Source organism: Histoplasma capsulatum, genomic scaffold (assembly GCF_000149585.1).
Source record: "Histoplasma capsulatum NAm1 scaffold_12 genomic scaffold, whole genome shotgun sequence".
NCBI lineage: Eukaryota > Fungi > Ascomycota > Eurotiomycetes > Onygenales > Ajellomycetaceae > Histoplasma > Histoplasma mississippiense.
Window position 1 is genome coordinate 33,097 of NW_001813971.1, and position 135,241 is coordinate 168,337.

A 135,241-nucleotide genomic window follows, 5' to 3' on the forward strand; every position below is an offset into this window, starting at 1 on the left:
GGTTTTTTAATTTACTTTGTTGATGCTGCCACCGCTTTGCAGCGCTCCGTTGCCTGGGTGAAAATATAGATATTTAGTTGGGTCGGGTTGGGTTGATGGCTTACCCCATCAAACATCGCACCTCAACTCATTGACTTTGACACCACAATGTAACCCCTTCCCGGCGGAATTATCGCTTTTGATTTGGATATGTTGTATTTCATATCCACTTCGGCCTACATGCAAAGTTTGAAGTCAATTGACTCCGTAGTTGATTAGACGTTCAACGTCTGAAACCAAATGGAATGTACGTCCAATCTGCCCTGCTCTGATTGGTCGGTTTTCTAACCCTGAATGGAATGGACGTCCATTCCACCCCCACCTGTTGGATAGACGTTCAACGTCTGAAACCAAATGGAATGTACGCCCAATCTGCCCTGCTCTGATTGGTCGGTTTTCTAAGGTTTTCTAACCCTAAATGGAATGGACGTCCATTCCACCCCCACCTGTTGGATAGATATTTAGTTGGGTCTGGTTGGGTTGATGGCTTACCCCATCAAACATCGCACCTCAACTCATTGACTTTGACACCACAATGTAACCCCTTCCCGGCGGAATTATCGCTTTTGATTTGGATATGTTGTATTTCATATCCACTACGGCCTACATGCAAAGTTTGAAGTCAATTGACTCCGTGGTTGATTAGACGTTCAACGTCTGAAACCAAATGGAATGTACGTCCAATCTGCCCTGCTCTGATTGGTCGGTTTTCTAACCCTGAATGGAATGGACGTCCATTCCACCCCCACCTGTTGGATAGACTTCCTCATCCAACGGGTTCGACGTCCAACGGGTTTGGGTCCAGCGTGTTCAACTCCCAACGGGTTAATGCGCTCCTGGGACGGGTTTGACGTCCAACGGGTTGGGTCCAGCGCGTTCGACTTCCTCATCCAACGGGTTCGACATCCAACGGGTTTGGGTCCAGCGTGTTCGACTTCCAACGGGTTAATGCGCTCCTGGGACGGGTTTGACGTCCAACGGGTTTGACGTCCAACGGGTTGGGTCCAACGGGTTGATGGGTTCATCCAACGGGTTGATGGGTTCATCCAACGGGTTCGGGTCCAATGGGTTAATGCGCTCCTTGGACGGGTTCGACATCCAACGGGTTTGGGTCCAGCGTGTTCGACTTCCAACGGGTTGATGCGCTCATCCAACGGGTTTGACGTCCAACGGGTTTGACGTCCAACGGGTTGGGTCCAACGGGTTGATGGGTTCATCCAACGGGTTGATGGGTTCATCCAACGGGTTCGGGTCCAATGGGTTAATGCGCTCCTTGGACGGGTTCGACATCCAACGGGTTTGGGTCCAGCGTGTTCGACGTCCAACGGGTTAATGCGCTCCTGGGACGGGTTCGACGTCCAACGGGTTAATGCGCTCCTGGGACGGGTTTGACGTCCAACGGGTTGGGTCCAGCGTGTTCGACTTCCAACGGGTTGATGGGTTCATCCAACGGGTTCGGGTCCAATGGGTAAATGGGCTCCTTGGACGGGTTTGACGTCCAACGGGTTTGGGTCCAGCGTGTTCAACTCCCAACGGGTTAATGCGCTCCTGGGACGGGTTTGACGTCCAACGGGTTTGACGTTCAACGGGTTTGTGTCCAGCGTGTTCGACTTCCTCATCCAACGGGTTCGACGTCCAACGGGTTTAGGTCCAGCGTGTTCAACTCCCAACGGGTTAATGCGCTCCTGGGACGGGTTTGACGTCCAACGGGTTGGGTCCAACGGGTTGATGGGTTCATCCAACGGGTTGATGGGTTCATCCAACGGGTTCGGGTCCAATGGGTTAATGCGCTCCTTGGACGGGTTCGACATCCAACGGGTTTGGGTCCAGCGTGTTCGACTTCCAACGGGTTGATGCGCTCATCCAACGGCTTCGACGTCCAACGGGTTTGACGTCCAACGGGTTTGACGTCCAACGGCTTGGGTCCAGCGTGTTCGACTAATGTTTGGTTTTCTGTGTTTAAAATCACTCCAGAATGAACCCTTTCAGTTTATTTATATATTTTGCTATTTTTATTTACTTTGTTGATCTCATTCTGTACCTGCATATGGTTTTGTGATGACATCCAACCCTGACTGAGACATGGAGTCCAGCTGTGTTGGGTCTGTCAGTGCTTGTACATGCTCCGTATAGTTCCTCCAACATACTGACATTCAGATTGCCGCCAACACATGTAGCCATTGTGGATGAGCGGCTCATGTATTGGTTTGTTCAATTCTGTGGATAATATCAACTGGCTGAGATCATGCGCGATATGATCCCACTGTTGAATTATCTGCTTGATACTCTGTGTGGCTGTATACTTTAACTGATGAGTTGAACCCTTCAAATGCCGTTCAATTTCTGTTGGCCATACTGCATACTTGCATTGACGGCATATGATGATGGGGTATGATTCACACTGAATGAAAAATTGATGTTCCATGTTAATGAAGTCAGTGTATTCTTGAGTTGATATATATATATATATATATATTCTCTGAAAATGAAGTATAAACACACTTCACTCGACAATGTTAATTTGCTCTAAATTTAAGTTTTGTAATGCTTCTAAGCAATTGCAGATCAATACTTAAATGTATGATGTTAATTTCTGTCTGATTGTTATTTCGCTGATCTGTGACCGTTTTGATGATGGTAGTTGCCCTGGGGCGAAATATATATATTTAATATTGATAACTCTGCAAAACAACTTATCTACCTTAATGTTGTAATAATATGATTTTCTGATGAAATTATGTCTTGAAATTAAATATCATACTCTGTATATATAATATAACTGGCTCCTGAAGTTTAAGGTCTGGTTGTGATGAGTTGTCTATGAAAATATAATATTATACATTTTATAACGGAGGTGAAAGGCTGATTTGTATTGAAATTTATAAAGATGACAGCTAGCTGCTGAAGTTGGAAATCTGGTCATAATGAATTGCATGAGAAAAATATATATCTTTTATCATTTATAGCTCTATGTTGTCATCTATTTCTACTGTTACATATGATGGCTGCTGTTTTTGAGCCTTTCTGCTAACGCTCTTTTCCATGTTCCGTGCCCGCTTTCGCACCCCTGGGCCTGGGTTAAACCCCAGGAATTCATGCCACTCCCGGCTGACAGCCTGGTACCGCACACGCCGTGCCTCAATGTGGCCTGGTGCCTCCTGCAGCCCCCGCGCATATACTGTACCTGCAGCCCAGGATCCATGGCCTGCCTGCTGGTCTACTGCCGCATCATCTGCCTCATATTCCCGCTTGAACCCTCCACAGGACAGGTGCATACGCGAGATGGCAATGGCGGCATGCCGCCAAGTGATTACATTGAGCTTGGTCTGGAGGTGTGTCTTTGCCTCGCGCTGAAGCACCACCCGCAGCCGGCTGCTGTCCCACGGTCCATGCCCCCGCGGCCAGAGAAATGGTGACCGCAGCCCCCCTTGGCTATCACTGTCTCCATATGCAAGCCGCTGGACCGCCCGCGCGAAAGGTAGAATCAGCCAGAGGTAGTACACCACCGGCTCGGACTGGAGCACTCTCGGGAGGCGGTGGGCAACAGGGTTCCTGAGTGCGGTCAAACACCGGCTCCAGCTGGTCCTGCATCATCGCAGCCACTGCGGCCTCCCGGAGACCTGCCGTCGCGGCCGAGGGATGGTTGCGGTGCCGCTTAGCCAGGTGGGTGAGGACATTTGCAACAGCAACAGCAAATCCACATGGGCGGCAGATCCACAGGCGGTGGGACCTATTATAAATAAAGAGATCCATTCTCACAGTAAATCTCTCATCAAAGTTGGCTGTCTGTCAATATTTGAAAGAGTATATTTAAAAGAGGTCAGTCAGAGATCAGAAGAAAGAGCAAAACATAAGAGAGAGAAAGAAAAAAAAAAAGAGAGAGAGAGAGAGAGTGAGCAGCCAGCAATCATGCACGAATGCGTCAATATATAAATGCATTAATGTGGAGACGCGTGGATGTGCGAGCAGGCCAGGCCAATAAGGCCAATAAAAACTGACAAGATAAGAAGAGATGAGATATGAGAAGGGAAGAGGGAGCTCGACTGTGACCGGGCCCCACTGCGGGCACGCGGAGGCGGGAGCGGGAGCACGCACGGGCGGCCAATCAGGGACGGAGAAAATCGGACGGGGGCGCGTCGGACCACGCACTATGTATAACTTGGATAGTTTAACCCTAACCCTATAACCTTCAACGGGCATGTCCAGCGGGTTTGACTTTTAAATGGTTTCATCCCACTGGTTTGGGTCCAACGGGTTAACGGGTTCGTTCAACGGGTTCGACCCCTGAACACCCCTCACTCTAACCCTGACTCTGACCACCTCATCCTCCCCCCCAGCCTCTACCCTCACTCTTTGTAACCCTAACCCTGGCCCATTATTGTATGGGATAATGCTCTTTAAAACTCCAATATTTTTGAACCCCCCCCTCTACCTTCTGATATAATCGTCCAGCGTGCTCGACTTCCAACAGGTTGATGGGTTCATCCAACGGGTTCGGGTCCAATGGGTGAATGGGCTCCTTGGACGGGTTTGACGTCCAACGGCTTTGGGTCCAGCGTGTTCGACTAATGTTTGTTTTTCTGTGCTTAAAATCACTCCAGAATGAAGCCTTTCATTTTTTTTATATATTTTGCTATTTTAATTTACTTTGTTGATCTTGCACCGCTTTGCGCCGCTCCGTTGCCTGGGGTGAAAATATAGATATTTAGTTGGGTCTGGTTGGGTTGATGGCTTACCCCATCAAACATCGCACCTCAACTCATTGACTTTGACACCACAATGTAACCCCTTCCCGGCGGAATTATCGCTTTTGATTTGGATATGTTGTATTTCATATCCACTACGGCCTACATGCAAAGTTTGAAGTCAATTGACTCCGTGGTTGATTGGACGTTCAACGTCTGAAACCAAATGGAATGTACGTCCAATCTGCCCTGCTCTGATTGGTCGGTTTTCTAACCCTGAATGGAATGGACGTCCATTCCACCCCCACCTGTTGGATAGACATGGAGTCCAGCTGTGTTGGGTCTGTCAGTGCTTTCACATGCTCCGTATAGTTCCTCCAACATACTGACATTCAGATTGCCGCCAACACATGTAGCCATTGTGGATGAGCGGCTCATGTATTGGTTTGTTCAATTCTGTGGATAATATCAACTGCCTGAGATCATGCGCGATATGATCCCACCGTTGAATTATCTGCTTGATACTCTGTGTGGCTGTATACTTTAACTGATGAGTTGAACCCTTCAAATGCCGTTCAATTTCTGTTGGCCATACTGCATACTTGCATTGACGGCATATGATGATGGGGTATGATTCACACTGAATGAAAAATTGATGTTCCATGTTAATGAAGTCAGTGTATTCTTGAGTTGATATATATATATATATATATATATATTCTTTGAAAATGAAGTATAAACACACTTCACTCGGCAATGATAATTTGCTCTAAATTTAAGTTTTGTAATGCTTCTAAGCAATTGCAGATCAATACTTAAATGTATGATGTTAATTTCTGTCTGATTGTTATTTTGCTGATCTGTGACGGTTTTGATGATGGTAGTTGCCCAGGGGGAAATATATATATTTAATATTGATAACTCTGCAAAACAACTTATCTACTTTAATGTTGTAATAATATGATTTTCTGATGAAATTATGTCTTGAAATTAAATATCATACTCTGTATATATAATATAACTGGCTACTGAAGTTTAAGGTCTGGTTGTGATGAGTTGTCTATGAAAATATAATATTATACATTTTATAACGGAGGTGAAAGGCTGATTTGTATTGAAATTTATAAAGATGACAGCTAGCTGCTGAAGTTGGAAATCTGGTCATAATGAATTGCATGAGAAAAATATATATCTTTAATCATTTATAGCTCTATGTTGTCATCTATTTCTACTGTTACATATGATGGCTGCTGTTTTTGAGCCTTTCTGCTAACGCTCTTTTCCATGTTCCGTGCCCGCTTTCGCACCCCTGGGCCTGGGTTAAACCCCAGGAATTCATGATTGCATGAGAAAAATATATATCTTTTATCATTTATAGCTCTATGTTATCATCTATTTCTACTGTTACATATGATGGCTGCTGTTTTTGAGCCTTTCTGCTAACGCTCTTTTCCATGTTCCGTGCCCGCTTTCGCACCCCTGGGCCTGGGTTAAACCCCAGGAATTCATGCCACTCCCGGCTGACAGCCTGGTACCGCACACGCCGTGCCTCAATGTGGCCTGGTGCCTCCTGCAGCCCCCGCGCATATACTGTACCTGCAGCCCAGGATCCATGGCCTGCCTGCTGGTCTACTGCCGCATCATCTGCCTCATATTCCCGCTTGAACCCTCCACAGGACAGGTGCATACGCGAGATGGCAATGGCGGCATGCCGCCAAGGGATTACATTGAGCTTGGTCTGGAGGTGTGTCTTTGCCTCGCGCTGAAGCACCACCCGCAGCCGGCTGCTGTCCCACGGTCCATGCCCCCGCGGCCAGAGAAATGGTGACCGCAGCCCCCCTTGGCTATCACTGTCTCCATATGCAAGCCGCTGGACCGCCCGCGCGAACCACCAGCTCACTGACCTCTGCTGGCAGATAGCGGTGGATGATCTTTGTGGAGTTGGTCATGCTGTATCCTTTGTGATAGGTTGTCACCATGCTCACCAGCCCATGTTCAATAAAAATGCTGCGGTGGCGGCCGCAGACTGTGTTACTGTGCCGTATGCTGAGCAGCTCTGTGGCCCGCGCAGGCTGGCCCCCAGTGAGATGAACCACAAGAAGCAGCTGCTCAAGAAATCCATCCACCTGCTGCAGATAGTCATCTACCACTGCTGTGTCCCAGACCACCTGATGATCAGATGGCCGTACAGCTACCCACTCTGCCCGGAGCCTGTCTGTTGTGAGGACTCGGTCCAGCAGCCATCGCTCCCCTGTGGTTGGAAGGGCCTTGCAGTTCTGCGGTGCTTGAAGGAAGTTCCAGCCGCGCTGATTGTTTGTAGGGCTGTCCGCCAGCTGGGCCAGTGCCAGGCGTGGCACTACCACCTCCCGTGCTTCCTCTTCATGAACAAGAAAGAGCTGCTCAAGCTTGTGCTGTGTCAGCTCCACCTGCGTGCGCACGAAGCGCCGGAGCCCTGCTATGCTTAGATGCAGCTCTCTATAGCTTAGAGTCTGCTGGTCATCGCTCCAGTAGACATACCCTAGACTCGTGGTGGTGTTCTGCACTCGCTTGCCGAATGTCCGCAGCCGGGTCACCCAGCCAAAGGGGGCAGCCACTCCTGGGAGGAGGAAGCGTTCACGCATGGCATCCAGCGCATCTGCAGGGTGCTCCACCTGCCCATCCTCGGCCATCTGAACTGCCTGCTGTACCACCAGCATCTGTGCCATGAGATATGAGAAGGGAAGAGGGAGCTCGACTGTGACCGGGCCCCACTGCGGGCACGCGGAGGCGGGAGCGGGAGCACGCACGGGCGGCCAATCAGGGACGGAGAAAATCGGACGGGGGCGCGTCGGACCACGCACTATGTAGAACTTGGATAGTTTAACCCTAACCCTATAACCTTCAACGGGCATGTCCAGCGGGTTTGACTTTTAAATGGTTTCATCCCACTGGTTTGGGTCCAACGGGTTAACGGGTTCGTTCAACGGGTTCGACCCCTGAACACCCCTCACTCTAACCCTGACTCTGACCACCTCATCCTCCCCCCCAGCCTCTACCCTCACTCTTTGTAACCCTAACCCTGGCCCATTATTGTATGGGATAATGCTCTTTAAAACTCCAATATTTTTGAACCCCCCCCTCTACCTTCTGATATAATCGTCCAGCGTGCTCGACTTCCAACAGGTTGATGGGTTCATCCAACGGGTTCGGGTCCAATGGGTGAATGGGCTCCTTGGACGGGTTTGACGTCCAACGGGTTTGGGTCCAGCGTGTTCGACTAATGTTTGTTTTTCTGTGCTTAAAATCACTCCAGAATGAAGCCTTTCAGTTTTTTTATATATTTTGCTATTTTTATTTACTTTGTTGATCTAGTAACCCTAACCGCTCCGTTGCCTGGGTGAAAATATAGATATTTAGTTGGGTCTGGTTGGGTTGATGGCTTACCCCATCAAACATCGCACCTCAACTCATTGACTTTGACACCACAATGTAACCCCTTCCCGGCGGAATTATCGCTTTTGATTTGGATATGTTGTATTTCATATCCACTCCGGCCTACATGCAAAGTTTGAAGTCAATTGACTCCGTGGTTGATTTGACGTTCAACGTCTGAAACCAAATGGAATGTACGTCCAATCTGCCCTGCTCTGATTGGTCGGTTTTCTAACCCTGAATGGAATGGACGTCCATTCCACCCCCACCTGTTGGATAGGGAAGGGAAGAGGGAGCTCGACCGCGACCGGGCCACTGCGGGCACGCGGAGGCGGGAGCGGGAGCACGCACGGGCGGCCAATCAGGGAGGGGTATAGATCAAAAGACACCATCGATATCAGTCCTAACTAGCGCCGGTGGCGTGAAGCCGAGATTTTTCATGAATTGGACTCAGTGAGCGTAAATTTCGACAGCTTGATCCTTGGTATGTAAAAAATAGATCCATCTGTAACGGGTGGCGTCATCAGTGATGAGCATATAATATTTGGTCCTTTGACGAGATTCGATAGGGTAATCAGACATGTCATCCAGCGTACGACCACCGTCAGCAAGGTCAATATGAACACGTTGCATTGCTCGCAACACTCGTGGCATGGGAGTTTGTGAGAACTTGCGCGTCATGCCCTGCTTTGACGCAGCTATTGCAGAAGAAGCCTGTTTTAGATTCTTTGATGCAGATGCTGGATGACGGGTCCTTCACTAGTGCAATGATCGCGCCAGCGTGGATATGCCCTAGTGTGACGTGCCATTCCATGAGTGTTCTTGTCAGGGGGTTGCGATCGCTAGGTTGATCGTTAGGTTTCCCCGCGATTGTCGACATTGCGTCCCTGTAATTGTAAGATTTGGCCATAAAATGGACGGTCTGGGACGGGTGATGGACATCTATTTGGGATTCTCATTCTATTATCTTGTAGACCGATTCTTTGGACGTGTGAACAGCGGTGAAGTTGGCATTGTTCAGGGCTCTTATTGTAAAATAGAAAGGGGTGGTATCTGATAGTTGATATCTGAAGCCTTGATCTTCTAGCTTCGCGAAGGATAGAAGGTTGACAGTTAGATTGAGAATTCAGTGGACGTGACCAACTGGGATATCCCCCTCTTCTGATTCAAGAAGAATATCACCTATCTCCTCAACCCATTCTACACCACCGTCCGCGGTAGTAATTTGTAAATCGCCCTCGAACGACTTCGCGCGCACCAACGAGTGCCTTTGCCCGTCATATTAAAGCTTGCGCAGGTGTCGAGATACCAAGGTTTGAATGTTGTAGCGGACGACGCGGATAAAGCAATTGCTGTGTTAGCACTAGGTTGGGAGGCAAGAAGATCTGGTGCTTTGATGCCAGTAGGTTTGTTGTCATCCTTGTCCTTCTTCTTATCCTTTCCCTTCTTTTTGGCACCTTCAGTGTTGTCAGTGCCCTTATTATCCTTATTCTCTTTCCTCCACCACTCGGGCGCTTTGTCAGGGTTCAGATGATAGCAATTAGCCTTTATATGCCCTGGGACCTTGCAGTATCCGCACTTTGCGGTTGCGGCGGAAGTTGTGTTGTCATTATCATTGGTGGCCGCGTTGGCCTTTGGAGCTTTAGGGCGTCCAGTACCCTCTGATTTACTCATCCGGTGAGCAATTTGTTTTGTGAGATCGTTGATATCTAGGTTGACAATCGGACCCTGACCCGTCCCGTAGAACGTATCGAGGCGTGATTTAACATAGGTCCTCTGATAATCTCGGAGGCCGATAATAAAGAAATCATGGAGGTAGTTCTCACCACGGTCCTCCGTTAGTTGTCGCATGCGAGCAGACAGGTATTGATATCGGCGTACGTACGCCAGGTAATCACCGTCCTTGACATGCAAGTGGGTAAATTCTTTAAGGATGTTAATCCTTTCTTCCCCTAGGGATATCGCGTATACTGCGCTTACCTTGTTCCATAGGGCCGCCGCGTTGTCGGGTTGAATGGATCCCATGGTCAAACGGACAGAACCTACTAGGGATTGCAACATGCGACGGAAGAGAAGTTTTGAACGTATCACCCAATATCGCTGATCGAGCGATGATAAACCTTCAGGTGGTTCCTGTTGGTTCTTATTGAGAATATCTGCACCACCGATCACTTCTGCATCCGACAAGAACGCCATCTTCCACGTCTGGTAGTTGGTGCCATCGAACGTGGTGACGGACTTTGTGTTCAACGAGGCCTGCGCTTCCTTCTGGTATTCGCGAGCCAGCATGTTCGGATCTTCTTCTGGTATAGGGTTCGGAGGAGGTGGAGGTGGTGGAGGAGGTGGAGGAGGTGGCGGCGCGCGTGCTGATATCAGTCGCTCGCAGAGTGCAATGAGATCTGCTGCTGCCATGGTCACCATGCCGTTAGGATTCGGCGTAGGTATCGGCATAGGACTGGGCGTGCCATCCTCAGATTCCTCGCGTTCTGGCATCTTGCCAGTATCGCGTGCTGAGCCAGAGGTTGTCATATCTTCCTCTGCCATCGCGTATTCAGTTTGATCACCCTCCGCTTCTGAGCCGGATTCTTGCTCAGTAATAGGGGGGAAGGATTGGGGGACCCTTGATTGCGAACGTAGTGTCTTCTTACGTCCTGATATTGGGGTCGCAGGTAATCGAGAACCACTCATAATCAATCTGACTTAGGGAGGTTCTGAATGAAAATAAATAAATAAGTTTTTGATCCCTTCAAGATAGTAATGAAATCTCTGCAGCAGTCTCGACAGCAATTCCGTCAATTACACCACTTTTATAGGCAAAGAGCTCTCTTTTCAGGGGAATAATGTTTAACTCATCCAATATAACATCAGTCGCAGCGTATTCTAATCAAAACGTCTGTTTTTCTTAAAAATCTGCAATCCGGGCCATAACCTGTGGGATGGTTGATCTTCTCATTGTGCGATCGCTAGCTAACTATATAGGGGTAATCACGTGCGGTGGAGGGCCGCCTGGGCAACTAGTGCCCAACATATAATACTGTTCTATTATGTAAGAAAAGTCGGGTCAGATTACATAATCTTACCTGGCTTTTATCACGTGATCTTACTTGGGTTTTAAAACCTGCCAAGCCTTGCCAAGCCCTGCCAAGTCTTGCCAAGTTCTCACCAAAAAAGCCAATTCCAGGTCAAACTAAAAGCCAATTCCTCAAGTAAATGGGGGTAGAGAATTGCATCCTTGATTGACAACGTAATTTCTATTCCACTGACCTGCAACTTAAATAGCATTGAATATGTTTGGTAGAGAGCCAGCATGCATGATTTCATGCACATCTAACCACTCCTTGCGCTGACCGGGACTTTGGGACGATAATACTGTAACGGGTTAGCGCGGCTGTAGAAAATATACGCTAACCTAATACGGTATTATCGTCCCATAGAACCCTCCATTGTTTAAACCACAATATCTCCACCACTACATGGGCTATGGGAATATGGAATATATCAGTTTAATGCCCAGAGGCTGCTCTATCATCTCATGCTAAAATATGTAGATGTTTCTGTATCTGTGGTGTTGGTCTTAGCCTGTCAATGTGGTACTAGAATTGACTTTGACACCACAATTTAACCCCTTCCCGGCGGAATTATCGCTTTTAATTTGGATATGTTGTATTCCATATCCACTACGGCCTACATGCAAAGTTTGAAGTAATGGGGTGGCTGGCTGCCGCAGAAGGGAAGGGAAGAGGGAGCTCGACCGCGACCGGGCCACTGCGGGCACGCGGAGGCGGGAGCGGGAGCACGCACGGGCGGCCAATCAGGGACGGAGAAAATCGGACGGGGGCGCGTCGGACCACGCACTATGTATAACTTGGATAGTTTAACCCTAACCCTATAACCTTCAACGGGCATGTCCAGCGGGTTTGACTTTTAAATGGTTTCATCCCACTGGTTTGGGTCCAACGGGTTAACGGGTTCGTTCAACGGGTTCGACCCCTGAACACCCCTCACTCTAACCCTGACTCTGACCACCTCATCCTCCCCCCCAGCCTCTACCCTCACTCTTTGTAACCCTAACCCTGGCCCATTATTGTATGGGATAATGCTCTTTAAAACTCCCATATTTTTGAAACCCCCCCTCTACCTTCTGATATAATCGTCCAGCGTGCTCGACTTCCAACGGGTTGATGGGTTCATCCAACGGGTTCGGGTCCAATGGGTGAATGGGCTCCTTGGACGGGTTTGACATCCAACGGGTTTGGGTCCAGCGTGTTCAACTCCCAACGGGTTAATGCGCTCCTGGGACGGGTTTGACGTCCAACGGGTTTGACGTTCAACGGGTTTGTGTCCAGCGTGTTCGACTTCCTCATCCAACGGGTTCGACGTCCAACGGGTTTAGGTCCAGCGTGTTCAACTCCCAACGGGTTAATGCGCTCCTGGGACGGGTTTGACGTCCAACGGGTTGGGTCCAACGGGTTGATGGGTTCATCCAACGGGTTGATGGGTTCATCCAACGGGTTCGGGTCCAATGGGTTAATGCGCTCCTTGGACGGGTTCGACATCCAACGGGTTTGGGTCCAGCGTGTTCGACTTCCAACGGGTTGATGCGCTCATCCAACGGCTTCGACGTCCAACGGGTTTGACGTCCAACGGGTTTGACGTCCAACGGCTTGGGTCCAGCGTGTTCGACTAATGTTTGGTTTTCTGTGTTTAAAATCACTCCAGAATGAACCCTTTCAGTTTATTTATATATTTTGCTATTTTTATTTACTTTGTTGATCTCATTCTGTACCTGCATATGGTTTTGTGATGACATCCAACCCTGACTGAGACATGGAGTCCAGCTGTGTTGGGTCTGTCAGTGCTTGTACATGCTCCGTATAGTTCCTCCAACATACTGACATTCAGATTGCCGCCAACACATGTAGCCATTGTGGATGAGCGGCTCATGTATTGGTTTGTTCAATTCTGTGGATAATATCAACTGGCTGAGATCATGCGCGATATGATCCCACTGTTGAATTATCTGCTTGATACTCTGTGTGGCTGTATACTTTAACTGATGAGTTGAACCCTTCAAATGCCGTTCAATTTCTGTTGGCCATACTGCATACTTGCATTGACGCCATATGATGATGGGGTATGATTCACACTGAATGAATAATTGATGTTCCATGTTAATGAAGTCAGTGTATTCTTGAGTTGATATATATATATATATATATTCTTTGAAAATGAAGTATAAATAAACTTCACTCGACAATGTTAATTTGCTCTAAATTTAAGTTTTGTAATGCTTCTAAACAATTGCAGATGAATACTTAAATGTATGATGTTAATTTCTGTCTGATTGTTATTTTGCTGATCTGTGACCGTTTTGATGATGGTAGTTGCCCTGGGGGGAAATATATATATTTAATATTGATAACTCTGCAAAACAACTTATCTACCTTAATGTTGTAATAATATGATTTTCTGATGAAATTATGTCTTGAAATTAAATATCATACTCTGTATATATAATATAACTGGCTCCTGAAGTTTAAGGTCTGGTTGTGATGAGTTGTCTATGAAAATATAATATTATACATTTTATAACGGAGGTGAAAGGCTGATTTGTATTGAAATTTATAAAGATGACAGCTAGCTGCTGAAGTTGGAAATCTGGTCATAATGAATTGCATGAGAAAAATATATATCTTTTATCATTTATAGCTCTATGTTGTCATCTATTTCTACTGTTACATATGATGGCTGCTGTTTTTGAGCTTTTCTGCTAACGCTCTTTTCCATGTTCCGTGCCCGCTTTCGCACCCCTGGGCCTGGGTTAAACCCCAGGAATTCATGATTGCATGAGAAAAATATATATCTTTTATCATTTATAGCTCTATGTTATCATCTATTTCTACTGTTACATATGATGGCTGCTGTTTTTGAGCTTTTCTGCTAACACTCTTTTCCATGTTCCTAACCCGCTTTCGCACCCCTGGGCCTGGGTTAAACCCCAGGAATTCATGCCACTCCCGGCTGACAGCCTGGTACCGCACACGCCGTGCCTCAATGTGGCCTGGTGCCTCCTGCAGCCCCCGCGCATATACTGTACCTGCAGCCCAGGATCCATGGCCTGCCTGCTGGTCTACTGCCGCATCATCTGCCCCATATTCCCGCTTGAACCCTCCACAGGACAGGTGCATACGCGAGATGGCAATGGCGGCATGCCGCCAAGGGATTACATTGAGCTTGGTCTGGAGGTGTGTCTTTGCCTCGCGCTGAAGCACCACCCGCAGCCGGCTGCAGTCCCACGGTCCATGCCCCCGCGGCCAGAGAAATGGTGACCGCAGCCCCCCTTAACTATCACTGTCTCCATATGCAAGCCGCTGGACCGCCCGCGCGAAAGGTAGAATCAGCCAGAGGTAGTACACCACCAGCTCACTGACCTCTGCTGGCAGATAGCGGTGGATGATCTTTGTGGAGTTGGTCATGCTGTATCCTTTGTGATAGGTTGTCACCATGCTCACCAGCCCATGTTCAATAAAAATGCTGCGGTGGCGGCCGCAGACTGTGTTACTGTGCCGTATGCTGAGCAGCTCTGTGGCCCGCGCACGCTGGCCCCCAGTGAGATGAACCACAAGAAGCAGCTGCTCAAGAAATTCATCCACCTGCTGCAGATAGTCATCTACCACTGCTGTGTCCCAGACCACCTGATGATCAGATGGCCGTACAGCTACCCACTCTGCCCGGAGCCTGTCTGTTGTGAGGACTCGGTCCAGCAGCCATCGCTCCCCTGTGGTTGGAAGGGCCTTGCAGTTCTGCGGTGCTTGAAGGAAGTTCCAGCCGCGATGATTGTTTGTAGGGCTGTCCGCCAGCTGGGCCAGTGCCAGGCGTGGCACTACCACCTCCCGTGCTTCCTCTTCATGAACAAGAAAGAGCTGCTCAAGCTTGTGCTGTGTAAGCTCCACCTGCGTGCGCACGAAGCGCCGGAGCCCTGCTATGCTTAGATGCAGCTCTCTATAGCTTAGAGTCTGCTGGTCATCGCTCCAGCAGACATACCCTAGACTTGTGGTGGTGTTCTGCACTCGCTTGCCGAATGTCCGCAGCCGGGTCACCCAGCCAAAGGGGGCAGCCACTCCTGGGAGGAGGAAGCGTTCACGCATGGCATCCAGCGCATCTGCAGGGTGCTCCACCTGCTCATCCTCGGCCATCTGAACTGCCTGCTGTACCACCAGCATCTGTGCCATGAGATATGAGAAGGGAAGAGGAAGAGGGAGCTCGACTGTGACCGGGCCCCACTGCGGGCACGCGGAGGCGGGAGCGGGAGCACGCACGGGCGGCCAATCAGGGACGGAGAAAATCGGACCGGGGCGCGTCGGACCACGCACTATGTAGAACTTGGATAGTTTAACCCTAACCCTATAACCTTCAACGGGCATGTCCAGCGGGTTTGACTTTTAAATGGTTTCATCCCACTGGTTTGGGTCCAACGGGTTGACGGGTTCGTTCAACGGGTTCGACCCCTGAACACCCCTCACTCTAACCCTGACTCTGACCACCTCATCCTCCCCCCCAGCCTCTACCCTCACTCTTTGTAACCCTAACCCTGGCCCATTATTGTATGGGATAATGCTCTTTAAAACTCCAATATTTTTGAACCCCCCCCTCTACCTTCTGATATAATCGTCCAGCGTGCTCGACTTCCAACAGGTTGATGGGTTCATCCAACGGGTTCGGGTCCAATGGGTGAATGGGCTCCTTGGACGGGTTTGACGTCCAACGGGTTTGGGTCCAGCGTGTTCGACTAATGTTTGTTTTTCTCTGTTTAAAATCACTCCAGAATAAAGCCTTTCAGTTTTTTTATATATTTTGCTATTTTTATTTACTTTGTTGATCTAGTAACCCTAACCGCTCCGTTGCCTGGGTGAAAATATAGATATTTAGTTGGGTCTGGTTGGGTTGATGGCTTACCCCATCAAACATCGCACCTCAACTCATTGACTTTGACACCACAATGTAACCCCTTCCCGGCGGAATTATCGCTTTTGATTTGGATATGTTGTATTTCATATCCACTACGGCCTACATGCAAAGTTTGAAGTCAATTGACTCCGTGGTTGATTGGACGTTCAACGTCTGAAACCAAATGGAATGTACGTCCAATCTGCCCTGCTCTGATTGGTCGGTTTTCTTACCCTGAATGGAATGGACGTCCATTCCACCCCCACATGTTGGATAGTTGACCTGGTCGTTGAGCACCGTGTGGCATAACCGTGCCACCTTGATGATCCGTGACAATATTGGTGGGTAGCTCTCCGCGTCGCGCCATCCATACTCCCCCCGTCCCAGCACCGCCAACGCGTCTACCAGCGCGCACTCATAATCCTCCACCCGAACCCCGCTGGTCCAGCAGCTCAATTCAAAAAATCCAAAACATGCCATCTGGATCTTGGTTGATTTGAACTTATCTTCTTCTTCTGGCTGGGTATCTCTCTGTCCCTTCTCCTCCTCCTCTTCTTCTTCCTCAGTCATCTGCTCATCCATGGGGTCTGGGCTGATGGAGTGTCGCTGGTCGGCTCCCTCTGGGATATGGCGACCAGCTGTGCTTGTTCTGCCAGTGCTTGCGCATGGTGTTCATGTTCCCTGCCACATACTGGCACTGGGGATCCCGCTGGCACCTGTAGCCATCATGAATGGGTAGTTCCGGGATTGGTTCATTCAGTATTGTGGGCAGTGTTAACTGTGTAGTATCTCGAGCCACATTGTCCCACTGTTCAATGTTCTCCTTTATCTGCTGAACCACCGCATGCTTTAGCTGATGGGCCTTGCCTTTCAGATGCCGTTCAATCTCTGTTGGCCACACAGCGTGCTTGCACCGGCGGCATATGATAATGAGGTATGATTCACAGTGGATAAATAATTGATGTTCCATGTCGATGCTGGGTCTGTCTTGTGCATTGAATATATATATATTTCCTTCATTCAGTGTCTTTGTGTGAAACTTGACAGATCTGATCTGGTGTGAATGTTTGTTTTTCTGTGGTTAAAATCACTCCAGGATGAAGCCTTTCAGTTTTCTTATATGTTTTGCTATTTTTATTTACTTTGTTGATCTTGCACCGCTTTGCACCGCTCTGTTGCCTGGGTGAAAATATATATATATAGTTGGGTCTGGTTGGGTTGGTGGCTTACCCCATCAAACATCGCACCTCAACTCATTGACTTTGACACCACAATTTAACCCCTTCCCGGCGGAATTATCGCTTTTAATTTGGATATGTTGTATTCCATATCCACTACGGCCTACATGCAAAGTTTGAAGTAATGGGGTGGCTGGCTGCCGCAGAAGGGAAGGGAAGAGGGAGCTCGACCGCGACCGGGCCACTGCGGGCACGCGGAGGCGGGAGCGGGAGCACGCACGGGCGGCCAATCAGGGACGGAGAAAATCGGACGGGGGCGCGTCGGACCACGCACTATGTATAACTTGGATAGTTTAACCCTAACCCTATAACCTTCAACGGGCATGTCCAGCGGGTTTGACTTTTTAATTGGTTTCATCCCACTGGTTTGGGTCCAACGGGTTAACGGGTTCGTTCAACGGGTTCGACCCCTGAACACCCCTCACTCTAACCCTGACTCTGACCACCTCATCCTCCCCCCCAGCCTCTACCCTCACTCTTTGTAACCCTAACCCTGGCCCATTATTGTATGGGATAATGCTCTTTAAAACTCCCATATTTTTGAAACCCCCCCTCTACCTTCTGATATAATCGTCCAGCGTGCTCGACTTCCAACGGGTTGATGGGTTCATCCAACGGGTTCGGGTCCAATGGGTGAATGGGCTCCTTGGACGGGTTTGACATCCAACGGGTTTGGGTCCAGCGTGTTCGACTAATGTTTGTTTTTCTGTGTTTAAAATCACTCCAGAATGAAGCCTTTCGGTTTTTTTATATATTTTGCTATTTTAATTTACTTTGTTGATCTTGCACCGCTTTGCACCGCTCCGTTGCCTGGGTGAAAATATAGATATTTAGTTGGGTCTGGTTGGGTTGATGGCTTACCCCATCAAACATCGCACCTCAACTCATTGACTTTGACACCACAATGTAACCCCTTCCCGGCGGAATTATCGCTTTTGATTTGGATATGTTGTATTTCATATCCACTACGGCCTACATGCAAAGTTTGAAGTCAATTGACTCCGTAGTTGATTAGACGTTCAACGTCTGAAACCAAATGGAATGTACGTCCAATCTGCCCTGCTCTGATTGGTCAGTTTTCTAACCCTGAATGGAATGGACGTCCATTCCACCCCCACCTGTTGGATAGTACACCGGCCATCTGGTCCGCCGCAGCCATGGGTTGGCTTCATCGTGCTCCCCGGCCTGGATGACATTGCTGGTCTGCCGTTGCTGTTCCCGGTAAAACCGCTCCAGCTCATCAATGACATGGCTGGCTCTGTTCTGGTCTGGCGTGCCGGTGTGCTCAGTAGTCTCCTTAGTCTGGATCTGTATGTAGTGGGAGCCCTTGCGCGATGCAAATACCTGCTGGAACTGCACCTTCTGGCATGATCTGTCCACCTCATCCTGTGCTGCCGTACGCTTTTGTGGCGCTGTACGGCCACGGCTGGGATATGGCGACCAGCTGTGCTTGTTCTGCCAGTGCTTGCGCATGGTGTTCATGTTCCCTGCCACATACTGGCACTGGGGGATCCCGCTGGCACCTGTAGCCATCATGAATGGGTAGTTCCGGGATTGGTTCATTCAGTATTGTGGGGCAGTGTTAACTGTGTAGTATCTCGAGCCACATTGTCCCACTGTTCAATGTTCTCCTTTATCTGCTGAACCACCGCATGCTTTAGCTGATGGGCCTTGCCTTTCAGATGCTGTTCAATCTCTGTTGGCCACACAGCGTGCTTGCACCGGCGGCATATGATAATGAGGTATGATTCACAGTGGACAAATAATTGATGTTCCATGTCGATGATGGGTCTGTCTTGTGCATTGAATATATATATATTTCCTTCATTCAGTGTCTTTGTGTGAAACTTGACAGATCTGATCTGGTGTGAATGTTTGTTTTTCTGTGTTTAAAATCACTCCAGGATGAAGCCTTTCAGTTTTCTTATATGTTTTGCTATTTTTATTTACTTTGTTGATCCTGCACCGCTTTGCACCGCTCCGTTGCCTGGGTGAAAATATAGATATTTAGTTGGGTCTGGTTGGGTTGATGGCTTACCCCATCAAACATCGCACCTCAACTCATTGACTTTGACACTAAAATTTAACCCCTTCCCGGCGGAATTATCGCTTTTGATTTGGATATGTTGTATTTCATATCCACTACGGCCTACATGCAAAGTTTGAAGTCAATTGACTCCGTGGTTGATTAGACGTTCAACGTCTGAAACCAAATGGAATGTACGCCCAATCTGCCCTGCTCTGATTGGTCGGTTTTCTAAGGTTTTCTAACCCTAAATGGAATGGACGTCCATTCCACCCCCACCTGTTGGATAGTTGACCTGGTCGTTGAGCACCGTGTGGCATAACCGTGCCACCTTGATGATCCGTGACAATATTGGTGGGTAGCTCTCCGCGTCGCGCCATCCATACTCCCCCCGTCCTAGCACCGCCAACGCGTCTACCAGCGCGCACTCATAATCCTCCACCTGAACCCGCTGGTTCAGCAGCTCAATTCAAAAATCCAAACATGCCATCTGGATCTTGGTTGATTTGAACTTATCTTCTTCTTGATCCGTGACAATATTGGTGGGTAGCTCTTCGCGTCGCACCATCCATACTCCCCCCGTCCCAGCACCGCCAACGCGTCTACCAGCGCGCACTCATAATCCTCCACCTGAACCCGCTGGTTCAGCAGCTCAATTCAAAAATCCAAACATGCCATCTGGATCTTGGTTGATTTGAACTTATCTTCTTCTTCTGGCTGGGTATCTCTCTGTCCCTTCTCCTCCTCCTCTTCTTCTTCCTCAGTCATCTGCTCATCCATGGGGTCTGGGCTGATGGAGTGTCGCTGGTCGGCTCCCTCTGGGATATGGCGACCAGCTGTGCTTGTTCTGCCAGTGCTTGCGCATGGTGTTCATGTTCCCTGCCACATACTGACACTGGGGATCCCGCTGGCACCTGTAGCCATCTTGAATGGGTAGTTCCGGGATTGGTTCATTCAGTATTGTGGGCAGTGTTAACTGTGTAGTATGTGGGCAGTGTTAACTGTGTAGTATCTCGAGCCACATTGTCCCACTGTTCAATGTTCTCCTTTATCTGCTGAACCACCGCATGCTTTAGCTGATGGGCCTTGCCTTTCAGATGCCGTTCAATCTCGGTTGGCCACACAGCGTGCTTGCACCGGCGGCATATGATAATGAGGTATGATTCACAGTGGATAAATAATCGATGTTCCATGTCGATGTTGGGTCTGTCTTGTGCATTGAATATATATATATTTCCTTCATTCAGTGTCTTTGTGTGAAACTTGACAGATCTGATCTGGTGTGAATGTTTGTTTTTCTGTGGTTAAAATCACTCCAGGATGAAGCCTTTCAGTTTTCTTATATGTTTTGCTATTTTTATTTACTTTGTTGATCTTGCACCGCTTTGCGCCGCTCCGTTGCCTGGGGTGAAAATATATATATTTAGTTGGGTCTGGTTGGGTTGATGGCTTACCCCATCAAACATCGCACCTCAACTCATTGACTTTGACACTAAAATTTAACCCCTTCCCGGCGGAATTATCGCTTTTGATTTGGATATGTTGTATTTCATATCCACTACGGCCTACATGCAAAGTTTGAAGTCAATTGACTCCGTGGTTGATTGGACGTTCAACGTCTGAAACCAAATGGAATGTACGTCCAATCTGCCCTGCTCTGATTGGTCGGTTTTCTAAGGTTTTCTAACCCTAAATGGAATGGACGTCCATTCCACCCCCACCTGTTGGATAGGGTTGATGGGTTCATCCAACGGGTTCGGGTCCAATGGGCTAATGCGCTCCTTGGACGGGTTTGACGTCCAACGGGTTGGGTCCAGCGTGTTCGACTTCCAACGGGTTAATGCGCTCCTGGGACGGGTTTGACGTCCAACGGGTTAATGCGCTCCTGGGACGGATTTGACGTCCAACGGGTTTGACGTCCAACGGGTTTGACGTCCAACGGGTTGGGTCCAACGGGTTCGACGTCCAACGGGTTGGGTCCAGCGTGTTCGACTTCCAACGGGTTAATGCGCTCATCCAACGGGTTCGACGGCCAACGGGTTTGGGTCCAACGGGTTTGACTTCCAATGGGTTAACGGGTTTGTGCTCAATTTAACCATCTATTCTGACCTCACTGCCCACCCCTGTCTCTAGCCTCACTCTTTGTCAACCCTAACCCTGACTCTGACCACCTCATCCTTCCCCCCAGCCTCTACCCTCACTCTTTGTAACCCTACCCTCTGTCTCTTGCTTCACCTGCCTTTATATATATATACATCTTTCATCCTCCTGTGGTGCCTCTCACCCGTGATGTGCCCCTCACCCATGATATCACTTGACCTCTGTACCCTCTAACTCGATCTTCCCCCTCTCTGCCTCCTGATATATCCCTCGCAGCCAACAAACCATCTCCACCAGCCGGTTGTGCTCCATGCCCTGCCCCTCAACCTTCTGTCCCAAAAATTCAATCACCGCCTCCTGATCATCTGCATCCACATTGAACTCTCTCAGCCGCTGTCTCCACGCCTGCTTCATCTGCCCTGCATGACACCCATACATCATCATTGCCACTGTCGGGATCAAAAATCCCCTGTACGGACACTGCCTCTGTGTCTTCCAGCTGTTGCATATGGACTGCGGCATCCCGCATCGGAAGCACCCGGAATACTGTGTGTATTTGATCTTGCTCCGCACTGTCATCATCCATCTCTTTGCCTCCTGGCTCTCCTCGTGGGGACACTGGTACAGCTCATGGTCAAACTCCCGCTTGCCACTTGCACATATCAAACACTGATCCTTCCACCTCTGCGCCTCTTCCACTAAAACCTCCTCATCCATCAATGCCCTCTGCCCTCGCTGCTGATGTGTGATGATGAACCGGCCTTGATGGACATTCTGTTTGTGGAATGTCTGTCTGATTGTTGATGGGATGCCTCTGATGTCTTCACTGATTACCCTTCATTCTGATTGCCTGTGAACGTGTAATCCGCCTCCTTCATGGCGCTCACCACGGCCCACTCTCCCACCATCTGGCTTGCTTGGTTCCTGGCCAGCATGTCGGATGCATTGGCGTCCAGTCGCAGCGCCTTGTGCACCACCATGAACCGTGCCACCTTGATGATCCGTGACAACATTGGTGGGTAGCTCTCCGCGTCGCACCATCCATACTCCCCCCGTCCCAGCACCGCCACGCGTCTACCAGCGCGCACTCATAATCCTCCACCTGAACTCCGCTGGTCCAGCAGCTCAATGCAAAAATCCAAACATGCCATCTGGATCTTGGTTGATTTGAACTTATCTTCTTCTTCTGACTGCGTATCTCTCTGTCCCTTCTCCTCCTCCTCTTCTTCTTCCTCAGTCATCTGCTCATCCATGGGGTCTGGGCTGATGGAGTGTCGCTGGTCGGCTCCCTCTGTGGTGGCTACCTGCCATAATACCCTCCATGTCTTGCGCTGCCGTGGTGTGAACCGGTACTGTGGGCTCGTCCATTCATGCTCGACCTGCGTTCGGGCGAAAAACATCAACATCTGCTGCCATGGCCTCACGTGCTCGGCGATGCTCTCCTCATCCATGTATGCCTGCAACGGGGTGTGCCGGGTCTGGTGTCGCTCTGTGCGGATGGCCTCGATGCGGACGAAGTGGCCCAGCCGTGTGATGACTCGCTGGCTGGTACGGGCAACCTGCCCCATGGCCTCCCGATGGCCCTCGCGGCCAGTTCATCTGGGCACGTGGTGTCATCGTCGGGCCGCTGGACGCAGTTGACCAGATCATTGGGTGCGATGTTGGTCAAGTACACCGGCCATCTGGTCCGCCGCAGCCATGGGTTGGCTTCATCGTGCTCCCCGGCCTGGATGACATTGCTGGTCTGCCGTTGCTGTTCCTGGTAAAATCGCTCCAGCTCATCAATGGCCTGGCTGGCTCTGTTCTGGTCTGGCGTGCCGGTATGCTCAGTAGTCTCCTTAGTCTGGATCTGTATGTAGTGGGAGCCCTTGCGCGATGCAAATATCTGCTGGAACTGCACCTTCTGGCATGATCTGTCCACCTCATCCTGTGCTGCCGTACGCTTTTGTGGCGCTGTACGGCCACGGCTGGGATATGGCGACCAGCTGTGCTTGTTCTGCCAGTGCTTGCGTATGGTGTTCATGTTCCCTGCCAAATACTGGCACTGGGGATCCTGCTGGCACCTGTAGCCATCTTGAATGGGTAGTTCCGGGATTGGTTCATTCAGTATTGTGGGCAGTGTTAACTGTGTAGTATGTGGGCAGTGTTAACTGTGTAGTATCTCGAGCCACATTGTCCCACTGTTCAATGTTCTCCTTTATCTGCTGAACCACCGCATGCTTTAGCTGATGGGCCTTGCCTTTCAGATGCCGTTCAATCTCTGTTGGCCACACAGCGTGCTTGCACCGGCGGCATATGATAATGAGGTATGATTCACAGTGGATAAATAATTGATGTTCCATGTCGATGCTGGGTCTGTCTTGTGCATTGAATATATATATATTTCCTTCATTCAGTGTCTTTGTGTGAAACTTGACAGATCTGATCTGGTGTGAATGTTTGTTTTTCTGTGGTTAAAATCACTCCAGGATGAAGCCTTTCAGTTTTCTTATATGTTTTGCTATTTTTATTTACTTTGTTGATCTTGCACCGCTTTGCGCCGCTCCGTTGCCTGGGGTGAAAATATATATATTTAGTTGGGTCTGGTTGGGTTGATGGCTTACCCCATCAAACATCGCACCTCAACTCATTGACTTTGACACTAAAATTTAACCCCTTCCCGGCGGAATTATCGCTTTTGATTTGGATATGTTGTATTTCATATCCACTACGGCCTACATGCAAAGTTTGAAGTCAATTGACTCCGTGGTTGATTGGACGTTCAACGTCTGAAACCAAATGGAATGTACGTCCAATCTGCCCTGCTCTGATTGGTCGGTTTTCTAAGGTTTTCTAACCCTAAATGGAATGGACGTCCATTCCACCCCCACCTGTTGGATAGGGTTGATGGGTTCATCCAACGGGTTCGGGTCCAATGGGCTAATGCGCTCCTTGGACGGGTTTGACGTCCAACGGGTTGGGTCCAGCGTGTTCGACTTCCAACGGGTTAATGCGCTCCTGGGACGGGTTTGACGTCCAACGGGTTAATGCGCTCCTGGGACGGATTTGACGTCCAACGGGTTTGACGTCCAACGGGTTTGACGTCCAACGGGTTGGGTCCAACGGGTTCGACGTCCAACGGGTTGGGTCCAGCGTGTTCGACTTCCAACGGGTTAATGCGCTCATCCAACGGGTTCGACGGCCAACGGGTTTGGGTCCAACGGGTTTGACTTCCAATGGGTTAACGGGTTTGTGCTCAATTTAACCATCTATTCTGACCTCACTGCCCACCCCTGTCTCTAGCCTCACTCTTTGTCAACCCTAACCCTGACTCTGACCACCTCATCCTTCCCCCCAGCCTCTACCCTCACTCTTTGTAACCCTACCCTCTGTCTCTTGCTTCACCTGCCTTTATATATATATACATCTTTCATCCTCCTGTGGTGCCTCTCACCCGTGATGTGCCCCTCACCCATGATATCACTTGACCTCTGTACCCTCTAACTCGATCTTCCCCCTCTCTGCCTCCTGATATATCCCTCGCAGCCAACAAACCATCTCCACCAGCCGGTTGTGCTCCATGCCCTGCCCCTCAACCTTCTGTCTCAAAAATTCAATCACCGCCTCCTGATCATCTGCATCCACATTGAACTCTCTCAGCCGCTGTCTCCACGCCTGCTTCATCTGCCCTGCATGACACCCATACATCATCATTGCCACTGTCGGGATCAAAAATCCCCTGTACGGACACTGCCTCTGTGTCTTCCAGCTGTTGCATATGGACTGCGGCATCCCGCATCGGAAGCACCCGGAATACCGTGTGTATTTGATCTTGCTCCGCACTGTCATCATCCATCTCTTTGCCTCCTGGCTCTCCTCGTGGGGACACTGGTACAGCTCATGGTCAAACTCCCGCTTGCCATTTGCACATATTAAACACTGATCCTTCCACCTCTGCGCCTCTTCCACTAAAACCTCCTCATCCATCAATGCCCTCTGCCCTCGCTGCTGATGTGTGATGATGAACCGGCCTTGATGGACATTCTGTTTGTGGAATGTCTGTCTGATTGTTGATGGGATGCCTCTGATGTCTTCACTGATTACCCTTCATTCTGATTGCCTGTGAACGTGTAATCCGCCTCCTCCATGGGGCTCACCACGGCCCACTCTCCCACCATCTGGCTTGCTTGGTTCCTGGCCAGCATGTCGGATGCATTGGCGTCCAGTCGCAGCGCCTTCTGCACCACCATGAACCGTGCCACCTTGATGATCCGTGACAACATTGGTGGGTAGCTCTCCGCGTCGCACCATCCATACTCCCCCCGTCCCAGCACCGCCAACGCGTCTACCAGCGCGCACTCATAATCCTCCACCTGAACCCGCTGGTTCAGCAGCTCAATGCAAAAATCCAAACATGCCATCTGGATCTTGGTTAATTTGAACTTATCTTCTTCTTGATCCGTGACAATATTGGTGGGTAGCTCTTCGCGTCGCACCATCCATACTCCCCCCGTCCCAGCACCGCCAACGTGTCTATCAGCGCGCACTCATAATCCTCCATCTGAACCCGCTGGTTCAGCAGCTCAATGCAAAAATCCAAACATGCCATCTGCATCTTGGTTAATTTGAACTTATCTTCTTCTTCTGGCTGGGTATCTCTCTGTCCCTTCTCCTCCTCCTCTTCTTCTTCCTCAGTCATCTGCTCATCCATGGGGTCTGGGCTGATGGAGTGTCGCTGGTCGGCTCCCTCTGTGGTGGCTACCTGCCATAATACCCTCCATGTCTTGCGCTGCCGTGGTGTGAACCGGTACTGTGGGCTCGTCCATTCATGCTCGACCTGCGTTCGGGCGAAAAACATCAACATCTGCTGCCATGGCCTCACGTGCTCGGCGATGCTCTCCTCGTCCATGTACGCCTGCAACGGGGTGTGCCGGGTCTGGTGTCGCTCTGTGCGGATGGCCTCGATGCGGACGAAGTGGCCCAGCCGTGTGATGACTCGCTGGCTGGTACGGGCAACCTGACCCATGGCCTCCCAGATGGCCCTCGCGGCCAGTTCATCTGGGCACGTGGTGTCATCGTCGGGCCGCTGGACGCAGTTGACCAGATCATTGGGTGCGATGTTGGTCAAGTACACCGGCCATCTGGTCCGCCGCAGCCATGGGTTGGCTTCATCGTGCTCCCCGGCCTGGATGACATTGCTGGTCTGCCGTTGCTGTTCCTGGTAAAATCGCTCCAGCTCATCAATGGCCTGGCTGGCTCTGTTCTGGTCTGGCGTGCCGGTATGCTCAGTAGTCTCCTTAGTCTGGATCTGTATGTAGTGGGAGCCCTTGCGCGATGCAAATATCTGCTGGAACTGCACCTTCTGGCATGATCTGTCCACCTCATCCTGTGCTGCCGTACGCTTTTGTGGCGCTGTACGGCCACGGCTGGGATATGGCGACCAGCTGTGCTTGTTCTGCCAGTGCTTGCGCATGGTGTTCATGTTCCCTGCCACATACTGGCACTGGGGATCCCGCTGGCACCTGTAGCCATCTTGAATGGGTAGTTCCGGGATTGGTTCATTCAGTATTGTGGGCAGTGTTAACTGTGTAGTATCTCGAGCCACATTGTCCCACTGTTCAATGTTCTTCTTTATCTGCTGAACCACCGCATGCTTTAGCTGATGGGCCTTGCCTTTCAGATGCCGTTCAATCTCTGTTGGCCACACAGCGTGCTTGCACCGGCGGCATATGATAATGAGGTATGATTCACAGTGGATAAATAATTGATGTTCCATGTCGATGCTGGGTCTGTCTTGTGCATTGAAATATATATATATTTCCTTCATTCAGTGTCTTTGTGTGAAACTTGACAGATCTGATCTGGTGTGAATGTTTGTTTTTCTGTGTTTAAAATCACTCCAGAATGAAGCCTTTCAGTTTTCTTATATGTTTTGCTATTTTTATTTACTTTGTTGATCTTGCACCGCTTTGCACCGCTCCGTTGCCTGGGTGAAAATATATATATTTAGTTGGGTCTGGTTGGGTTGGTGGCTTACCCCATCAAACATCGCACCTCAACTCATTGACTTTGACACCACAATGTAACCCCTTCCCGACGGAATTATCGCTTTTGATTTGGATATGTTGTATTTCATATCCACTACGGCACCCATGCAAAGTTTGAAGTAATGGGGTGGCTGGCTGCCGCGGAAGGGAAGGGAAGAGGGAGCTCGACTGTGACCGGGCCCCACTGCGGGCACGCGGAGGCGGGAGCGGGAGCACGCACGGGCGGCCAATCAGGGACGGAGAAGATCGGACGGGGGCGCGTCGGACCACGCACTATGTAGAACTTGGATAGTTTAACCCTAACCCTATAACCTTCAACGGGCATGTCCAGCGGGTTTGACTTTTAAATGGTGTCATCCCACTGGTTTGGGTCCAACGGGTTAACGGGTTCGGTCAACGGGTTCGACTTCCAATGGTTTCAACGTCTCAACTTCCAATGGGTTGCCAATTGTAAAGAGCCTCACTTTGCAAATTCAAAAGAATGCATATTTGCTCCCAAATCAGGAAAGCCATCAGTACAGACAAATAACTCAGTCTCTACTGATGTAAATGATAGCAATAAATAAAAAAGAAGGAATTCTCAACTCTCTGAATCTGCTATCTCTGAATCTTCTGCGAGGCAAAAAATTAGATCACAGAAGTCACCAAGAACCTCTGTTCAAACAAAAATAAGGGATACACATATGCAGAATATGATAGCAGTTGAAGTTGTGAATAATAGATTCAGTTTGTTAACTGACTCTGAATAAAGAGAAATACTTGTTAATATTTGTGTAATGTTAGAAAAACAACAAAAAAATGTTAAAAGCTCGACAAAAATCACATTTCTGGTTTGTGCAACATTAGCGTGGTTTCAATTAGTGTATGGAATTCTGCACCGGCGCCCTGGGCATAACCAATAGAATCCTATATGATTTTATATGAATAATAATTGGTCATTTAGATCCACTGATTGAAGATCTCATGTAGATCTTAAGAATGTGTATGGAATTCAACATGTTTGAAGCCCTGCCTGTCTGCCTGCCTGCCTGATTCTCATATCTTCTCCCACCTATCCCCCTACCCGCGAATATGGAACCCCCCAAACCTGCGAATGTGGAATCCACTGAGAAACCTACCAAATCCAATGGTGAGTTCCTTATATTAATCAATTCAAATGACCTAGCTAACTAATTCATTCTCTAGTTCATACAAAAACATCAAGAAAATGAAAACAGTCTGTTGAGGAGGTTATTGCAGAACTTCCACCTCTAGAATCGGTGAAATTCCACTCAATATTGCCTATCTCATGAGATTCAATTTTCAATATTTCTGCAAATATCAATATCAGCAGTTCATACATTCTGTTTATCTTATTCTTCTCTGAGAAATGCTTTTAAAATATCAGTAATTCTACTAATCTCTATGCAAAATTAAAGAGAGATACTAGAGATACTGATGATGAAGCTTCAGAGCTTTCAGAAATGAAAAAGAATGAGAAAGCTCAAGATATAGATATAGAGATTTCTGAAATATCTATATTCTCAAAGCTTTCTATTCAGCAATGTTCATGGAAAAATATCAATTCAGCAGAGATAAAGGTCTTTATAGGCATTCTTCTCTATATGAAAGTTCATAAATTCCATTGAATTGATCTATACGGGCAGAATGAGCTGAAACAAGACTCTATTCATTCCATTCAATTCTATATGACCCATATGCGTTTTGAACAGATTAAATGATATATCCATATATCTAACCTTCATGAGGCCCGCCGCCCGGAGGTCAAAAATAAGAATTGATGGTATAAGATAGAGTCATTAGCTACTAAGTTTCATATGGCATGCTGAAAATACTATACCCCTGACTCTAAGATTTCCATTGATGAGATCATGGTTAAATATTTTGGATGGAGTCAACATTACATACAAGATGTCTAATAAACCAATTCCTTGAAGATATAAGATATTTGGCCTAGCAGAACATGACTATTTATGATCTTTTTCCTGATCTAGCTGCTGGCAGGGTATAATGTCTATGTTTCAATTCTCTATGTTAACAAAAACCAGATCTATGGTGGTGAATCTGGTGAAGCGGCTTTCTATGGTATCCACACCGAATACACCGAATACCATGCCGAATGCCACCCCTAATATCGACTCTAATATCACCCATAATATTGGCCCTAATATCAACCCGAATATCACCCCCCCGAATGCTACACCGAATGCCACATCTAATGAAATCTCTATCTCACAGCTGGTCACATCCTATTCAATTGAAATGGATAACTACTTTACATCAGTTCCTTTATTCAAAGAACTCCGTCAACAGGGGTATGGAGCATGTGGAACCACTCATTCAAACCAGGTTCCAGCAGTACTAGATGACCTTTGAGAGCATTCAAATTCCATACTCTGAAATACTCTGCATGTCATTGAAAAAGAGAATGTTCTCTGTCTTGCCTGGCAAGATAATAATATGGTATTGGCACTAACTACGATTCATTCATTGGACGCAGTTATTGAATGTACTTGTAAATGCTCAGGGGAACTCTCAATCAATGTCAATATTGTTAGAAAAGTCTTTAAAGGTCAATCACAAAAGAAGCTGAAAATCCCATTGATTATAGGTGATTATAATCATCATATGAATGGGGTACATCTAGCAAATCAATACTGAGCAGCATATACTAGTCATAGAGTCATCTATCACACCTGGCTTTCTATTCTCTACTGACTTATTGATTCCGCAGCTATTAATGCATACCGGCTTCAATATCTATATATGAAGCAGCAGAGGATTTCAGTGAAGGATCTTTCTTCTCATATAAGCTTTCATGAGAAGCTTTACCAGGAACTCTTTGAATTCACATCTAGGATTCATGATAATCTATCAAGGGAATGATCAAATTCTAATCTAAATCATCAACGGATTTCTCTTCCAAAGCAGCGTGTTTGTGCCTGGTGTCAATATAAATGAAAGATTGGCCAGCAGAAATATAAAAAGATAGGGAGATCAAGTTCTGACTGTTCAGAGTGTCAAAATACCCTTTTATGTTTGAAAACTCAATGTTGGGCGGAATTTCATAGTATATCCTAATATCTATTTACGCGGATCCTTAATTAGGGTTTATATATAACCCTAATACCAATGAATACTCAAAAATACACTGATTATTCAATGAGATCTCGTATAATATACACTAATGAAACCACGCTAATTTTGCACAAACCTACGGACGAGGGGATAGTTGAAGCCTCATTCTTGGTGATGCTTTCATTTATGTTGTTGTCTGTGCTCTTGCTCACACTTCTGGCCATTCTGGGACTGCATGTGCTGTTGAATCTGATGTGGGTTTCACCCTGCTGGCTCTCCATCTCTGACTCCTGGTTGGACGGGTTTGACGTCCAACGGCTTAGGGTCCAGCGTGTTCGACTAATGTTTGTTTTTCTCTGTTTAAAATCACTCCAGAATGAAGCCTTTCAGTTTTTTTATATATTTTGCTATTTTTATTTACTTTGTTGATCTAGTAACCCTAACCGCTCCGTTGCCTGGGTGAAAATATAGATATTTAGTTGGGTCTGGTTGGGTTGATGGCTTACCCCATCAAACATCGCACCTCAACTCATTGACTTTGACACCACAATGTAACCCCTTCCCGGCGGAATTATCGCTTTTGATTTGGATATGTTGTATTTCATATCCACTACGGCCTACATGCAAAGTTTGAAGTCAATTGACTCCGTGGTTGATTTGACGTTCAACGTCTGAAACCAAATGGAATGTACGTCCAATCTGCCCTGCTCTGATTGGTCGGTTTTCTAACCCTGAATGGAATGGACGTCCATTCCACCCCCACCTGTTGGATAGGGTTCGGGTCCAATGGGCTAATGCGCTCCTTGGACGGGTTTGACGTCCAACGGGTTGGGTCCAGCGTGTTCGACTTCCAACGGGTTAATGCGCTCCTGGGACGGGTTTGACGTCCAACGGGTTAATGCGCTCCTGGGACGGGTTTGACGTCCAACGGGTTTGACGTCCAACGGGTTGGGTCCAACGGGTTCGACGTCCAACGGGTTGATGGGTTCATCCAACGGGTTCGGGTCCAATGGGTAAATGGGCTCCTTGGACGGGTTTGACGTCCAACGGGTTTGGGTCCAGCGTCTTCAACTCCCAACGGGTTAATGCGCTTCATCGATCTTTATATATGCATATATCTTTTATCTCTATGTGGTGCTCGTCAACATCTGCCTCTCACCTGTGATGTCATTTGACCTCTATGCCCCTGACTCGATCTTCCCGCCCCTCTACCTTCTGATATAATCGTCCACCGTGTTCGACTTCCAACGGGTTGATGGGTTCATCTAACGGATTCGACGTCCAACGGGTTAATGCGCTCCTGGGACGGGTTTGACGTCCAACGGGTTGGGTCCAGCGTGTTCGACTTCCTCATCCAACGGGTTCGACGTCCAACGGGTTGATGGGTTCATCCAACGAGTTCGGGTCCAATGGGTTAATGCGCTCCTTGGACGGGTTCGACATCCAACGGGTTTGGGTCCAGCGTGTTCAACTCCCAACGGGTTAATGCGCTTCTGGGACGGGTTTGACGTCCAACGGGTTTGACGTCCCACGGGTTGGGTCCAGCGTGTTCAACTCCCAACGGGTTAATGCGCTCCTGGGACGGGTTCGACGTCCAACGGGTTAATGCGCTCCTGGGACGGGTTCGACGTCCAACGGGTTAATGCGCTCCTGGGACGGGTTTGACGTCCAACGGGTTGGGTCCAGCGTGTTCGACTTCCAACGGGTTGATGGGTTCATCCAACGGGTTCGGGTCCAATGGGTAAATGGGCTCCTTGGACGGGTTTGACGTCCAACGGGTTTGGGTCCAGCGTGTTCAACTCCCAACGGGTTAATGCGCTCCTGGGACGGGTTTGACGTCCAACGGGTTTGACGTTCAACGGGTTTGTGTCCAGCGTGTTCGACTTCCTCATCCAACGGGTTCGACGTCCAACGGGTTTGGGTCCAGCGTGTTCAACTCCCAACGGGTTAATGCGCTCCTGGGACGGGTTTGACGTCCAACGGGTTGGGTCCAACGGGTTGATGGGTTCATCCAACGGGTTGATGGGTTCATCCAACGGGTTCGGGTCCAATGGGTTAATGCGCTCCTTGGACGGGTTCGACATCCAACGGGTTTGGGTCCAGCGTGTTCGACTTCCAACGGGTTGATGCGCTCATCCAACGGCTTCGACGTCCAACGGGTTTGACGTCCAACGGGTTTGACGTCCAACGGGTTTGACGTCCAACGGCTTGGGTCCAGCGTGTTCGACTAATCTTTGTTTTTCTGTGTTTAAAATCACTCCAGAATGAACCCTTTCAGTTTTTTTATATATTTTGCTATTTTTATTTACTTTGTTGATCTCATTCTGTACCTGCATATGGTTTTGTGATGACATCCAACCCTGACTGGGACATGGAGTCCAGCTGTGTTGGGTCTGTCAGTGCTTGTACATGCTCCGTATAGTTCCTCCAACATACTGACATTCAGATTGCCGCCAACACATGTAGCCATTGTGGATGAGCAGCTCATGTATTGGTTTGTTCAATTCCGTGGACAATATCAACCGGCCGAGATCATGCGCGATATGATCCCACCGTTGAATTATCTGCTTGATACTCTGTGTGGCTGTATACTTTAACTGATGAGTTGAACCCTTCAAATGCCGTTCAATTTCTGTTGGCCATACTGCATACTTGCATTGACGGCATATGATGATGGGGTATGATTCACACTGAATGAAAAATTGATGTTCCATGTTAATGAAGTCAGTGTATTCTTGAGTTGATATATATATATATATATATATATTCTCTGAAAATGAAGTATAAACACACTTCACTCGACAATGTTAATTTGCTCTAAATTTAAGTTTTGTAATGCTTCTAAGCAATTGCAGATCAATACTTAAATGTATGATGTTAATTTCTGTCTGATTGTTATTTTGCTGATCTGTGACCGTTTTGGTGATGGTAGTTGCCCTGGGGGGAAATATATATATTTAATATTGATAACTCTGCAAAACAACTTATCTACTTTAATGTTGTAATAATATGATTTTCTGATGAAATTATGTCTTGAAATTAAATATCATACTCTGTATATATAATATAACTGGCTCCTGAAGTTTAAGGTCTGGTTGTGATGAGTTGTCTATAAAAATATAATATTATACATTTTATAACGGAGGTGAAAGGCTGATTTGTATTGAAATTTATAAAGATGACAGCTAGCTGCTGAAGTTGGAAATCTGGTCATAATGAATTGCATGAGAAAAATATATATCTTTTATCATTTATAGCTCTATGTTGTCATCTATTTCTACTGTTACATATGATGGCTGCTGTTTTTGAGCTTTTCTGCTAACGCTCTTTTCCATGTTCCGTGCCCGCTTTCGCACCCCTGGGCCTGGGTTAAACCCCAGGAATTCATGCCACTCCCGGCTGACAGCCTGGTACCGCACACGCCGTGCCTCAATGTGGCCTGGTGCCTCCTGCAGCCCCCGCGCATATACTGTACCTGCAGCCCAGGATCCATGGCCTGCCTGCTGGTCTACTGCCGCATCATCTGCCTCATATTCCCGCTTGAACCCTCCACAGGACAGGTGCATACGCGAGATGGCAATGGCGGCATGCCGCCAAGTGATTACATTGAGCTTGGTCTGGAGGTGTGTCTTTGCCTCGCGCTGAAGCACCACCCGCAGCCGGCTGCTGTCCCACGGTCCATGCCCCCGCGGCCAGAGAAATGGTGACCGCAGCCCCCCTTGGCTATCACTGTCTCCATATGCAAGCCGCTGGACCGCCCGCGCGAAAGGTAGAATCAGCCAGAGGTAGTACACCACCGGCTCGGACTGGAGCACTCTCGGGAGGCGGTGGGCAACAGGGTTCCTGAGTGCGGTCAAACACCGGCTCCAGCTGGTCCTGCATCATCGCAGCCACTGCGGCCTCCCGGAGACCTGCCGTCGCGGCCGAGGGATGGTTGCGGTGCCGCTTAGCCAGGTGGGTGAGGACATTTGCAACAGCAACAGCAAATCCACATGGGCGGCAGATCCACAGGCGGTGGGACCTATTATAAATAAAGAGATCCATTCTCACAGTAAATCTCTCATCAAAGTTGGCTGTCTGTCAATATTTGAAAGAGTATATTTAAAAGAGGTCAGTCAGAGATCAGAAGAAAGAGCAAAACATAAGAGAGAGAAAGAAAAAAAAAAAGAGAGAGAGAGAGAGAGTGAGCAGCCAGCAATCATGCACGAATGCGTCAATATATAAATGCATTAATGTGGAGACGCGTGGATGTGCGAGCAGGCCAGGCCAATAAGGCCAATAAAAACTGACAAGATAAGAAGAGATGAGATATGAGAAGGGAAGAGGGAGCTCGACTGTGACCGGGCCCCACTGCGGGCACGCGGAGGCGGGAGCGGGAGCACGCACGGGCGGCCAATCAGGGACGGAGAAAATCGGACGGGGGCGCGTCGGACCACGCACTATGTAGAACTTGGATAGTTTAACCCTAACCCTATAACCTTCAACGGGCATGTCCAGCGGGTTTGACTTTTAAATGGTTTCATCCCACTGGTTTGGGTCCAACGGGTTGACGGGTTCGTTCAACCGGTTCGACCCCTGAACACCCCTCACTCTAACGCTGACTCTGACCACCTCATCCTCCCCCCCAGCCTCTACCCTCACTCTTTGTAACCCTAACCCTGGCCCATTATTGTATGGGATAATGCTCTTTAAAACTCCAATATTTTTGAACCCCCCCCTCTACCTTCTGATATAATCGTCCAGCGTGCTCGACTTCCAACAGGTTGATGGGTTCATCCAACGGGTTCGGGTCCAATGGGTGAATGGGCTCCTTGGACGGGTTTGACGTCCAACGGGTTTGGGTCCAGCGTGTTCGACTAATGTTTGTTTTTCTCTGTTTAAAATCACTCCAGAATAAAGCCTTTCAGTTTTTTTATATATTTTGCTATTTTTATTTACTTTGTTGATCTAGTAACCCTAACCGCTCCGTTGCCTGGGTGAAAATATAGATATTTAGTTGGGTCTGGTTGGGTTGATGGCTTACCCCATCAAACATCGCACCTCAACTCATTGACTTTGACACCACAATGTAACCCCTTCCCGGCGGAATTATCGCTTTTGATTTGGATATGTTGTATTTCATATCCACTACGGCCTACATGCAAAGTTTGAAGTCAATTGACTCCGTGGTTGATTGGACGTTCAACGTCTGAAACCAAATGGAATGTACGTCCAATCTGCCCTGCTCTGATTGGTCGGTTTTCTAACCCTGAATGGAATGGACGTCCATTCCACCCCCACCTGTTGGATAGCGTGTTCGACGTCCAACGGGTTGATGGGTTCATCCAACGGGTTCGGGTCCAATGGGTTAATGCGCTCCTTGGACGGGTTCGACGTCCAACGGGTTTGGGTCCAGCGTGTTTGACGTCCAACGGGTTTGACGTCCAACGGGTTTGGGTCCAGCGTGTTCGACTTCCTCATCCAACCGGTTCGACGTCCAACGGGTTGATGGGTTCATCCAACGGGTTCGGGTCCAATGGGTTAATGCGCTCCTTGGACGGGTTCGACATCCAACGGGTTTGGGTCCAGCGTGTTCGACTTCCTCATCCAACGGGTTTGACGTCCAACGGGTTGATGGGTTCATCCAACGGGTTCGGGTCCAATGGGTTAATGCGCTCCTTGGACGGGTTCGACATCCAACGGGTTCGGGTCCAATGGGTTAATGCGCTCCTTGGACGGGTTCGACGTCCAACGGGTTTGGGTCCAGCGTGTTTGACGTCCAACGGGTTTGACGTCCAACGGGTTTGGGTCCAGCGTGTTCGACTTCCTCATCCAACCGGTTCGACGTCCAACGGGTTGATGGGTTCATCCAACGGGTTCGGGTCCAATGGGTTAATGCGCTCCTTGGACGGGTTCGACATCCAACGGGTTTGGGTCCAGCGTGTTCCACTCCCAACGGGTTAATGCGCTCCTGGGACGGGTTTGACGTCCAACGGGTTGGGTCCAGCGTGTTCGACTTCCTCATCCAACCGGTTTCGACGTCCAACGGGTTGATGGGTTCATCCAACGGGGTCGGGGTCCCACGGGGTTAATGCGCTCCTGGGACGGGTTTGACGTCCAACGGGTTGGGTCCAGCGTGTTCAACTCCCAACGGGTTAATGCGCTCCTGGGACGGGTTTGACGTCCAACGGGTTTGGTCCAGCGTGTTCGACTTCCTCATCCAACCGGTTCGACGTCCAACGGGTTGGGTCCAGCGTGTTCGACTTCCAACGGGTTAATGCGCTCCTGGGACGGGTTCGACGTCCAACGGGTTCGACGTCCAACGGGTTTGACGTCCAACGGGTTTGGTCCAGCGTGTTCAACTCCCAACGGGTTTGACGTCCAACGGGTTGGGTCCAGCGTGTTCGACTTCCTCATCCAACGGGTTCGACGTCCAACGGGTTTGGGTCCAGCGTGTTCGACTTCCTCATCCAACGTGTTCGACGTCCAACGGGTTGATGGGTTCATCCAACGGGTTTGGGTTAATGCGCTCCTGGGACGGGTTTGACGTCCAACGGGTTGGGTCCAGCGTGTTCGACTTCCTCGTCCAACGGGTTCGACGTCCAACGGGTTTGGGTCCAACGGGTTTGACTTTCAATGGGTTAACGGGTTTGCGTCTAATTTAACCGCCTATCCTGACCTCACTGCCCACCCCTGTCTCTAGCCTCACTCTTTGTCAACCCTAACCCTGACTCTGACCACCTCATCCTCCCCCCCAGCCTCTACCCTCACTCTTTGTAACCCTGACCCTGACCCATTATCATATGGGATGATACTGTTTGAAACTGATCCTTTGAACCTGATCTACTTTCTCTCGATGTTATATCCCTTTACCCTCTGTCTCTTGCTTCACCTGCCTTTATATATATATACGTCTTTCATCCTCCTGTGGTGCCTCTCACCCGTGATGTGCCCCTCACCCATGATATCACTTGACCTCTGTACCCTCTGACTCCATCTTCCCCCTCTCTGCCTCCTGATATATCCCTCGCAGCCAACAAAACATCTCCACCAGCTGGTTGTGCTCGATGCCCTGCCCCTCAACCTTCTGTCCCAAAAATTCAATCACCGCCTCCTGATCATCTGCATCCACATTGAACTCTCTCAGCCGCTGTCTCCACGCCTGCTTCATCTGCCCTGCATGACACCCATACACCATCATTGCCACCGTCGGGATCAAAAATCCCCTGTACGGACACTGTCTCTGTGTCTTCCAGCTGTTGCATATGGACTGCGGCATCCCGCATCGGAAGCACCCGGAATACCGTGTGTATTTGATCTTGCTCCGCACTGTCATCATCCATCTCTTTGCCTCCTGGCTCTCCTCGTGGGGACACTGGTACAGCTCATGGTCAAACTCCCGCTTGCCACTTGCACATATCAAACACTGATCCTTCCACCTCTGCGCCTCTTCCACTAAAACCTCCTCATCCATCAATGCCCTCTGCCCTCGCTGCTGGTGTGTGATGATGAACCGGCCTCGACGGACATCCTGCTTGTGGAATGTCTGTCTGGTTGTTGATGGGATGCCCCTGGTGTCTTCACTGATTTCACTTGACTCTTGCTTGTTCCATTGACCCGGGCTGCTCCCGCCTGAAGTTGAAGCTTCATTCTTGGTGATGCTTTCATTTATGTTGTCGTCTGTGCTCTTGCTCACACTTCTGGCCATTCTGGGACTGCATGTGCCGTTGAATCTGATGTGGGTTTCACCCTGCTGGCTCTCCATCTCTGACTCCTGGCTGGTTTCATCCTCGCTGGAGTCATCCTTGGCTGTTGCTCTTGAACTGTAGCCTGGACTGGGTGTGGGCGTGGGCGTGCCACCTGGGCTGGGGGTGAACACGGCCTCCCTGGCCTCCCACTCGGCATCGCACCCGTCACACTGGGACTCCCCTGTGTGTCGATCACCGCAGTGCCGTCTCATGTAACCCTCCACTTCCCCGTCCAGGTACCGGTCCAGCACCACCCGTCGACATCGAGCCATCGGTTCATCACCCCCCTCACCCCCTGCCTGCATGTACCGCTCAACCAGCTTCTGGTCCAGCAGTGATGGTGCATCCTTTCTTGACCATATCATTGCTGCACTGATACCCTCGGGCTCAATGATGATGGCTTCACTGGACTGTCCATCACGCCCTGCACGCCCGCTCTCCTGTCCATAATCCAGCAATGATCGCGGCCGTCCGACGTGGATGATGCTGCGGATGTTGGGGATGTCGATGCCCATGCCCAGTGCACTTGTCGCCACGATGACCTGGTATTGACCTTGTCGGAAACGCTCCAGTATGCCGGCCTTGTCGATCTGGTGGTGGTGATATGCCTCGCACCCCAATGCGCTTGCCATCGTCGTGACCTGATTCACCGTCTGGCAGTACACCACCCCCTTGCCTTCTCCCGTCCGTCTCATGCGGTCCTGGATGAACCTGACCACGCTGGGTGCTTGAAACCATCGGTTGAGCCCACCGTACTCTGACCCTTCAATGATGGGTTGCCACACTCGGTATGCCACATTTGGACGGCATGTCCGAGCCCGGAACAATGATATGTCCGCTCGGGTGCAGTGCATGCGGGACCACAGCTTCTCCTCCTCACCGGGTGGCAGTGTGGCCGTCAGCAGCACCATCTGTGTCTTGGCCGCCATCAGCTTGCCGAGCTGTTGCATCTGGGGCCGGAAGTTGACCTGGTCGTTGAGCACCGTGTGGCATTCATCGATGACGATCCGGTCCAGTCGGTGGTTCAGCCGCTGTCGGTTCAAAAATGTGATGAAGTCCTCGCTCAATGCGGACTCGGGTGTCACCAGCACCATCGATGCTTCATCGGGCGGTCTTCGGCTCTCCCACTCCACACATGATATCCCCAGCTCCTCGCACCTCCGCTGCATGTCCCCTCGCAGCGCCACCAGTGGAACCACCACCACCGTTGTTCCCCCGGGTGCAACCCACGCGGGCAACATGAACATCATGCTCTTCCCCCCTCCGGTTGGCATGATGGCCACCACGGGACTTTCACCGTCCTGGATGGCCCGTATCGCTGCCGCCTGCACCCCTCGAAACTTCAGTGCCTTGTCACCCATCATCCGCTGCAGCTCGGCCTCCATGTCGGTCTGCTGCAGCTGAAATCGACGCTCCATACGCCCCTCCTCGGCCTCTGTCTCCCATGGTGCCCGCTTGCGTTTTCCCAGCACCGCATCCCTCGTCGTCTTCTCGGTCGTTGCCGACTCAAACCCTAAAAACCGGTGCCAGTCTGTGCTGCTCAACCGGAACATCTCACGGCGCCGGTGTGTGGTCCCGGCCTGCTCCGTGATCCCTCGTGCGTACACCATGCCGGCCACGTGTGATGTGTGGGCCGCTTGCATGTCTGTGATCCGTCCCAGCCATTCCTCGGGGTCCATGGGTTCATCTTCATCTCCATTGCTGCCGGCCACCTGCTCCTCCTCTTCCTGCTGGCTGTTGTTTTTGAACGCGCTGGATGGGCGCATGAACTGCCTGCTGATCGCGATGGCGATGTTCCGGTATGCTGCCAGGTTCAACCCCTGACCATGTAGCCCGATGCGGGTCTCCCGTTTCAACACCTCCCGGAAACGCTCGGACGTCCAGGCCCGCCCGTCGGGGTCTCCTCCCCACATGTATGTCCCCCGTTGGTTGGCGTTCTCCTCTTCTGGATTTCCCTCTTCCTCTCGGATCCGTCGTCGATACTCCTGCAGCCGCTGGGCGAATGGGAGCACCAGCCATAAATACCACACCACCAGTTCCCCGACCTCCCTTGGCAGATACCGGTGGATCACCTTGATGTCGTTGGATGCATGAAACCCCTTGTGGTACCGCGTGACGAACACCACCATCCCATCCTCTATGAATATGTTGCGGTGGCCCCCGTTCTCGGTGTTGATGGGTCGGACGCTGAGCAGCTCGGGCGCCCGTGCCGGTTGGCCCGCCGTGACATGCACCGCCACGCTCAGCTTCTCCCGGAATCTCACCACCCAGCGCAGGTATGCGTTGATCGCCTTGACTGCCAAACGGGGCCGGTCGCTGTGCTCTCGCTAGATGAACCACCGCTACATCCCGGGCTATATGCGCATCTGCTGCATCAACCACTGTGCCCCATCCACCGGCCACCGCGTGCGGCTGTCCTTTAAAAAATTCCACCCCGTCCCTCCCTGGGTGGGGTCATCCCGCATCGTGGACCATGGGATGGCTGGTGGCTGCTGTCCATTCAGCTCATTCTCAAACAACAACTCCTCCCGCAGGATCCGCCTCGTCGCTCCCACCAGCCCGTGTGTGAAGCCCCGGAAGTCGCCCATGGTGAAGTGCATGTCCTTGTACAGCAGCTCATCCCCTCCCATCCAGCCGACGTGGCCGGGTGTGGTGTTGCTGTAGTGCACCCTCAATCCATACGTGCGCAGGTCCAGCATCCACTGCATGGGACTGTGTGTGCCGCGGACCATGAATGCCTCCATGAACAGCTCAAGCCATTCCTGAAACGATCGCTGCTTTCTGTTGTTTGAAGTTGACCCGCCGATGGATATCATGGCCGGGGGATCATCGCTGCGTGGGGACGATGTGGGCGGTGATGATGGGGGGTTGGAACTGGCACTGGTCCTGCCGCTGTCACTTTCATACCCTTCATTCTGGTTGCCTGTGAACGTGTAATCCGCCTCCTCCATGGGGCTCACCACGGCCCACTCTCCCACCATCTGGCTTGCTTGGTTCCTGGCCAGCATGTCGGATGCATTGGCGTCCAGTCGCAGCGCCTTGTGCACCACCATGAACCGTGCCACCTTGATGATCCGTGACAACATTGGTGGGTAGCTCTCGGCGTCGCGCCATCCATACTCCCCCCGTCCCAGCACCGCCAACGTGTCTACCAGCGCGCACTCATAATCCTCCACCTGAACCCGCTGGTTCAGCAGCTCAATGCAAAAATCCAAACATGCCATCTGGATCTTGGTTAATTTGAACTTATCTTCTTCTTCTGACTGGGTATCTCTCTGTCCCTTTTCCTCCTCCTCTTCTTCTTCCTCAGTCATCTGCTCATCCATGGGGTCTGGGCTGATGGAGTGTCGCTGGTCGGCTCCCTCTGGGATATGGCGACCAGCTGTGCTTGTTCTGCCAGTGCTTGCGCATGGTGTTCATGTTCCCTGCCACATACTGGCACTGGGGATCCCGCTGGCACCTGTAGCCATCTTGAATGGGTAGTTCCGGGATTGGTTCATTCAGTATTGTGGGCAGTGTTAACTGTGTAGTATGTGGGCAGTGTTAACTGTGTAGTATCTCGAGCCACATTGTCCCACTGTTCAATGTTCTCCTTTATCTGCTGAACCACCGCATGCTTTAGCTGATGGGCCTTGCCTTTCAGATGCTGTTCAATCTCTGTTGGCCACACAGCGTGCTTGCACCGGCGGCATATGATAATGAGGTATGATTCACAGTGGATAAATAATTGATGTTCCATGTCGATGCTGGGTCTGTCTTGTGCATTGAATATATATATATTTCCTTCATTCAGTGTCTTTGTGTGAAACTTGACAGATCTGATCTGGTGTGAATGTTTGTTTTTCTGTGTTTAAAATCACTCCAGAATGAAGCCTTTCAGTTTTCTTATATGTTTTGCTATTTTTATTTACTTTGTTGATCCTGCACCGCTTTGCACCGCTCCGTTGCCTGGGTGAAAATATATATATATAGTTGGGTCTGGTTGGGTTGGTGGCTTACCCCATCAAACATCGCACCTCAACTCATTGACTTTGACACCACAATGTAACCCCTTCCCGACGGAATTATCGCTTTTAATTTGGATATGTTGTATTTCATATCCACTACGGCCTACATGCAAAGTTTGAAGTAATGGGGTGGCTGGCTGCCGCGGAAGGGAAGGGAAGAGGGAGCTCGACCGCGACCGGGCCACTGCGGGCACGCGGAGGCGGGAGCGGGAGCACGCACGGGCGGCCAATCAGGGACGGAGAAGATCGGACGGGGGCGCGTCGGACCACACACTAGAGTATAGAATAATACTTACTGTTGATGTTGGGGTGTGGTATGGGCGTCTCAACGTGGCAGATTTGATAATGGAAAAGTGAGAAGTTGGCGGCGCTTTTTGGCGACCGCCAACTTTGAAATCGAGGTGTGACTTATAGAATGTTGATAGGCGAAGGAAGGGAACGGTCTGAAGCTTGAGAATGGAGGTGGCAGAGGAAAAGGAAGGTTGTAAAGAAGATGGAGGCAAGGGGCCGAAGTTGAACCTTTTATACCCAAGGGGTCCCACGCTAGTGGTAAGCGAGATTTGAGCGAGGCCTGTGATTGGCTAGATGAAGCGAGGATTTCAGTGAATGGAGGGCCTGGTGTGTTGGAAAGAAAGTGTCAAAGGTGGATGGAATAAAGGGTGTTAAGATGTCATGGGTGTTGTTGTTGAAAGCAAAAGAAATAAAGGAAATAAAGGGTTGAGTTTGATAGTGGATCCATTGGCGGCAATCTGCGGACTAAGTGGGTCCATCAAAAATAAGCTTTATTAGGCGCGGTAAATGATCATTCAGTGGGTTCCACTGTTTGTTCAAAATGGCACAAAGGATCAACTGTTCCTGGAACGAGTTTTTGGCGGCTGCCATCAACAAAGGCTTGGCAGACAAAGGGCATTCGCATGTTTCTAGCCCCCCCTATTTTTAAAAGTGGCGGCCGCCAAAAACTGGCCCCGAGCGAATGAGTATGTTGTCATATGATTGTGGTGTTTTTATTTTCTTTTTTTTTATGGGTATAGCAAATGACAATTTAAACTTTATGCTCCCGGTTAGTTTCCGCATCCTGCATCCATTGTGTAAGTTTCATTGGTACACCAAATCTTATTTGCTCCTTTTAAAGTTTGGTTTTCCCTCTTTGTCCTCATTGGTGCATGCCTGCCCAGAAGTAGATATATCCATTTTATGCCCGTTGACAATGCAACTCATATTCCCATTTGCATCTGAACTGATGATGCCTTTCTTTCACCTGCATAATCTTTGTGATGTGTTATGTAAAAGAGGGGTAATTATTTTCCGGTCTCTGGAGGAGGGGTTTATCTTCTTCTTCTTCTTCTTCTTCTTCTTCTTCTTCTTCTTCTTCATCTCCTCTCTCTCCTTCGTCTGTGCAACTTCCATCAAATCAGAGTATCACCCCGTCTCCCACGCGCTCCTGCTGCCATGGAGTCCCCACCCAGGCCATCCAGGTTCCGTGATGATTACCAGACAGACCAGGAATGGTTTCATGCTCAGTTGTTCACTGGCATGCGAAAGAATATGGCAGAAGGTACTTTTATTTACACTTATTCCTATGTCTGGCTTGCTAAATCATGACATAGAACACGGGTGTGGTCTGGACTGCAAAGCCTGTGGCGTCAAGAGGGAGCTCTTGCACCGATACTACGAGGCAACCGCAACAAACACCCTGCTTGCTGAGGCATTGGAGGCTCAAGCAGGATATATTCAACAACTGGAAAAGTGTATCAACGAATACGAGGGTATGTTTCTGTACTGTTGATATATGAAGTATTTCTAACTCCTACTACAGTGGCTCGAGCCCAGCTTGATCAACCCTTCCCCCGACCATTGACAGAGACAAAGAGTATCAATGAACGGTGGGGGGAGGCGATGCTAAGCCTCGGCTCTATGCTCATGATGGAGGACCGCTCTCACCGCTTTCAAAAGATGTGGGAACGAATGACGGGTTACCCTTCGATTTTTGAGAACTGTGAAAAAGTCATCGATTCTATTCGCCAGGTTGGGAAGCAGGCACTCAACAACTTGTGGAGAAATGACGAGATTGCCCTTCCATTTTACATCAAACCTAGAGGCCGATATGAGCTGGGTGACTTCAAAATCATGGCACCAGAGGCACGGGACAGGATGTGGAAGAAAGAGCAGGCTCATATTGAAGCAAAGTTATTTGATACGCCTCGTCCATATCATGTTGATACGGATGTTTCTTCCGATGATGGGTTAGAGGACGTCCGTGCGACGTTGGAGCCAGATTGGGAGGGTCCTTCAGATTATGAATGGAACCATGGATATACTCTGGGGTCGTTGAAGAAAATCTATAGAAATAAAAATAGTGATAGTGATGAGTGAGAGTAATAAGGTGATGCCATGCATTAGGACGGCCAGATAAGCTGGCGTTTGTATTAAATACAGTTATTCATTCTCTGCTAATTCATATTGATTGCTTGTTGATATATATTTTGCCTTGCCCTCTGAATGAAAAGAAAAAAGAAGAAGAAGAACAAAGACAAGAATAAAAACAAAAACAACTGCAGATTAAGTATACGACATAAATATATAAAAGAAAAACAAATTAAAACAAATTAATTTGCAATCATACAGCAAATAACATAAAATATATGAGTAAGATTATTGATGCAACAGGTCTTATCCTGGTTGGTGCTCAACCTGGAAATGCAGGCTGACGGGTCAGGGCATGGACTTGATAACAACAAAGTCATTGCCTTTAGTTTTTCGCGTATGTCTGAAATACCTCGAATGCCTGGGAATAAGAATTGAAATTGGGGCATGGTGGATGCAAAAAACACAACCCGGACGAGAAGAAGGTCAAAGGAGCATGGGGCTGCAAGGTTGAAACCAGTGCGGTGGAAGTGCGCAATGGGTAAAAAGCACTTATAATGAACTCGGTTGGCAGCAAGGTCTGCCACCAACCTGACGCGGCCTGCAAAGTATGCTAGCTTTTCATCAGTTATGCGGGAGTGCTTGTTGTAGTATTGGCAATTGGAGGGTTCATGATCTGATGTCAAATGGTTCAACCTACAGTATGTACACTGGTCAGCAAAGGCCTGTGCGATATTGACATACTGTATGACGTTGATTGCGGAGGATTGAGGTGGTGTGGCCGGTGGTGGTGTGCCGGGAATGAGTGCTGTCAGTGAGGTGGGTGGGTTGGCACAAATGGAGCATTGGTGAGGTCCTGTGCAGTTACTTGTCTCGGTATCAATATACGATGTGATAACTCTATTCAGGCAATGCTGATTTGAGACATATCTTGCGAGGGGGCTCTCTGGGTTCTTCTGCACAATCCGACTTTGTCCGCTACATGTCAAAAGGGTCACTGATCTGGAATCGTCGCCGTCACGACGACCACCACGGCCGGCATTTTGAAGTAGTTGGATCAGGTCGTATGCCCCTTGCAGGTGAACAGTGACCTTGACATGGGGAATGTCAAGTCCAGTGCCTAGGCCAGATGTTGCAATAATTGCAGGTATGCTCCCCGCTCCAAGCTGCTTAAGAATATCCTCTCGTTGTGCTATGCTCATTGAAGAGTTATAGTGTGGGATCCCCAGGCGTTCAGCCCATTCATCTGTCTCAGCTTTGGACATTGCAAATATCAGTACAATGTTCTGTGGTGATGCTTGGGAGACGTATTCCTGCAGAGTGGTATGTATCTCATCATCGTCCATAACGCGCAGTATCCTTTGGATGTTGGGGTTCGTGCAGACCTCACGCATCTCAACGGCGGGGCGAAGGTCGCAACCCAGACGGCTAAGCACCTGGTCACTCATCTCTCGTGGAAGCGTCCCAGTCATTAAGAGCAATGGCACCGCAACTGAGCCCACCCATTTTAATCTGTTGAAACTTGGCCGATAGTTACCATCAGTTACTACACAGTGCACTTCGTCAACCACCAAGCGCAGTAGCTGCTTTTCCTCGCAGAGTCTTTGGACCATCACTTGAAATTGGGGGTGCATTGCTAGCTCTGGAGTCACAAATACGATATGTGGGGCACGAGACATCGCTGGGTGCCATGCATCGGCCTGGACCCCAGCTTGACTGCATCGGGATATCATGTCTGATTGGAGGGATATGAACGGTGTAATCACAATTGTAGTCATCGTTGGGGCCAGCATTGCAGGGATGATGAAGATGAGGGTCTTTCCTGATCCCGGTGGAGATATCACCATCAAATTATCAACCTTATTGATGCACTCAATTGTTGCATCTCGCTGGGTCGAGTTGCGCCATTCAGCATCTGGTTTTTGTAGGACCAGCCTCAGCTTCTCAAGAGCTCTGGTCTCCGTGGTACATACCCTTTTATTCGGGTTGCTTGGTTCACCGGCTTGGCCTAGTATGCGCTTGTTCTGTGATTGGGTAGCGGGAGGAATAGTGGGAATCTGATTAGCTCTCATACTTGATGGAGTGGGTTGCTGTAATTGAGGGATTGTTGCATGCTGGCGGCTAGATGGGGTCTGGTTAGAAGGGTGTTCGTTTCTGGCGATCGCCATAGTTATCGGGGCGGCTGGAGTCGTAACGGGAATCGGGCTAGCTCTGGGGCTTGATGGTGTGGGGTGTTGCAATGGGGGCATTATTGCACCTTGGCCGTGGCTAAGGTTCTGACCTGGCAGGGCTGACTTTTTGGCGGGCGCCATAATCATTGGGGAGGGTGCAGTAGGGGGGGAAATTGTGGCGGTCGCCAAAAACGGGTGGGTTGCATCTCCTTGGTCGGTTATGCCCAGGATTGTATGCCATTTCTTAGATACCCTATAAAATGCTCGTAGTGTTTCGTCCGTCGTGCCAGTGATCATTTCAGCAGTCAGGGCATAGTGGCGAGAGTCAGTCTCTTCGGAATGCCCGGTTTGAAGGATATGCGCGATATCTGGTATCTCCTTCTCATCCTCCTCTGTCTGGATCCGCTCTCGATAGAGAGCCACCGCGACGTGCCGCCACTTTGCAATCTTAACCCGAACGCCCAGACTCTGCTCGGTTGCCAACCCCATCTGGGCCGAGACGGTGGCTGGGGTGATTGGTGCCGCCTCAGGGCATGTGAAGAAGAGGGGATTCGTCAGATGTGCCATATTTGTACTCTCAGATTGTAATGCAGAGTATCTGCCGATAAACGGCCGCAGCTCCGACAAGTAGCATAAAACTACTTGTCCAACTGACGAAGGAAGATATCGAGCAACAACCGTTGGCTTCCCCTTGATGCTATCCGTCTTGTTGTATTCAGACAATATAACCATAGAATCAAAATGCAACAATACATTTCTAAGGGTGCTGGCGTCATTGGCATGTTTTGTCGATATCAATTCTGGCCCTCGCATCGGCAGGCCGCCAGTGTATACAAGGAGAACCGCTAGATTGCTGAGGAATTTCTGTACGCGGCGGCATAGTGTGGTAAACTCGCGCTGTTTCTTGGGATCAATCTGCACCTTTCCATTGCGGATGGCCACAAACGAGTTGGGCATTGATATCAATCTATTGGTATAACGCCATATCCCATCCAAGAAATTGGGATCAACGTCCGGAGCACGCGGGACAGCAGTACTGATAATTGAGACTCCTCTATGCTGCACGTTCCAATTGTCACAGAATTTGTTGGGGGAGAACTGCTCAAGGTAGTTCTCATCCACGCCAAGAATTGTGCACAGCTCGGTGCGATTGGAGGAAATTAGGCGGCGGATATAGTCATATAGCTGGGTTAGGTGGATTTCAGTACTGTCGATGGTGAGGATCGTTCTTGTCTGGTTCCATCGGACCGTCTCTCGTTGATAAAAATCTCGACAAATCGTTTTGCCCATTAATCGGAGATTAAACGCCTCGGAAAAATAAACTTGCTTCCCATCATGGAGATATTTGGCAGAATCAACTAACAGACGTTCGTGTACATCCTCCGGAGACTCATTAATCAGTACTGTAAAGAGTGTAAACATGCGGAAGGCATAAATGATTGCACTCAATAGGGGCGTCGTATGGTCAGGGGCTGCCCATCGATTGGAGCGAGTCCATGAGGTACTGGCAATGAAAAAGCCTACCACGGTCTTGGTTGGGATCTCCATGGGTTGGCGGATGAGACTTGTGGAGCACTGGAGTATGATTGGCATGCCATGTTCTAGATGATCTTCTGTGAGTTGGTCGGGGAGCTGACGTAAAAAAACGTCAAGAGCATTAAATGCTTTAATCAAATCCTCAGATAAGGAGGGCACCCATCCATCAATCGCAGATGTGTCACAGCTTTGAATTCTCAGCGCCACTAAGAAAACTTTCCTCCATGTCAGTGCATAGTTTTTTATTGAGCAGGGGCCTAAGGGTGACAGCGGTTTTGGGCTGGGCTCGGGTCCAATTGATGCTGTTAGGCGAAGCAAGACATGATTTGTTGCCTGGCAGCGGTCATGGGCTCTCCTGAAGGTATATGCCATCAACTTCTGCAAATGTCCCCATTGGGGGCAATCATCGGCATTACTCGAGAATGATAGTCGTGATATTGTTGACATATCTGCACCTGCATATGTCTGCGGGAAGCGTGTGCGTTTGTCCCATACCGTAAGGTGCGTTGGCTCTGTTGGTGCAATCGCGTATAAACGAGAGCATTCGTGTAGCAGCATTGCGTATTCGGCCTTGAGTTCGGATAGGGGGTCGTCTTCGTGTGGATTACTAGGACTGCTTGCCGGGGACGGTGGAGATACCGGGTAGTAATGTTTGTATGATGTGAAAAGGGTTGAAACAAGAACATCAGTCTGGTACTTTGGTTGGTTGACAGGCCATGGTTCATTTTTGTGTACCTGCGACAAATGCTTGTAGATAGTACCAGTTGTTATGCAATGGTACTTGCACCCAGTGAAGTTGCAGGCAATGCCCTCATGGACTTTTATATTTGATGAGTAGCCGTGCTCAGCCGCGGCAAGAATCTCAGCGTGGTCTGCTGGCCCAATTGGGTTATATGCTTGGAACTCCTTTTTGATTGAATCAATTGTAATGTCAGGGTATCTGTGTTCCTCCTTTAGGTGTTTGCTGAGTGATGCCATCGAGACACCATGTTGGCAATCCTTGCAGATGACAGCAAGCCGAATGGGATCAAAAATGATCGGATGGGGTTTTGTCACTAGAAAGTAGTTAGAGGATTAATTAAGCTATTCATATCAGTTGCATTAGTTCCAAGAATAAGCTTGTGGACTCCAAGAAAGTAATAATTGTAATTGTTCTAACTGAGTCCAAAATTATATACATGATTTGTTGGTGTACACAATAGCTAGGTTGATGTTAGAATAAGCTTTTTGATGAACATGAAACGGCTGAGTTTTTGGCGGCCGCTAAAAAATTGGTAACGCTGATTGGTTTTCGGCGCTCGCCAAAAAGCGTCAAGGAGGATGATGCATAATAAGCTTGTATAGCACATCTTAGTATGTATATTAAGTAATACTATTTATGGTAGATTGACATACCTTGAGGTATAGCAAGATGACATTAATACTATGCATATATGGGAATTTTAAAGGCTACCAAAATCACAAGCTTCCAAAAGATATAGGTGATAAGATAAGAATGCTTACTAGACATATTGGATGCCATTGCTAGAAGCTGAGAATTATGTGAGGTTTATGAGTAAGAGAAGAATTGGTAAGGTATATTAAAATCTGCAAGGTGTAGTAAAACTAACAAGGAAATTAAGCTGTTAAGGTTTGAAATAAAGTAAGCAGTATCTGCATGAATTGAGGGTAACCTGCTACAGAAAATGAAGTTTAAGAGGTAGCAGCATTCTTATACTTAATAAAATTATTCACTAAGATCACCAAGATCACCAAGATCACCAAGATCACCAAGATCATTAAGATCACCAAGATCATTAAGATCACCAAGATCATTAAGATCACCAAGATCACCAAGATCATCAAGATCACCAAGATTACTAAGATCACCAAGATCACCAAGATCACTAAGATCACTACGGTATTAAATAATATATGTGGTATGCCTTATTAGCAGTAGTTACCTATAGAAAAAGGCAAGTAGGCATAAATTTTAACGACCGCCAAAATCTGGCACCCTCCACTCAGGTCATACAAGTAGACTGTTTTTGACGACCGCCAAAAAATGAACCCCTTCTATGTAAATTAATGGTACACCATAGAATTAGCTTCTAGCTAAATATAAAATATTATGTAAGAAAAGCCAGGTAAGATTATATAATACTGTTCTATTATGTAAGAAAAGTCGGGTCAGATTACATAATCTTACCTGGCTTTTATCACGTGATCTTACTTGGGTTTTAAAACCTGCCAAGCCCTGCCAAGCCCTGCCAAGTCTTGCCAAGTTCTCACCAAAAAAGCCAATTCCAGGTCAAACTAAAAGCCAATTCCTCAAGTAAATGGGGGTAGCTTCACCTGCCTTTATATATATATACGTCTTTCATCCTCCTGTGGTGCCTCTCACCCGTGATGTGCCCCTCACCCATGATATCACTTGACCTCTGTACCCTCTGACTCCATCTTCCCCCTCTCTGCCTCCTGATATATCCCTCGCAGCCAACAAAACATCTCCACCAGCTGGTTGTGCTCGATGCCCTGCCCCTCAACCTTCTGTCCCAAAAATTCAATCACCGCCTCCTGATCATCTGCATCCACATTGAACTCTCTCAGCCGCTGTGACACCCATACATCATCATTGCCACCGTCGGGATCCAAAATCCCCTGTACGGACACTGTCTCTGTGTCTTCCAGCTGTTGCATATGGACTGCGGCATCCCGCATCGGAAGCACCCGGAATACCGTGTGTATTTGATCTTGCTCCGCACTGTCATCATCCATCTCTTCGCCTCCTGGCTCTCCTCGTGGGGACACTGGTACAGCTCATGGTCAAACTCACGCTTGCGACTTGCACATATCAAACACTGATCCTTCCACCTCTGCGCCTCTTCCACTAAAACCTCCTCATCCATCAATGCCCTCTGCCCTCGCTGCTGGTGTGTGATGATGAACCGGCCCCGACGGACATCCTGCTTGTGGAATGTCTGTCTGGTTGTTGATGGGATGCCCCTGGTGTCTTCACTGATTTCACTTGACTCTTGCTTGTTCCATTGACCCGGGCTGCTCCCGCCTGAAGTTGAAGCTTCATTCTTGGTGATGCTTTCATTTATGTTGTCGTCTGTGCTCTTGCTCACACTTCTGGCCATTCTGGGACTGCATGTGCCGTTGAATCTGATGTGGGTTTCACCCTGCTGGCTCTCCATCTCTGACTCCTGGCTGGTTTCATCCTCGCTGGAGTCATCCTTGGCTGTTGCTCTTGAACTGTAGCCTGGACTGGGTGTGGGCGTGGGCGTGCCACCTGGGCTGGGGGTGAACACGGCCTCCCTGGCCTCCCACTCCACATCGCACCCGTCACACTGGGACTCCCCTGTGTGTCGATCACCGCAGTGCCGTCTCATGTAATCCTCCACTTCCCCGTCCAGGTACCGGTCCAGCACCACCCGTCGACATCGAGCCATCGGTTCATCACCCCCCTCACCCCCTGCCTGCATGTACCGTTCAACCAGCTTCTGGTCCAGCAGTGATGGTGCATCCTTTCTTGACCATATCATTGCTGCACTGATACCCTCGGGCTCAATGATGATGGCTTCACTGGCCTGTCCATCACGCCCTGCACGCCCGCTCTCCTGTCCATAATCCAGCAATGATCGCGGCCGTCCGACGTGGATGATGCTGCGGATGTTGGGGATGTCGATTCCCATGCCCAGTGCACTTGTCGCCACGATGACCTGGTGTTGACCTTGCTGGAAACACTCCAGTATGCCGGCCTTGTTGATCTGGTGGTGGTGATATGCCCCGCATCTCAATGTGCTTGCCATCATCGTGACCTGATTCACTGCCTGGCAGTACACCACCCCCTTACCTTCTCCCGTCCATCTCATGCGGTCCTGGATGAACCTGACCACGCTGGGTGCTTGAAACCATCGGTTGAGCCCATCGTACTCTGACCCTTCAATGATGGGTTGCCACACTCGGTATGCCACATTTGGACCGCATGTCCGCGCCCGGAACAATGATATGTCCGCTCGGGTGCAGTGCATGTGGGACCACAGCTTCTCCTCCTCATCTGGTGGCAATGTGGCCGTCAGCAGCACCATTTGTGTCTTGACCGCCATCAGCTTGCCTAGCTGTTGCATCTGGGGCCGGAAGTTGACTTGGTCGTTGAGCACCGTGTGGCATAACCGTGCCACCTTGATGATCCATGACAATATTGGTGGGTAGCTCTCCGCGTCGCGCCATCCATACTCCCCCCGTCCCAGCACCGCCAACGCGTCTACCAGCGCGCACTCATAATCCTCCACCTGAACCCGCTGGTTCAGCAGCTCAATGCAAAAATCCAAACATGCCATCTGGATCTTGGTTAATTTGAACTTATCTTCTTCTTCTGACTGCGTATCTCTCTGTCCCTTCTCCTCCTCCTCTTCTTCTTCCTCAGTCATCTGCTCATCCATGGGGTCTGGGCTGATGGAGTGTCGCTGGTCGGCTCCCTCTGTGGTGGCTACCTGCCATAATACCCTCCATGTCTTGCGCTGCCGTGGTGTGAACCGGTACTGTGGGCTCGTCCATTCATGCTCGACCTGCGTTCGGGCGAAAAACATCAACATCTGCTGCCATGGCCTCACGTGCTCGGCGATGCTCTCCTCGTCCATGTACGCCTGCAACGGGGTGTGCCGGGTCTGGTGTCGCTCTGTGCGGATGGCCTCGATGCGGACGAAGTGGCCCAGCCGTGTGATGACTCGCTGGCTGGTACGGGCAACCTGACCCATGGCCTCCCAGATGGCCCTCGCGGCCAGTTCATCTGGGCACGTGGTGTCATCCTCGGGCCGCTGGACGCAGTTGACCAGATCATTGGGTGCGATGTTGGTCAAGTACACCGGCCATCTGGTCCGCCGCAGCCATGGGTTGGCTTCATCGTGCTCCCCGGCCTGGATGACATTGCTGGTCTGCCGTTGCTGTTCCTGGTAAAATCGCTCCAGCTCATCAATGGCCTGGCTGGCTCTGTTCTGGTCTGGCGTGCCGGTATGCTCAGTAGTCTCCTTAGTCTGGATCTGTATGTAGTGGGAGCCCTTGCGCGATGCAAATATCTGCTGGAACTGCACCTTCTGGCATGATCTGTCCACCTCATCCTGTGCTGCCGTACGCTTTTGTGGCGCTGTACGGCCACGGCTGGGATATGGCGACCAGCTGTGCTTGTTCTGCCAGTGCTTGCGCATGGTGTTCATGTTCCCTGCCACATACTGGCACTGGGGATCCCGCTGGCACCTGTAGCCATCTTGAATGGGTAGTTCCGGGATTGGTTCATTCAGTATTGTGGGCAGTGTTAACTGTGTAGTATCTCGAGCCACATTGTCCCACTGTTCAATGTTCTTCTTTATCTGCTGAACCACCGCATGCTTTAGCTGATGGGCCTTGCCTTTCAGATGCCGTTCAATCTCTGTTGGCCACACAGCGTGCTTGCACCGGCGGCATATGATAATGAGGTATGATTCACAGTGGATAAATAATTGATGTTCCATGTCGATGCTGGGTCTGTCTTGTGCATTGAATATATATATATTTCCTTCATTCAGTGTCTTTGTGTGAAACTTGACAGATCTGATCTGGTGTGAATGTTTGTTTTTCTGTGTTTAAAATCACTCCAGAATGAAGCCTTTCAGTTTTCTTATATGTTTTGCTATTTTTATTTACTTTGTTGATCTTGCACCGCTTTGCACCGCTCTGTTGCCTGGGTGAAAATATATATATATAGTTGGGTCTGGTTGGGTTGGTGGCTTACCCCATCAAACATCGCACCTCAACTTATTGACTTTGACACCACAATGTAACCCCTTCCCGGCGGAATTATCGCTTTTGATTTGGATATGTTGTATTTCATATCCACTACGGCCTACATGCAAAGTTTGAAGTAATGGGGTGGCTGGCTGCCGCGGAAGGGAAGGGAAGAGGGAGCTCGACTGTGACCGGGCCCCACTGCGGGCACGCGGAGGCGGGAGCGGGAGCACGCACGGGCGGCCAATCAGGGACGGAGAAAATCGGACGGGGGCGCGTCGGACCACGCACTATGTATAACTTGGATAGTTTAACCCTAACCCTATAACCTTCAACGGGCATGTCCAGCGGGTTTGACTTTTAAATGGTGTCATCCCACTGGTTTGGGTCCAACGGGTTAACGGGTTCGTTCAGCGGGTTCGACTTCCAATGGTTTCAACGTCTCAACTTCCAATGGGTTGCCAATTGTAAAGAGCCTCACTTTGCAAATTCAAAAGAATGTATATTTGCTCCCAAATCAGGAAAGCCATCAGTACAGACAAATAACTCGGTCTCTACTGATGTAAATGATAGCAATAAATAAAAAAGAAGGAATTCTCAACTCTCTGAATCTGCTATCTCTGAATCTTCTGCGAGGCAAAAAATTAGATCACAGAAGTCACCAAGAACCTCTGTTCAAACAAAATAAGGGATACACATATGCAGAATATGATAGCAGTTGAAGTTGTGAATAATAGATTCAGTTTGTTATCTGACTCTGAATAAAGAGAAATACTTGTTAATATTTGTGTAATGTTAGAAAAACAACAAAAAAATGTTAAAAGCTCGACAAAAATCACATTTCTCGTCCGTAGGTTGGTGCAAAATTAGCGTGGTTTCAATTAGTGTATGGAATTCTGCACCGGCGCCCTGGGCATAACCAATAGAATCCTATATGATTTTATATGAATAATAATTGGTCATTTAGATCCACTGATTGAAGATCTCATGTAGATCTTAAGAATGTGTATGGAATTCAACATGTTTGAAGCCCTGCCTGTCTGCCTGCCTGCCCGATTCTCATATCTTCTCCCACCTATCCCCCTACCCGCGAATATGGAACCCCCCAAACCTGCGAATGTGGAATCCACTGAGAAACCTACCAAATCCAATGGTGAGTTCCTTATATTAATCAATTCAAATAACCTAGCTAACTAATTCATTCTCTAGTTTATACAAAAACATCAAGAAAATGAAAACAGTCTGTTGAGAAGGTTATTGCAGAACTTCCACCTCTAGAATCAGTGAAATTCCACTCAATATTGCCTATCTCATGAGATTCAATTTTCAATATTTCTGCAAATATCAATATCAGCAGTTCATACATTCTGTTTATCTTATTCTTCTCTGAGAAATGCTTTTAAAATATCAGTAATTCTACTAATCTCTATGCAAAATTAAAGAGAGATACTAGAGATACTGATGATGAAGCTTCAGAGCTTTCAGAAATGAAAAAGAATGAGAAAGCTCAAGATATAGATATAGAGATTTCTGAAATATCTATATTCTCAAAGCTTTCTATTCAGCAATGTTCATGGAAAAATATCAATTCAGCAGAGATAAAGGTCTTTATAGGCATTCTTCTTTATATGAAAGTTCATAAATTCCATTGAATTGATCTATACGGGCAGAATGAGCTGAAACAAGACTCTATTCATTCCATTCAATTCTATATGACCCATATGCGTTTTGAACAGATTAAATGATATATCCATATATCTAACCTTCATGAGGCCCGCCGCCCGGAGGTCAAAAATAAGAATTGATGGTATAAGATAGAGTCATTAGCTACTAAGTTTCATATGGCATGCTGAAAATACTATACCCCTGACTCTAAGATTTCCATCGATGAAATCATGGTTAAATATTTTGGATGGAGTCAACATACATACAAGATGTCTAATAAACCAATTCCTTGAGGATATAGATATTTGGCCTAGCAGAACATGACTATTTATAGTCTTTTCCTGGTCTAGCTGTCAACAAAGTATAATGTCTATGTTTCAATTCTCTATGTTAACAAAACTGAATCTATGGTGGTGAATCTGGTGAAGCGGCTTTCTATGGTATCCACACCGAATACACCGAATACCATGCCGAATGCCACCCCTAATATCGACTCTAATATCACCCATAATATTGGCCCTAATATCAACCCGAATATCACCCCCCCGAATGCTACACCGAATGCCACATCTAATGAAATCTCTATCTCACAGCTGGTCACATCCTATTCAATTGAAATGGATAACTACTTTACATCAGTTCCTTTATTCAAAGAACTACGTCAACAGGGGTATGGAGCATGTGGAACCACTCATTCAAACCAGGTTCCAGCAGTACTAGATGAGCTTTGAGAGCATTCAAATTCCATACTCTGAAATACTCTGCATGTCATTGAAAAAGAGAATGTTCTCTGTCTTGCCTGGCAAGATAATAATATGGTATTGGCACTAACTACGATTCATTCATTGGACGCAGTTATTGAATGTACTTGTAAATGCTCAGGGGAACTCTCAATCAATGTCAATATTGTTAGAAAAGTCTTTAAAGGTCAATCACAAAAGAAGCTGAAAATCCCATTGATTATAGGTGATTATAATCATCATATGAATGGGGTACATCTAGCAAATCAATACTGAGCAGCATATACTAGTCATAGAGTCATCTATCACACCTGGCTTTCTATTCTCTACTGACTTATTGATTCCGCAGCTATTAATGCATACCGGCTTCAATATCTATATATGAAGCAGCAGAGGATTTCAGTGAAGGATCTTTCTTCTCATATAAGCTTTCATGAGAAGCTTTACCAGGAACTCTTTGAATTCACATCTAGGATTCATGATAATCTATCAAGGGAATGATCAAATTCTAATCTAAATCATCAACGGATTTCACTTCCAAAGCAGCGTGTTTGTGCCTGGTGTCAATATAAATGAAAGATTGGCCAGCAGAAATATAAAAAGATAGGGAGATCAAGTTCTGACTGTTCAGAGTGTCAAAATACCCTTTTATGTTTGAAAACTCAATGTTGGGCGGAATTTCATAGTATATCCTAATATCTATTAACGCGGATCCTTAATTAGGGTTTATATATAACCCTAATACCAATGAATACTCAAAAATACACTGATTATTCAATGAGATCTCGTATAATATACACTAATGAAACCACGCTAATTTTGCACAAACCTACGGACGAGGGGATAGTTGAAGCCTCATTCTTGGTGATGCTTTCATTTATGTTGTTGTCTGTGCTCTTGCTCACACTTCTGGCCATTCTGGGACTGCATGTGCTGTTGGATCTGATGTGGGTTTCACCCTGCTGGCTCTCCATCTCTGACTCCTGGTTGGACGGGTTTGACGTCCAACGGCTTAGGGTCCAGCGTGTTCGACTAATGTTTGTTTTTCTCTGTTTAAAATCACTCCAGAATGAAGCCTTTCAGTTTTTTTATATATTTTGCTATTTTTATTTACTTTGTTGATCTAGTAACCCTAACCGCTCCGTTGCCTGGGTGAAAATATAGATATTTAGTTGGGTCTGGTTGGGTTGATGGCTTACCCCATCAAACATCGCACCTCAACTCATTGACTTTGACACTAAAATTTAACCCCTTCCCGGCGGAATTATCGCTTTTGATTTGGATATGTTGTATTTCATATCCACTACGGCCTACATGCAAAGTTTGAAGTCAATTGACTCCGTGGTTGATTGGACGTTCAACGTCTGAAACCAAATGGAATGTACGTCCAATCTGCCCTGCTCTGATTGGTCGGTTTTCTAACCCTGAATGGAATGGACGTCCATTCCACCCCCACCTGTTGGATAGACATGGAGTCCAGCTGTGTTGGGTCTGTCAGTGCTTGTACATGCTCCGTATAGTTCCTCCAACATACTGACATTCAGATTGCCGCCAACACATGTAGCCATTGTGGATGAGCGGCTCATGTATTGGTTTGTTCAATTCTGTGGATAATATCAACTGGCTGAGATCATGCGCGATATGATCCCACTGTTGAATTATCTGCTTGATACTCTGTGTGGCTGTATACTTTAACTGATGAGTTGAACCCTTCAAATGCCGTTCAATTTCTGTTGGCCATACTGCATACTTGCATTGACGGCATATGATGATGGGGTATGATTCACACTGAATGAATAATTGATGTTCCATGTTAATGAAGTCAGTGTATTCTTGAGTTGATATATATATATATATATATATATTCTCTGAAAATGAAGTATAAACACACTTCACTCGACAATGTTAATTTGCTCTAAATTTAAGTTTTGTAATGCTTCTAAGCAATTGCAGATCAATACTTAAATGTATGATGTTAATTTCTGTCTGATTGTTATTTCGCTGATCTGTGACCGTTTTGATGATGGTAGTTGCCCTGGGGCGAAATATATATATTTAATATTGATAACTCTGCAAAACAACTTATCTACCTTAATGTTGTAATAATATGATTTTCTGATGAAATTATGTCTTGAAATTAAATATCATACTCTGTATATATAATATAACTGGCTACTGAAGTTTAAGGTCTGGTTGTGATGAGTTGTCTATGAAAATATAATATTATACATTTTATAACGGAGGTGAAAGGCTGATTTGTATTGAAATTTATAAAGATGACAGCTAGCTGCTGAAGTTGGAAATCTGGTCATAATGAATTGCATGAGAAAAATATATATCTTTTATCATTTATAGCTCTATGTTGTCATCTATTTCTACTGTTACATATGATGGCTGCTGTTTTTGAGCCTTTCTGCTAACGCTCTTTTCCATGTTCCGTGCCCGCTTTCGCACCCCTGGGTTAAACCCCAGGAATTCATGCCACTCCCGGCTGACAGCCTGGTACCGCACACGCCGTGCCTCAATGTGGCCTGGTGCCTCCTGCAGCCCCCGCGCATATACTGTACCTGCAGCCCAGGATCCATGGCCTGCCTGCTGGTCTACTGCCGTATCATCTGCCCCATATTCCCGCTTGAACCCTCCACAGGACAGGTGCATACGCGAGATGGCAATGGCGGCATGCCGCCAAGTGATTACATTGAGCTTGGTCTGGAGGTGTGTCTTTGCCTCGCGCTGAAGCACCACCCGCAGCCGGCTGCTGTCCCACGGTCCATGCCCCCGCGGCCAGAGAAATGGTGACCGCAGCCCCCCTTGGCTATCACTGTCTCCATATGCAAGCCGCTGGACCGCCCGCGCGAAAGGTAGAATCAGCCAGAGGTAGTACACCACCAGCTCACTGACCTCTGCTGGCAGATAGCGGTGGATGATCTTTGTGGAGTTGGTCATGCTGTAGCCTTTGTGATAGGTTGTCACCATGCTCACCAGCCCATGTTCAATAAAAATGCTGCGGTGGCGGCCGCAGACCGTGTTACTGTGCCGTATGCTGAGCAGCTCTGTGGCCCGCGCAGGCTGGCCCCCAGTGAGATGAACCACAAGAAGCAGCTGCTCAAGAAATCCATCCACCTGCTGCAGATAGTCATCTACCACTGCTGTGTCCCAGACCACCTGATGATCAGATGGCCGTACAGCTACCCACTCTGCCCGGAGCCTGTCTGTTGTGAGGACTCGGTCCAGCAGCCATCGCTCCCCTGTGGTTGGAAGGGCCTTGCAGTTCTGCGGTGCTTGAAGGAAGTTCCAGCCGCGCTGATTGTTTGTAGGGCTGTCCGCCAGCTGGGCCAGTGCCAGGCGTGGCACTACCACCTCCCGTGCTTCCTCTTCATGAACAAGAAAGAGCTGCTCAAGCTTGTGCTGTGTCAGCTCCACCTGCGTGCGCACGAAGCGCCGGAGCCCTGCTATGCTTAGATGCAGCTCTCTATAGCTTAGAGTCTGCTGGTCATCGCTCCAGTAGACATACCCTAGACTTGTGGTGGTGTTCTGCACTCGCTTGCCGAATGTCCGCAGCCGGGTCACCCAGCCAAAGGGGGCAGCCACTCCTGGGAGGAGGAAGCGTTCACGCATGGCATCCAGCGCATCTGCAGGGTGCTCCACCTGCCCATCCTCGGCCATCTGAACTGCCTGCTGTACCACCAGCATCTGTGCCATGAGATATGAGAAGGGAAGAGGGAGCTCGACCGCGACCGGGCCACTGCGGGCACGCGGAGGCGGGAGCGGGAGCACGCACGGGCGGCCAATCAGGGACGGAGAAGATCGGACGGGGGCGCGTCGGACCACACACTAGAGTATAGTTGAAGCCTCATTCTTGGTGATGCTTTCATTTATGTTGTTGTCTGTGCTCTTGCTCACACTTCTGGCCATTCTGGGACTGCATGTGCTGTTGAATCTGATGTGGGTTTCACCCTGCTGGCTCTCCATCTCTGACTCCTGGCTAAGCCACCCTGTAGAAATGCAACACCATGCTGGATCACGGAAGCGAGAGCGACCCTTGAGCTCCTTGATTGAAGATGACTCTTCAAAGATCAAAAGATCATGGAGGCATCATGGCCGGGCTCCTCCAGAGTCAGTCAGAGTCAATAGGGATACTCCCCAGTGGACTAGACAGGGCCATAGGCAGGGCCATAGGCAGGGCCATAGACAGCAGACGGCATTCTCCAATCCCACTGGATCTTTAAATGATGAGGATGGTTCTTCTTCATTATTATTCCAGCCCTACTCCGAGTCATTCTATAGTGAAGATGACCACGCCCCAGAACAGCCATTACCCCTCAAGGATAAAGATCACCATATCTCTATGCAGTCAGCATCATCATCATCATCGGAACCCTCACATTCATTGGATTTGCCGTCTCATCAGCAGAGTGTTGACCCGCTCTTATCCTCAGAGCAGCTGCACTCATCACCAGCACCTCCACCATCTCTTCCCCCCAGGGCAACCCAGCTGCGGAGGCCAGCCACCACTCGCCGTGATGGTAGCCCACTGCCGCCCCGACGCATGTGGTCTGAGGAGGAGGAGAGACGTCTTCTCCAGCTATTTGTCGAGAATGGGCCAAAATGGAGGATCCTGCAGCTGATGGATAAGGAACATTCAGATGGTGCAGTTCTACAGGACCGTAGTAATGTTGATCTGAAGGACAAGATCCGAAACATGAAGGTGCGCTATGAAAAGTATGTATGATACGAATATATTGCTGCCAGCGAGGCTGCGTGCGAATTGGTCTGGCTCAATGACATGCTGTATGACGCCGGATTACTGGAAGGAAAGGGAAAGATCTGCTCAAATCTGCAGGTTGACAATAAAGGTGCCATCGATCCTGCGAAGGGGGAGTCCCTACCCAGACGATCAAGGCATATAGAGATCCGCTACCATATCCTTCGAGAACTTGTTGAAAAGGATGAGATAGAGCTCCTCCACGTTGGTTCTACTGCCAATAAAGCGGACGGATTTACGAAGCCTTTGGCGAAGCCCGCATTCGTTGATTGCGTTGAGAAGTTAGGATTGGCGGAGACTAATTGATTTTTTTTTTGCGGCCCAGGATGGGCGTAAGGGGAATACGGGGATGGATGGTCATTTGCGTGTTTCTTTTGATTTTTTACGGTTATGACCCGTAAGGGCACCTTCCCTAATCGGGTAATCAGGGTCCGAATCGTGTAATTAATTATTATTGCGGATTTGGATGATTTGGCCGGGCAGGCGTGGATCGGGTGTTTTGAACTCGGCGGCGCCGTAGCATGGGGGGGTGTAGGTGGATACTACGGCTACCCTAGATCACGTGCTCCCCAATCTTATTTAGTTGTTGCTCGGCTAGTTAGTTTTAATACAAAACAACGTTCATTCTATGACCCAACCACGCAGTGTATATAACCTCGCTGGACCCCATATCTTCACAGGGCCAGTGAATAGTCTTATATCAATCACTCCTATGTTCAACAGCTTCATATATATATATCGTTATGCCCTCACATCGTTCCATCACCTCTGTCATGCCACGGCCCATGCGCCGGCATGCCCCGGGGATTTAACTATATATATAGGTGTGGGCGCCTATGATGCCGGTCGGTATCATAGTGTTTGGTCTTTTTGGCCGAGGTGGTTAGGGGGATATATAGAGGATATATACTAAGGCCGCCAGATATATCCAACATATCCAAAGGGGGCAAGGTTTCCAACACGGCATAATCCACGATCGGGATAAATATATATATATAGAGCACCGTTGGGGATCTCCTGCGATAGAGGTAGATAGAATTTAGAATTAATCTTGCTTATAACTGCTTCCAAAGCTACTTGACCAATAGCCATCTTATTAATTAAGCTTAAGGTACTGTAGCCTTTGGAGAAGTTAAAAGAGATAAGGAGATAAAAGATGTTAGAAACCTAGCTACCCTAATAATAACCCTAGAAAGAACCCTAATAACCCTAGAAATAACCCTAATAACCCTAGCAATAACCCTAGCAATAACCCTAGAGAATTGCATCCTTGATTGACAACGTAATTTCTATTCCACTGACCTGCAACTTAAATAGCATTGAATATGTTTGGTAGAGAGCCAGCATGCATGATTTCATCCACATCTAACCACTCCTTGCGCTGACCGGGACTTTGGGACGATAATACTGTAACGGGTTAGCGCGGCTGTAGAAAATATACGCTAACCTAATACGGTATTATCGTCCCATAGAACCCTCCATTGTTTAAACCACAATATCTCCACCACTACATGGGCTATGGGAATATGGAATATATCAGTTTAATGCCCAGAGGCTGCTCTATCATCTCATGCTAAAATATGTAGATGTTTCTGTATCTGTGGTGTTGGTCTTAGCCTGTCAATGTGGTACTAGACAACGGGTTTGGGTCCAGCGTGTTCAACTCCCAACGGGTTAATGCGCTCCTGGGACGGGTTTGACGTCCAACGGGTTGGGTCCAGCGTGTTCGACTTCCTCGTCCAACGGGTTCGACGTCCAACGGGTTTGACTTTCAATGGGTTAACGGGTTTGCGTCTAATTTAACCGCCTATCCTGACCTCACTGCCCACCCCTGTCTCTAGCCTCACTCTTTGTCAACCCTAACCCTGACTCTGACCACCTCATCCTCCCCCCCAGCCTCTACCCTCACTCTTTGTAACCCTGACCCTGACCCATTATCATATGGGATGATACTGTTTGAAACTGATCCTTTGAACCTGATCTACTTTCTCTCGATGTTATATCCCTTTACCCTCTGTCTCTTGCTTCACCTGCCTTTATATATATATACGTCTTTCATCCCCCTGTGGTGCCTCTCACCCGTCATATCACTTGACCCCTGTACCCTCTGACTCGATCTTCCCCCTCTCTGCCTCCTGATATATCCCTCGCAGCCAACAAAACATCTCCATCAGCTGGTTGTGCTCGATGCCCTGCCCCTCAACCTTCTGTCTCAAAAATTCAATCACCGCCTCCTGATCATCTGCATTCACATTGAACTCCCTCAGCTGCTGTGACACCCATACATCATCATTGCCACTGTCGGGATCAAAAATCCCCTGTACGGACACTGCCTCTGTGTCTTCCAGCTGTTGCATATGGACTGCGGCATCCCGCATCGGAAGCACCCGGAATACTGTGTGTATTTGATCTTGCTCCGCACTGTCATCATCCATCTCTTTGCCTCCTGGCTCTCCTCGTGGGGACACTGGTACAGCTCATGGTCAAACTCCCGCTTGCCACTTGCACATATCAAACACTGATCCTTCCACCTCTGCGCCTCTTCCACTAAAACCTCCTCATCCATCAATGCCCTCTGCCCTCGCTGCTGGTGTGTGATGATGAACCGGCCTCGACGGACATCCTGCTTGTGGAATGTCTGTCTGGTTGTTGATGGGATGCCCCTGGTGTCTTCACTGATTTCACTTGACTCTTGCTTGTTCCATTGACCCGGGCTGCTCCCGCCTGAAGTTGAAGCTTCATTCTTGGTGCTGCTTTCATTTATGTTGTCGTCTGGGCTCTTGCTCACACTTCTGGCCATTCTGGGACTGCATGTGCTGTTGAATCTGATGTGGGTTTCACCCTGCTGGCTCTCCATCTCTGACTCCTGGCTGGTTTCATCCTCGCTGGAGTCATCCTTGGCTGTTGCTCTTGAACTGTAGCCTGGACTGGGTGTGGGCGTGGGCGTGCCACCTGGGCTGGGGGTGAACACGGCCTCCCTGGCCTCCCACTCGGCATCGCACCCGTCACACTGGGACTCCCCTGTGTGTCGATCACCGCAGTGCCGTCTCATGTAACCCTCCACTTCCCCGTCCAGGTACTGGTCCAGCACCACCCGTCGACATCGAGCCATCGGTTCATCACCCTCCTCACCCCCTGCCTGCATGTACCGATCAACCAGCTTCTGGTCCAGCAGTGATGGTGCATCCTTTCTTGACCATATCATTGCTGCACTGATACCCTCGGGCTCAATGATGATGGCTTCACTGGCCTGTCCATCACGCCCTGCACGCCCGCTCTCCTGTCCATAATCCAGCAATGATCGCGGCCGTCCGACGTGGATGATGCTGCGGATGTTGGGGATGTCGATGCCCATGCCCAGTGCACTTGTCGCCACGATGACCTGGTATTGACCTTGTCGGAAACGCTCCAGTATGCCGGCCTTGTCGATCTGGTGGTGGTGATATGCCTCGCACCCCAATGCGCTTGCCATCGTCGTGACCTGATTCACCGTCTGGCAGTACACCACCCCCTTGCCTTCTCCCGTCCGTCTCATGCGGTCCTGGATGAACCTGACCACGCTGGGTGCTTGAAACCATCGGTTGAGCCCACCGTACTCTGACCCTTCAATGATGGGTTGCCACACTCGGTATGCCACATTTGGACGGCATGTCCGCGCCCGGAACAATGATATGTCCGCTCGGGTGCAGTGCATGCGGGACCACAGCTTCTCCTCCTCACCGGGTGGCAGTGTGGCCGTCAGCAGCACCATCTGTGTCTTGGCCGCCATCAGCTTGCCGAGCTGTTGCATCTGGGGCCGGAAGTTGACCTGGTCGTTGAGCACCGTGTGGCATAACCGTGCCACCTTGATGATCCGTGACAATATTGGTGGGTAGCTCTCCGCGTCGCACCATCCATACTCCCCCCGTCCCAGCACCGCCAACGCGTCTACCAGCGCGCACTCATAATCCTCCACCTGAACCCGCTGGTTCAGCAGCTCAATGCAAAAATCCAAACATGCCATCTGCATCTTGGTTAATTTGAACTTATCTTCTTCTTCTGGCTGGGTATCTCTCTGTCCCTTCTCCTCCTCCTCTTCTTCTTCCTCAGTCATCTGCTCATCCATGGGGTCTGGGCTGATGGAGTGTCGCTGGTCGGCTCCCTCTGTGGTGGCTACCTGCCATAATACCCTCCATGTCTTGCGCTGCCGTGGTGTGAACCGGTACTGTGCGCTCGTCCATTCATGCTCGACCTGCGTTCGGGCGAAAAACATCAACATCTGCTGCCATGGCCTCACGTGCTCGGCGATGCTCTCCTCTCCTCGTCCATGTATGCCTGCAACGAGGTGTGCCGGGTCTGGTGTCGCTCTGTGCGGATGGCCTCGATGCGGACGAAGTGGCCCAGCCGTGTGATGACTCGCTGGCTGGTACGGGCAACCTGCCCCATGGCCTCCCAGATGGCCCTCGCGGCCAGTTCATCTGGGCACGTGGTGTCATCGTCGGGCCGCTGCACGCAGTTGACCAGATCATTGGGTGCGATGTTGGTCAAGTACACCGGCCATCTGGTCCGCCGGAGCCATGGGTTGGCTTCATCGTGCTCCCCGGCCTGGATGACATTGCTGGTCTGCCGTTGCTGTTCCCGGTAAAACCGCTCCAGCTCATCAATGACATGGCTGGCTCTGTTCTGGTCTGGCGTGCCGGTGTGCTCAGTAGTCTCCTTAGTCTGGATCTGTATGTAGTGGGAGCCCTTGCGCGATGCAAATACCTGCTGGAACTGCACCTTCTGGCATGATCTGTCCACCTCATCCTGTGCTGCCGTACGCTTTTGTGGCGCTGTACGGCCACGGCTGGGATATGGCGACCAGCTGTGCTTGTTCTGCCAGTGCTTGCGCATGGTGTTCATGTTCCCTGCCACATACTGGCACTGGGGATCCCGCTGGCACCTGTAGCCATCTTGAATGGGTAGTTCCGGGATTGGTTCATTCAGTATTGTGGGCAGTGTTAACTGTGTAGTATGTGGGCAGTGTTAACTGTGTAGTATCTCGAGCCACATTGTCCCACTGTTCAATGTTCTCCTTTATCTGCTGAACCACCGCATGCTTTAGCTGATGGGCCTTGCCTTTCAGATGCTGTTCAATCTCGGTTGGCCACACAGCGTGCTTGCACCGGCGGCATATGATAATGAGGTATGATTCACAGTGGATAAATAATTGATGTTCCATGTCGATGCTGGTCTGTCTTGTGCATTGAATATATATATATTTCCTTCATTCAGTGTCTTTGTGTGAAACTTGACAGATCTGATCTGGTGTGAATGTTTGTTTTTCTGTGTTTAAAATCACTCCAGGATGAAGCCTTTCAGTTTTCTTATATGTTTTGCTATTTTTATTTACTTTGTTGATCTTGCACCGCTTTGCACCGCTCTGTTGCCTGGGTGAAAATATATATATATAGTTGGGTCTGGTTGGGTTGGTGGCTTACCCCATCAAACATCGCACCTCAACTCATTGACTTTGACACCACAATTTAACCCCTTCCCGGCGGAATTATCGCTTTTGATTTGGATATGTTGTATTCCATATCCACTACGGCCTACATGCAATGTTTAAAAGTCAATTGACTCAGTGGTTGATTAGTTTAGTTGCCCTGATTCTTTTCTTGTTGTTTTATCATTTATAATTATTATAGATGATTAAATAGCAAATCATTATACTAAAAGCCTGATCCTTGCTTGCTTGCTACCGCCTGAAGCACAATACCCTGTAAACCACTTCAATAGAGGGGGCGATAGGAGAGGTTGATAGGGAGGGGGTTATAGGGGGCATATAGGGGGTTATAAGGGGGGTGATAGGAGGAGGGTGAAGGGATCATAAGAATTATATAGATGGAGATTAGTGTAGGTTGAATTATCATTCATGGCAGCATTAACCACTGGATGTGGTAGGTATTGCAGTTAAGGCCTGCTATATGCAGGCTCCATTGTAGATTGTTCTTCCCCAGGTGGTGTAGTATAATAAAGACTACTAGAAGTAAAAACTCTAATTGAAGTATTTGTTTCAACTGGGGCCAGTTGGAGCTATATAGAACATTAATGATGAGGAAGAAGAGAAGAAGGAAAAATACCAATCAATAAAGACAATATGAAATTTATTTGGGACCTAATAACATTCATCAGAGGAGTACTAAAATCAAATAAGATGCAGACTATTAAGAACAGGAAAACATTATCTCATAGGGTTATGAATATATATATATCTCCCTTTTACAACTGTTTTAATATCTCTATTTCTGTTTAATCTGAATTGACGATTTAACACTACCTTTATTTGCTGCTTGTTTATCACCACATCACGCTGAATCTGTCATCCTACCTGCTCAGTGATCTTGTGGGTGGACTTTCTCAGCTGATACTCATACTTCTGTGCCCGATGCCGCGCCCGTTGAAACTGTTCCTGGAAGCTCTTCCATTCTTGTGCAGACCATCGACTGCTGGCACTGCTCTGGGACTGTTGCTGCAGTGATTTCATATGCTGCCAATGATGCATATATCGGGTGTTATATTCCCACACCTTCCGCTCTTGTTTCTTCAGAGCCTGGAGCTGCTTTACCTCCTGGATATACTGCTGGCTCAGTGACTCAGGATCGGAATCCGGCTCGGTGTTAGCTATCTTCTGTACTGGCTGTGGACCACTCTGCCACTGGCGGGACCGTTGGGCGAACTTCAGTGACTGGATGGCATCATGCTTGCTCTGGATGAGCCTCTGTAGATAGGACTGGAGGTGGGACTTCCACCATGCAGGATCATGCTGTGGAGTGCCTTGGTGCTCTCCCCGTCTGTGGGACCGTAGCTGGTAGCTTGGTGCAATGTCTGGTAGCGTGCTGTAGATCAGCTTCACACTCTGCCCAATCACTGGGAGCAGGATGTGTTCATCACGCATGGTGGGCTCCTCAGTAGGCTCCAGTGGCACATCAGTGAGGAAATCATCTATGGAGTCCGGCGTGCTTGGAAGCCTGATGTCGATCCCCTGCATGACAGAGGAGGAGCGCTCCCAGCCGCTCAGGGGGAGGTGAACGACCTCCCAGGGCTCAATGTGCAGTGGGGCTGGATCTGGAGATGGTTGCTGCTTCTTTTTCTTCTTCCGGACGTACTGCTGCACGCCGGGGTGCACGCTAGACCACCACTGAAGGCGCCGCTGCCCACCATGGGACCAGAAGCTGGTTGATGAGGGGTATGGGAGGAGCCAGTGGGTGCGGATGAAGATCGACCGCAGGTTGGCCCGCCAAGCCCGGGCCTGCTCGACCCCAAATGCCAGGGCCACCTCACCGAAGCACTGCTGGAACAGCAACCGGTAGGGCTTATCCACCCAGTGTTGCCGTGCTAGAATGCACCTGTTGCCATCCCCCTCCCACCCCCAGAGCCATGTGAACAGGACGGATATGCTGCGCACGCGCATGTTGTGACCTGCCACCGCGTGTATCATTCCCGGGTCGGTGAGCTCGGGGAACACCAACTGCAGCCCGGCCCAGGTTAGTGCGATCTCCCCGGCCAGGGCCTGCTGCCGCTGCTGGGGTTGCCAGCGCCATGAGACCCGCTGGCCCTGGTCTAGGTGGGTAAACACCTCCTTGCGGAATGCCCGCAGGCAGGTGTCAATGCACAGCTGGAGCAGGAGACGGGCCTGAGTGGTGGTGGTGGCTGGGTCGCGCATCCGCGCCAGCAGGTCCTGGACGAGGAGGAAGTCCCGTTTGGCTGAGTTCACCTGCCCATACCGGTGGTGGAACGCCTGCTGCAGGGTGGGCGTGTTGAAGGTCAGATGGGCCCGGTGTGCAGGCTTGAAGATCATTGCGGTCCAGTCCAGCTTATCGCACATCCAGGCGTACTGATACCGCCGGAGGTTGCTCTGGAACCCCATCCCCTCCTGGACTCGCTCGCCCTGCCCGTCACGCCGGGGTTGGACTACACGGTCGAGCCAGAGCCCGTTGCTGTGGCGTAGGTGACGCCCCTGCCCGCCATACATGTGCTGCAGGCACTGGAGGAACATCATCATCACACGTGTGTGCTCCCACTGCACGAGGTTCCGCTGCCGGAGGCTGTAGACCATCTCAAACCCCGTGCAGAGCCGGTTGATGTTCCACCGGAGCCAGTCCATGATGAGTGGTGTTGGCTGGTGGTGGAAGGGCCTCAGTGAGGATGCAGGCTGGGGGAGTGGCTCATCTACCCACCCCTGATCCTGCATGGCCGCGTGGATGGCCCGGTAGAGCTCGCCGCTAACCCGGTACTCCTCACGCACTGCGAAGGCCTTCTGTCGGGAGGCCTCCAGTGCCCGGTGGCAGCGCTGTTTGGTGTGAAGGTACGCCTGCAGCACCTGTAGTGGCTGATGGCTGACCCCGCGGCCAACGTGCTGCCACATGCGGACCAGGCCTGGGTCCAGAGCAAGGGTGTCCAGGTGTTCAGCCCCGAAGGCATAGTGATTCCCAGCCGCGAAGACCTCCTTGATTGTGTTGTAGAACTGGCAGTAGAGTAGCCCTGACTGTCGAAGTGCCGATCGGGGCCGCGTCTCCAGGGTCAGTGAGCCTGCTTCAGACAGGAAGGACATTGGGTAGAACTCCTGGTGGAAGGGGTTCTTGACCTTCTGGGGCTGAGGAGAGCTGCTGGTGGGGAGGTCCACCTGATCAGTGTGCTCATGGTATACATCACCCCCAGAATCCTCTTCAGTGTCCCCGTTGTCTCTCTGGCTCTCATGTCCAGTGCCGCTGGGGTCTGGTGCTGTGGTGGATTCAGGCAGACAGTCCCCACACCACCGTGCAAAGCTCTGCAGGCAGCACCGCCGCCACAGCACTGTCCCGGGGATCTGGTCTGCCTGCTGTGTGGCCAGGTAGCTCTGAGGGGGGCAGATCTCCTTGCCAATGTCGATGAACTCCTCCTCAATAAACTGGGGATCGACTGCAAGCTCCCATCGGTGGAGGAACCTTTTGTGCATCTCCATCCAGGTGCGGCTCTGGGTCTGCAGCTTCAGGTTCTTGGCTGTCAGGAAGAGCATTACACCCTGGAACTGAAGCAGTGTAGGTTGTTGGATACGCGTCTGGATTGCCTGCCATAGTGGGGCCAGACCCTCTGGGGGGAGAAAGTGCCGAAAAAGCTGGACGCGAGGTGCACTGCTGCTGTGACTCACACGGCCCTCAACCCATCGCGCGGTGGCATTGAGCCTTATATGATCGGTGCTGGAGGGGATGTGGCCCAGCAGGGCGGTAGAGTAGCACTCATGGAGGGCAGGAAGAACAATCTGATCGGTCCACAGCCGGTACTCATCCTCGCGGATGATGAAGTGCTGGCGCTCGGGGTCATGTAGTTTGGGAAACAGGGCGTAGAGCTCTAGATCCTCGAACCCACCCAGCCGGCCCAGGGGAAGATGTGGGATCTGGTGGATCGGTCTCTGGCTGCGCCGGGGGCATGAGGCCTCTGACGAGGGCTCCCATGTCACGGGGATTGGGGAGAGATGCAGCCCTGCCTGGAGGGAGGACACAGGGGGCCTAGCTGCCAGCCAGTGAATGCCCGCCCGGGCCACAGCGAGGCTGGAGGCGAACCCCCCCACGCTGTCGATATCCATGGATGGCATCAGTGGCCCGTCGGGGACGTCCTCCGAGGCGATGTCCACGGTGGGTGGTTCTGGAGGGGTGGAGTCATCCCTGACATCCAGCCCACTGAAGATCTTCTGCCTCTGCAGTGTGGGGAGCTGTTCATCCCAGGGCTCCCCAAATTGAGCTATCTGTGGCCGCGACAGGATATCCGGGCAGGCCCACTGGATGATCTCACTCAGGCGCACAGAGTGGATGGGCCGGGATGGTGGCGCCTTGGAGGGGAAGGGGGTCCCAGGCGGGGAGGGATGGTCAACAGGCCGCATGTCGAAGGGATACTCCCAGTGGCTGTCCCCCATACAGCCATGGTGCTGCTGCAGCTGCTCGGCAAGCCCTTGGGCAAGAATGGACACTGGAGCCTGGGGTGGTGGTGCCGCCGCAGAGGGTGGTGATGAGAGGGGTGATAAGGCCTCAGCAGTTGGTGAGAGAGGAGCTGTGCTTGATCTCCTGTGCTCTACAAGATGGATGGCCTCTGGGGTCATCCTGTAGCTGGATTGGCTTCTATCTTCCACATCATCAAATGAATCCACATCTGCAGATGGACCATCCATATCGAACCACCTGTTATCATCTGCAAGGGCGTAATGGCTCACCGTGGATGCTGGTGTGGGAGACTGAGGGGGCGGGTGGAGGCCACCAGGTGATGAGGGTGAGAAAGATGAAGAGTTTCCAGGTTCATTGTTCCCAGGTTCATTCTGCATGGGGAGAGCCTGCTTTTGAACCACAGAGACATCGGTCCTCTGCTGGAGCAATGGTGGGGACACATCCAAAGGCTGTTCCCAAGGATTCTGGTCAACTGGGATAGAATGGTAGCTTGATCAGCTCTCCACATGTTTGGTGCTGGCAGGGAAGAGTCTTACTGAACTGAAACAGCCATTATAAAGCAACTAAAACGCTGAACCTGTTGCACTTTCAGTTGGAGAATTAATTCTCTTGGCCTCCATGGTGATGATGCTGTTCTGTACTTAATTTTATTTAATACTCTATGATAGAAAATCTGACCCGATTATTACTATTTCATTCTATAGTATTATACCTTGTGCGATTCGATCTATCAACAATACAATATAACAGTGTGAGGCCCAAAACCTCATATAGCTACACGTGTTGGAGCCTATATAGTAAGGCATGCAGAGAGGTTCAAGTTTAAGGGGGTCCCTGGAACCCACTGGTATGAAGATACAGGGCTAACTCAGCACCCAGAACCACGCAGTGAATAGTCTTATATCAATCACTCCTATGTTCAACAGCTTCATATATATATATCGTTATGCCCTCACATCGTTCCATAACCTCTGTCATGCCACGGCCCATGCGCCGGCATGCCCCGGGGATTTAACTATATATATAGGTGTGGGCGCCTATGATGCCGGTCGGTATCATAGTGTTTGGTTTTTTGGCCGAGGTGGTTAGGGCCCTCAACGCCCACGGGTTTTAGCCCACCTTACAACCTCCCTAGGCCTAGTCCTTACAAATGGCCGGACTTACATGCTGAGTGATATAAATAAATAGATGTTGTTAATATGCGTGGCGTTTATGGACGTGGGGATATATAGAGGATATATACTAAGGCCGCCAGATATATCCAACATATCCAAAGGGGGCAAGGTTTCCAACACGGCATAATCCACGATCGGATAAATATATATATATAGAGCACCGTTGGGGATCTCCTGCGATAGAGGTAGATAGAACTTAGAATTAATCTTGCTTATAACTGCTTCCAAAGCTACTTGACCAATAGCCATCTTATTAATTAAGCTTAAGGTACTGTAGCCTTTGGAGAAGTTAAAAGAGATAAGGAGATAAAAGATGTTAGAAACCTAGCTACCCTAATAATAACCCTAGAAATAACCCTAATAACCCTAGCATTAACCCTAGCAATAACCCTAGAGAATTGCATCCTTGATTGACAACGTAATTTTTATTCCACTGACCTGCAACTTAGATAGCATTGAATATGTTTGGTAGAGAGCCAGCATGCATGATTTCATCCACATCTAACCACTCCTTGCGCTGACCGGGACTTTGGGACGATAATACTGTAACGGGTTAGCGCTGCTGTAGAAAATATACGCTAACCTAATACGGTATTATCGTCCCATAGAACCCTCCATTGTTTAAACCACAATATCTCCACCACTACATGGGCTATGGGAATATGGAATATATCAGTTTAATGCCCAGAGGCTGCTCTATCATCTCATACTAAAATATGTAGATGTTTCTATATCTGTGGTGTTGGTCTTAGCCTGTCAATGTGGTACTAGACTTTTAAATGGTTTCATCCCACTGGTTTGGGTCCAACGGGTTAACGGGTTCGTTCAACGGGTTCGACTTCCAATGGTTTCAACGTCTCAACTTCCAATGGGTTACCCTGACCTCCCTGAAACCCCTCACTCTAACCCTGACTCTGACCACCTCATCCTCCCCCCCAGCCTCTACCCTCACTCTTTGTAATCCTAACCCTGGCCCATTATTGTATGGGATAATGCTCTTTAAAACTCCAATATTTTTGAACCCCCCCCTCTACCTTCTGATATAATCGTCCAGCGTGCTCGACTTCCAACAGGTTGATGGGTTCATCCAACGGGTTCGGGTCCAATGGGTGAATGGGCTCCTTGGACGGGTTTGACGTCCAACGGCTTTGGGTCCAGCGTGTTCGACTAATGTTTGTTTTTCTGTGTTTAAAATCACTCCAGAATGAAGCCTTTCAGTTTTTTTATATATTTTGCTATTTTTATTTACTTTGTTGATCTCGCACCGCTTTGCACCGCTCCGTTGCCTGGGTGAAAATATATATATTTAGTTGGGTCTGGTTGGGGTTGATGGCTTACCCCATCAAACATCGCACCTCAACTCATTGACTTTGACCAAGAAGATAAGCTCCTTGATCCTAAGGGTAATGAGTGTGTTTATATACATCTTGAGATACATGAGGATAGCTCGGATAGCTCTTGCCAAGATAGCTATCAGAGCGAGGATAGCTGTGATCACTCCGCTCACTCGAGTGATCCGAGTGATCCAGGTGATCCACTATGTCACGTGACCTATTGTTCCTATTGGTTAACCGGATCTTCCCTTATCCGATGTCTAGCTTGCATGCCCTCTACCATTTAGTCGTTCCTTGTCCAATGGCTCTCAGGGTTGTGCCGTAGGTTTGTAACAGTAATGAACCCTTCTTATCATATGAGAAGCAGGCCCTGAACATGAATTCATAAAATCTTTTTCATCATTCATATATACAGTTTCAAGAATACACTTCATGAAATGTGTGTTATATTCTATATTCATTGCATTAATGAAGAAGAATAACAAAGGTTTCATCTGATTTTATGACATTCTTTCAATTTTTCAAGATTCAATTCTTATGCTTCAGACAGAATTGAAGTCAATCTAATCACATTTTTTTTAATAAATTCTGATTTTTATATAGACTTTATTTTTCAAAAGTCTGCTTTGTGAAGAATCCTCTATATAATCATAGAAAATATCTCAATTTCTTCATTACTGAATTCATTGGCAAAATCAATACAACTCTTTTCTTATTCATAGTGATCACATTGAATCTTTACAAGAATAGCATTCTTAATGCTATCATTTCTCTGAGTTGATCAGTTAGATTTGAAGGCATCTTTAAGCCATTCATCACAAAGTATAATATGAGGCAGTTCAGAGTTAAATCCACATTCATTTGTGTGTTTATATATATGATTGATTTGACTCTTTGAGATCTGGGTGATTTCTGTGATTTCAGCATTTGATTTGTCAAAATAGAGTGATTTAAGAACCCCCACAAAAGCTCTTGTGGCAATATCATTATTGAGTGTCATATTTTAACAGTCATGAATTGTCAGATGGGATGCCAGAGATGAGAAATTAGAGAAGAAAGAGGAATCAATTCTTAATACATAGCAATCTCATATAAATAGAATGCGGGGTGATTTGAAGCTAAATGTAATTACTCATTAAGACGTGGTGGCGCTTCTTAGCGGTATAAATATGTATGTATGTATGTATAGGTTTAACGTCCCGGAGAAAACACGGGCAGCGCCCGTGTTTCAGAAGCCTCCCGAAGGGCATGGAGACGTGCTACGCTGGAGAGATTTCTATGTACACAGAGAGAGAAAACAGAATCCAGGTGGCAACTCTTGAGAAGACTCAGCTCATTGCAAAGGATTTTTCTGAGCTGCGCATCCACTTCTGGCCCGACGTATGGCCATTCATGGTGGGGCTATAGTGTGGTTCCCTGAGGGGACCGCCGCTGCCGTGCCTGGAAGGCTTTATAGTGAGCAGAGAGGGATACCTCTCTCAGTTGATCAGAAAGCTGTCTGTGCTTCTAACATCAGAAGAAAGACAGACAAGATAAATAATGAAGGAGAGAGCACTGAAGAAGGTTGTGACAGGAAAAGAGCAGAGAATGACAGAGAGAGCAAAGAAAAGAAGGAAGAAGAAGCATTTGAGCCGATAGAGACAAGGGCAAACGAGAGGAAAACAAAGCAGAGCACGCGTAGATACAATGCCGGCAGTCAAAACCATATCAGCTGAGTCAGACACGTGGACTGTACTGATTACACCACAGCTAATTGAGACAGATGAGCCTAGTTGTGCTATCTGTACTGTCTGCATAGACTGTGATGTCCCTGGCAGCTGCACTAGCTACCGTGGGTGTACTCAGCAGGCCGGCCTCGTGGAACTGCTGCGGGGGTTGTCAGATGGTTTGCAGCCAGCCGGCTGCGTTACCTTGTGCAGTACCGTGTGTAGAACTGCGTGCAGTCCAGCAGTTCTACAAAGTCTGTAGGGGTCAGAGACCCTAGATAGGCAACAGCTGTCGCCCGGTTGTGTGGCCGTGCTGCTGGCCAAATATGTCTGCAGAAATGCTTCACATCAGCTGTATTGTCATTAAACAGTTCATATAACTCTGATGAAAATTTTTTGACGGATGGCAGTCTCACAGCATCTCTTGCACAGTATGTGAAAAACATTGAAAGAGTCTTTAACAATCTGTGTACACATTTATCAATTCAATGCTTAGCTCTGCAGGCAGAGCAGTAGACATCCATTCAGTCAAAATTAAGTGGTTGACAGCAACAGATGTAGAAGCAGAAGCCGCAGGGGACAGATTGATAATTGTGAATGATTAAAAACTTAACAGCTGATTCAGAGATAGTTGAGTCAGTTTGAGTGTTGAAATCATCAAGAGCTGGCTGATCTGATGAATCTGTATGTATATGATCAGCAAACTCATCTGCTGCAGGAACTGCAGCAGCAGCTACCCAACAACAGTGTTTGACATCATGAGTATATTCACAATTGAGAGCCCGGCAGTCAGTGCAGTTTTTAAAGACATGAATAGCAGTGTGGAACAGATGAGATGGATGATCTTCACAGCACACATCACAATGTGACAGCTCAACTCACTATAAAACCTCTTCAATTAAAGCCATGGAAATTTAAGCCTCTCTACCACCACCATAAGTGAGATTTGATAAAATCTGTATGAATTATGCTCTCAGAATTATGAAGTTATATCCCAATCATTCAATTAGAAAAAGAGTCTCAACTTCTTTTCCAAGTGAATCAACTGGAGTAAATCTGAATTGGGAGTCATATTTTGATTAGAATGAAATAAATTTATATGATAATTCAATATCTGTGCAAAGAAAGAAGATACCATCTCAGTTATTTAGAATTTGCTCCATGATTAAAAACAGTTTCTGTAGTTTAAATGTGGAGAAAGTGGTCTTTGAAAATCTCTCTCATTGGAAGAAACATCTTGTCAGTCTTATTGATTTAAATATTAATCAAATTTCAAAAGAAGTTCAGACTGAATAACATCTAAATCTTCTAAAACAAATGAGAAACAAAGCAATTCTTATATACACTGATGGCTCAAAATGTGAGAAAACAGGCAATCTTGGAGCTGGAATAGCATATTCAGAAAATGATAAAAACTATACTCTTGATTCTTGGCAAATTGGAAAAGAGTCAGAAGTTTTTAATGCTGAATTATTTGCAATTTCAAGAGCTTTCAAATTGGTTGAGATGAAGATTGAACAATGGAAAAGATTTGAGCATATTTGAATATTCTCTGATAGTTAAGCTGAGCTTAAAAGACTTCAAAGTAATAATATCAGCAGTGGACAGTCAATACTAGAGCTGATTTTGAAAAGTTTTCAAAATATTCAAAGAAAAATCTCATTCAATTGTTCTATTCATCTTCACTGGGTGCCTGCTCACATGGGTATATATGGCAATGAAATGGCTGATAAAGCTGTAAAAAAAGCAACTGAATTGGAGGTCTGCTTTCAAAGAATTGTAACATGGGCTTATATTAAGAGAAAAATAAGAGAATTATGTTTGCAAAAATAGCAAAATATCTGGTTTTTACAAAAAAAGGGTGTATATTATTCCAGGTTTGAAACTAAGCCAAAATAAAAAGCTTGCTCAATAAAATGTAAAAGGAAACTTTTTGCTACAATAATGCAGCTAAAGCTTGGACATGGTTATTTTAAATATATTTAACAAAGATTAGAAATGATTTAAGTGATTTATATTTAGATTATCAGTTATATGAAAATTCATAGCATCTTCTATTACTTTGTACAAAGTATACAGAGTTAAGATTGAGATTGAGAGAGAAGTGAAAGAATCAAATATTGCTACAAGATTTCAATTGAATAGTTTAATCTGATAATGAATTCAATTTTTGTTTTTTTTTTTCTTTTGTTTCTATGTATTTGCTTTAATTTTTGTTCTTGTTTTTATTTTTATTTTGTTACTTTTGCTTTGAAATTTATTTCATTTTGATTACTTTTAATTTTGACTTGTTTTGAAAAGTTTGATTTGTGAATGCTTTCTTTTCTTTTAATAGCTGCTGTTTTTTATACTCTTTATTTCATTTGTTTAGAATTGAATGTATTGATCTGTTGTCATTCTTTTGACATTCTTTCTTAAATTGAATAGTTTGAATAGTTGTTTGATTCTGGGCTGGAATTCTGCTATTGCATGTATTAAATTGACTTTGTATATTAGCTTACTCTTAAGTTGAAAAATCTTGGAGTATTTCAGGTAGATGTCATAGCCACTGACTGCATACATCTATAATGGAAGAATAATAATAATAATAATAAACTCACTGTGAATTGAGCACAGAAGCAGTTACATCCTCCAATGACAGATGAGAGATTTGAATTGAATGTGCCTCACATATGCGATACTGAGTTTGACAGCACATAAAGCATGTATAGAATAATGCATTGGATTGAGGCCATTCAAACACACTGAGAGGATGAGAATCCCCACACTTTGAGCAGAGGCGCATGAAATGAGTATATTAATAAATATATATAGATTGTAATAAATGTAGAGAAGTGTATAAAAAACATAAATACAATAGAAAGTGTCTGTAAAGAAAATAATGAAGATTAATATCAGAGCTGTTGTAATAGGCGCAACGGAGATATCTATATTAGGAAATAGATACGTGGCGATAGATACGTGGCGATAGATACGTGGCGATGGCAATATTATCTATATAATGCTCGCTGATATCCGTGGATTTTAGGAGATCAGCGATTAGCTTTGAACAATAGAGATTGCTACCTTTCTAATATCCTTTGTGCGTACTTCACACTACTCTTGTAATTACTCTTGTAGCCCATCTCTTACAATTCTAATCGCTCTAAACCTTATTTGAGTGGTCCGTTGTTACGCACACCTACAACAAAACACGCAACGTTAGTTAAAACACGCAACTTAAAACACGCAAGATGGTTTCGACACGCGCAAGATCCCTTGGGAACCAACCCGAATCCTCTACCACCTCCGACGACCACAATGCCCGATTGCAACAGTTAAACGATCAAATCCGTGAACGAGAGCAACAGTTAGCTATTCTGCACGCGCAACAACGCCTCAACGAGTTGGAAGCACAGATTCGCGAAGATACTTTTATCGAGTCCCGACCAACCCAGGATATCGCCGCAGAACTACCGCAAAATCGACCCGCAGACAATATGGATGATGATAACGAAACACCGCCGAGATTGGAGATTAAGGATTACTATCGAGGAAAGAATATGTTAGAATTTGAGGACTATAAAGATCGCATGTTGACTCTCTTTGCACGCCACCGTCGATATTATCGAAAAGAAGAACGCAAGATAAACGACGCCAAACTCTACCTTGATGCCCACGTTAAGCAGAAGTGGTTGAATTTTGTATCAGCATACGAGAGACGCGGAGGAGCAACACCGTTAACATTCGACGATATGCTATCACACCTAGAGATGCAAATTAACGACCCGCAGAACCAGCGTCGATTGGCGAGCCAAAGATTCCAGGATGCTAAGCAACAGGAGTGGCAGTCGATACGCGACTTTTCTAAATATCTCGAAGATTGGGAGTATTACTTACCCCCATACAGCGAGGAACAGAGAATGGATAACCTGCGTAGTAAGGCATTGAAGGTGCTACGCACCGAACTCGACCGTCGAAATCAAGAACCCCAGAACTACGAAGAGTTGCTTCGAACTCTATAGACTCTCGAGGAAAATATGCCGGAGCGACGACGCGCCATTCGCAAAGGCAGACCTGCGATATTCGTAGGGAATCAGCGTCGTTCTGATAAATCTAGCAACCGCCGGAATAAAAGGAAACGAGAGGAACAAACGAGTTTAACTGAACAAACCAAGAAAGATAAATATAATTGGATGAAGGAGTGCTCACACTGCCATAAGAAGGGGCATGTCGCAAACGATTGTTGGATGTTATACCCCGAAAAGCGCAACCAAGTCCGACAAGCAAAAAACTAGCAATCCCAATCGTAGGAGCAGCTGCTGCATTGGGAATACAGACGACTAGGCTGCGAGATAAACACTTATTGGCAATGAACACCTGGATGTTGACAGAAGTGGGATGGTCAATGGCGTGGACGTTAGTAGATTCTGGCGCGGATGCGAACTTCGTGTCCCATGCTTGGGCATTGAAATATTTCTCGAAGTCAGAAGGTAAACCGAAAGTAGTGGAAGCAGTTGATAATCATAGGGTTAAATCATATGGACAACGAAAAGCTGCAATGAAGATTATCGATGATGAACATGTCCTTCGGGAAGGATTCCACCATTTCGAAGAAGCCGACATGAGCGGATACGATGTAATTCTGGGTATGCCATGGTTGCAAGCTGCGAACCCCGACATTGACTAGGTGCGAAGATGCTAGACCTATAGGAAAGCGTCAAATATCAGCCACGTGCACCTAGATACCGCTAAGGAATTTGCAACTTTAATGGACAACAGCAACATCATATTCGCCGCCTTTCCATTGCGAGCTGCGCACGCAGCGACTGAGCCAAATATCCCGGATGATTATAAGGATTATCTTGATGTATTCCGAGAAGATATACCTGACGCGGAACACGCACCCCACGATCATGCCATAGATCTCAAACCTGGCAAGGAACCACCGTACCGACCGATATATAACCTGTCACCTCAAGAACTCTCCGTCCTCCGAGAATATATTGAAAAGGCATTAGAGAAGAATTGGATACGCCCGTCCAAGAGCCCAGCCGGTGCGCCAGTATTATTCGCACCGAAGAAAGACGGAACCCTGCGTCTTTGCGTAGATTATCGAGGGTTGAACGAAATAACAGTCAAGAATCGGTATCCGCTGCCCCTGATAAGTGAAATACTCGATAGGTTAGCAGGTGCCAAAATATACACGCAATTGGATCTTAGGGACGCGTATCATAGAATTCGCATACGAGCGGGGGATGAGTGGAAAACGGCATTTCGAACACGATACGGACACTTTGAGTATCTGGTTTTACCCTTTGGGCTAACCAACGCCCCTGCGACTTTCCAATCTTATATCAACAAGGCCCTCAGTGATATTTTGGATGTATATTGCGTGGCTTATCTTGACGATATCGTAATCTATTCGAATACGCTTGACGAACACGTCGCCCATGTTAAGAATGTGCTGGAACGTTTAAGGCGATGGAGACTATATGTGAAACTTAGTAAGTGTACGTTCCATGCAACAGAAATTGGATTTCTGGGTTTTGTGATTACCACGCAGGGCATCACTGTCGAAAAACGCCGCGTCGATACGATCCTAGATTGGCCTGAACCGCGAACAATAAACGAGCTGCAAACATTCCTAGGATTCGCCAACTTCTACCGACGATTCATATACAAGTTCTCGATAATAACGGCACCCCTGACTGAGTTGCTAAAAGGATACGAAACAAAAAAGGGGAAGAACAACGCACCTGTCCAACTGAACGAGAACTGCAAGCACGCAATACTGCAGTTAAAAGAATGCTTTACAAAAGCACCGTTGTTAGTTCATTTTGATCCGCAGCGAAAACTCCGTATAGAAACGGACGGATCTGGCGTTGCAATCGCCGCAGTAATATCGCAATTAATGGATGATGGTCACTGGCACCCGATCGCGTTTTGGTCCAGAAAACTCACAGAAGCAGAAAGACGTTATCAAACATATGATTTAGAAATGTTGCCGATTGTAGAAGCTTTCAGGCAATGGCGCCACTACCTACATGGTAGCAGGCACCCAATAGTTGTTTTATCTGACCATGCCAACCTCCGGCGCTTCATGACGACGAAGCAGCTAAATGGGCGTCAGATTCGTTGGATGCAAATGCTCTCAGCGTTCGATTTTGAAATTGAGCACCATCCTGGGGAAAATAATCCCGCAGATGCACCAAGTCGTCACTCAGATTATATAAAACACGCAGCTCCCTTGACGGGGCTCCCTACCCTGCAAGAGAAGCTGCGTAAGGGGATCTTTAAGTCACTAAAGACAAAAGAAAACACAAAGTTAGACCAATGTGTCAAGATGGTGCGAAAAAATCTGCAAGTTAAAGAAAATTGTTGGGCGAAGGGGCCCGTAGTCATCGATGACAACAAACCCTGCAGGATAAAGAACGCACCTGCAGATGAGAACGAAGTCGCCGGCGTTACGGGGTTAGACCTAGGGACCCTGGTGCCACGGATTCTAGCCGTTAAGGTATTTGAGTCCGAGATAGCCTATCGCGAAGAGGTAGCTGAATCTATTGTCGAACTCTTGCTGCAGGTTCAGAATAGGGACGCTGGCACGTCTGAACTTCGCAGAAGACTAGAGGTGGGTGACGCTAGCGTAGGTGATCGTTCGACCTGGGCAGTAGACAAAGATGGCCTGCTCAGGAAAGATGGTAAAGTCTACGTACCGCAAGACAAGGCCGTAAGGCATGAAATAATGAAAATGAACCACGATGATCCCCAAGGTGGCCATTTTGGACGTGACAAAACCATCGAAGCGATCAAACGCAAGTACTCGTGGCATGGTATGAGCGATGAGATTGCAGAATATGTGAGGACCTGCGATGTTTGCCAACGCGTCAAGATACCGCGGCATAAGCCGTACGGGTTGCTACAACCACATCCAGTGCCAGATAAGAAATGGCATACAATCAGTATGGACTTTATTGAAGGCCTACCAGATAATAAGAAGGGAAGTCAAACTTACAATGCTATTGTCGTATTTGTTGATTCGTTCACTAAATGGGCCATAATTGTACCCACATCTTCAAAGCTAGATGCGGAAGGACTCGCGGACATTATTGTATGGAAGCTTGCGAAGAACTTTGGCCTACCTGCGAACATTATTAGCGACCGAGATTCATTAATAAACAGCAAATTCTGGTCAACATTATGTTACTTACTCCATGTCCGACGAAAATTATCAACAGCCTTCCATCCGCAAACCGACGGCCAAACGGAACGATTGAACCAGGTGATTGAACATTATCTTCGCACATATTGCAGCTACCAGCAGGATAACTGGATAGAGTGGATTCCCCTGGCGCAATGGGCATATAATAACGCCTTCCACGCATCGATAAAAATGACACCATCTGAAGCGATGATCGGCCGACCAACTGAACTTCGTATAGACGTGGAACCCCCAAGCACGGGCGCGTCAAAGTCGGCGATAGAACAAGTGGAACGGATGAAGCAAGCGGAAAACAGGATTCGAGAATGCCTAGAAGCTGCCAAAGCAGCTGAGAAAAAGTATTATGATCAGCGCCATATACCAAAAAGCTTTAAGATAGGGGACTGGGTAATGCTGCGTGCAAAAAATATATCCACCTTGCGACCTTCACCCAAACTAGATCATCGATTTTTGGGTCCCTTCCAAATAATTGATATACGCGGTACGCAGGCGTACAAACTGAAGCTTACGCCACAATATAAAGGAATTCATCCCGTGTTCCACGTTTCCCTTCTCGAACCGTATCACGCGCGCGACGGACAGATCCCACAGGCAGAACCGATAATTATAGACGCGCAGGAGGAATGGGAAGTTGAAGCTATATTGGATAAACGTCAGTACCGTGGTCAAACCCAATATCTTGTTAAATGGAAGGATTGCACAGACGCGGATAATTCTTGGGAACCTGAAGAAAATTTGGTGAACAGCCAGGAGTACTTGGAACAGTTTAATAAAACCTATCAGGAGCCAGTCAGTAAACGAAAACGAAGAAGGCGACGATGACTGCTGGATATACTTATTCCGCCCAGGGATTAAAAAACAGATCCGCCTCAGCTTGGCCAGTGTCATTTGAGGAATTGTCACCAAGGCAGACCTGCTTATTACCCCGGATTTCCTCAACTGGCGAAGCACGACGTTTCAACGATGACTTGGGAGCTGCGACCGGCGATGTAGCCACCGGGATCTCACCAATCACTGTTTCAGCCGGGGCCTCAGGGGAACCATTTCGTTGAGCCCCACGGATCTTCGCTGCGAAGAACTTAACTGCAGCTGTCACAGCGCCCTGTAAAACGTTAACGTTCGAAGCGTCTGCACCAGCGACAATTAAATCCTCAGCTGCATTGATAGCTGCCTGGGCCAACTCAACGGCGTCTGCTGGCACCAAACACGAGTTATTTTATATCCCGCAAAACATATATAGAACGATTACTTACCGGAACGCAAACGTGCTTCATCACCGAGCAGTGCTTGCATTTCTTGCGTCGACCCTCAGCAGGCTCACAGTGATGGCGGGGAGACGTTGTTAAATGTCGAATACAACGACAGCAATATGCTGCTGCGTTCCTTTCTAACACTTCAACGGGACCGTCCGCTTCCTCATCTTCGCCAGCGTTATCGGATAACTCAAGTAACGCACCAAGATCCTTGCCCAGTATTCGATATATGGCAGGCGTGACAGCGTGTCCGCCCGTCGTTCACAAAGCAAGGGTATACTGGAGGGTTTTGCAACCTTTCCAGACAACCCAAGCAAATGCTCTCGATGGCATTCAGCATATCACCCTCCATAGGTTCTGAACCGGCAACGGAAGCAGCTGGTTCTGACATTCTATTACGACATTAATCAGTATCAAGAACCTTTTAAGAAGAGAGAAGAGGCAAGAAGCAGCAAGAAAAGAACAGATGTTGGTGGTTAAAATCAATATTGCAATATCGATCAAAGAAGTTGCAACAACACAAAATCCGACCCAAAATAGAAAACGCAACCACGCAACCAAAACTTCGAATGTCGCAATAAAAATCGCATGGGAAGATACAGTGTACTTTGCTTGATCAATTGGTGTATTCTTTTAAATAAAAAAAAATCGTTGTTGGTGATGATGGTGATGATCTCGTTAGGATACGATTTGTGGTGTAAAGGTTAAAGGAAAGGGGTTCAGGGGTTGTGCCTAAATCATGATTGGACCGCGATAACACCGGAACTGGAACAACGTTTTCCCGAGTCAGCAACGCTTCGGAATTAACCCGAACAATTAATTCGGTCCTATCCTGCGAACTTTATACAATTCAACCACACAGCACATATTACGAACTTCGCACAATAAGAAGCCCTGGGGACCAGGCCTTTGAAGAAGGGAGATAATTGTAATAGGCGCAACGGAGATATCTATATTAGGAAATAGATACGTGGCGATAGATACGTGGCGATAGATACGTGGCGATGGCAATATTATCTATATAATGCTCGCTGATATCCGTGGATTTTAGGAGATCAGCGATTAGCTTTGAACAATAGAGATTGCTACCTTTCTAATATCCTTTGTGCGTACTTCACACTACTCTTGTAATTACTCTTGTAGCCCATCTCTTACAGCTGTACAGGCCGCAGAGCCAGCTGTTCAATCCATTCATGGATTTAATAAGGTCCACATGATATCATATGAGGTCACATTACAATATTTTTTTCATGGAAAAAGTTGATTTTTCTATAATATGAAGAGAGATGTAACTCCTTCAAACATTAAAAAAAGTGAAATAGAATATATCAAATATTCACATATTCAACAGAACAGCATTTATCATTTTCAACTTCATAATAACAGCACAGAATTTATTAAAGAAAACATGTACATTGTTAATTTGAATGTCACTGAGTAAAATGAATTTAACGATTGTTTTGTGATATAATTATGTCTTTGAAATAGAGTATTCTTCTTCAATCACTTTTTAAAAAGTGTAAGTAATCTGATTCTCATCATATTTGATAAAACATGGCCTGACACTGTCATTTAAAAAGTTTATAATAAATGTGTAGACTTAACAGTTTCTGATGTCTCAAAAAGAAGCTCATTCTGAATCTTGAAAAAAGTTCTAAATCTGATATTTCTTTATTGTATCTCAATACTGAGCATCAACTATTTTCACTTTCATGAAAGCATTTCAGATGATGTAGTTGCATGTGCTGATCAGAGTATTTGACTTGATAATATTCTTAATATTTTCTTTGAAATGTGCAATCACCTTGCTGATACAGCTATTCAGATTATATAGATTATATTATAACTTTTCACTGAAATTGACATTTCATGTGAGTGTTTAGATTGTAGAGATAGTGGATATATGACTGATAAATAATGTTTGATTCACAACTACTCTGCATTTATAAACTAACTCTAATCTTAATTGATCAATAGTTTTGTATTTCTTTTTTAAAGTTTTATATCTTTTCTTTTTCATCTTAAAAATCATCATAAGATGTTGCATTTGTGCTTAGACACAATATCATTAAAAGGCAAAGCCTTAGAACATCAGATTTCATTGTTATAATGTGAACTCTCATCAAATTGTTAGATAGTTTAAATAAAATGAACAAATTGAGCTGACAGTTTGACTGTGTTAGAAGCTATATTCAATCTGACTTTGAATTCAAATAATGTTTCAAAAAGTTTAGAAGATTCATTAAAGAAATTTTCAAATACTTCTGACAAGCAATCATGAGCAGAGCTTGAATGTGGGGGAATATTATCATCCACCACTATTGAATCAACGGGCAGGATGTGAGATTGTGAGTGTGTAATGCAATGCATTTGATGATGTCTAAAATTCATCATTTAGAATCTTTTGTTTTCTTATTAAAAGCTTATTGAATCAGATTCTTGTCAATATAAGTTTTTGATGATGTTCTTTCATCAATTGAAGGATTCTTTTTCAATGTGGTGCAATTTCATCCTGCAAGCTTCTCCTAAGCAAACAGTGGCGTTGATCAACACAAGATCTTAAGAATGCATCAATATGAATGGAATAAGATGATTTTAACACTGAAAAGATATATCAAATGAAGCAATAAATCTGAATAATAATTATATCAACAAGAAATTCTGAATTGACAGTGTTCATGCACAAAACGGGCCTCATAACCTGTGGAAGGTGTAAAGCTTGCTTGATTGAAGGATTGCTAGCTACATGGGTAGTGACAACCCAGGATTCCCCCAACAGGTTGGGGTAGATGAATAAATCACGTATCAGCTACTTCTCAAAAGAACACACAAGAGCATCTAGAGGGGGTTATAGAATCTCCTATATTCCCTAATTTCTAAAAATACATAAGGATTGGGGGGGGTTACTACCCTTTTAACTGTGGAGGTCTGGAGGTCGGAGACCTCCATGGTCGCCGACCACGTGGTCGCCTACCATGTGATCTCACGTGACCAACGTGACCACCTACCACCTACCCCCTCACACATTCCCCCCTTCCGAATAGCGGCGACCCCGCCGCGTCAAACAACGCGCCCCCCTTCACCGCAAACGATGTAATCATGAAAAAAAATTTTTGTAAAGAAAGAGCCAAGGCAAGAGCATTCCCTCCTTCCGAATAGCGGACTGATCCTCCCAACCATTAACCTCCCCCTCTAGTAGTTATATGATAGGAGGCTTATTAATCTAAGACCTGCAGCAGGTCTGACATAAATGAAGGTTTAAGGAAATGATAAGCGGGTACATGAAGTTCCGACAGTGTCAATATTCGGACTTTATACACTATCCAGTTCCGACACATTCCTTCTGTATGTGATAAGATAGCATTATGACCACTAGGTTATCCATAGCAAAAAGCCAACGTAACCATTTGTTAAATGGTTCCGCTCATAGTGATATATATACCCGTGGGTGTGGTGTGGCTCGGCCGACAGCAGGCGTGGCCACCCAACCACCAACTATACACTGCGACCGCCAGCTGCAGCATAGTGATCATAAGCACTGCTTGTATACGAGTATAACGGAAGAATAATAATAATAATAATAATAATAATATATAGATAATGCAAAATCATTGTTAAAACATTCAGTTATTTAAGTACACCATATGCATTTTTATATCCGAATTCAACGATGTAGATAAAAATATTCGATATAACCCGGCGATTGATATAGAATTTTATATATTATTAATGTAGATATATTACATTACCTTTATCTAACATTTATCTATTCACAATGACTGCGATTTACAAAAACACAACGTTGACAAGGTGGTCTTCGCCAACAGTCTGCATGCCCAAGACATCCATATGGAAAACAATGATCCATTCGATGAGATAATATATTAAATGAAATCGCTGTCGAAATTTCTGTTTTATCAACTTAATAAGATGTTAACTTTTAAATTCAATGAAAACATTGATTATTCATGAAAAGTAATTACCTTTCTTACTTTGAACTGGCACAACATTGTCTTCTTTATTCGAGAGTGATAATTTTTCTATATTGTCAATATATCCACTTTTATACGTTTTAATATCTAAATTTATGTCATTTATCATTTGAGGTACGGCATTATTCGGGATAACTAAACTTTGCTTTAATTTTATAAATATTAAAAATTACTCTATGAAGAATTGTATATAATGATAACTAGATACTACTCACCAAATTTTCAGCAATAACACTGAAAATAATAAAATTTAAACTTGATATTCCAACAATATTCATTACTATTAAAGGAATAATAATGCGTTATATTTTAACTAAAGTAGAAAAATATAAAATCAAAATTCTTTCAATATTATAAAAGTGGAAGGTTGGTTGATTGTAATCGTCTAGTGGGCGTACCATTGCTTAAATATAATGTAATGATATAATATCCGCAGGCATTAAGATATTAACACGAGATAACTTTTTAATAATATTTTCACAGTTGTTATTTTAGTTTATAAACAACAGAGATTGATGAAGATCAAAAGACTAAGTTGCATGTTAAACTTTTTGTAATGACATGAATCATATAGTTAAAAATAAGCAAATGCTTTTATTTTACATTTAAAGTTAGATATAATAGTATTTCATATAGATAAATATTTATGATTTAATTAACTAAGCTTTTGATTAAATTTAACTAGTTTGAAACTTTTGTATCATTTATTTATCAAATAACAATGAGTGAAATATTATAATATATAACTTGTTATATCAATTATATAACGTGTGAATTTTTAGTTTTTTTATAAATACCTTTTGAAGATTTAAGTATTATAATATCATTTTAATTTTTAAAGATTATATCAATGCTTTTTAAAAATTTTAATGTTATATTAAAAATTAATTAATAACTATACAGTTTTAACAAAACACTTTACTTTTGAACATAAATGATGGAGGTGGCAGGTTGGTTCATTGTAGGTATTTAGATTAGCGCAGGCTGCGCAGCACTGGTTTCAAGGTTAAATATGTGTGGTCACATGGAATAGTAGCGAGCGACAGGCATGCCAACAAATAGAATTGTTCTTTATTTTTATTTTTTAGAAAATATGAGAATCGCATGGAAATCAATAAAATAAAAGCTTGAATTTTTTATTGTTTAAATCATTATTACCTAAAACATTGAACAAAAACTTCAAAGTTAAATAACACACTTTAAACCAAGTATTAAAGCATTATGTATAAACAGCATTCAAAATAGAAAGCATAATTAAACCTCAGAGTGAAGTGAGGTTTAACTTAAAAACTCAGTTTCGCATTAATGGGATGTGAAAATGATGTTCATCGAAGTTGATGCTAACTTCAGCCACTCGTGCCCTCCCACAATAAGATCGAACAAGTGGATACTGACCAGAGATACTAGTAGAGACTCTGAGGACCTATCGGAACGGCCGAGCAGTCTGCTTGCCCACTTATCAACCAGTTCTTATTACATATCCGATTGATATCCGATTGATCCTTAGTTACGGGAATGGAGATTTCTAACTAACTAGCTGTCTCTTTGCTTAATCCCGTTGAATCCCTCGAGCTACTACATAACTTCCTGCTCTACTCCGTACATCTGCTGGATCGTTACAGATGCCCTGCGAAAAGTTTCGTCTCACTAAGAATTTACATTGAAATCTTCTTTCTAGTGTACTGAATCTTATGGCTATACTGCCTGGGATTTTGGTAGTGAGGTAGGGAGAATGCTAGGGGCATTGACCTCTAATTTTCCCTCTGATAGTCCCTATTCTCTGAATTAAGAGATGGAACACCAATACTTAATGCCAGTATTAATATTTTAGTTTAAATTCTTAATGTGAGTCAAAACTTTTCGCAGGAGCATCTGTATAAAAGTAGCAGGTTCTACCGGGCGGGCTCAATGCTTGCTGGTTCACTATACATTTCCCCATCTACCAACGCTTTGCTCCATTCTCGTGTAGGACATTAGGCCGTATAATGAGGGTCTAGAGGGTTCACCCGAGTTAAAGGTAAGGTGGAATTAAAATGATCTTTTACCCCTTGGTACCCCTAGGGGTTAGAGGCACGGAGGTGGAATGGAGATTCAGAAATCAAGAGACTTCCTCCAAAATATGTAGTCTCTTGATGCATAATTATCCATCTTGTTTACTACTACTCATTCCCTTTCAAATCTATCTTATAATCTTCTTCCACATAGCAAGATTAGCTCCAAGTTGAAACCTTAGCGGTGGCAGGTGGTTCAAAATTCTTTGGCAAAAATTTGAATCTTTAGAATCCCATTCAAGTTAGCCTATTATTATTGAATCCTCATAAACACAATGTCTCAAGTCATGTTCCATCTCCTTTGGACTTAGCCAATCGCAAATGCTATTGGCACTGACGGCCAATCATCCACATAACGCGACACAGTTGGGGACTAGGTAGAGACGAAACGAAATGCGAAGAGGGCATCTTCCACTGCTGGTCTTGAAGGGCCATAAAATAGCTATGAACAAAATACTAATAAAGATGACGTTTCCATCAATTTATGTCATACCGGACATCTCTCAACGGACGCATCGCTTGACTAAGGTATCCATCACCAATATAGTTAACGTCACACGAGAGCGGCTTTACCAGGAAAAGATGAGGGCAATGCCGACAGCTCCCATTATTCCCAGGGTGGCTGGGATCAGCGTATGGGATGCGCCATTGCCCGTCGGAGTAGGGGTTGTGCCAGTGCCAGTGCCAGTGCTTTCGCCTGGGCTCGTAGTTTCGCTATTTCCAGTGGAGCTGGGTTTGTCAGTTGGGGAAGAGCTCGACCCAGTTGACTGAGGTTGAGTGCCTGTTGTTCCGGCGGTTCCGGTTGTAGCAGATACGGGTGAATAGAGGGTAGTGCTGCCGACTGTGGTCGTAATCACTTGAGTGCCGGAAGTTATGGTAGACACAATTGCTTGGGTAGTGTAAGGAGTAGATGCAGAGGAGCCCAAGCCCGTCTGGGTGTTTATTAGCGACATGGGTGCCACAGGGATAGTTGGATGCAGAGATATGGCTCACTGGAGATGCTTCACTCGGTCTAGGGGCGCCTGTTGGTGACGCTGTCTGCTTGCTCGTAGCAGTCGCTCTAGGTTCCTGGGAACCGCTTGGGGCATTGCCGGGGCAATATCTGGCAGCAGCTGCGGCGGCAGCTGGAAGATCTTGAGCCCCACAGGCTTCTGTAGTGCAGTCACGCACACCGTATGCGAAATCCATGTTCTTGCAAAGGCAAGCAACATCGTCGGCTTTGCAGCCTAGAGATGGAGCGAGGTCCATCATCCGTCCGATGCATCCACGCTAATCGTATTTCAATATCGACAGTTAGCTGCACTGAACAGTTTAAAACCAGTCCCGAAACAACAGAAAGGGAACTCGTGGAAGACATACGGCACATTCCGACACACCTTGTAAGTCTTGCGCCACGCCCAGGCCGGTGAAAGCACCGGTAGCGAGCAATGTAATAACTTTCATTTTCACTTGGGCGAGTTTGTAATATCACTTTAAATATGACAGGAAAGTGATCAAAGTAATAATGATTTTGCTATGTGTGTCGCAAATGGATCAGCGATGTGGAAGACGACGAAGGGAAGATAAAAGGAACAACAGGGGAAAAAGGGGAAATAGGGAATAAATAAATGAACTCGGGCCATCCGACCACGACAACAAACAATGGAAGCAAATCAAGTAAAAAATGTCTAAGGGAAAAACAAAAGATAGTCCAACTCAAGCCATCATGGAGCACACGTTGTGTGCCAGCCATTACCGCCCAACCACAACCGGCACATCTCAAAATTTGTTCTCTCTGTTTTTCTTTTGGTGGCGAATTAGAAAGCTCCTGGTAGGCTTAGTACTCTTCGTGGGCCGAGTTAATTTGATCCTTAACTTGATCCCTGAGGAGATGCTAGGAGGGAAAATACTATGTCATTTGTTCATGAATGAAAGGCAATTGTTGCCATACGCTTCGCATCGTAAAATGAAACCCTGTTCTTCGCTCCAAACAACCAATTTGCGAACCAAGAGCTCAGATACAGAGGCTTTTCCGGACTTTCATGAGATGCACAAGTATTGGAAAGAATCATGGCGCGAGTGATTTGGCAAGAAATCAAGTTTGGCATGACATGAAGAATCGCCAGCGACGAGCCAGATGTGCAGCCGGTAGTCCTCTAGGTGGACAACTCAACTGGCTCATCAAGGACTTGAGGGGATTAGCGTCGATGTGAGTCGCGAATTATTGGAACCTGTCGAGATTCAATCGTGCGCTAGTTGTGCCTGCAGAGAAACAATCGATAGTGCGAAGATGGGCATTTTCAGCTCTATTGATTTGTCACCGCCACAACCAGATAATTGGAAAGGGGATTCCTCCAGTTTTCTCGAAACAAATGCTACAATGGCGCGATGAGAGATACATCAAGCGGGAGAAGAGAGATGCTGCTATCACTGGAGGTGCGTGATAGGACAGAATCCTCGATGATAAAGATTTTCACTGTATTGCACTGTTCAGCGAAATTCCCAATTCCCGTTTTGTTAACCAGCGTGTTCACTCCGCTGTCCATGCGCTGTGGGAAGATGGGATTTGGGCTGCACAAAACATCTTGCTAAGGAGTCAAGAACCCAATAGCTTCATGCAGATCGCAGGCCCAACTGATGATTTTGCAGGATAGATCTCCGTTCGCGACGCCACCGCGCCTGGTTGGTGAGGAGTAACGCTAAGCACTTTTCCTGGTGGCGATCTGTCCTACTCACCTTGGCATGGAGTCCCTCACGCCTCTGCATCTTCCGAACAATTCATCTCTTTGCTGTTGGCTGGTAGGAGAAATATAGGCGAATGGGTTGGGCTTGCCTTCCAGCTTGCTTCGCAAGTCGATTGTTGAGCCATTTCATACGATACCTTGAGGTGTAAAAGCAAATGCGCCAGCTCTTCGGGTTTGCCCCTTTTCTCGTTCCAGTTGTGTAACCCTGTTTAAGCCTGTCAAAGCTGGCAGGGGGATAACTCCCCCTGCATCCGTCCTAGAAATATCTGGTAACATCAGACCGCTTCTCCCAGCTATTCGATGCAACACTCGCTACAACGGATGAATGCGAAAGCTTAACTAACCCCGGATCCAAACTTTCAAGTGCACGTTATTATGTTCAACAACGGCCTAAACTGCTTCTGAGTACAGAATAATGAAGAATCTAACCCAAACGAGTTAACGCGCATGCAGTTCTCCAAGGAATGGGATACTATCAGAAAACCTGTAGCGCTTGATGTCTATCAAAAAAAAAAATAAAAATAAAAATTAAAAATAAAAAATAATTGGACTGGAATAAAGGTAGTTCCTTTCACATTTTTTTTTTATTTTATTTTTTTTTTTACTTACTCTTTTCATTTATTTTGCGTATTGTTGGGATCGACTCCGTACAATTGAGCTTCATGCGCAACTCTTCATTTCAACGAACAGTCCAACAATAGTCACTAACTCTTTTCAGATACTCTTTCTTTTAATAATTGAATGCACATCTGTAGAAGGATAACGTTGTTGTCAATTACTAAACTAACTACGTGAGAGCCAACACAATATGTTGGGGGGCACGTGATAGGGTAGCTGAGAAACAGCAGCCACAAGCTATCTCAGCATGCTCAGCCTCTTTTCTCAATATTTTCAGATTAGTGTGATCAACTAAACTTCTTTAAAATTCTGCCAAGTTCTGCTAACTTCTGAACCAATCAATTACTCCACACATGCTTGCAACATACAGTGCTGCGCAATAAGTTTGAAACCATTGAGACCTCGTGTCAAAATCCACTAGTCCCAAAGGGGTTTAACCCATGATAATTAGTAGTAGTTATAGCGTCACATGATATTGAAATGCACCCATTTACCCCTATTTTTAATCTCTATAGAATAAAACGCGTCTGTGGGTGGAACTGCTTCATCTTTATTCTGACGCATTTATATCCTTCTCATACTATTTCCTCATACTGCTGTCATTCCTCTAGTTATGTTCCTTCATCTCTATCATCTGCTATGGGTCGGGGTGTAATGTGACGGCGCCGAGGCGATTGCTACTCGGCAGCGACACAGAGGAGGATGGTATATAATGGGAAGCCTTATGGGTGGGCTTGATTATCTCGCTTGAACCGCGAACTCGTAGAATACTATACAAATACTGAACTACCAGAGGTACTCGGCACACTAAGGATATTGTATGAGGACAGTGGTAACTCTGGTATCTTATTGTCAAAAGATAAAAGACGAATCGCTGGCTCCTGGAATAGAGAGCCAGCATCTAGACAACGGGCAGCCATCCTCCCCTCACTCTATGAGCGAGGGTAGCCGAAGCAACTCCGCAGTGGCGGTGCATTGATCTGCCAGAAGGAATCTACTGATCCTGTATAGAAACAGGATTCTCATATTCCATCGATTGGATCCTCTTCTATTGCATCTGAATGATGTCATAGGGTGGTTGGAAACCGGTTCGGACATCTGCGTGATGTCATGGGATAGATGGGATTATCCGAAGGGAAGCGATGGGCCGTGTGGAGCCGTCACGGGCCCTTGGCACAACCAAGGGTGTGACACGGGGCAAGGAATTGACCCCTCAACTGCGTTCTGTTATTCAACCATAGTGTTGATCTTGATACCATCAATTTCCAGGCTGCTTTTGAGATCATTTGAATTGATACATCAATTTGATTTAAGCTGCTTACTTCTGTTCTAAAAAAGAAACATGTAAATTGAAAGAGTTATGAATGGGCCTTAGATGAAACAATAACTATCAAATAATTGTTTATTATTATGAGTATTATATATCACTTTTATTTTTTAAAGAATTCAAACTTCTTCAGCTCTATTCTCTCTGCATGTTTTCATAGCTCAGAAGTAAAACAATAAGTGATAGAAACAATTTTCAGCTTTAAACTCTATCTCAACTATATAATGAGAAATAAATTGATGACAGAAATTGTTAAACAGAAGAAGTTATGAATTGATATTTTTAATTTATTAATATTTTTATCTAATTTTTCAAATTTTTAGTAAAAATTGATAATTTTTATTGTTTTCTAACATATTTTTTCCACTTCTGTTAACTTCTGAGTCAATCATTTAACTAATTCTTATCATTAAATGAAATTTCAGCAGCTTATTAAAGATTCTTGAGCTGTTATAATCTATAACAATATGAATTTCAAAGAAACTATACAAAATGAGATGATTAACTATAATGATTATATAACTGCAGTGACTATTGCTGCAGTGGTTATTTCCTCTGCAATTTCAGAATCTAATCTGACTCAGATCATGCATGATTTTATAAGACTTTTAACACTGAAAAAGATCATTGATGCATCTGATGTAGCAGGCAATGATCATGAATTTTGAAAGAAAATAACATTGTATCTTATTTCTGATGCTGTTTGAAAGGTTCATGATGAGAGAGTTAAAAGGGTTTTCAGTATTGCAGATGCTTTACTACTTCAAATGCTTGTTCTTGATAACTTTCTGTGTATAGAATGCGTTTTTAACAGCTGAGAGTTATTTTTGAAAATGAGAGCAATATTGTAGAAACTATGCCAAAAGAATGAAAATAGTGTCAGGTCAACTACCCTGGCTTAGTAATCCTTCCACCATATAACTTGCCACGGAGCTAGCAATCCTTCAATCAAGCAAGCTTTACACCTTCCACAAATAGATCAATACATTCAATTTAAAACAAATGAAATAAAAAGTATAAAAAACAGCAGCTATTAAAAGAAAAGAAAGCATTTACAAATCAAACTTTTCAACACAAGTCAAAATCAAAAATAATCAAAATGAAATAAATTTCAAAGCAAAAGTAATAAAATAAAAATAAAAACAATGTAATGCACTCGTTTATTATTTCCTTATTATTATATTATCTTTGTTTATATCTTCGTCTATTCTTACCTCTTTCCATTATACTCTCGCTACCACTATTTCTATATGTATATATATATAGATGCATGTATTTCGCATATCTTCTTTCTCTTTCTTTTCCTCTTCAGCGATTAGCTACAACTACAACTACAACTACAACTACAACTACAACTTCAACTATACTACTACTATAATTATTATTACTATTATCTTCTACTATTCACTCTTCACACTGTCATCACCCCTCACAAACAAGAATAAAAATTAAAGCAAATACATAGAAACAAAAGAAAAAAGAAAAATAAAAATTGAATTCATTATCAGATTAAACTATTCAATTGAAATCTTGTAGCAGTATTTGATTCTTTCAAATATTCAATCAAGAATTCATTTCCAGTTTTTGTATTAAACAAAAGTTTTAAATTTAACTGTGCCAATTCAATCTTCTCTCTCAATCTCAATCTTAACTCTGTATGCTTTGTACAAAGTAAAAGAAGATGCTCTGGGTTTTCATATAATTGACAATCTGAATATAAATCACTTAAACCATTTCTAATCTTTGTTAAATATGAATATATTATATGTCAAAGTATATGAATTTATTCTATATATGATTGAAGAGTGCACTTAAAATCTGAATGTGAGCTTTGAAGAATTTATCAAAAACAATGCTTAATGACATTTTGTTGCTTATCAATACTTTCAAATTCAGTGTAGCTCATAACAACTTGTGATATGTTTTCAATTTTCATAAAAGATATTTATTTTAATGATAGTTTTTGAAGCTGCTATTGTTGCTGATTTTTGTGTTTTCTTCAATCCCTTTTAATCATATTCAACAGAATTGTCTGATTCAGCTGTTAAAAAGATTATTATTATTATTATTCTTCCGTTATACTCGTATGCAAGCAGTGCTTATGACGAGTCCTTGTGTAATGTTAAATACAAGCAAAAGTTGGTTATACAGGAGGAATGCTTAGTGTTGAATGACGCCAAGAATATAACAGAAACATAGGAAAATTAATGAAAGACAGGATTTGGTACTCGCGATACAGGTTTCCAGCCCAGAAACAATAAGCTAAATCAGGTAGTAGATCCGCCCGAAGGTACCTACTTGGCAAGTTCACATCCCTTTATTTTAGGAGCTGAGATGTTGGCTCCGGATGTAATGTTGTCCCCTTGTGGGTTTCGAACCCACACGCCTTGGGTCCCCACACCAAGGCGCTACCTGGTGGCCGCATTACCCATTCGGCCACCGGGGGAGCTGTTAAAAAGAGATGTTATGTGATTGATTCAGAAATTGTTGAAAGATTTCAGAAGTTGTCAAAAAATTTCAAATGTTATCAGAAATTGATGTGTCATATGAAGTGATCAAAAGTTATATGAAGTTGACAGAAGTTGTCAGAAGTTGTTGAACATCATTAAAAAAATGTTAAAAATCATCAAAAAATACACTCAATGCTTTGATTAAAATTACTGATGACTGAATATATGTTTTGATGACAAGATCAAGGCATTGAATGATTAGACATGATCATGATTGAAAAATTAGCAAATCATTCTCATATTCAAAATCAGAGTAACAGTTTTCAATATGATACTTCATTATAACGGGTTAGCACCCGTTAGTGGTTAACTTACGCAACCAACCCCTTCTGCCTCACGCTCCGCGTCCGCGTAGTTCCTCACGCTCCGCGCTCTCGTAGTCGCGTAGTTCTAACGATTCTTCCGCGTAACCCTCAATGTTCTTCCGCTCCGTGCTCCACTGCGGGGCGGCTTCTGATATTCTTCCGCCCCGATCTCCCCTCTATAAGAACCCCCTTCGTACAACCTTTCCTTCTGATCTCTTTTCTCTGTCTTTCCTTAATCAATTCGTAATCTGTATTTAGGATAGTGCTAGATCGTTAATCGATGTACGCCCGTTACAAATAGTTAGAAAAATTGATCAATTTTCACTGAAGTGTTATCAAATATCATTATCTTGTGAAGTGGTGATGAGAATGTGATTTGAATATCAATTTCAATATCATTCTCATCAAAACAATCATGATTAGTCAGTTCTGTGTTTTCAAATTCAATATTCAAAGCTTTGATCAATACTTGCATAACAAGATATATAATATGAGCAATACAGAGAATATGTTCACATTTACCATTTCATCTAAACAATATCAGTTTTAAACTGGCTGATGGGATCATGCATGAATTACACATTTGATTTGATTTGGTTTGGTTCCAGTCCATTTCTTGGTGTGATTTTAAATGAAATCAAAATCGGAATGAAAGTGTAAAAATTTCAAAATTTTCAAAAATGAAGTATAAAAAAACCAGATTTAAATATAACATTATCAGAATGAGACTAACAAATCTTGATATTTCATGTAAAGTGACTTACTATGAAAAATAAGAACATGATCTGGAACTGATCATGATTTTGACTCAAGTTTCATCCCATTCTGATGATTATATCATACATCAATCTGATGATATAATTGGTGAAGATATTACCTCTATCTTGCTCTTATCTATCTATCACTACCAATCAACCTACTCTGTAAATCTACTTACTGCGGCGAATCTATCTATCGCTATCAATCAATCTATCACTGTCAATTTATCTACTGATTGCTGTCAATTTATCTACAATGTCTTGTAAGAAGTTTGAAACTATTGAAATTTATAATGAATATTCACTAATTTAAAAGTAGTTTAAATTGAATATACTTATTTACCTCTATTTTCATCTCTATACTGTTACATGTAAAATTCTTCTCTATTTTTTCTATTTTCTTTCTCATATGTTTTCTTCAAAATAATGATTCTTCATATCCTCTAAATACTATTTCCTTATACTACTGTCATCTTACTAGTTATAGTTCTCCACCACTATCATCCACTGTGAGCCGAGGCAGAGAATTAAGCCCTCAGATGTGTTCTCATATATGTGAGCTTTGAAATTAAAGATATAACTATTCACACATTCATCAAATCCACTCTGAAATTCCACTTAGCACTTTTAAAATCACTATACACAGAGTCATTGAACATGTTAATGAGGTGTTCAAATCTCAATCTGAAGCTTCTAGAAAACTGTTTGAATTTAAGTGAGATCATTTCTATAATATGACTGTTTATATCAATCTTCATATCTCAAATTCTCAATTAAAAATCTCTGTGTTGAGGTGAATGACAAAGTTAAAACAAGATCTATACAGCTTCTTATGAATGAGATGGGAAGAAGAAAATGGCTTTAACACACCCACTCTGCATTTAAGAAGACACATGCAGCTCAACATTTTCACTGAGCAGACATTTATAAAAACTACATATCTGCGGATAAGTGAGGAGTTAAGTGATCTGATGAATATACAATTGAAAGAGGAAAAGAAATTGCTGCTAAATGAATCTTCTTATAACCCTCAGAACAACTGATTTAAAGAGATATTAAAAAGATGAAATGTGAAAAAGCATTCAAGAAAATGTTATAAGCAGCTTTTAATCAGAATTTTCATATAGAATTGATGCCACTGAATGGAAATTCTGAGTCTGTCAATCAAGAAATATCAGTCAAAGTATGATTCTTTATATTAATTTCATTATTTCTGATATATACTGATACTTTTTCTATCACAATTCATAGATAATCTGTGAACTCTACTGAGCATATCTACTTATTATATTGAAAGAAGAAGATGTATTCATACATGATAATGTGAGACAACCACGTGTCTCATATAACGCTCTTATTCTATATAAAATGGTCCGCTTAGCTAGCAATTAATCAATCAAGTTTTTCATCTCTCACAGATAATGCATCTGTGCATAGAGCTAGAATTGTACAGATCATTCTGCAAAAGATGAAGGTTCAAATTATATTTTAATCATTATATTCATTTCATTTGAATTTCATTAATAATTTATGATCAATCATGAAGAGAGAGATATATAAGATTCGGTCAGAGTTGGAGTTTGCAGATGACATAGTAGCAATATTAAATCTACTTATAGAAATTGTAAAAGAGGTATGAAATTCAATAAATAAAAGTATTCTCTATAATTGTAATGTGACGGCGCCGAGGCGATTGCTACTCGGCAGCGGCACAGAGGAGGATGGTATATAATGGGAAGCCTTATGGGTGGGCTTGATTATCTCGCTTGAACCGCGAACTCGTAGAATACTATACAAATACTGAACTACCAGAGGTACTCGGCACACTATGAATATTGTATGAGGACAGTGGTAACTCTGGTATCTTATTGTCAAAAGATAAAAGACGAATCGCTGGCTCCTGGAATAGAGAGCCAGCATCTAGCTATTCTATATAGACAACGGGCAGCCATCCTCCCCTCACTCTATAAGCGAGGGTAGCCGAAGCAACTCCGCAGTGGCGCTGCATTGATCTGCCAGAAGGAATCCAGACCCCGTATAGAAACAGGATTCTCATATCTCATCAATCGGATCCTCTTCTATTGCATCCGAATGATGTCATAGGGTGGTTGGAAACCGGTTCGGACACCTGCGTGATGTCATGGGATAGATGGGATTATCCGAGGGGAAACGATGGGCCGTGTGGAGCCGTCACGGGGCCTTGGCACAACCAAGGGTGTGACAATAATTTATATTTTTATTACAATGTCAAATCATGTGACTGCAGTCATTGAAGCAAAGGGATGGTATACAAAATATTAAGTGGAATTCAATCTCCACATCATGTAATTAATTAATTAAGACTAGTTACAGCAATAAACAGTGCAAACACTAAACTACTTTTGAACTAGTGAATATTGATTAGAAGTCTCAATAGTTTCAAACTTTTTGTGAGGCACTGTACCTATTGCTGCCAACCAATCTATCTATCATTTTGATAACATTCATAGCATTATATAGAGAAAATTATATCTCATTTGATTCCATTTTGTAAAATGGGATCAAATGGGATTAGAATCAATAATTTATAAGAAGAACATGATCTGAAACTAGATTTATAATATAAACAGTGAAATGAGACTAGAGTTATAATATAAACAATGTAAAGTGACTAGTTTGATAAACGATATATGAGACCAGGACTAAGATATTTGATAATGGGACTGAGGAAAAATTTAGTCCCAGTCCCATGCATGGTCACACGGCCAGTCTAAATTCAGTTTTCATTTCAGACTTTGCATCATAGTCAAGTTGTTGACTGCATTGTCTGTTGTGATGATAAAAAGAGCTGATGAAATATTTCAATAATCATTTTTAATGATTGTCATCAGAATCTTAGTTATATTCGCATACTGGCAAGGACTGACTGTCTAAAGTGCCATCGTAATGAATTGTCTGAGACACAATCAAGGCTGTTTGGGTCGGGACAAACAGGGTCAAGTACTCGCCCATCGTCGATCGATTCCCCATGTATCCGGTACAAATGTGGTAATCTTGTAGTCTTTGTCGTATTAGTCTTGCAGGACAGGTTCGGAAAGTGAAGTACTTACATCTGGATTGACGGAAAACAGATATTGATCAAAGCACGTGTGCAAATGCGATGACATAAGTAATCCATTCTGAGTGGAATTGATTCCTGATCCTTCTTCGGTGTTTGTAATCCAGCGCCCATAGCCAAATTGCCTCCAGAGCATCTCCTTCTCCAGCGGGAATATATGTGCGGCTTCGAATCCTGCCAGCGATGCGGGGCGAGAAGATTAACCAGCCCACTAATGACACATCTCCCGTCTCTTGACCAGATCCCGTTTCGCAATGAATTTTCTCCGCCCGAATCAGAATGGCTCATCACTCGAGCAACCCACGCTTCGTCTGTCAGACGGATAGCTCCTAGATGAATAAGCTGAAGGCCCGCCATTCATTGGTCGGAAACATACCATCGCAATGGGCATCATAATCCCCAGTTTCAGCCCGATTGTTCGAGGGCAAAATAGCCCTTCCAGAGGCTCTGTGTCTCAACGTCCACGCCTGGTCCACGACCAGAAGTATATGCTTGAGAGTGAAGAACAAATTTTCTTCAGATTGGCAATGGCCCGCCAGGAGCGTTTGATCACTCGCGTTGTAAATGTGGATATTACGCCCGGGGCTGCGGCCATTTGCCATGTTGTAGCTCTCAACAAAGAGAACAAGTTTAGAAATATGAGAGAAGTTATTCAAAATAGCAGGCAAGCGTTAGAGAAGCGGCAGTGTAACAAGTCAGGTTGGTGATGAGTGAGAAGAAAAAAAAGCGGGATGTGGGTGATACAGAAGTCATTGCCAGTAAGTCCTTCTAGGAGCATGCCTCCCTCCCTTCCTTATTGCTTGCTACTGCGTTGTTGATTTGTTTGATTTTCCTTTGGATGAGTTCTGCCTTTTTTTTGTTCATTTCCTGGACAAGTAATGAGTTCATTTTGGATCCTAGCAGTAACCGGCCAAAGAACTAGTAACGTGACTCACCACTCCCCAACTATTTCCATACAAATTGTCATAAATTTGATACATATCTCAGCCACAAATTATCATAATAAATTTTATAAGTAATAATTTAAATTCCTCTACTAAATGTATTATAACTAACTAACTAACTTAACCTACTTCACCACTCTCTCCGGCCACTTTGCACTACAGGCCAATTTAGTAACCCTTAAGTACCTCGAAGACAAACAAGACAAACAAAAGGCAGGTACTACAAACACGCTCAAACTTCTTCCGAAATTCTTCGATTATATTCCGCAAAAAGAATTGCTTACCACTGCCATTTGCGATCCAAGTATGCCTCCCTGGTTCTGAGGCCCGCATGCAGGGAGACACATATCATACACCCAACTTCCACGGGTTAAAGCATATTTATGGTTTGATTGGCATGAATTCTTTTGGAAGGATTGTCTTGCAACCCTGTCTTTGTTTCCTTACCGCATGTTCTTAAGCAAAACATTTATTGTTAGGGGACAGAGAATCTGCTGGAATCCCATGTTATAATTTTACGACGCCTCCGACAATTGTTGCATCATGCCAGGATATATTTCGTTTGGCGGTATTGAATTGGCAGGCTTATCACGCTTGTTATCGCTCTCTCTGATATCTCAAATGTTTATTTCGTCTACAGCTGTCAACACTGTCAACACTGTCAACATTACAATATCCGATTAAAAGTGGCTTTGTTCTATTTGTGCCATACAAGCGCAGTACAAATGATCCTATTCTTAAAGTACAAAGGGAAATGTTCCTTTCTTTTCCTTTCACTGTTTCGTATCAATTCACTTGACGCTTCGCACATTTGTTTTTATAGCAAACCTTGGTCAATCATTTTCCTTGCGAACAACACCTTCATATCGAACATTTTTGCCTCTACTACCGGCCCCGACGCTTTGTAGCTGGAAGTACTCTGTCCTTCATTGAACAATTACGGTTTCATTCCATTTATTCCTTGCCCTAACATTTCCCAACTCTGTCCAAAATGCGTCATTTTATAATCACCTTTCTTGTGGGATTCATTGGTTTGGTGACCGCGTCCACGGAGTCTGCACGACAATATTGTGGCCCAGGATATGAAATGTGTGTTGCACGAGGTTCCAGTTCAGTTTCCCCTCCTTCCATTGGTCCAGACATGCGAAAACTCTTCGTCTCCGTGATAGAGTCGGTTGATGTTACAAATCCATGGAAGAGAGGAACGACCGAGCGTGATGATGCAGTGCCGCGTGCCGAATTGCCAGGCCTTTGCTGTAGGTGCTCTCTAATATACGAACTTGATCCCACACGGATTCGTCACTTACAATACTAACATCCTCCCGACACAGGCAAGAATGGAATGGAATGCCGGCTCTTTAAAAACTATCAGACATCCTTCTGCTGGGTATGTGCTTGAACAACTCAATATCATTTCGCTTGTATCCTTACATGTATAAATAAGAGGGCGTGGCAATCCTAACATAAGCTAGGATCGATTTACAACAAACTTCTACCTTATCGATGGCTCCTATGGGAGTATTCTGACTGGGATTTACAACAATTCTGGCGACATTGTAGATCTGATCTCGGGAAAATATACACGCTCTAACGGCGAAACAGGAAATATCTACGCTGGCGACGAAGCCTCTAAACCTAATACTAGCACAATGGTGCTTCCTCCAGCTTGGACAAGCAAAGGTGTCGGAACTGCCATTCCAGGGAGCGAATTAGGAGGTGGAGCTACATACACAACCACCATCGCTGACACTACCAAGGGACCTGGGACTATTCCGCTGTCAACACCTCCAGCAACAAATACGCTTACCACGACAGGGCCAGGTCCAAATGCAACAAGATCACCGTCAACGGCGACGGGGGAGAAGATAGCAACTATCCCTGCAATTAAAAGGACATTCTGGCCTATTTTGATGTTTATGGCGTTTGTGGGTTTGTAGACGAACATTGAAGTGACTCCCTTTACCAGAAAGCAAAATTATTTCAAACGTTTGGCATCGCATTGAGTATCATGTTGCTTTCAGAGCTGACTAAATTTGGATCCCTCTTGCTCATGTCTTCATAGATGCAAGCCCAGAAGCTTTGGTCGTCGGCAGGTGTGATTCTAAATACGTCGTGGAATTCACATTGCAATGCAAAGAAAACAATTTTTACCTAAGTTCCTTATTTGTATTTGTTGTTAACGGTTTGTTATGTTCATCTTCATCCTCGCCACCAACAAACTGTGGATTTCGGGAGTAACATGGAGACTACATATATACGAGCACCAAAGGAAGTATGACGACAGGAAACCTTACTCTACATATAGGTTTATGTTCTGGATCTGTTCCTCGACTTTCTAGCCTAATATCGTTCTACCCAGCTGAACAGCATGTGGTTTTCACGCCAAACGGGCTGGAAAATGCGCTACCTAAAACTCATCATATCGGCCATGCTAGTTACTCTCACGCAATCATTGCCTGCCAACGCGTCTGCGATTGAGACTCTAAAGAAGAGGAAGGTATGTTGTCCATTTTATCTCGGTAACTTGCGAAGGGCTATTTGTTCTGAACGCCAGCGGCAAGCGTTGCTGAAAAGCTTTCCCATTTAACACAAGTCGACATGAACCATTCAAAATGGCCTGCGACTGTGCGGCTCTCATCTCATAGACCATCATCTTATGCGGAGCTATTAGCAAGAGAGAGTTAAAAATGTGTCATCTAGGTTTCCTACTTTATCGGCCCAAACCAAACCAGCGTAGAGGGTTTCATCCCGGAGGGTGTCTGTGAAAGTTTCAACATCATCTTGTACGCCGATTTTCTCATTTATTGGAGACAAAAATAAAAGCATTGCACTAATATCTGTATCTACTTACCTAGTACCGGAGTCAGTGGCTCGCTTGATATTCCATATGGGACATATTGCAATATCTATGAGTGTGTCCCTCCAATATCCTCCTCGATCGTCCTCGTCATATTCGTAAAGTCCGCTAATAATGTATCGAACCGGTGCTCTGAGTATTCAAAAGCTCGATGAATTGCACTGGGAGTTGGATCTTTCAGCTAGCCAGCCCGGGGGTTGATGACCTCTCGGCAAATCTTGTCCCATACCTTATTCCGCTGTCCATAGAATGTTTCGAATATGGAAGCTGGTAGGAGTGGAGCGGTGGACACAGGGTAAGGGAGGAGTGGGACGGTAATCGCGGGTTAACAATGGTGAGCTTGTAGCTAAAGCCTCCTGTTTTTGAGTACGTAACCAATTAACATGGCGCTTGATACTTTGTAGGAACACACTCAACACTCTTCTATTCTCCCAGCCCTCACTCTCTTGGTTAAATTGTATGCATTGTACTCCCGAAAAGCAACTTCTACCGTCGATCGGTAATGGCGAAGTGATGTGATTTTTTTTTTTTTTTTTTTTTTTTTTTTTTTTTTTTTTCTTTTTACAGATTTGCATAGGGGTTCCATGGGCAGTTTCATCATTAAGGTCAGTCACGCCAGCCTTATACTTCTGTGGTCAAAAATACGTAAGTAGCTGATACAAATATTATAGCATCAAACCTATGGAGTACGTACTAAACTCAGTCGAGGATCATTAATTTGGTCTGCAACAGGAATTCCGCATGCTCCTCCTTCCCCTCAAGCAGTTATGTTGATTGTTGGGTTGGGAAATGGTTATGGTTAGTTAACTCACACTCCGAAAAATCCATTTTCTTTGTTTTCCAACTATTGACAACTGCGTGAAGGACAGTTAGTCAACTCGCGAGCCGTACTCGACTCCCGCCGACCAAAGAAGGGGATTCTTTTTCTCCGGTCACTGCTCTTGAAAGTGCATATAAAAGGTCTGGTACCTGCTGGTGTTTGGTCTCTTGACAGCAATCTGTTGTTATTGTTTTGGTTCATTATAACGAATGTGCCAATCTGTGTAACGTGATGTGAATAATGGTTGCTTCCAACAATCAACAAATCAAAGGATCGCGCATTATTAATGGAGAGCAGAGTTAGGGCGGTTATTTGACTTTATTCCCTCCCTCATCAAGTGGGATATTGGAAGCTACCTGCTAATTTCATAGGGGCTAATGCAGGTGCAATGTAGAAGGAAAAAAAAAAAACATCTGGATAACTACTCTTCGCTTCAGTCCCTAAGAGACAAAATCCAACATCTTCTTCATTTGTCACATAGAATCCCAATCAGCCCCCGCTCCGTCTGGGACCTGTCATTCGTCTATTGGAGGCGATCGCGCGTCCCTCTTTCTTTTCTTTTCCTTTTTGTTAATCGGCGAAGGGTTCGCTTCTATAGCTATGGCTGACTTCTCGGCCACAAGGAATCCAAATCTCGCTTTATTTTTATATCACAAATCCTCCCGCAAGACAACACTCGAACCAATACCACAGCTAGCTAAAATGCATTATCTCACAGCAGCAGCGTTCACCCTCGCTTCTTTATCCTCCATCATTCCGCTTTGCTCTGGCGCTACACTTCACAAGCGTGAGGACCCTGTAAGGCCCCGATTGCCTTCATTCTACTTCTCTTCCTTTGGCGCTTGCCGTCGCTCAATGAAGCTGGAATATTTTCTATTTTCTATTTCCCATAGGCATTGTGTGGCACATAGTTGACGAAGGAGATTGTTCCAGCTCACCCTCTATCCAGAGGTAAATAGCAAAAATGGTGGTGTTCGGCTTGATGAAGGGAAGTGCTACGCAAAGTCCGACCAGTAGTAAGCCCCTCTTTTTTTGTCCCCTTTAACTTCTACCGTCTTACTTTATCGATATTAAGATTTATTAACCTGATCACCCTTTCCACCATGTAGTAAATTGACATCTGGCTGGATTTTCGTACCATTCCAAACATCTTGTGCATACTATAGGTTTGTATTAACAACTGACTTATCTACATCACCCTCATTTCAATGGAGGATTTCCCCACAAAAGCAACTATTCTATATACATCCTAAGCCCTCTTAACGCTTCCGCTAACTCAATTCTTCCGCTATCCCAATCGACAGTTCGACCGACTGCTCCGGCAGCTATGTGAGGCACCTGCTGGCTCCGGGTGTCAAGGATACACCAGCCTATTTAAGGGATGTCCATGCAGACGTGAACTCTATCAAGTGTGATCATCTTGCGCCTAAATAGATGGTTGTAAACAATAGACGCTACAACAAGTGAGTTAATATTACGAGCATGTCGGATACTGGGGGCAGAGGTGGGAAGAACAGATGAACAACCTAAACGACAAAATCAAAAGGATATCGTTAATTAGCCGGCATCTAGACAGCTAGTGGAAATGCAATCAAAATGTTCACAACCTATCATAACCGCTCAGTGGAGTTAGTAATAGAATTGCCAATGGTATTGCATGTAGGCTATTAGAGTCTCTTTCATAACGTAGAAGGATTTAGTGGAAATAATGCACAATCGTAGATGTCCTAAAGTACGGGGCCTCGTTGCAGGATAAAAATGACATAAAATCAACAACTTGGAATTGGGGCGGATATGGGCGATATACTCCTGATTCAAGTTATACAATTTACTTTGTTTGAGTTGTATCCTTAGACATGACACAATGGATTACCAGGATATTTTAGAATTCTGACATTTGTCAACTATGCAGGCTGAATTTCTGCGTGCTATCCACACTGCCAAACAAGCGGGATCCGTTGATCGACCATGATTGGCAATAAAGGAGCATACAAAGCATTCAATTAAACACAAGTGTATCAATGCATCCACCTCTTTTATCTTTTCGGATAGATAACCCCGCTTTCGCCTTCGCCCCTATTCCTCTACCACCAGTTGCTCCGAGAAGGAAAATGCCCCCTCACATCGCCGTTATCGATGTCAGTTTCACCGGTATTCCATAGCATCACATTGCGTTGGTCATGGGTTTGATGTGAAAACTTTGGAGGCCAGAATGAAGTAGGAGAAAGTTGGATGGTATCCGGAGTGCACAGCTTTAATATAAATCCGGGAATTAAAATTCTCTGCCCGTCGAACTGAAAGGTTCCATGGTAGATAGTAAACTCACTTCTGCACTGCGGATTCCGAGTCTCATGTTCCAATTCCTCCCAGCCATAAAATGGAACAGTGTATATCCCACTCAAGCACAAATTAAAACGAAGATCGATAGTACTTGGAGGCATGGCGATCTCGAGCGGCAGACCGTATGCAAAACGCCAATCCAATATATTGACAAAAACAATGAGGGTGAATGTATCACAACAACTATGGAGCCAAGTGTGGAATTTTTGATGGCGTTATTGCCGCCGCAGGCGTTTGCGGGGATCCTAAAAAGCTCAATTTCGTCACCGAAATCAGTTCGGGGCCAACTTAGCAGACTGAAAATATTGGTGGAAAGAACTCCAAAGGAAAACGTGTGATAGTAGTCGGGGTGTTGCGAGCGCCACTGAAGCTCTCGAATCTGTAGTAATCTCTAGTGCAGCGGGAATCGATGTCCTCTCTCGCCCAGGCATATAGATCAATAGATCAATATCGTCGTAGCTACCATCCTCACGTCCAACATCTTCGGTCAAGAAACCTGCCTTTCCTTGATCCCTGAATGGCTCCTGAAAAGGATTTTCGGCTACGATCTCTCCGGCAATGCTACTGCGGCCACAGTAATATTTACAGATTTCCCCATAATGAACTGGGGACTGTTCCGCGAGATCCGCGCTGGCAATCTTGCTAGTTGCGCGGGAATATCATATCCGTTAAAGAAAACGACCTGACGTTCAACCGCCGTTCACCAGATTTGCCAAAGGGCGGCCCTGGACATGAAATCCTCGTTTCTTGCGTCGGTCTCTGTCGTTCTCCCGGTAGGCCAACAATCTCAGATCGGGGATTTAGACGTCAAAACATCCCAAACTGGATCAGCGATGACTTGCGGCTTTCAGATGGCCGTGCTGGTCAACATGAGAGGTACGACTGTGAGTTAGATCGGAAAATGGATATCCGAAACGGCGGCATGATTGGCAAGATAATGGAAGAGTGATGCGCTAGCGAGAAAATGGAGCTGAGCTCTCGACCGCCTTGGTACTAGAGAGAGTGTGTGGTCTCTATGATCTAAGAGTGTGCCTGTAGGATTAAAGGGCCCGGCTGAAATGGCCGAGACGACGCTGAGGGAGGTCAGCAAAGAAATGATTCTTGAATCGACTGTGATTCTCTCCAGTCTCAAACCGCGCTTCCTATTAACAAAACCATTCGGCCATGTCAGCCGTGCAAGTGTGCTGTTGTGATTTCAAGAGTATTCTGGCAAGACGTCCTCTACGACTCGGGATATGCAAATTAGACATTCAATTGCCGGATATATATCAACTCCATTGGTGGGGAATAATAGAATAGAGGCAGATGCTCAGATGATACAGGAATGAACGCTACCGCTTCCAGCTCCCGATCTTCCGCCGGCGCTTCTCAAAATTCGCGCCAATATTTATGCCATCGCCTCTCGGGCCATCCTCCGTAGCCCGTCTCTTCCGGCTCTTGTCCAGGGCAGTGCTTCTGCCACTATCTCGACCACGACGCGTAAGTCGTTCGATTCTATCTGCCCCTTCACCCAGGCTTCTCCAATCCTCGCCACCGTAGCCAGCCGGGCGGCCTTCTCCGCGCTTCGCCTGTCGTTCCTTCTTACTCTCCTTGGGCAGTCGCACGAAGTTGCCCTCTTCATATGCTCGCCTTTCGAGTTCCTTCGCCTTCTCCCTTTCGGACCGCACCATCCTTCCTCCAGCCCTGATCGTCGTGCCAATGCTAGGCTCTGCAACGGGTGCACTGGACATCTCAGCCGATACGAATTCGTCAATGACGGCAGATTTGGCGGTGTGACGGCTTCGTTTTTGCTCGCGACTATCTGGCGTCGTAGTTGGGAGGGCTGTGGGTTTTATCTTGGGTGGCCGATAGATACCATCACCGGCATCCCTCCTACTCGGAACTTTCGATTTCTCTTGATCTCGGGTTCCCCGTGAGAATGCAGCTACGTTAGGTCGGTACGCCAATTCATCAACATCTTCGTCTTCATCACTGTCTTCAGAACTGTCAGAGTCGCTTCCTAATCCACTTTCACTTTCGCTTCCGTTTCCACTATTATCTTCATCTCCCGGTTCTTGTGTTCCTTTCCGGAGCCGTTGTTGTTTAAACACAGTGTCTCGTTGATTTCGCTCGGCATCATCAGCTGCCTTTAGCACCTTATCAACCTGATATTTTAACTGGCCTTCCAATGGTCGCACACCACGTTCTAAAAACACCCGCAGCTCTGTCAATTTTTTCACAACATTACTGTATGGAGGTGCATCCGTGACTTTCCCCTTTCCTTCACCATTCATTCCGTCCCCTGATCTCCTCATGGGCAACTTCCTCAGTTGTAGAAGCATCACAAAGATAAGGTTTTGAAGATAGGAGAGGAATATTTCGTTCTTTGTGTCGAGAAGTGAGATACCATCCAGAGGAGGTAATATGGATGCATTGTTCCCTGAAACATCTTCGTGTGGCAGGGAGGTCGGGAGGGATGCGAGCGCACTTGAGAACGTCGCGGTGAGGGTTTCCAGAGAACTTGATAGGGACTGCGCCGGAGCAGAGGTCGTCTCAGTGTCGATAGGCATGGCAATTAAATGACAGATCGATGTGCTGTTTCACCACCTCTAATCCAATTTGGAGCACCTCAGACCTGCATGTAATAGGATATTCTTCCTTCCTAACTGTCGGTTGAGAAGTTTTAACAAGTTCTAATTTTTTTTTGAATACTTATCACCACGTGATCTAGAAAACATATTCACGTGATCGATAAGCCAACCTTGGAACACAACCATCTCTAACTATCAAACTGAAAACTTTTCCACTTTAAGGAAGCGGTTCCTAGCACCAGCAGGATCAGTTTGTTATAAATGTGCATACCTCGTTCGGCACTGACGGATATGGTCTGTCATCTTTGGTTCCTCTGGACCGTTTCTCCTAACCCAAGCTTCAGTACAGTTCTTTGTTGGAAAATGCTTCCATAACAAAGCCCTCTTTCCACTGACGAGTTTACCCCTCGTATTGCTGTATCGCTCCCTCTGGAAACCTCAAAATCGACAGCATCTCTGGCTTGTTTCCTTCTGCAGATATGAAGATATGCCATATTCGTAGATGCTGGTCATGAATTCCTCCGATGCTACATCTAAAGAGCGCCCAACACGCATGCACATGCAGAGTAATGATTTTCCGTTTCAAACGGATGATGTGTATGCTCTTTGAGCCCAGAATTGTTTTCTCATTCATACTCTCATAAATAATGGTTTACAATGTTCCCATGAGATCTCTTATCATTCGCACAACATAATGTGTATTTTTGGTCTTCTAAGTTCGAGGTCGGTTGTCCAGCTTCTATGTATCTCTATATAAGCTTGAAGACTAGACTCTATTATTGAGTTGTCGACATGGATAACATTGAGTTGCCTAATCGTCCTTATCTATGAATGGATGCTTCTCTCTGGGTATGTACGCAGCGTATGCCATATCATCAATGATTTGACTTTATCCGCAGTGAAATAGAAAATAGAGGTTCATTAATAATGTGCACTATGGAAGATTTGAAGTTTCTTTCCAAAGTATCAAAGCTTGTGATAGAAAGAGTCAGCATCAAAAAGAAAAACAAAATGAAGAACCAAAAAAAAAAAAAAAAAAAAAAAAAAAAAAAAAAAAAAAAGGAAAGAAAGAAAGAAAAGAAAAGAAAAAAGAAAAAAGAAAAAAAAAGGGGAGAGAGAGCGAGAGTGAGTGAAGAAAGAAAGAAAAAACCAAAGCGAATTAAAGAAAGTATGGTCATATACAAATGATTTCTCTGAAACTCCGTCTGTAAACAAATGCGGCCGCGGCATATCAGACAACTGATCCGCGTCTTTCGTATCCATGAAGAACTCATGTCTCCTATCCTTGGCAAACAACAGGCTTCCGTCGTTTTACAGAACTTCGAAACTCAAACTACCATTAAGCTAAGGTACCAGAGCGTTGCTCCTGAAAACGGCACACTGCGACTTGCAGATTGATAGATAGTGTGCATCAGCCTCCAGTACCCTTACCATTGCTCCATCCATGCGTTCCTCTTGAAGCAGATATTCTCACATTCCAAGAAAATAGCATTGGCCTCTTCATCTAGACCTGCATCCACCAAGCTCAACTTGCGCCACATATTCCAAGAACGCTGTGAACAGAAATACGCAATGGCTTCTCGTTTCTACGCCTTTTTCTCTCAATGCATGAAGGCAGGTTTGCTGGATACCGCCATGCTAAAGAGCTACAGAAAGCTTGAAAGGGAATACCATCCAAATATGTTTGCCGGACTTAGAACTTGTCACCCGATATCATGGTTACTGCCTCCCCATCATCACGGCTGGTGAGGTTATTTCCTTGTCATTGTTTGCATTGGTTCATCCGGGGCATAGATGTTTCCGCATCCCGTCCCACCGCCGCTAGGCCGACTGGTGGCGGCACAGGCAATGGCTAACGAAATATGGGCCCAGGCCTTCCCATTGCTCTGGGATGGGCCGGGCGGGTCACACCTCAACCTACTCCGTAAGAAGGCTGTTGTTGAACAGGGTGGGAAGCAGATTTGGCGCGATGGGGCGGTGCATGCCAGACGACGAGGTTTACTCATCAGTCACTTTTGATTCAATGATGACTTTGAGCACCTTATTATGAGCAATTGTCCAAACGAAATAGTATGGAGAAGGCATCGATAAGTGACTTGCTGTTGGTATCCCGGGAGATTGGTACTGTAACATCCACTGTGCATGTTTGTCCCCTTGACCCGGAAGTCTCATCCCATGGCTCCAATCAGCGAGCGGCGGATGCAGCGCGATTTAGCTTTGTTTTAGCGGAAATTGCAAGATTTGACAGTAAATTCACAACCCAACAGTTCGGAGCAAAAGACTCGGTACAGCACCAATAAAACGACATCTCCCACCAGTCAGAGGTCGAGCGGGGTTTTGGGCACGGTGTGTCCCAGGGCGTTCGCTGCCCTGGCCCGTTAGTTTACTTTTCATCAAATCACTGACTCGAACTCAAATTATTACAACGCTTTCAATGTCATTCACCCTAGGGCTCGGGAGCCTGTAGACTGCGTCAATATGGTGAGAACTCCAACACTCGACACGGATGTAGATCAGCCAGATAATCATAATACGTGTTACTCTGTGTTTGTACTCCGTACAGTACATTGTAATCCGTACTCCGTATGTGCTGCGGGGATGCCAAGAACCCGAATTCATCACTATCCCATGAAAGCGACGTAAAAACTATGCACAACACAGCCATCCGCACCACCTAATAATCCCTGAACCCAGAACAACACGGGCCCCTCCCTCGGCTTCAAAATGCTCATTCTTGCAAGCCAGATGGCGCCAGCAATCAGGTCAAGCTAATGCCTACCCCTGGTAACCCTCATATCCAGCAGGATAATTGACGTTGTTTGTTGCCAAATGCTTCTGCAGCGAGAAATAAATAGTGCTAGCTCGCTAGGAATATGGAGTGTCGGGATTCTTTCGTCCATGTGTTGAGAGGTTGTTCAACCGACCGCGGATGAAGCGATGAATCCTTTTCTGCTTCCGCTCTTCTCTCTCTTTCTTAAAATTGCGCAACTTGTTTTAACGGTTGATGTGGAATTATATTGGTGATGCTCAAATCATTACAAACATCCCCAAGGCAGGGGAGCAAAATGAATGAAGGGGAACAAAGAAAAAAGTAAGCTGCGAAATGCGCCTTCTCATATGCTGACAGTGAAATGAAAACGATTGAACCATGCCCATCGTGAAAACAGCAATACAAACGCCGATTGTTTAAAAGAGCGGACCCCGGAGACAAAATAAATTCATGCAGTGACCGCTGGCTGTTTTCTCAGAGAGCTGTTGTATGTAAAAAGTACGTACGCACTTTGTACACGAGAACTTCATTCATGTCTGCTTATGTTTCGGGTTTTTGACCCCAGACGACATAACTATTGCCTCGATATCAGTTTTGGGAAAGAAAAAAAGAAGAAGAAGAAAATGAAAAATCACCACGATGGGCAGACAGGAATCAATGCTAAAAACAGGCACTCACTAGATATGCAATGGATGGACTCCCTTCGTCTGCACAGCAGCGCGGACCTGCGCGTTCAGTTCGTCAACCTCCGCTGTGGTCCAGCCTAGTATCTCCGTAAATGGAATGAGCGTGAATGCCTCCACCCCTTCGAGATAGTGTGACGCCATCATTGCCCCAATGAGTTTCTGCCGGGACCGTTTACAGTTAGACTAGGACCACATCGAGAGAGAACGTGGGACAGAAAATGAGAATGTGGTGTTCTCACCAAGCGTTTATTCTTTGGCCACGTGCCTATCGGTAACCTCATTGTGCGCTGCTCGATATTTGTAAATCCGGCCTGTTCCATCCAGCCTTTCAGTGACGGGGCATGATCCATGGTTATGCCTATTCTCTCCGATGCCAGCCTCAGATTCCGAAGCATTTCGCCCACCTTGTAGTCAGGCGTGACGCTGCCATCTTCAGAAAATATGGTGGATGTTGAGTCTTTGAATTCCACCCAGCCGCCTGGCTTTAAATGTCTAATTTTTTCAATAACTAAATAAGTAAAGGAACGATACGCATATCACTTATCCTATGGTTAGGTTTTAACTCAACTGATAATACTTTTTCACCAATCGTGGCCAATCCTTGATAGATCCCATCAAATACCGGCAGTGTATGAAGTCGTATTGTTCTGTTTCTATCCAATCTTCCTCGATATCCTCGACTATGAATTTGACGTTCGGCGGTGCCCTGCCTTAGGGTTAGCTCTGGAAAATATCACAGAAGGGCTATGAAAAAAAACATTGCTCCTCACCATCGCGGCTGTATCGGACTTAAATCGACGCCAGTCTATGCAATTAATTCGTTTCAACAGGCTCTTCTTTCCTAGTAAAATACCGAAAAATTGCCCATATGGAAATGCTCACCAATTCTGCTGAGGGATATAGATCCCCTGCAAAACCACACACGAGTTAGCAGCGCGCGGAACTTGACTTAAAAAAAAAAAAAAAATAGCAGCTGCGGATTAAATATTCCCGCATCCGTACCCATTTCAATCGGCCACTTGCCCGTTCCCGTTCCTGTATCTAAAATTCTCTTCCCGTCCGGGTTGAACGGCGCCATGAACAATTTCTCATCGCACAGATAGTAAATCGCATAATGGACGAGGTTGAGTCGATCTTGTTCCCGTTCGTCATTGGGGAACTTGTAGTCTGTATATATGTCTCGTCAGCGTCAGATAAATATACCACCAATCGCTAGATGCCGGCAAACTTGGATGGTAATTTCGGGGGCCAAAAATACGAAAACGGTTTACGCACTTCCCTCTCGATACCGTCTACCGTTTTTCCATTCGTAGTGGACAATGGAGGAGTGGAGAGATTCGGTAAAGTCCAGCCTTGATTGATACGATGAGAAGAAGGGTCACCAGTGTAGATATAGATTTTTTTTTTTTTTTTTTTTTATTTTTTTTTACATGGAAGGAAAATGGGAAGTTCGAGATGAAAACAAAAACAATGGTAGCATACAGCTCCTCGCTCAGTGTTGCTCTGTTTTCCGCAGAAGACTGCCTCAAGCTGATATCAGCGAACATTCCCAGGAGTGTGATTCAGAGCATGCATATATTCATCCAAGCTCAAATTAATGGACGACAAAAGCCGGACGAGTTATGAGGAAGGCCGTACTTCGTCAACCTCGACTCTGCTGCGGTCCGAAACCCTCTCGCCGTCCAACTCCATCGTGATGCGCGCAGACCAAACTTCGCTTCGAAATCGGAAGGCTAAGAACAAATACTAGAAATTAAAATAATATCAGGAAGTCAAAAATAGAGAATTTGGTTTGGTTTGGTTTGATTGATTGATTGATTTTTTTTTTTTTTTTTTTTTTTTTTTTTTTTTGTGTGTGTGTGTGTGTGCTGTGATTTCTTATCAGGGAGAGATGTCGGAAAGATGGTGGGAAATGACTTAGAGGGCGGCGATAGACGGAGGGCGGCCAAAGCCGTCTTTGGAATCTGCGGCGGATGCGAGGCGAGCTAATAAATATCTGATCACTCGTCACTTGAAGGAATCGACTTTGCAGTGGGGGATTTTGAATTCATGGCGGGCAATTCAGTTAGCTTTTGTTTAGAACAGGCCCATGTCATCACCGTAGCGGCGGCGTTCGCCCCGAAACGATGGACTGCTATTTCATAGGCTCCCGGAGTCAGTCGAGTTGAACTAGCCTGCGCAAGTTCCACCAGAAGAAAGGGTTTGGCTTTGGTTGGGCCCAGGTTGGGTCTGCAGCGCCACGGGCTGTGAGTGATGTACAGATTACACAGTAGTCGGATGTCCCCAGGGCTTGAAGCCTGAGGGGGCGTTCGATCTCCAGACGAAGAGACTCAAATCCATGAAATCCATGAAATCCATGAAATCCATGTCAGGATTGCCTTTTCCAACTTTGCAAGGGCGACATCCCACAACTTTAAACCGACTGTGCGGGCTGTGATAGGCCTGGCAGGCAGACAAAGAAAATTTAACCGTCGCAATCGTCCGGCTGAGACGATTACTGCGCACACTATGAGTCTATCAGCACAGACTATGCCCTTGGGAGTCGGGGGATCTGCGCCATCAGTATGCGGCCAGGGAGCCACAACGTAACATCATCTGGGCTTGTTGCCACAGCTCTATCGACATTGGCTGGGGAGTTTGTTCAGGCAGTGCCGAAGGTATCCAGCACAAGCAACATACGCTGATGCCAATGGGGGGGATTGATGCAGGGCTGCGGGCGCTGGATGGCCCAGGATGGTCCAGGATGGTGCGAACCCTAATAGGTCCCAGGTGCTGCAAAGGAAAAGTTGAAGATGCTATTTCTGATGATTATTATCCCTCATATTCTTCTTCAACCGTGGTGAAGGTTTTCCGTAGACGACGGCAATATTCCAAGAGTCTGGTAACTGGTTTTTAAATTGTTTACTAGAATAACTATCTACTGAAACAATAAAGTGATGTACTGTGGTCTGTACAATCAAGTGAAAATCAAGATGTAGAGACTGTGCAATCTATTCCGATCTGGCATTTGCCTTCATCCCGATTAATGCCCACTAGCCAAGACCTAATTTTTCTTTTCTTTTTTATTTTTCTCTTTCTTTTTTCTTATTTTCCGACCTGTGCATTTCAATATCTTGATACAAAAAAAAAAAAAAGTCAATATCCAGACTCAAGCCCAACCCGTACCCGTTCCAAACGCGTTGACTCTGCCATCGTTCCGCCCCTTGAATTCGAGTTTAACTTTCCTTCAGTCTTGTTCCCTATCAACCTGGACAATCCTTCCTTCCACCACTGGAGCAATAGCCCGTGTCCACGCTGGCGAACATCCGTCCGTTACGCGGTCCACTAATTGTATTTTGTCAGGTTTAAGTCCGGCTTTCCGTTGCCATTTTCGGACGAATTGTCGAGCCACTATCTCCCTGTGGTCTGCATCCTCGACAGAAAGAGCAGCCGTTGTTACATAGGTACATGGCCAACTTAACACCTCAGGTTCTGAGTCGGATTCAGAATCCATGGTGCTCTCATCCTCGCTGATACTGTCTCTGCCAATGTCATCCGGCTGGTCCCGGCGTGAGACCTGATCCTGTGTTTTACCCGGTTGTTGTTTGGGTCGTGGATTGTATTGGAAGCTGGAAAATCTTGGTGGGCTGGCATTGCCGCTTATGGTTGGGTTTGAGATTCGCTTCTCGGGCTGCTTTTCTGGAGAGGCAAGCGGGGAGGTGGCTTCCAACCAGCCAGGCCCGTGCCAGCGTTCATTCACGGAGTCCCAGTGACGATGCATGCTGGGGCCTAGCCGATTCCATTTGCCAAGTACCTTGAGACTGAGGAAATACTGTCGGAGAATAGTGCTGATCAGAGTCCCGTTTTCCTCAGAGATGATCTCTTCCACTTCCCCACCTTCGGACTTTGCAAGGAGAACCGTATACCCATCCTTCCCCCGCGCCATGTAACCGCGTGTCGCGAGCGTGTACAGTTTTTCATCCTCGAGATCCTTTCCCCCTAATTTAACAAACACAATGCGGGATCCACTTGGTGCAGAAAGTGAGTATCCATATTGAATGTTTGACACCTGGGGGAAACGTCCCTCGAGAGCTGGTAGTTGGGAAACACCATTTTCCAATGCGGCTCTCAGCGCCCGCCCCGTCACTCGTAACACAACCACTGGGTCCTCAAAGGGGAAGCAGCTGAGAATATCCTTCACCCTCAGAGGTCCGGGAGGATATATCTGATCCCCACGAATAGTTCCTGATGCCATCATCGCACAATCCACATGATGATGAAACCGCATCAGGTCACATACAAAATTGCCAAGGTTAGACTCCTTCCTCCGCACAGTCGAGAACCGCGCATCCAGCGGGTTCGCTGTGTAGCCGACTGGTTTCTGGAGTTTTGCCTTCAGTGCTGAGGTCAATTTGTCCACCAGCTCTACTGTTGCCGGGTCCTCCGGTATTGCTCGAACCACGTCACGGCGGGTGATGGAGAAGTCCCACCCGCTATCGTCCGTCTTCCGCCATGCTTCGATGTAGCTTAGTTGTTTAAAATCCGTTCCCGAGCGGAGTACATGTGTAGAATTGATGAGGCTGTGTCCGTAGAAATGGTCATGGCCGCCTAGTATGATATCAATGAGGCCTGGTGGGGTCCTGGTCGCCAATTTGTTGTCGTTCGGTTCTCGCTGATGGGTCACGGCGACGATGAGATGAGCACCTTGTGCGCGCAGGCTGGGCACTAGTTCCTCTGCAGTTTCTGACGCGGATTTGTATATGATATTAGGTGGAAGCGCGTTGACTGTATCCAGCCTAAAAATAGAAAAGTTGTCAGCTTACGATGTGTCAGTCATTTGTATCAAAATAAACCTATGAAGAAGAGCATGGTAATTGTTTTCTATTCTCTTTCCTCTTACCACTCCCTCTCCCCAAGTCCAATAACTCCAACTTTCACCCCGTTGGACTCCAGCATGCACGTCTTAAGACAATTGGCCAACGGCACCCCGTCGCCCAGCGCAGGGTCAAGCACGTTCGCCAGCAGCCATGGAAACTTGCACTGGTTCCTCAGATGCTGAAATTGCTCAACTCCAAAGTCCAGATCGTGGTTCTGTTAATAAATGAAATTCCATTAGTTCAGACACAATGATCAACATTTAGTATATTCACTCACCCCAATACATGCAACATCGGTGCCGGCCTGGTTGAGGAATGGCACCATATGGCGTCCTTTCGTAACAGAGCTCTCGAGACTGGGGTTGAAAGCATCGCCTGAGAAGAATGTGAGTAGCGGCGGCAGGTTGGCGAATCTGGGGTGGTTGCGGTAGTAGTTGATGAGGGTCTGGAAGCGCGGGGTTCCGCCGATGGGCTCTGCAGAGCCGGCTCTAGTTTGAGTTGAGGAGGTTACGTTGTAATGTAAATGATGCAATTAGAGGAGTATCTTACTCACTCGACATGGTAGACGTCGTTGTAATGGAGCAGGCGGAGGTCTGGCGGCCCTGTTCGCCCGCAGTCGTAGGTGGTGGAGAGCCCCGCCTCCTCGGTGGGCGACATCGTATATCGTGATATTGATGGATTCAATATTCAGCGTGTTAGGTTCGATGTGCTGTGGGATTTCTTGGTCTATCTAAAATTGCTTAGAGAGCTCTGATTTCTTTATTGACACGCAGACTGAGAGTGGGAGTTTCAAAGGAAGAGTTCTCCTGTTCATCCGACAAACCGCCAAACTATGCAATCCGGGAGCAAGCGTCCACCAACAGAGTTGGTTTTTCTCAATGTCACACACACTTGGATTTGTTGTATCTTTCTTGCTACTATTATTGCTTCCGCTGCGACTGTTAGCTCCGAGATTGGTTCATTCATTCACAATAATCTCATTCCAGAGTCGATAGAACCATCCCCATGTTGAGTCATTTTCACCAAATCGGTGATTTCTCTGTTATACAAGCGGGGTGAGCCTTGATCGCAATATTTCAATTGACATAGATATTGCATAATCATACGTTATGGTTATGCAGCAGTACAGGTACATGATCATATCATTTCATTCATTATTCGTGGCATTAATAAATAAAGATATATCCCGAACCGAGTAATCAGCAAATGAGTTCCAATTAAACTCCCGCCAGTCAACAGAAAAGCATATCTTTTATAGAACCGAAAAATGCATAATAGCTTGGGGTAATTACGCCCGTCGGAAAATGCAAAACCTGGGGAATGGAAAAGAAGACTCGTCATTGAGTAAGAAAACCGGACTTTGGTACTATCCTATTCCACACATATAGCGCAGAAGATGCAAAAAACAAACAAATAGCAAGTTATAATACCCGAGATCGAGCAGTTCCCGAAATATAACCTCAAGAGGAAAAATTATGTGAGAAGAGGAGTGGTGCCCGAAATAAAACCATTAGAATTAAGAAGGATAAATAAACACCAATAATCTATTTTATTCTCATATATTCCGCTCGCTCATCGTCCATCGGCGTTTTATCGGTAGCTCACGTTCAGGGGTCGAGACGCTACCCCATAGACCATGCTGGGATAACAATCTCGATGAGACCTGTGGCCGCGGACTTGCCGTTTCCCTCGAAGCAGATATTGGTTTTGGATCCTCGAAATTGGGAACCAGATCGTCTACTGATTCAGTTCGATCGGCTGAAATACTTGACCCAGCGCCCCAAAGACCGGAGGATGGCGATTTGCTTGCAGAACTGCTGCAAAAGTACGGCGGGGATGTTGCCTCTGAATTGCCTTGTTTTCGAGTCAAAGAATCCCCGATAGTGAAATTTTCCTGAGGTTTGGTGGAGCCCGAAGTAGACACGAACCTGCGGTGGTACGCGGAGCTGGAGGTTGGGAAGCCCCACGGCGAGGACGCCTGGGGCGCATGGGAAGAATTGGCGGTCGTTCGGAGATGCTCCGTCGACGAAACGAATTTCATCTCATACTCGTCTGCTAACTCCTTGGGCGGAGAGTCTTGTTTGGAAGTCGCTACAATTGCGGTTCCCTGCCCAGAATGCTCTGCAGTTTCAGGCTTCCTGACTGCCATAGTCAACGAAGTCATGGCGACATCAAGCAGAACTGGTTGACCCGTTAATGCACCAATCAGCGCATTGCAACCAGCTCCGTGAGATATTAAAATTAAAACTGTCTCCATGGCATCCCCTTCCTTTGAAATCGCATTAGAGGGATCAGCTGTTCCCGGACCTTCAGATCTGTACCAGTCTATCATATGTTTGAGTCCATTGCGGAATCGCTGATGCATCGCGCTCCATTCTTCACCATATTCCCCCCCACTGCCCCAATTTTGAGGATCGCGCATGCTATCCCATTGGGAATCAATGTCAATGCAGGCGTCACGAGCATGGGATACGTAGCCCGTAGGAATCGGATCCGATGGCGAAATAGCATAAGTTGGGATGGGAGGTACGTATCCCGGATAGCCTGCTGGGATATCTGCTGCGATTTTCGAAATTCCAGCTCCTGATGGCTTCATACCACCATTTGCGCCCGTATCGAAGCTGCCAGAGCGATTCCTGTGCGCAAGCTCATAAGTCTTGGGCGCCCCATGCTTGAAAGCTCCACTATTCTTTTCACTTCCATCACCGGATTCGGCTTCTTGATGTTTTGCCGCGCCGCTGGCAAACGGGTTAATCCAGCCTCCCGGGAAGTTGCCGAACATTGATTTCCCGTCAGCCTCAAGACCAGCTTCGATTGGTTCACCGCGACGCAAAAGTTCCGCTTTCGCACAGGCAATCATCATCATAGAACCCGGGGGAGGTGAAATATGCTCGAAGTAGTCTGGCGTGAGCCATTCCCCAAGAAATGCGTCAAGTCGAAGTTTGTATTTCGGGACAGGTGTGCTAGGCGACTCGGGGGTTAGCTTGGAGAGAGCAAGGCCAATGCTCGGTTCTGGGATAGCCGAAAGCTGGTTGGAATCGCTGCCTCGAGCGGCGGGGGAGCCTGAATGCAATCGACGATGTTTGTTTTGTGAAGATTGACTACAGTCAAGAGGAGAATGCTTGCTAAGCCTCATACCCGCGCTCACTCCGATAGCGGTTTGTACACAGCGGAGGAAGGGTGAAGTGTGGATAATTATTCTTTGCTTTCTACTCAATTGGCTCTCCTCGCCGCCATTCGTGCCCAGCCGCACCAACTTTTCTCTAGTTCGAAGAAGGTCCCGTATCCGAATACCGAGTGCACGGGCTTGATTCCAACCACCATATGTAAGAGGAGGGTCGTAAGGTGTGGGCGATGTTAAATGCCACTGTTTGTCCACCGCATCCAACCGAGCACCGTGCCTGAGGCTCAATCAGCAAAAATGCCCCCTTACAGCAATAGTTGGGTAGCAAAAAGAGAACGGAAAGTAAGTAAACTACAAATCGGCACCAACTAACCTCGCAATAATGATCACAGCCGGAGGTTTCCCCATAGCTGCCGTGAGGGATACCTCACCAGAATTCAGTTTTTATAACAATGCGTCTTGAAGGAGGCAGGTCCGACGGTGGTGATTAGCAATGTAGCGGGAATTATGGATACCGGGCTGGTAATAGATAGAGTAAGGATTACCCTGAGCCTCGCCAGCTCATTGTCCTCAGAAGGCTAAGATTCCAGCATAATTGACTTGACCTAGTTTTGAGAAACTCGGAATCCAACGGCTGGTCGTCGTGGGGTAGAGGGCGAGTATATAGGCAACAAAGACGCTGCGAAAAATTATAGAAAAGGAGGGAATGCTGGGAAAAATATAGCTCTAAAATAGTAACGGGTCAACCTGCTCAGAACACCAAGCTTTCGCCTGAAGTTGGCTTTTGAGATGAGATTTTCAATTTAGTTGGTTCTGTGATGGAGCTCTGAAGGCGCATGTGATCGCGGGGCAGCCAAGATCGGCTTATATAAACAGAGAAGCTTCAATGGCTTTAGTTATCCGACTAACTTAACTAAGTTAGTTTGGTAGCTAGATATAGGTGGGTCGGGTTACGGCGTGTTCGAACCCGAGCCTTCACAATAACCAGGTTATATGCAGAGGCGCAGTCACTCAGCCATCAACGCCACTGCATATAACCACTAGATATATATATATATTATCACTATTATATTATATTTAAAAATATTTTATATTTTATAGTTTTTAATATTCAATTGATTTTTAATAAATTTTCAATTAATTGAAAATTATTACATTATTTATATATTTTAAGAGTTCTGTAGGTGCACGGGCTGCACTAGCTAGATCTGATTACATAACGAGGTCTGGTGGCTTACTTAGCGAGGTCGACTCTTCTGTACGCACCTTAATTGTCATCATCCACCGTGTTGCTGTACCTTTTATCCATCCATCCCCAGCTTATAACCGTCCGTTTGAGTGTATACCGTAAACCATCTTTCGTGCAACTTAAACAAACCTCAACCCTTCACTTCGATCCCTGATTCCTCTACCTGACTACTCGCTACATTGTTGTTGCTGTGGTCCCATTCGTCAATTCTCCTCAACCCGATCAAGCCTCCTTCCGATTCCTTCCACTTCATTCTACCGCTTCTGAACACCGTTTCTGTCCATTTGCAGCCTACAAACTTCCTGGGTATATCAAACACTTTTGATTCTGTACCCTCGCCATGTCCACCGCTGCTCGCCGCCGCTTGATGCGGGATTTCAAGGTACTATCTTCCATTTATTTTAGCTAACATGGATTTTCCCAACTAACTCACGTCTCTCTGGATAGCGTATGCAAACAGACCCCCCGGCTGGTGTCTCCGCCTCTCCTATCGCAGATAATGTCATGACTTGGAATGCCGTCATTATCGGTCCGGCGGACACTCCCTTTGAAGATGGCACATTCCGCCTCGTCATGCACTTTGAAGAACAATACCCAAACAAGCCCCCTGGAGTGAAATTCGTCAGCCAGATGTTCCATCCAAACGTTTACGGCACCGGGGAGCTGTGTTTGGATATATTGCAGAACCGCTGGAGTCCAACATATGACGTTGCTGCTATCTTAACCAGTATCCAAAGGTATTGTTCGCTGAAAATATTTCCTAGTTCAATGCTACCTCCTGCCGAGAGAAATCAATCCTAATCAGATTCTGTTCAATCCAGTTTGCTTAACGACCCCAACACATCGTCACCAGCCAATGTGGAAGCGTCCAATCTCTACAAGGACAACCGCCGCGAATATACGAAACGAGTACGGGAAACAGTAGAGAAGAGCTGGGAAGATTAATATCCGAAACCTATCGACTCAACGCTTCCGCCAGTACCCTTGGATCGATGGACCGTAGCATTGCAACTTGATCATGACTTGTGGATGATTTTTTTTAGCAATATTTTACCACCGCACCGTGGCAATTCTTGTGCCTACCTCCCCTCTCTTTGGCACTTCCATCACTGCCGCATTATCCCTTCTCTCCTTTTATTCCTCTTGTCATAAAATGCATGGCAATGGAAATGATGTTTGATTGATACCTTGTTATTGAATCGATTGCCTTTTTGTCTGACTTTTTCTTCTTCTGCTGCATTTTTTAATTTTTCCTGTTCCTCTTTGCCTCCTGAACTCGAGGCTTCCATATTTTCTCAGCATGGGGTTCTGGCGCTGCTGCTTATTCTTCCACATATATAACCATCGGTATCTTCTCTTCCTCTTGTCCACTTTTTTTTCCAACCCATAGCCTAGCTCTTCTCTAATCAGTCTATATTTTCCTTGTTTATTGCCCTATATAAATACTGAACAGCGGGAAATAGTTGAATTGTAATTGAATTGATAAATATTTCGCCATAGGCTTACAGACATACAAACTCTGGCCGCTTGATACTTTACTCCCACTCACTGGATGGTACCTTAGAGACAATTTAATCAAGTTAGCGATAAGGTACTTGTATATCGCCAATCATTTATGTTATATGGTCTACAATCACCATAATAACATTGCCATCCCACGGCTTGGGTATGTTCCGTCGCGTATTACATTATGGTTTTTTAGAGTTTAGTGCAACCAGGTAAAGTTTGTTTACATGTCTTTTTTTTAAAACATCAACAATGACAATAACAATAACAACAATGAATCGCAGGAGTGGGATTTGTGAGTGTCGAAACATTTGAAAATCCAAGCTCGTAAGGGAAAGGGGAATAGTTTAATAGTAAGAAAATATTGCGTTGTCGATATCATCAGTGGCACCCAGGCCGCCCAGCACAATGGAGGAGCAAAATGTATAGAAGAGTCTGTTTAATAGAGGACGACTTGTTGCGCAGTCTTCGACACAAAACATATGGACATACATCCGATAATCTAAATAACTACCACAATATTAAATTGCATCCCCTGAGGTGTTTCAGATTGTGATGTCTGGATAAGACGGTGATGCCAAGCCATGTGTAGCCTTATTAATAGCCTGGCAAAAACATCCTCTAGTTAGCACATTAACTTTACGCAGCGTACGACCGCCTCGCCCAATCTACACACCTCTCTATCGCTATCCATGCCGCGGGGCACTTCCCACGCATCTCCGCTGTGCCTGTTCTCTGCTCTTTCACGACACGGTTTTAACGCGTCAAGAGCCAACCTAACTCGAGCCCTGGCTCATTAGACACTCTCCCTGTCAGCCACCTCAGTCCTCTCCTCCAACACCACCACCACTTGTCCTCCACTGAGACCATCGCTCAATAGTTTAGTTTGGGGGGATACGCTTGCACCCTGCCCTTCGTGGGCTCAGTGCTTTCGTTTTTGCTTTCGTCCTACCAGTGTGAAAGAACGGTGAACGGTGACGGTCCAGTGCCTATAGTTGAGCAACCATGGCGTATGTAAACCACAAACAGTTTCTCCAATATGCCAGCCCCTTACACGGAATCTCATTGCCATATATCTGCCAATGTCAATTATTCTTTCTGGTTGCTGACATTCGCACACAGTTCGAGCGGGTCGGGCAGCACCAACACCATCAAGGGTATGACATCAACACTATTGTTGATATTGTTGATAATATTGTTATTATCGTTATTACATTTTTCTTTTCGCTTATTCCCTCAACATATACAGTGATCATGCTCATACATCAATACAGTTGTTGCCAGATTCCGGCCCCAGAACAAAGTCGAACTTGCCAGTGGAGGGGAGCCCATTGTTGAGTTCGAAAGTGATGACACATGCAAGATCAATGTAAGCTTGAGACTTTTGCTTCTTTATTCTTTCCTTTCCACCCTGTTGTTCCTTGTCCTCAGGCACAAACTAAATCGTCCGACTTTTGGAACAATAGTCAAAAGAGGCCGCGGGGGCCTTCACGTTCGACCGTGTTTTTGGAATGGACTCCAAACAACAGGACGTCTTTGATTTCTCCATCCGCTCCACCGTCGACGACATCCTGAATGGCTATAATGGAACCGTCTTCGCCTATGGACAAACTGGTGCCGGAAAATCCTACACGATGATGGGTTCGGATATCGACGATGAAGTAGGTAAGGGCATTATCCCACGTATCGTGGAACAGATGTTTGCGAGCATCCTTGCTAGCCCGGGAAACATCGAGTATACCGTTCGCGTAAGCTATATGGAAATCTATATGGAGCGCATTAGGGATCTGCTGGTGCCACATAACGACAACCTCCCCATCCACGAAGAGAAGTCGCGTGGTGTTTACGTCAAAGGCCTGTTGGAAATTTACGTCTCCAGCGTGCAGGAGGTCTACGAAGTCATGCGCAGGGGCGATGCGGCGAGGGCCGTAGCTGCAACCAATATGAACCAGGAGTCTTCGCGGTCCCATTCGATTTTCGTCATCACTATCACGCAGAAGAACGTGGAAACGGGCTCTGCGAAGAGCGGCCAGCTATTCCTCGTCGATCTTGCAGGTAGTGAAAAGGTCGGTAAAACAGGCGCCAGCGGCCAGACGCTGGAGGAAGCCAAGAAGATCAACAAAAGTTTGAGCGCGCTAGGGATGGTCATCAATTCACTGACGGATGGCAAATCGACACATATCCCTTACCGCGACTCGAAGCTTACGCGGATCCTGCAGGAGAGTTTGGGTGGTAACTCGCGGACGACTTTGATTATCAACTGTTCCCCAAGCAGCTACAACGATGCTGAAACGATAAGTACGCTCCGTTTCGGAGTACGGGCCAAAGCAATTAAGAACAAGGCAAAGATTAACGCGGAGTTAAGTCCCACAGAGCTTAAAATGCTGCTTAAAAAAGCCCAGGCCCAGGTTGTCACTTTTGAAACTTATATTAATGCGCTTGAGTCGGAGGTACACATCTGGCGGACTGGGGAGACGGTACCGAGGGAACGGTGGACTCCTGCTAGATCCTCTGATGGGCTGAGCAACATGAGGGCCGAACTGCGGGGGACTCCTCGGCCCGGGACGCCGTCTCGCCTACAAAAGGATGTCTCAAGATCAGAGACCCCCAGCAGGCCTGATTCAAGGATTGGCGAACGCTCCAGCACGCCTAGCATCCTACTTGAGAAAGACGAGCGGGAAGAATTCTTACGACGGGAGAATGAACTGCAGGATCAAATTTCAGAGAAGGAGACGCATATTGCCAACACGGAAAAAGATCTTATAGAGAAGAAGGAGGAGTTAAAATTCCTTAAGGAAAATACGATCCGGACGGGTAAAGATAATGAGAAACTTAATGCCGAGGTCAACGAACTGCGGATGCAGTTGGAGAAGGTCTCATATGAAAGCAAGGAGGCGTCAATTACCATGGACACGCTGAAGGAGGCCAACGCTGAACTCACAGCAGAACTCGACGAACTGAAACAACAACTTCTCGATGTTAGAATGAGCGCCAGGGAAACCAGCGCTGCTCTGGATGAAAAGGATAAGAAAAAGGCCGAGCGCATGGCGAAAATGATGGCTGGGTTCGATCTGGGAATGAACGTGTTCTCTGACAATGAGCGCAAGATCCAGAGTCTTGTAGACCGGGTGGAAGCGCTGCAGGCATCCAACGCTGCCGGGGATCCGATTGCAGCCGACGACCTGGCTGAGTTTAGGGCAAGTCTTATTGAGGCTCAAGGATTCGTTCGCCAGGCGGAGTTGACAGTGAATCACCGAAGCGACTACCAAGAATTACCGGACAACAAACGGGTGGAGCTTCAGGATCGTATCGCATGTCTCCAAAGGCGATATGAGGAGGTGCTCGAGAAAGGGCTGAGCAAAGAAGACGTGGAAGAGATCAAGACTCGTCTGAGTCAGGCGTACGAGGACCGAGAAGAGCATCAGTCCAAAATGGTCGAGGAGCTTCGAAGCGAATTAACACGACGGGACAAGGAGTTGGAGCGGTTACGACAATCTCTTGCTGAGGTACAGTCCCGTGGGGGGCCTATCAATGGCGCTCCCGGCGCCAACGGCAGCGGCGGACCCGCAGTTAACAGCAAAACACTCCAGCAGCAGATCGCAGATTTTGACATCATGAAGAAATCGTTGATGCGTGACCTTCAGAACCGGTGCGAGCGAGTGGTGGAGCTGGAGATCTCCCTCGACGAGACGCGCGAGCAGTACAAGAACGTGCTTCAGTCTTCAAATAACAGAGCGCAGCAGAAAAAGATGGCTTTCCTGGAGCGGAATCTGGAGCAGCTGACGCACGTGCAGCGACAGCTGGTAGAGCAGAATGGGAGTTTGAAGCGCGAGGTAGCTATTGCGGAACGGAAGCTCATTGCGCGCAATGAGCGCATTGAGAGTCTTGAGAGTCTTTTGCAGGATAGTCAGGAGAAACTTACTGCAGCCAATCATCGGTACGATCTCTTTCGTCTCCCATTTCCATGTCAAGCCGCGTATATGTGTCTAACTTTCAATTTTTAACATACAGGTTCGAAGCACAACTCACTGGCCTCAAGGAACGTCTGGAAGCCGCAAAAGCAGGGTCAACACGTGGTCTCCCGTCCTCAGAGACAGGAACGTTCAGCTTTGGCGGCCCACGTATAGCCAAACCTCTCCGTGGCGGCGGTGGAGGTGTAGCTGACTCAAGCGGCGGGCTCGTGAACCCCACCCTTTCTGGGCTGCAGTCGCAGGACGCTTCCAGCTCCGGTTCAGGTTCGGGGGGAGGGAAGCGCACCAGTTGGTTCTTCGATCGGCGATGAAGTGAATCAAGATTCGTTGTGGCCGGTTTGACCACCTTTGAATAGGGTTGGGGTGTTCGCTTATAAGTCGCGATTAGGCTTCGGTGCAGCAGTTGGGTGTTTTTGTGTTTCGTCGGGGCAACTAAAGAGACGAATCTATTTAAGGTGGAAAAAGAGCAAGTGCGGTGACTGCTTTTCCTCTGAGGCGTGGTGTGGTTGTTGCAGAGATGGGGGAGAATTTCTTATTACCGTTCTTATCGCTGCTATCGTGTTTGTCCCGCCTTCCAAGATGGCGTATTTCATTGTAGATAGATTCATTTGTGAAACTTTCTTCTTTCAGTGGAAAAGTTCCCCATCCCCCCCCCCCCCCCCCCCCCCCCCTATACCACCACACCATTTCGTTCGGATTTGGTTCCCTTCCTTTTCTTTGGCTCATTTTTGGACATCCTTCACTCACGAACTAGAGCTTCTCCACCTCATTATCTTCCATGTTTTCTTTTTCTTTCATATGCTAGTGTAGACGAAGCACGTTGTATGTTCACGAGTGCTTCTTCTATCCAGTGAAGCTAGTTAGTTGGGTCTTGGAGGGATTGCATTGGTTCGTCCCGTGTGGGTGGTGATCGAGCTCTAGTAACTATTAGAATCCTACGGAGTAACTAACTAAGTTAGATGACCTTAAGTTACGTCAGCATAACCTGCACACCGAGTCCCAGCACGCTGGACATCTCGACATCTCGACATCTCGACATCTCAACACCAACGCCGTAACAATCACCTTGCGATTGGAGCCACCCTGTCTCATTCGCCCACTCCAGACATCATACTCCACTTGCATAACTGTGCACAGATCCGCCGCCAAATCCATTATTTGTTCTATGATATGGGTGTCGGCCAGTCCAAGCAGGTCGCTGCGTCGGCTGTTGGGCGGGAAAAAGAGGAGATTGCACAGCGCATGTCCAAATTGAGCGTGGCGGGGAAAATGCAGGAAGCGTTGGAAACTTATGTCTGTGTTGATGAGGATCGTGAGTATAGAACATCTCGATTATAGTCTACTTAGTTCCATGTCGATCGCTGACCATGCTCCTTATGCTTATAGCCCCAACCTACTCCTCATCGAAAAGAAATACCACTTTGTCTTATCAGAGACGAAACATTGGGAAAAGGAGTTGCTTGCCGATCCCAAGGTAATCGATACTCAGCATGCTGCATTAGCCTTTATGGATATCCCCCTAATATTCATACTTCACTAGAACCGGCTCGCCTTATCCGCTCTGTCATCGCACTCCCCCACAACCATCATTGCTAACCACGCTGCAGAAATAGCCGATACTCAGGTTTTCAATATCAGGATCCCGCTTGAAGGCGCTCCAATCACTAATCAGCACTCCTCCGGCCGTTGCTGGCTGTTCGCATCCACCAACGTGTTCCGTGTGGCTTTGATGAAGCCGTATAATGTGAAAAGCTTCGAACTGAGTCAGGCGTATCCATTCTTCTGGGATAAGATGGAGAAGGCAAATTGGTTCTTGGAGAATGCCATTGACACGGCTAGTGAGGCGTTGGATGGCAGGTTGGTGCAGCGTCTAATGTCAAGCCCCATATCGGATGGCGGTCAGTGGGATATGGTTACGAATTTGGTTGGGAAATATGGATTGGTAAGTTCTATGTTCAACCAAACCTTTAGATCATAAACTAGGAGAATTAATGTAGTAAATATCTAGGTTCCCAAGGAATTATACCCTGATACCTATAATGCTAAGAGTAGTTCGTTCTTGGGCAAACTTGTCACCACAAAACTGCGTGAGGATACGCTTGTCCTGCGCAAAATGGCAACTAGTTTTGATCCTTCTGTCAGGGCATCCATTGGCGATACGAAGAAAAAGTTTCTACAGGAAATTCATTCAATCCTGACCATTTTACTTGGACCACCGCCATCCCCCCAGGAGAAATTTACCTGGGAATATTATGACGCGAATGGCAAGTTCTGCAAACTATCCATGACCCCTTTGGAATTTGCATCGAGCCTTTCAAGCCGTGAAGGTCTTAGGGCGTGTAAAGGGACGGACGTGAACAAGCTATTTAGCCTGGTCAATGACCCAAGGAACTCCTATGAGCGACTGTTGACTGTCGATCGATTGGGAAATGTTGTCGGCGGCCAGCCGCTAACCTATGTTAATGTTGATATGGATGTAAGCGTTTTCTCTTTCCCTTGATTTACGAAGTGTGCGTTTCACTTCTTATAACATACATCATTTGCAGACTATAAAGGCTGGCGCAATCGCAATGCTCAGAGCCGGAATCCCGGTCTTCTTCGGTAGCGACGTTGGGAAATACTCCAACTCAGCATCGGGCATCATGGACACTGCACTGTACGACTACTCTCTGGGCTTCAACGTCAACTTAGGCATGAGTAAGGCCGAGAGGCTACAAACGGGAGAATCATCCATGACGCATGCCATGGTCCTGACAGCAGTACACATTGGAGGCGACGGTAAACCCCTGCGCTGGCGTGTAGAGAATTCATGGGGTGACGCCAAAGGCGACAAGGGCTGGTTCGTTATGACGGATAAATGGATGGACGAGTTTGTGTATCAGGTTGTCGTTGATCCGCGGTTTGTGAGTCAGGGAGTGAGAGATGTGTTGAAGCAGGCGCCATTGACGCTCCCGCTCTGGGATCCGATGGGAGCACTGGCTTGATTGCTATGATTTACGATTTTGGTTACGCTATGATACCTCTAATTTTCGCTTATTATATAGTCGCCGTGGAGTGTTTCGGGAGTTTTTCTTTTATGACTTTCAGCGATCTTTACCCTCTATTCCGTCCGCTGGTTGGGTATTACTGGCCGGAGTTTGCGAGCCACTGATAGGCGTTGCCTCCGTTAAGCTATATATCATGATTCTTGATAAACGTTGCAGCCCATTCTCTATAAGTGAACTTAGCCGGAAGCGCCCCCCATATTGAATTGGTATTCATCTGTTTTGTTTCTAGCCACGTTCAAGTCGACTGAATACTAGTACTTGATTAGAAATTGATTAGCACAACTTCCAATTGACTTCCAATTGATTTATTTATACAATATATATGTTATTTTTCTTAAAAATTTATACAACGACATTACTATCGCTCTCCTACTATTTGTCTTTATGTAATTGCCGTTTCCATGAGCCTGGCAGGAGTTGCCAGGTTGAGCGGAGATCAATATATCTTCAATACGGAATACAAGTAATCTGTACTGAGCCCCCTAGTTGGTGCACGGGCCACAGTTTTAGGCTAGGACATGATCGAACCGCATAATAGTACATCCACTCCGTCAGGGGAATATTAGCCGAGGCAAAAAATGTTCAAAAAATGTTCGACATCGCGGGACGCTAGTCCGTACTGGGAAGTAGAAGTCACATGCTCATACTATCCGCTTAGTCACGGAGAATAGGTGGGGGAGACAGTGGCACATGCAACGCTAAGAGAATTATTTCTCTCCGCCAGCTCCAGCAGCGACGACTGCTTATATATATGTATTTATGAAATCTCGTATATCTTTTTCGTCTGGTATAGCCCTTTCATTCTTTAGCTTTTTCCTTTCCTGAGCGCGTCCTATCCTTTCTGGCGACTCGTGTCTGCCATACACCATCACACCCTTTAACACAATGCAGTGCTCTCTCAAAACAGCCTCCAGGTTCTCCTCAAATGCCTCTATGGTGAGGTCGTCACAGAGATTGGGCCAGGTCCAGAGGCATTTTTCCTCTTCCAGTTTCTGCCAGAAGCAAATACAGGAGGCCTACATCTTGGGGGCTGCACGTACACCAACTGCCAAGGTAATCCTGTCGCTGGGAAAAGAACATGAGAAGAATAAGAAGAATAGCTAACTATCCCAGTTCAATGGCTCCTTTGTCACCGTCCCTGCTCCTGAGCTGGGTGCCGTAGCCATCAAATCCGCCATCGAAAAGTCCGGAGTACCCCCTGAGAAATTCACCGATGTTTACATGGGTAATGTCTTACAAGCATCTATCGGCCAATCCCCTGCGAGACAAGCTTCCATCTTTTCCGGCCTGGCTCCAACCGTCGAGGCCATCACCATCAACAAAGTCTGTGCCTCCGGCCTCAAGGCTGTCGTCTTCGCCGCACAGAATATCCAGCTTGGTCTGGCAGAGGCACAGATTGCCGGTGGTATGGAAAACATGTCAAGAGTCCCATATTACCTCCCGCGGGCTAGCCAACAGGGCCCATTTGGCAATATGAAGCTGGAGGATGGCCTGATCAAGGACGGCCTGTGGGACGTCTACAACCAATTCCACATGGGGGTGTGCGCGGAGAACACGGCGAAGAAGTACCAAATCTCTCGCGAACAGCAGGATGAGTATGCCGTGCGATCCTACAAACGCGCGCAGAAGGCATGGGCGGAGAAGAAATTCGACGACGAAATCGCCCCCGTTACCGTCAAGGGAAAGAAAGGAGACACCCTCGTGACCATCGATGAGGGCTTCGAAGATTTGCGCGAGGAAAAGATGAAATCGCTCAAGCCGGCTTTTGTCCGCGATGGCACAGGAACCGTCACTGCCGGCAACGCCTCTACTTTCAACGACGGCGCCTCCGCGCTAGTAATTACCAATAAGCAGATTGCTCAACGGTACGGTGCAGCGAGCAGGGTTCTTGCACGCATCGTATCGTCTGCTGATGCCGCTATGGATCCCATTGACTTCCCCGTCGCGCCCGCCAAGGCTGTGCCTATCGCGCTGGAGCGAGCGGGCCTAACCAAGGACCAGATCTCTATCTGGGAATTCAATGAGGCATTTGCCGCCGTCATTAAAGCTAACGAAAAGGTATCTTCTACCTTTTGCTTTTTGTCCCTACCAAACCCTATTTGCATTTCTAACCTTTTTTACCTTTACCATGTAGATCCTTGGCCTCGAGAACGCGTGTGTCAACCCCCTTGGTGGCGCCATCTCCTTGGGCCATGCTCTTGGAAGCTCTGGCTCCCGCATTCTCACCACCCTGCTTCACCAGTTGCAACCGGGCCAGTACGGCCTCGCGGCCATCTGCAACGGCGGCGGAGCAGCTACTGCCGTGGTCGTCCAGAGAGTGGAAAAGGTCGAGTGAAGATTGGGGATTTTTAGATAACATGTCCGTTCATTGTTTGTTATAAACAGTATGTATATATGTGTATGTATATATGTGTATGTATGGAGCTTATATGAGTATGTGACACTAGTTGTGTTGTTATTTTCCTTTCTCGTCTTTCGTTTTATACTAAATAAGCTGTTAGCGTTCTGCCATTATATATCAGCACACAATGGCATGTATTACAATCGAACGGATTTCCAAGCTACCAAGCGGTGCAGCGTTTCTTTATACCTACAATATGGCTAGCAGCAGAAACGGTCTGGTCTCAGTTTGTATACTTTCTTGAGGTTCCTGACATTAACCTTCAACAAAACTATTCTTCACATGTACTGTACTATACATGATAGATAAAAAAAAAATAAAAATAAAAAAAATAAAAATAAAAAAAATCACTCAACACAAGATGAGGAATATATATTCTGAAGAGAATATTCTCCAACTCCAATACATAGCGCATGAAGCAGTTACGAGTCTAAGTTAAGATCTGTGTAGGTTAAGTTTCAATCGCCTTCGATCTCTCTTCATTCGTTGAAGTAAAACAGCGGAAATTTGCGGTTTCACCTAGGAAAGGTATTGTCGGGCCAAGCAGCTTTTTGATTATGATATCCCGGTCTGGTATAACTATATATTCTCTTTCTCCTGAGTTTGGCCGCGGCGGCCATCACTGCTGGCAGTGTCCAACAGTTGTCCAGTGTTCCTGGCTGACACGGTATATGAGAGAGACATAATGCAGAGAAGATGATATATACGATACTACACCCTTTCTGATTCCCCCTAAATCCAAGGCCAGGTACTCAAAATTCGTTTCATCAGTTCGCATTACTTCAGTAATTTCAATCTCACGTCATTGAAGCATTATCACTGTCATTTCTATCAGAGATAGAAAA

The 135,241-nt window shown here is 46.4% G+C and overlaps 45 protein-coding genes across 45 annotated transcripts; 14 read left to right on the top strand and 31 right to left on the bottom strand.

The window, feature by feature from the left end:
* Nucleotides 1-376: 376 nt before the first annotated feature.
* Nucleotides 377-1,064, bottom strand: HCAG_08577 (predicted protein; the record flags this gene model as incomplete). Its single annotated transcript, XM_001536206.1, has 3 exons — nt 377-485; nt 549-642; nt 815-1,064. The coding sequence occupies 3 exons, from the start codon at nt 1,062-1,064 to the stop codon at nt 377-379; spliced, it is 453 nt and encodes a 150-aa protein (XP_001536256.1).
* A 590-nt stretch (nt 1,065-1,654) lies between these two features.
* HCAG_08578 (predicted protein) lies at nt 1,655-2,220 on the bottom strand (the record flags this gene model as incomplete). The annotated part of the gene is made up of 2 exons (XM_001536207.1): nt 1,655-1,992; nt 2,187-2,220. 2 exons carry the CDS (start codon nt 2,218-2,220, stop codon nt 1,655-1,657), a joined length of 372 nt encoding a protein of 123 aa, XP_001536257.1.
* Nucleotides 2,221-2,999: 779 nt separating this feature from the next.
* On the bottom strand, nt 3,000-3,792 carry HCAG_08579 (predicted protein; the record flags this gene model as incomplete). The annotated part of the gene is made up of 2 exons (XM_001536208.1): nt 3,000-3,497; nt 3,541-3,792. The coding sequence occupies 2 exons, from the start codon at nt 3,790-3,792 to the stop codon at nt 3,000-3,002; spliced, it is 750 nt and encodes a 249-aa protein (XP_001536258.1).
* Nucleotides 3,793-4,677: 885 nt separating this feature from the next.
* Nucleotides 4,678-5,144, bottom strand: HCAG_08580 (predicted protein; the record flags this gene model as incomplete). Its single annotated transcript, XM_001536209.1, has 4 exons — nt 4,678-4,723; nt 4,793-4,886; nt 5,000-5,032; nt 5,111-5,144. 4 exons carry the CDS (start codon nt 5,142-5,144, stop codon nt 4,678-4,680), a joined length of 207 nt encoding a protein of 68 aa, XP_001536259.1.
* A 952-nt stretch (nt 5,145-6,096) lies between these two features.
* On the bottom strand, nt 6,097-8,789 carry HCAG_08581 (predicted protein; the record flags this gene model as incomplete). The annotated part of the gene is made up of 5 exons (XM_001536210.1): nt 6,097-6,633; nt 6,710-7,630; nt 7,848-7,995; nt 8,165-8,258; nt 8,732-8,789. The coding sequence occupies 5 exons, from the start codon at nt 8,787-8,789 to the stop codon at nt 6,097-6,099; spliced, it is 1,758 nt and encodes a 585-aa protein (XP_001536260.1).
* Nucleotides 8,790-9,335: 546 nt separating this feature from the next.
* HCAG_08582 (predicted protein) lies at nt 9,336-10,679 on the bottom strand (the record flags this gene model as incomplete). The annotated part of the gene is made up of 2 exons (XM_001536211.1): nt 9,336-10,037; nt 10,116-10,679. 2 exons carry the CDS (start codon nt 10,677-10,679, stop codon nt 9,336-9,338), a joined length of 1,266 nt encoding a protein of 421 aa, XP_001536261.1.
* A 1,816-nt stretch (nt 10,680-12,495) lies between these two features.
* HCAG_08583 (predicted protein) lies at nt 12,496-13,061 on the bottom strand (the record flags this gene model as incomplete). Its single annotated transcript, XM_001536212.1, has 2 exons — nt 12,496-12,833; nt 13,028-13,061. 2 exons carry the CDS (start codon nt 13,059-13,061, stop codon nt 12,496-12,498), a joined length of 372 nt encoding a protein of 123 aa, XP_001536262.1.
* A 947-nt stretch (nt 13,062-14,008) lies between these two features.
* On the bottom strand, nt 14,009-16,664 carry HCAG_08584 (predicted protein; the record flags this gene model as incomplete). The annotated part of the gene is made up of 5 exons (XM_001536213.1): nt 14,009-14,374; nt 14,567-15,343; nt 15,792-15,924; nt 16,109-16,202; nt 16,316-16,664. The coding sequence occupies 5 exons, from the start codon at nt 16,662-16,664 to the stop codon at nt 14,009-14,011; spliced, it is 1,719 nt and encodes a 572-aa protein (XP_001536263.1).
* A 780-nt stretch (nt 16,665-17,444) lies between these two features.
* HCAG_08585 (predicted protein) lies at nt 17,445-17,603 on the top strand (the record flags this gene model as incomplete). Its single annotated transcript, XM_001536214.1, has 1 exon — nt 17,445-17,603. One exon carries the CDS (start codon nt 17,445-17,447, stop codon nt 17,601-17,603), a length of 159 nt encoding a protein of 52 aa, XP_001536264.1.
* A 481-nt stretch (nt 17,604-18,084) lies between these two features.
* Nucleotides 18,085-18,802, bottom strand: HCAG_08586 (predicted protein; the record flags this gene model as incomplete). The annotated part of the gene is made up of 3 exons (XM_001536215.1): nt 18,085-18,130; nt 18,199-18,292; nt 18,406-18,802. The coding sequence occupies 3 exons, from the start codon at nt 18,800-18,802 to the stop codon at nt 18,085-18,087; spliced, it is 537 nt and encodes a 178-aa protein (XP_001536265.1).
* Nucleotides 18,803-19,593: 791 nt separating this feature from the next.
* HCAG_08587 (predicted protein) lies at nt 19,594-20,270 on the bottom strand (the record flags this gene model as incomplete). The annotated part of the gene is made up of 3 exons (XM_001536216.1): nt 19,594-19,788; nt 19,921-19,961; nt 20,237-20,270. 3 exons carry the CDS (start codon nt 20,268-20,270, stop codon nt 19,594-19,596), a joined length of 270 nt encoding a protein of 89 aa, XP_001536266.1.
* Nucleotides 20,271-21,116: 846 nt separating this feature from the next.
* HCAG_08588 (predicted protein) lies at nt 21,117-21,362 on the bottom strand (the record flags this gene model as incomplete). The annotated part of the gene is made up of 1 exon (XM_001536217.1): nt 21,117-21,362. One exon carries the CDS (start codon nt 21,360-21,362, stop codon nt 21,117-21,119), a length of 246 nt encoding a protein of 81 aa, XP_001536267.1.
* Nucleotides 21,363-21,656: 294 nt separating this feature from the next.
* Nucleotides 21,657-23,814, bottom strand: HCAG_08589 (predicted protein; the record flags this gene model as incomplete). Its single annotated transcript, XM_001536218.1, has 5 exons — nt 21,657-22,239; nt 22,281-22,533; nt 22,591-22,805; nt 22,871-23,509; nt 23,720-23,814. The coding sequence occupies 5 exons, from the start codon at nt 23,812-23,814 to the stop codon at nt 21,657-21,659; spliced, it is 1,785 nt and encodes a 594-aa protein (XP_001536268.1).
* Nucleotides 23,815-24,365: 551 nt separating this feature from the next.
* Nucleotides 24,366-26,907, bottom strand: HCAG_08590 (predicted protein; the record flags this gene model as incomplete). Its single annotated transcript, XM_001536219.1, has 3 exons — nt 24,366-24,655; nt 24,923-25,521; nt 25,931-26,907. The coding sequence occupies 3 exons, from the start codon at nt 26,905-26,907 to the stop codon at nt 24,366-24,368; spliced, it is 1,866 nt and encodes a 621-aa protein (XP_001536269.1).
* A 3,720-nt stretch (nt 26,908-30,627) lies between these two features.
* HCAG_08591 (predicted protein) lies at nt 30,628-31,302 on the bottom strand (the record flags this gene model as incomplete). The annotated part of the gene is made up of 3 exons (XM_001536220.1): nt 30,628-30,889; nt 31,074-31,167; nt 31,281-31,302. 3 exons carry the CDS (start codon nt 31,300-31,302, stop codon nt 30,628-30,630), a joined length of 378 nt encoding a protein of 125 aa, XP_001536270.1.
* A 2,499-nt stretch (nt 31,303-33,801) lies between these two features.
* HCAG_08592 (predicted protein) lies at nt 33,802-34,594 on the bottom strand (the record flags this gene model as incomplete). Its single annotated transcript, XM_001536221.1, has 2 exons — nt 33,802-34,299; nt 34,343-34,594. The coding sequence occupies 2 exons, from the start codon at nt 34,592-34,594 to the stop codon at nt 33,802-33,804; spliced, it is 750 nt and encodes a 249-aa protein (XP_001536271.1).
* Nucleotides 34,595-36,037: 1,443 nt separating this feature from the next.
* HCAG_08593 (predicted protein) lies at nt 36,038-36,493 on the top strand (the record flags this gene model as incomplete). Its single annotated transcript, XM_001536222.1, has 1 exon — nt 36,038-36,493. One exon carries the CDS (start codon nt 36,038-36,040, stop codon nt 36,491-36,493), a length of 456 nt encoding a protein of 151 aa, XP_001536272.1.
* Nucleotides 36,494-36,745: 252 nt separating this feature from the next.
* HCAG_08594 (predicted protein) lies at nt 36,746-37,036 on the bottom strand (the record flags this gene model as incomplete). The annotated part of the gene is made up of 1 exon (XM_001536223.1): nt 36,746-37,036. The coding sequence occupies one exon, from the start codon at nt 37,034-37,036 to the stop codon at nt 36,746-36,748; it is 291 nt and encodes a 96-aa protein (XP_001536273.1).
* A 460-nt stretch (nt 37,037-37,496) lies between these two features.
* HCAG_08595 (conserved hypothetical protein) lies at nt 37,497-41,747 on the bottom strand (the record flags this gene model as incomplete). Its single annotated transcript, XM_001536224.1, has 4 exons — nt 37,497-40,568; nt 40,674-40,989; nt 41,185-41,659; nt 41,714-41,747. 4 exons carry the CDS (start codon nt 41,745-41,747, stop codon nt 37,497-37,499), a joined length of 3,897 nt encoding a protein of 1,298 aa, XP_001536274.1.
* A 661-nt stretch (nt 41,748-42,408) lies between these two features.
* HCAG_08596 (predicted protein) lies at nt 42,409-42,561 on the top strand (the record flags this gene model as incomplete). Its single annotated transcript, XM_001536225.1, has 1 exon — nt 42,409-42,561. One exon carries the CDS (start codon nt 42,409-42,411, stop codon nt 42,559-42,561), a length of 153 nt encoding a protein of 50 aa, XP_001536275.1.
* A 1,172-nt stretch (nt 42,562-43,733) lies between these two features.
* HCAG_08597 (predicted protein) lies at nt 43,734-44,657 on the top strand (the record flags this gene model as incomplete). Its single annotated transcript, XM_001536226.1, has 3 exons — nt 43,734-43,839; nt 43,892-44,050; nt 44,101-44,657. 3 exons carry the CDS (start codon nt 43,734-43,736, stop codon nt 44,655-44,657), a joined length of 822 nt encoding a protein of 273 aa, XP_001536276.1.
* A 313-nt stretch (nt 44,658-44,970) lies between these two features.
* On the bottom strand, nt 44,971-53,553 carry HCAG_08598 (predicted protein; the record flags this gene model as incomplete). Its single annotated transcript, XM_001536227.1, has 10 exons — nt 44,971-44,975; nt 45,061-45,344; nt 45,393-48,394; nt 48,851-49,410; nt 49,534-49,557; nt 49,859-49,879; nt 50,099-50,250; nt 50,370-50,410; nt 50,906-51,144; nt 51,171-53,553. The coding sequence occupies 10 exons, from the start codon at nt 53,551-53,553 to the stop codon at nt 44,971-44,973; spliced, it is 6,711 nt and encodes a 2,236-aa protein (XP_001536277.1).
* Nucleotides 53,554-55,120: 1,567 nt separating this feature from the next.
* On the top strand, nt 55,121-55,335 carry HCAG_08599 (predicted protein; the record flags this gene model as incomplete). Its single annotated transcript, XM_001536228.1, has 2 exons — nt 55,121-55,253; nt 55,310-55,335. The coding sequence occupies 2 exons, from the start codon at nt 55,121-55,123 to the stop codon at nt 55,333-55,335; spliced, it is 159 nt and encodes a 52-aa protein (XP_001536278.1).
* A 1,940-nt stretch (nt 55,336-57,275) lies between these two features.
* On the bottom strand, nt 57,276-58,073 carry HCAG_08600 (predicted protein; the record flags this gene model as incomplete). Its single annotated transcript, XM_001536229.1, has 4 exons — nt 57,276-57,537; nt 57,722-57,815; nt 57,929-57,961; nt 58,040-58,073. The coding sequence occupies 4 exons, from the start codon at nt 58,071-58,073 to the stop codon at nt 57,276-57,278; spliced, it is 423 nt and encodes a 140-aa protein (XP_001536279.1).
* Nucleotides 58,074-58,854: 781 nt separating this feature from the next.
* On the bottom strand, nt 58,855-60,420 carry HCAG_08601 (predicted protein; the record flags this gene model as incomplete). Its single annotated transcript, XM_001536230.1, has 2 exons — nt 58,855-60,339; nt 60,409-60,420. The coding sequence occupies 2 exons, from the start codon at nt 60,418-60,420 to the stop codon at nt 58,855-58,857; spliced, it is 1,497 nt and encodes a 498-aa protein (XP_001536280.1).
* An 88-nt stretch (nt 60,421-60,508) lies between these two features.
* Nucleotides 60,509-61,576, top strand: HCAG_08602 (predicted protein; the record flags this gene model as incomplete). The annotated part of the gene is made up of 2 exons (XM_001536231.1): nt 60,509-61,227; nt 61,258-61,576. The coding sequence occupies 2 exons, from the start codon at nt 60,509-60,511 to the stop codon at nt 61,574-61,576; spliced, it is 1,038 nt and encodes a 345-aa protein (XP_001536281.1).
* A 1,957-nt stretch (nt 61,577-63,533) lies between these two features.
* Nucleotides 63,534-66,151, bottom strand: HCAG_08603 (predicted protein; the record flags this gene model as incomplete). The annotated part of the gene is made up of 2 exons (XM_001536232.1): nt 63,534-65,481; nt 65,547-66,151. The coding sequence occupies 2 exons, from the start codon at nt 66,149-66,151 to the stop codon at nt 63,534-63,536; spliced, it is 2,553 nt and encodes an 850-aa protein (XP_001536282.1).
* Nucleotides 66,152-67,610: 1,459 nt separating this feature from the next.
* HCAG_08604 (predicted protein) lies at nt 67,611-71,825 on the bottom strand (the record flags this gene model as incomplete). Its single annotated transcript, XM_001536233.1, has 2 exons — nt 67,611-71,677; nt 71,783-71,825. 2 exons carry the CDS (start codon nt 71,823-71,825, stop codon nt 67,611-67,613), a joined length of 4,110 nt encoding a protein of 1,369 aa, XP_001536283.1.
* A 1,000-nt stretch (nt 71,826-72,825) lies between these two features.
* Nucleotides 72,826-73,358, bottom strand: HCAG_08605 (predicted protein; the record flags this gene model as incomplete). The annotated part of the gene is made up of 3 exons (XM_001536234.1): nt 72,826-72,923; nt 72,964-73,023; nt 73,349-73,358. 3 exons carry the CDS (start codon nt 73,356-73,358, stop codon nt 72,826-72,828), a joined length of 168 nt encoding a protein of 55 aa, XP_001536284.1.
* Nucleotides 73,359-74,015: 657 nt separating this feature from the next.
* On the top strand, nt 74,016-75,352 carry HCAG_08606 (predicted protein; the record flags this gene model as incomplete). The annotated part of the gene is made up of 5 exons (XM_001536235.1): nt 74,016-74,035; nt 74,504-74,577; nt 74,855-74,885; nt 74,947-75,094; nt 75,260-75,352. 5 exons carry the CDS (start codon nt 74,016-74,018, stop codon nt 75,350-75,352), a joined length of 366 nt encoding a protein of 121 aa, XP_001536285.1.
* Nucleotides 75,353-78,653: 3,301 nt separating this feature from the next.
* HCAG_08607 (predicted protein) lies at nt 78,654-79,424 on the top strand (the record flags this gene model as incomplete). The annotated part of the gene is made up of 1 exon (XM_001536236.1): nt 78,654-79,424. One exon carries the CDS (start codon nt 78,654-78,656, stop codon nt 79,422-79,424), a length of 771 nt encoding a protein of 256 aa, XP_001536286.1.
* Nucleotides 79,425-79,960: 536 nt separating this feature from the next.
* Nucleotides 79,961-83,000, top strand: HCAG_08608 (hypothetical protein; the record flags this gene model as incomplete). Its single annotated transcript, XM_001536237.1, has 6 exons — nt 79,961-80,048; nt 80,118-80,583; nt 80,638-80,873; nt 80,931-81,683; nt 81,846-82,959; nt 82,997-83,000. 6 exons carry the CDS (start codon nt 79,961-79,963, stop codon nt 82,998-83,000), a joined length of 2,661 nt encoding a protein of 886 aa, XP_001536287.1.
* A 456-nt stretch (nt 83,001-83,456) lies between these two features.
* On the bottom strand, nt 83,457-83,914 carry HCAG_08609 (predicted protein; the record flags this gene model as incomplete). Its single annotated transcript, XM_001536238.1, has 2 exons — nt 83,457-83,815; nt 83,875-83,914. 2 exons carry the CDS (start codon nt 83,912-83,914, stop codon nt 83,457-83,459), a joined length of 399 nt encoding a protein of 132 aa, XP_001536288.1.
* Nucleotides 83,915-87,660: 3,746 nt separating this feature from the next.
* HCAG_08610 (predicted protein) lies at nt 87,661-87,884 on the bottom strand (the record flags this gene model as incomplete). Its single annotated transcript, XM_001536239.1, has 2 exons — nt 87,661-87,783; nt 87,867-87,884. 2 exons carry the CDS (start codon nt 87,882-87,884, stop codon nt 87,661-87,663), a joined length of 141 nt encoding a protein of 46 aa, XP_001536289.1.
* A 2,602-nt stretch (nt 87,885-90,486) lies between these two features.
* On the bottom strand, nt 90,487-91,360 carry HCAG_08611 (predicted protein; the record flags this gene model as incomplete). The annotated part of the gene is made up of 3 exons (XM_001536240.1): nt 90,487-90,849; nt 90,911-91,186; nt 91,277-91,360. 3 exons carry the CDS (start codon nt 91,358-91,360, stop codon nt 90,487-90,489), a joined length of 723 nt encoding a protein of 240 aa, XP_001536290.1.
* Nucleotides 91,361-96,902: 5,542 nt separating this feature from the next.
* HCAG_08612 (predicted protein) lies at nt 96,903-97,010 on the bottom strand (the record flags this gene model as incomplete). The annotated part of the gene is made up of 1 exon (XM_001536241.1): nt 96,903-97,010. The coding sequence occupies one exon, from the start codon at nt 97,008-97,010 to the stop codon at nt 96,903-96,905; it is 108 nt and encodes a 35-aa protein (XP_001536291.1).
* A 6,330-nt stretch (nt 97,011-103,340) lies between these two features.
* On the top strand, nt 103,341-105,773 carry HCAG_08613 (predicted protein; the record flags this gene model as incomplete). The annotated part of the gene is made up of 9 exons (XM_001536242.1): nt 103,341-103,455; nt 103,531-103,586; nt 103,672-104,128; nt 104,262-104,292; nt 104,567-104,696; nt 104,900-104,982; nt 105,055-105,154; nt 105,461-105,513; nt 105,728-105,773. 9 exons carry the CDS (start codon nt 103,341-103,343, stop codon nt 105,771-105,773), a joined length of 1,071 nt encoding a protein of 356 aa, XP_001536292.1.
* A 3,774-nt stretch (nt 105,774-109,547) lies between these two features.
* On the bottom strand, nt 109,548-110,765 carry HCAG_08614 (conserved hypothetical protein; the record flags this gene model as incomplete). Its single annotated transcript, XM_001536243.1, has 1 exon — nt 109,548-110,765. One exon carries the CDS (start codon nt 110,763-110,765, stop codon nt 109,548-109,550), a length of 1,218 nt encoding a protein of 405 aa, XP_001536293.1.
* Nucleotides 110,766-114,233: 3,468 nt separating this feature from the next.
* Nucleotides 114,234-116,867, bottom strand: HCAG_08615 (predicted protein; the record flags this gene model as incomplete). Its single annotated transcript, XM_001536244.1, has 11 exons — nt 114,234-114,401; nt 114,482-114,734; nt 114,820-114,948; nt 115,096-115,150; nt 115,245-115,409; nt 115,518-115,594; nt 115,725-115,762; nt 115,881-115,975; nt 116,342-116,376; nt 116,509-116,748; nt 116,833-116,867. The coding sequence occupies 11 exons, from the start codon at nt 116,865-116,867 to the stop codon at nt 114,234-114,236; spliced, it is 1,290 nt and encodes a 429-aa protein (XP_001536294.1).
* Nucleotides 116,868-117,468: 601 nt separating this feature from the next.
* Nucleotides 117,469-119,755, bottom strand: HCAG_08616 (conserved hypothetical protein; the record flags this gene model as incomplete). Its single annotated transcript, XM_001536245.1, has 4 exons — nt 117,469-119,017; nt 119,122-119,312; nt 119,376-119,586; nt 119,652-119,755. 4 exons carry the CDS (start codon nt 119,753-119,755, stop codon nt 117,469-117,471), a joined length of 2,055 nt encoding a protein of 684 aa, XP_001536295.1.
* An 898-nt stretch (nt 119,756-120,653) lies between these two features.
* Nucleotides 120,654-122,630, bottom strand: HCAG_08617 (conserved hypothetical protein; the record flags this gene model as incomplete). Its single annotated transcript, XM_001536246.1, has 2 exons — nt 120,654-122,499; nt 122,596-122,630. 2 exons carry the CDS (start codon nt 122,628-122,630, stop codon nt 120,654-120,656), a joined length of 1,881 nt encoding a protein of 626 aa, XP_001536296.1.
* Nucleotides 122,631-123,811: 1,181 nt separating this feature from the next.
* HCAG_08618 (ubiquitin-conjugating enzyme E2 2) lies at nt 123,812-124,416 on the top strand (the record flags this gene model as incomplete). Its single annotated transcript, XM_001536247.1, has 3 exons — nt 123,812-123,853; nt 123,919-124,208; nt 124,293-124,416. The coding sequence occupies 3 exons, from the start codon at nt 123,812-123,814 to the stop codon at nt 124,414-124,416; spliced, it is 456 nt and encodes a 151-aa protein (XP_001536297.1).
* Nucleotides 124,417-125,982: 1,566 nt separating this feature from the next.
* On the top strand, nt 125,983-129,259 carry HCAG_08619 (kinesin heavy chain; the record flags this gene model as incomplete). Its single annotated transcript, XM_001536248.1, has 5 exons — nt 125,983-125,987; nt 126,100-126,134; nt 126,252-126,346; nt 126,444-128,914; nt 128,989-129,259. The coding sequence occupies 5 exons, from the start codon at nt 125,983-125,985 to the stop codon at nt 129,257-129,259; spliced, it is 2,877 nt and encodes a 958-aa protein (XP_001536298.1).
* Nucleotides 129,260-130,118: 859 nt separating this feature from the next.
* On the top strand, nt 130,119-131,932 carry HCAG_08620 (conserved hypothetical protein; the record flags this gene model as incomplete). Its single annotated transcript, XM_001536249.1, has 5 exons — nt 130,119-130,264; nt 130,335-130,422; nt 130,573-130,890; nt 130,957-131,424; nt 131,495-131,932. 5 exons carry the CDS (start codon nt 130,119-130,121, stop codon nt 131,930-131,932), a joined length of 1,458 nt encoding a protein of 485 aa, XP_001536299.1.
* Nucleotides 131,933-132,880: 948 nt separating this feature from the next.
* Nucleotides 132,881-134,330, top strand: HCAG_08621 (acetyl-CoA acetyltransferase; the record flags this gene model as incomplete). The annotated part of the gene is made up of 3 exons (XM_001536250.1): nt 132,881-133,048; nt 133,109-134,053; nt 134,130-134,330. 3 exons carry the CDS (start codon nt 132,881-132,883, stop codon nt 134,328-134,330), a joined length of 1,314 nt encoding a protein of 437 aa, XP_001536300.1.
* Between the last annotated feature and the right edge of the window lie 911 nt (nt 134,331-135,241).